We start from the raw sequence: 144179 nt of genomic DNA on the forward strand, positions 1-144179 counted from the left end.
CTTTGCTCTTCAAGTTCTTTCCCATTTCGCAGCATGATCGCACTAACATTCTCTTTTAGATTCAATGCTTGGGAGGGCAATTTTCCATTCATTTGTGCTTCAAATTTCCCTACACTTGAAGCTACTTGCCCATTTGCTTCTCTAAGTTGTGAATGCTTGACCTTGTTTCCCGTTGAAAAGACTTGCAAGGTCACCGTGTTAGAAGCCAAGGTTTTCATCATCTCATGAAGATCATCACTCGATGACCCCATAACATTGGAATTTGTGACTGTAGGGGGCTGTCTTGCTTGATAATTTTGTTGGGACTGAAATTCATGGAACTGTCGGCCTGGATTGCTTTGTTGAAGCGGGTTCCCATAACGTAAGTTGGGATGATCTCTCCATCCGGGATTGTATGTGTTGGAAAAGAGACATACTTACGCTGAGGGTGTCCAATGCTCCATCAATTGCATTAGTTTGTTCAATGTTATCTTCTTGCATTTTTGGGCATAAATCCGAAGCATGTCCTTATAAGGAGCATATGCTACAAACTTTCACCTGCTTTACATTTCCATAAGCCAAAGAACGCACAAGAGAAGTGAGATCATTAATTTTTATTTTCAAGGTTAGAAATACTTACCTCACTTACTTGTTTGCTTGAGAAGTCTCCACGGGTGCCAAATTGTTTCTAGTTGGCTGCCATATTTGAGATCAATTGGCGTGCAGCCTTGGGTGTCTTATCTACCAATGCCCCTCCACTTGCTGCATCAATGATATTGTGGTCAGTATGCATCAGTCCTTCATAGAAATATTGAATGAGCAACTGTATCTGATGATGAGGGCATTGAATGCACAGTTGCTCAAATCTTTCCCAATACTCGGAGAGTGTCTCCCCATGAGATTGTTGAATCCCACATATTTCTTTTCTTATGTTGGCAACTCGAGATGTTGGGAAATATTTTTCAAGGAAAATCTTCTTCATGTCATTCCATGTTCCAATGGAACCTGGGACAATAGAGAAAAACCATGCCTTTGCTGCCCCATTTAAAGAGAAAGGGAAAGTTTTCAACTTCACCTGTTCTTCGTCAACTCCGTTCGGTTTCATGCCACACAAACCATGTGGAATTGCTTGAGATGAGTATGAGGATTTTCTCCGGTAAGTCCATTGAATATTGGCAGTAAATGTATAAAACCAGATTTGAGCTCGAAGTTGACATTATTGTCAATGTTTACATTTAAGTACTTCAATAACTATTTTTCAAAAAAAAGAAGAAATAGCCTTGCATGAAATCTTCAAGATTTGACTTAGAGGAGCTAAATTGCTGAAATAAAAACTTGGATGTTGGTTTGAATGCTTCGGGATGTAATTTGGACTTGTTTCTTAACAAAACCTGTTTGCTGGCATAATTCATTTGTCATCTTAGAAAAATCATCTCTCACTCATATGAGATCGTTTTTGGCTGAACTTTGGTAAGTGGAAAAAATCATAAAAAAATCAAAACTAAAAAAACTAAAAAAACAAAACCATGTAAGAAAATATTGTAGAAATCCACAGTATTTTGTGAAGGAAGCTATAGTTGTAATTCTCAATCAGCTCAATATTAACAAAATAAAATTAACAAAAATAATTTTCAAAAAACTTATTAAAAAACAAAAATCATATGGGGAAACACTATAGGAATCAACATTGTTTTAAAGAAAAAAACATCAAAGCTAAATTCTCAACCAGCTCAATATTAAAAAAATAAAATCGATAAAGATAATTTTGGAAAAAATCATAAAAAAACTAAAACCATGTGGGAAAACACTGTAGCAATCCACAGAGTTTTAAAGAAAAAAACTACATAGTTAAATTCTCAACTAGCTCAATATTAAAAAAAATAAAATTGACAAAGATAAATTTAGAAAAAATCATTAAAAAAAACAAAAACCGTGTGTGGAAACACTGTAATAATCCACGGTGTTTTAAAGAAAAAAACAACAAAGCTAAATTCTCAATCAGTTTAATATCAAAAAAATAAAATCGAAAAAAGATAATTTTAGAAAAAATCATTAAAAAAACCATGTGGGGAAACACTTTTGCAATCCACAGTGTTATAAAGAAAAAAAACTACAAAGCTAAATTCTCAATCAGCTCATTATTAAAAAAATAAAATCGACAAAGATAATTTTGGAAAAAATCATTAAAAATAACAAAAAAATCATAAAAAAAAACAAATGAAAAAAAAACCGAGTGGGAAACACTATAACAATCTATAGTGTTTTGTGAGAAAAGCTACAGTGCTTTCTCCACATGTTAACAAAAAACAAAAACAAAACAAAAAAAATCCAAAAACAAATCAAGTAGGAAAACACTATAGCAATCCATAGTGTTTTGTGAGAAAAGCTACAGTTGTAATTCTCAACCAGCACATTATTAAAAAAAATATAATCGACAAAAATAATTTTGAAAAAAAAAATCATTTAAAAAAAACATGTGGGGAAACACTGTAGCAATCCAAAGTGTTTTAAAGAAAAAAAATCACAAAGCTAAATTCTCAATCAGCTCAATATTAAAAATATAAAATCGACAAAGAGAATTTTGGAAAAAAAACAAAAAAAAACCAAAAAACAAATATCATAAAAAAACAAAAAAAAACCATTTAGAGAAATACTGTAGCAATCCACTGTGTTTTGTGAGGAAAGTTATAGTTATAATTCTCAACCATCTCATTATTAAAAAAGTAAAATTGACAACGATAATTTTGGAAAAAATCATAAAAAAATAAAAACTATATGGGGGAAACACTGTAGCAATCCACAATGTTTTAAAGGAAAAAACTACAAAGCTAAATTCTTAACTAGCTCATTATTAAAAAAATAAAATCAACAAAGATAATTTTAGAATAAATCATTAAAAAAATTATAAAAAAAACAAGTGGAAAACACTGTAACAATCCATAATATTTTGTGAGGAAAGCTACAGTGCTTCCCCCACATGTTAAAATAATAAAAAAAAAACCATATAGGGAGACTGTAGCAATTCATAGTGCTTTATGAGGAAAGTTACAGTTGTAATTTTCAACCAGTACATTATTAGAAAAAATAAATTGATAGACAATTTTGAAAAAAAAATCATTAAAAAAAACACCATGTGGGGAAACACTGTAGCAATTCATAGTGCTTTATGAGGAAAGTTACAGTTGTAATTTTCAACCAGTACATTATTAGAAAAAATAAATTGATAGACAATTTTGAAAAAAAAATCATTAAAAAAAACACCATGTGGGGAAACACTGTAGCAATTCATAGTGTTTTAAAGAAAAAAACCACAAAGCTAAATTGTCAACCAACTCAATATTAAAAAATAAAATCGACAAAGACAATTTTGAAAAAAATCATTAAAAAAACAAAAAAAATCATAAAACAAAAAAAAAATGAATTAAACAAATATCATAAAAAAACAAAAAAAAAAGTCATGTAGGGAAACACTGTAGCAATTCACATTGTTTTGTGAGGAAAGTTACAGTTGTAATTCTCAACCAGCTCATTATTAAAAAAATAAAATCGACAAAGACAATTTTGAAAAAAATCATTAAAAAATTTCAAGTGGGGAAACACTGTAGCAATCCATATTATTTTAAAGAAACAAAACTACAAAGCTAAATTCTCAACCAACTCAATATTAAAAAAATAAAATCGACAAAGATAATTTTGAAAAAAATCATTAAAAAAAGTGAAAAAAATAACAAAAAAATCATAAAAGAAAAAAAAAAAGAAAAGAAAGGGAAGAAAGAAAAAAAAAACTATGCATGGAAACACCATAGCAATCCATAGTGTTTTTTTAGGAAAACTACTTTTGGAATTCTGAACCAGCTCATTATTAAAAAAATAAAATCGACAAAGATAATTTTAGAAAAAATCATTAAAAAAAACCATGAGAGAAAACACTTTAGTGATCCATAGTGTTTTGAAAAAAAACTACAAAGCTAAATTCTTAATAAGCTCAATATTAAAAAAAAAAATCGACAAAGACAATCTTGAAAAAAATCATTAAAAAAAAACCCATATGAAGAAACAATATAACAATCCAAAGTGTTTTAAAGAAAAAAACTACAAAGCTAAATTCTCAACCAGTTCAATATTAAAAAAATAAATTGACAAAGATAATTTTGGAAAAAATCATTAAAAAAAAAAAACAAAAAAATCATAAAACAAAAAAAATGAAATAAAAAAAATATCATTAAAAAAAAAAAAAAAAAAAAAAACCATATAGGAAAACAATGTAGCAATCCACAGTGTTTTGTGAGGAAAACTACAATTGTAATTCTGAACCAGCTCATTTAAAAAAAAACAAATCGACAAAGACAATGTTGGAAAAAATCATTAAAAAAAACCATGTGGGAAACACTCTAACAATCCACAATGTTTTAAAGAAAAACACTATAAAGTTAAATTCTCAACACGCTCAATATTAAAAAAAAAAAAATCGACAAAGACAATTTGAAAAAAAATCATTAAAAAAAACTCATGTGGGGAAACATTGTAACAATTCAAAGTGTTTTAAGGAAAAAAAACTACAAAGCTAAATTCTCAACCAGCTCAATATTAAAAAAATAAAATCGACAAAGACAATTTTGAAAAAAATCATTAAAAAAACAAAAAAATTATAAAACAATAAAAATCCTTGTAGGGAAACACTGTAGCAATCCATTGTGTTTTGTGAGGAAAGCTATAATTGTAGTTCTCAACCAACTCATTATTAAAAAAAAAAAATAAAGATAATTTTAGAAAAAATCATAAAAAAAACCAACGTGGGGAAACACTATTGCAATCCATAGTGTTTTTTTTAAAAAAACTATAAAGTTAAATTCTCAACTAGCTCAGTATTAAAAAAATAAAATCAAAAAAGATAATTTTGAAAAAAATTATTAAAAAGACAAAAAAAAATCATAAAACAAAAAAAAAATAATGTAAAAAAAATATCATAAAAAATTATTGACCCGCTCCTCGGTATAGCGCGAGAAAAAAATAATCTAGTATCCACTCTTTATAGGCATAAGAATTACCACCGTGTGATTAATGTAGGAAGGGCTATATATAGCTAAGAGTGTGAACGTTAAAACGTTAATATTCATGTAAAATTAAAACGAGAACTTTACAAAATCCAAAAACAGGAGAACTAATGCACGCAGTTAAGTGAATTTATACAGAACTTGAATTTAAATGAAATCTTAATGATTGTAACATTTAGCTTGCATTGTGTGTGGCGTCCATCTAATGGTAGATTTATTTATTGAATGAAGTCAAAACCCATATCTGTCTTCTACAACAACAACAAATAAAATAAAATAAAATAAACCAATCCATTCATTTTTCTCATCAAGGAAATATCTTTAGAAGATTTGTTTTTTTTTTTAAAGAATGATATATGTAAACATCAAGGACATAACTTTAGACCCTCTCGGCTTGGAAGAACTTGAATATGGAGAAGACTTGCGGGCATAGCCATAGTCCTTTGCCAATTTTTAATTAATGGTATCAAATATCAGTGAAGTAAAAGAGACGCCAGAGAATGTTGCATGCTCTGGTTAACATAGCTTGCATTTCTGAAAAAGCTGGATCGGGAGGGAAATAGATTTTTTATTGCCTTGCTTGAACACTTAGCTTATACAGGAAAGTTCATATATCATACAATATTTTACAAGAGAGAAGGATTCAACGGCGTGCTCTTCACGGTGTGACTTTTGAGACTCCTTCGTTGACTAGAGAGGATCATTATTTTTATTTAAATAAAAGTTGCACATAAGAGAAGGTAATTAAGAGCATGCACTTCCAGGTAAGGGAAAAGAATTCTTCAATTCCTGGCAGTGAACTTAATATGGATGCCATCGCCAAATGAAATGATAGGGGTCCGAGAGACGTCTCCTCCCTTGACTTTGGTAAAACTGGCATTAAGAAAGGAAAAAAACAAAAAAAAAAACCCCAGTGAGTTAACAAAAAAAGCTGTCATCAATTTAACTTCCATGTTGTCACTGTTCAAGTATGAGTAGGAGGACGAGAGTGAGAGAAAAATCAACTCTACCTGTAACTAGTGACCAGGACATGCAGAAAAGTGGACAAGACCAGTTTGCTGTATTCTGCCCCAGCACATTGTCTCGTGCCCCCACCAAATGGCATGAAATTCTTGGAAATAGTAACTTGATCAAGGTCCTATTTAGCATTGCAGAAACAATAAAAAGAAAAATTCAGCAGTTATAAAAGCATGATTCTATTAACGTTATGGTAAATTGAATCTATATTAAGGTTTGACTGGGGAAATGGAGCAGTACCTTCCAGCGCCATGGGTTGAATGTAACTGGGTCCTTGAATGTATCAGGATTTAACTGAATAGCGGGGGTAACAAGCATAACTGTCCAACCAGCTGGGACGGTGTATCCTGGAGATTTCTCAATGAATCAATTGAAATGAATATTTTGGAAAAAGAAAGCGAAGAGATTTCTGAGTTAAGAACTGGCAGCTGCATACCTTTGACCTGGAAATCTTTCAATGCCTTGCGGAATAAACCAGGTGGGATGTTGGAGATTCTAAGTGTTTCATTGACAACCTGTGTATCATAATTAACATCGTGTGATTAAGAATATAAGTCATCTACCACAAAATAATGAAAAACACGGTTTTTATTAAAGACAAGAGGACCATATTAATTTAAGAATATGGAGACTAACCATTTGTGTGAAAGTCATTGCTCGGTACTCATCCCATGTGAGGCCGGAGTTTGGATTTTCCCTTTTCTTCACAATTGCCTCATGCTCAGCCTGATCGATTAAATTACACAATTAGCGCGGGACATGGTGTGAATAGAGAGCGGTGGCATCTTCAAATTGAAAGCTTAAAATTAGATGCTATTAGGGTATGTATACGTACTCTCAATTCCTCAACTACTCGAGGGTTCTCTGTAAGAAACTTGAATGTAAGAGTTAGGGTGGTTGACATGGATTCAAAGCTGGCAAACAAGATCCCGAACATTTGTTGGGGGATGAAATCCACAGTCAAGAACTTCTCAGTCTTCATATCATCAATGGCTTGATCAAGAAAATCTCCCCGACGCTTTGATGGGTCGTTGAGCCTCTCCATCAGTGTATCCTTGAGCATTTTCAACATCTTCTCTCGGTCCTGAATCAATAGAAAGATATGTTATTGAATGGTCATTCCTGAGCAGTGATTACCAAATATGAGCAAATCTCAAGGTTCAGGGACTCCTCTGTTTACCTGCATGCACTTGTGGAACGAAGTTCCAGGAATATTCAAAGGCAAGGAGATGAAACTGTTCAAGATCTTCGTGTAATTCTCACTGAGCTTCTCTTTTGAGTTCTCGGCATCATAACCAAATATTTTGTTTGCAGTAAAATTGAAAACCATCTACAGCAAGAAAAGGCAGGTTAGGGTTAAGAAGACACGTGAGAAAATGTTCATCAATACAGCGTATCAAGCACTGAAAATAAATAGTGCACTCACGACAGAGATAACTTGTTTGACGTCAACAGGTCCCTGAGAAGGCCACTTTGCCAAGTTGGTGTGAAGCATGTCTTCGATTTTAGGAAGCAGTGATTTAAGGCTCTCAACACCAAAGTGGTTCAAAGTTATGCTTCTCAAGTATTTGTGAACTGTACCGATTGCGTTCACCCTCGTTTCACCCTCAAGAGCGAAGAATTTGGCAAAGGAATCCAAATACCATAGCTCAACCAAGGTTCCTTCGTGTTGCAAGATGTACTTGTTCATTTCATAGTCAGTGGACACAATGATTGGCCTTCCAACCAAGCTGGTTTTAAAGATCGGTCCATACCTGAAACAGGGAGATCAATATGAATATGTTAGTAGGGAATAAAGCAGGCAAGTATATATGATTTAATTATGAAATAAGATGCTCTGTTTTTTTTCTCTCTCGCAAACTATGGTAGCCAGCATATTACTTTTGCATCCTTTTCTTGACGAATGGATGAAGGTCTAGAGATTTTCCAGGAATGATGAACTGGAGAGTTTCTCCAATGAGGGGCCAGCCCATGGATCCTGGAGGGAGAACTCCTTCAATTTTTGGGCTTCTCCATTTGAAAAGCAGGTGAGTATAGTATATCACCACCAATGCTACAACAACCAATCCAATTGCCAACATCTTTTTGCTTGATCTTTCTCTCCCTCTTGAGCTAAAGGATGTAAGCAAGAGAATGAAAGATAAGAGAGAATGTTAATGAAGCGGTGGATGAAGAATGGGGCGACTACAAAGCATTATATACAACTCCAGCATCTCCAGGTCAAATACTATTTACAAAAGCCAATTTGGAATATAGTTTTTAATAGAATAGGTATAGTTTTTTTTTTTTTTTAATGCATATTCCAATGAGAAAAAGACATTTATAAAAACCAATTATATTTTAATATATTTAATACACAATTATTTTAATAATTGACTTGGTTGGCTTGACGGGTATAAAAATAATCTAGACGATTCTCAATTAATCCAATATTAAAATAAAAAATAAAAAATAAAAAAAATTAATTAAAAAAAGAATAGAAAGATAACTTAAGTTGATTCAGGTGAACTTGCTAAATCTATGAATAGTATTTAATAATACTTTTACAAGATAGACACACACACACATATAGTAGATGGCATACCCGCGTGCTGTGGCGGGCTTATGAAGCAAATATGCTTGATGATGTTAAAATTATGAACCAGCGCTAGATAAATAATAGAAATTGAAAGTGTGATGGATCCAATATTCCACGAGGAAAAAAATATTGTGTTGGTGATAAAAAACTTAAAGGCTAAATAGAATGAGTAGTAGCAATTCACGGTATTTTGTGAAGAAAATTACAGTGTTTTCCCCACATGATTTAGCTTTATGCTACATGATTTAACTTTTCTGTTAATAAAAACAAAAAAATTATAAAGCTAAATTCTCAACCAACTCAATATTAAAAAAATAAAATTGACAAATACAATTTTGAAAAAAATCAAAAGAAAAAAAAATAAAAGAAAAAAAACTCATGTAGGGAAACATTGTAGCAATCCATAGATATCAAAAAAATAAAATTGACAGACAATTTTGAGAAAATAATTAAAAAAAATCCGTGTGGGGAAACACTGTAGCAATCCAAAGTGTTTTAAAGAAAAAAACTACAAAGCTTTCTCAACCAGCTCAATATTAAAAAAATAAAATCGACAAAGATAATTGTTGAAAAAATAATTAAAAAAAACAAAAGAACAAAAAAAAATCATATAGAAAACACTGTAGCAATCCACAGTGTTTTGTGAGGAAAGCTACAGTTGTAATTCTCAACCAGCTCAATATTAAAAAAATAAAATCGACAAAAATAATTTTAAAAAAGGTCATTAAATAAAAACCATGTGGAAAAACACTGTAGCAATCTATAGTGTTTTAAAGAAAAAAAAAACTACAAAGCTAAATTCTCTACAAGCTTAGTATTAAAAAAATAAATTCGACAAAGATAATTTTGATAAAAATCATTAAAAAAACAAAAAAAATCATGGAAAAAAAGAAGCAAAATAAAAACACATATCATAAAAAAAAAAAACATGTAGAGAAACACTATAGCAATCCACAGTGTTTTGTGAGGAAATCTACCGTTGTAATTCTCAACCAGCTCATGATTAAAATCGATAAAGATAATTTTTGAAACAATCATTAAAAAAACATATAGGAAAACATTGTAGTAATCCACAGTGTTTTAAAGAAAAAAATTACAAATCTAAATTCTCAACCAACTCAATATTAAAAAAAAATCAACAAAAAGTTTTTTTGGAAAAAATCATTAAAAAAAACAAAAAAAAAAACAAAACAAATCATAAAAAACAAAACAAAAAAAAAATAAAATAAAAAACATATAGGGAAACACTGTAGCAATCCATAATGTTTTGTGGGGAAAGCTACAGTTGTAATTCTCAACCAACTCATTATTAAAAAAATAAAATCGACGAAGATAATTTTGAAAAAAATTATTAAAAAAAAAATGTAGGGAAACACTGTAGCAATCCACAGTGTTTTAAAGAAAAAAACTACAAACCTAAATTCTCAACTTGCTCAATATTAAAAAAATAAAATCAATAAAGTTAATTTTGTAAAAAAGCATTAAAAAAAAATCATAAAACAAAGAAAAAACAAAATAAAAAAATATCATAAAAAACAAAAAAAATAAAAACCATGTAGGGAAACACCGTAGCAATCTACAATGTTTTGTGAGGAAAGCTACATTTATAATTTTCAACCAGCTCATTATTAAAATATGAAAATCTACAAAGATAATTTTGGAAAAAATTATTAAAAAAAATTCATGTGGAAAAACACTGTAATAATCCACAGTGTTTCAAAGAAAAAAAACTACAAAGTTAAATTCTCAACAACCTCAATATTAAAAAATTAAAATCGACAAAGACAATTTTGGAAAAAATCATTAAAAAAACAAAAAAAATCATAAAAAAGAATCAACAAAATAAAAAACAAAAAAAACCATGTAGGGAAACACTGTAGCAATCCACAGTATTTTGTGAGGAAAGCTACAATTGTAATTCTCAACCAGCTCATTATTAAAATATTAAAATCGATAAAGATAATTTTAAAAAAATCATTAAAAATAAATAAATCATAAAACAAAATAAACAAAATAAAAAACAAACAAAAACCATGTAGGGAAATACTGTAGTAATTCACAGTGTTTTCTGAGAAAAGCTACAGTTGTAATTCTCAACCAGCTTATTATTAAAATATTAGAATAAAAAAAGATAATTTAAAAAAAAATCATTAAAAAAACCCCATGGGAAAAAACACCGTAGTAATCCACAATGTTTTAAAGAAAAAAACTACATAGTTAAATTCTCAACCAACTCAATATTAAAAAAGTAAAATTGACAGATAATTTTGAAAAAAATAATTAAAAAAAAATAAAAAAGAAATAAAAAATATCATAAAAAAACCATGTAGGGAAACACTATAGCAATTCACAATGTTTTGTGAAGAAAGCTACAACTGTAATTTTCAACCAGTTCATTATTAAAAAAAAATGGACAAAAATAATTTAAAAAAAAATCATAAAAAAACCTTGTGGAGAAACACTGTAGCAATCCACAGTGTTTTAAAGAAAAAAACTATAAAGCTAAATTCTGAACCAGCTCAATATTAATAAAATAAAATCGATAAAGATAATTTTGAAAAAAATCATAAAATAAAATAAAACTATAGTGTTTTGTGAGGAAACTCTATAGCAATCTATAGTGTTTTGTGAGGAAAGTTACCGTGCTTTCCTCACAAGTTTTTGAGTTTTGTTAATATATATATATATATATATATATATATATATATATAGCATTTTTGTAAATGAAATAATAAAATGGTTTTTTATATATCACCATCGTTGGAACATGTAAAATAGGCTTTAAATAATCAAAATAATATATTTTTTATTTTTAAATTTTTATTTAACACTAAGAGGCCGTTTGTTTGCGTGGTTGCTTCTGCGTTCGAAGCAACCACAGCAAATATAATGTTTGGTAATATCAAAAAGCTAAAAATAACCGGTGGGACCCATGCCAATTCACGTTTTGAACGCGACATTGACGAAGCAGCTCCAGGCTGCTTTTTAAAATTTTGTATTCGCGTGCACAATGCAATTCACTTGCACTGTGCACGCAAACAGTGCAATTCACTTGCACTGTCGCGAACAGTGCAATTCACTTGCACTGTCAACAGTGCAAGTGAATTGCACTGTTCGGGTGATTATTTTTTATTTATTTATTTATTGTGTGTATAGTTTTTGTATATATATATTTTTAAAAAACTAGTTTTACATTGTTATGTAAACAATATTTTTTTTCCTGAAAAACTAGTATAGAGCGAATTAAATTCACTCGTACTGTAATATCAAATTAATTTTATTCATGATAATATTTTATCTAATTTTATTGCACGCTCAAAAAATTATAGAAACTGTAGTTCTTGTCGAATGAATTTTGTACGTAATGGAATTGTAGATGGTTTAATGGCATAATAAAAAATATTTTATATAAAGTATTATTTATTTCATGAAGTAATAGTAATAGTTAAATATACAATATTTAAATTAAAAATCATCAATTTTAATATATATTTTTTAAAATTATTTTATAACTTTAATTTCAAAAGCATTTTTAACCAAACACATTAAACTACTTTTTATTCAACCTCAATTTCAACCACAGTTTTAACCAAACACCTATTTTTTCAAACCAACCTTAATTAAAAGTACTTTTTATAAAACAACTTTTTTCAAACCACAACCACAACAGCTACAACAATACCAAACACACTTTAACCCCTTTCAAAACAGCCAGTGTGGACTTGGTTTAGAATAGAACAAGAAAATGTCTGGCATCGATGGATGAAATCCTCAGCTGCTATATTTTAAAGCAATGGATTGCACCCGACGTCGTATAAAAAAAGCAATAATGAAAACAAGTGGTCGATTAAAATAGGCATCAATTGTTTTTCTTCCTCTTTTTTTATATACATGTAAAAAATCATATTATTTGCCTTAAATATATTCACGAGAGGCTAAATTTTTTTTAAAATTTTTAATTAGGTTATTATTTCAAAATAAAAATAAAAAATATTTTTAGAAAACAAAACTTATCTATATAAAATAAAATAAAAAATCTGCAAAAGTTAAATCCAAAACAATTATTTAAAAAAAAAACTTTTAACTAAAAAATTTGCAAAACTCGTATCCTAAATAATAAGACTAAGATCAGAAAAAAATTGAAAATAATCATAAAATCATTTTGTTTTTTAAACAATAATGATATAAAATTATAAAATAATAAAAAAATATAAGCAAGTGGATATATCTCCATAAACGCTAACCCAATCTCTTGGATTGTCTTGAAAATAAGCAAGACTAGAGAGTTATTCAAGCAAAGTAATGTGGGGCCCATAACTAGCTTGCTCGATAGACGATGGAGACGTCGATCATCTGATATTTTTTATTTTGTTTTCTGTTTCTTTGTTTTTTTTCCCTGGCGAATCTGAATGTCTGATACAGCAAACTTAAATAACAGTGTAAAAAAAAAAAACAAGTTTGTTTTGATAATTGACATGGAGAAACACATGGGAAGGTGTCCATTGATTATTAAAGGAATAAAATAAAACAAAGGACGATCTCTGTATTTTAAAAAAAAAATATTACAAATTGCTGTTGTAACCATTACACTTATTGTCTTGGAACCACCCTACAACTCAATCGCTCCACTGCTGAAGAGATCTGAAACTCCAAACTTTCATAAACCAAACCAGGTACGGTCTATATATCCTCTTTCCGGTGAGAAAGCACAAAGGAAAGCTTCTTCATTTATGCTCTGGCTGTAAACTTAATATGGATACCATCACCGAATGAAATGATAGGGGTCCGAGAGACGTCTCCTCCCCTGATCTTCGTAAAGCTGGTATTTAAAAATATTTATTCAAAGAGTTAATACAACTAATTATGGCATAAAATTAAATTTCCCGTATCCAATGTTCAAGTATGGCGACTATTAAGAGAAAAAAAACAAATCTCTACCTGTAATTGGTGACCAGGATATGAAGAAAAGTCGACAAGACCAGTTTGCTGTACTCTGCCCCGGCACATTGTCTCGTGCCGCCACCAAATGGCATGAAATTCTTGGAGATGGTAACTTGGTCAAGTTCCTGTAGAGAATTAAAAAACCAACATGTATCAATAAAAAGCAGCCGTGAAAGAATTAATGGCACGCATATATGATGATGATGACAGTGAATCGAATTTAATCCACCCTAAGGTTTTGTAACAGTAAAAAGTCCCACCTGCCAGCGCCATGGATTGAATGTGACTGGATCCTTGAAGGTATCAGGGTTCAACTGAGTAGCAGGGGTAACGAGCATTACTGTCCAACCAGCTGGAACAGTGTATCCTGGAAATTTCGCAGACGATCGATCAATTAAATTGAACAATTTCGAAGAAGTAAACCGTAGAGATTTTAAATCAAGAATTGGTAGTGTACCTTTGACTTGGAAATCTTTCAGTGCCTTTCGGAACAAACCAGGTGGGATGTTGGAAATTCTAAGCGTTTCGTTGACAACCTGTGAATGATTGGTCACATTTCATAAGAACATAAGATTATCTTATTACCGCAAAAAGAAAAAAAAAAGGAAAAGGGAAAGAGATGTTATCGGAAAGTTGTAATACAAAAGGACATTCTTTAGAATGTGGAGACTAACCATTTGTGTGAAAGTCATTGATCGGTACTCCTCCCATGTGAGGCGGGAGTTTGGATTTTCCCTTTTCTTCACAATTGCCTCATGCTCAGCCTGATCGATTAAATTACACAATTAGCGCGGGACATGGTGTGAATAGAGTGGTGGCATCTTCAAATTGAAAGCTTAAAATTCGATGCTATTAGGGTATGTATACGTACTCTCAATTCCTCAACTACTCGAGGGTTCTCTGTTAGAAACTTGAATGTAAGAGTTAGGGTGGTTGACATGGATTCAAAGCTGGCAAACAAGATCCCGAACATGAGTTGGGGGATGAAATCCTCCGTCAAGAACTTCTCAGTCTTCATATCATCAATGGCTTGATCAAGAAAATCTCCCCGACGCTTTGATGGGTCGTTGAGCCTCTCCATCAGTGTATCCTTGAGCATTTTCAACATCTTCTCTCGGTCCTGAATCAATAGAAAGATATGTTATTGAATGGTCATTCCTGAGCAGTGACTACCAAATATGAGCAAATCTCAAGGTTCAGGGACTCCTCTGTTTACCTGCATGCACTTGTGGAACGAAGTTCCAGGAATATTCAAAGGCAAGGAGATGAAACTGTTCAAGATCTTTGTGTAATTCTCACTGAGCTTCTCTTTTGAGTTCTCGGCATCATAACCAAATATTTTGTTTGCAGTAAAATTGAAAACCATCTACAACAAGAAAAGGCAGGGTAGGGTTAAGAAGACACCTGAGAAAATGTTCATCAATACCAGTCTACTGAAAATAAAAAGTGCACTCACGACAGAGATAACTTGTTTGACGTCAACAGGTCCCTGAGAAGCCCACTTTGCCAAGTTGGTGTGAAGCATGTCTTCGATTTTAGGAAGCAATGATTCTTTAAGGCTCTCCACACCAAAGTGGTTCAAAGTTATGCTTCTCAAGTATTTGTGAACTGTACCGATAGCGTTCACCCTCGTTTCACCCTCGAGAGCGAAGAATTTGGCAAAGGAATCCAAATACCATAGCTCAACCAAGGTTCCTTCGTGTTGCAAGATGTACTTGTTCATTTCATAGTCAGTGGACACAATGATTGGCCTTCCAACCAAGCTGGTTTTAAAGATCGGTCCATACCTGAAACAGGGAGATCAATATGAATTTGTTAGTAGGGAATAAAGTAGGCAAGTATATATGATTTAATTATGAAATAAGATGCTCTGTTTTTTTCTCTCGCAAACAATGGCAGCCAGCATATTACTTTTGCATCCTTTTCTTGACGAATGGATGAAGGTCTAGAGATTTTCCAGGACTGATGAACTGGAGAGTTTCTCCAATGAGGGGCCAGCCCATGGAACCTGGAGGGAGAACTCCTTCAATTTTTGGGCTTCTCCATTTGAAAATCATATGAGTATAGTATATCACCACCAATGCTACAACAACCAATCCAATTGCCCACATCTTTTTGCTTGATCTTTCTCTCTCTCTTGAGCTAATGGATGTAAGCAAGAGAATGAAAGATAAGAGAGAATGTTAATGAAGAGGTGGATGAAGAATGGGGCGACTACAAAGCATTATATACAACTCCAGCTACGTGGTAATAGCATCTCCAAGTCAAATACTATTTAGAAAAGCCTAGTTGAAATATAGTTTTTTAATAGAATAGATATATTTTTTAATAGAATAGATATGTATTTTTTTTTGTTTATGTATATTCCAATGAGAAAAAGATATTTATAAAAACTTATTATATTTTAATATATTTAATAAACAATTATTTTAATAATCTAATATAATTTGGTTGGCTTGGCGGGTCTAAAAATAATCTGGACGATTCTCAGTTAATTCAATATTAAAATATAAAATTTAAAAAAAATCAATTAAAAAAAAAAATAACTTGAGTCAATCCGGGAGAACTCATTAAATTTATGACATGAGTCATGAGATCAAGATAATCTTATAAAAAATAAATGGAAAAACGATAAATTTAAAAAAAAATTCAAGGGAATAAAACCAAAGATATATATATATATATATATATATATATATATATATATATATATAATAAAATGGTATTTTATATATATTCCTCGTTGAAATTATATATATTTTTATTTAACATGGACGTCTTCAAAACAGCCGGTGTGGACTTGGTTTAGAATAGAACAAGAAAATGTCTAGCATCGATGGATGAAATCCTCAGCTGCTATATTTTAATTAGGGCAACAGTGGATATTCATGGAAATTTAATTAATTTGACCGGCCTAAAAGAAATATAACATAAACGTTCAGGTCTTGAGTGGAGACTCAAGAATGCGGTTAAGTATGAGGTTGAATGCTTGACTTTTTAGCACCAATCGTAGCTGAGCCATTTCATAGTCTCCTGTCACCGGAGTTATTCCCAATGATTTTCAGCAATCAATTAGTTTCTTGACCCATTCCAGTCAACTTAAGCTTGCACCCGACGTCGTATAAAATGAAAACAAGTGGTCGATTAAAATAGGCATCAATTGTTTTTAGTCAAATATGGATTACACACTAATCCCATTTCTTCCTCTTTATATATATAATAATAATAATAATATTTGCCTTAAATATATTCACGAGAGGCTATATAAAAAAAAATGGAGTATTAAGTTGAATATTAAATCAAATAAATGAATGGAGAATCAAGTTCAACATTCAATGAAAGAATATTTGATATTATTATTTTTAAAAATTAAATGTTCAACTCCAACATGAGTTTTGTACAGGGTAAATTGATATTTTAGATTAGAGAACAGGTCCTTTGTCAACTTATAAACTAAAAGACATACTGGGAGTATAGGAGTGCCAATAGCGGCATCTCAATTCCATAAATTAAAAAATATATACAGATTAAAATATTTAATTATACAAAATAAAAATTTCTTCCTATTATATTCACTAAATTTATTTACCTGAATAAATAAAAGATAAATTCACACTCTAAAAAACTCATGATCTAAAAAAAAACACAAATAAAATTGACTAAATAAACTTACGCCTTAAAACAAATTACACAAGCTCAAGCCCAAACACATCACTAATATTATTTTAAAATAAATATTTTTTACTTTGAAAATAAACTTCATTTGTATAAAACCATATATATATATAAAAGAATTAGAATAATATCTTGAAAAATCAAACACAAACAAAAAAACAATTCTAAAAAATATTATATTAAAAAATGGCATGTAAAACTCGTGACCTGAATCATGAGATCAGGACAAACTCATAGAAAAGAAATTGAAGATAATCATAAAATCAATATTTAAAAAAAATAAAAATATAGAACGACAAGATCATACAAAGCTGAATCCTCAATAAATCAAATGTCAAAAGAAGAAATTATGAAAAATAAAATAAATTATAGAAAAACATCTAAAAAAATGAGGGTGAAAAAAAATTAATTAGAGGGAAAATAAAGATTTGATTTGACCCATGCTACGTAGTTGGTTGTAATTTTTTTTTAAGAAAAAAATTTAAGTACATAGACTATTTTAATATTTGTTTTACGAAATAAAAATTATAAATGTATATCAAAATTTTTATGTAAATATCTAATAATCATCCATGGAAATAAATAAATAAATTCATTTACAATAACTAAAAGAAAAGGTAAAAAAATCAAGAGATAGACGCAAATCAAGATATTTGATCTCGCAAAAGAAAATATTTATCTATTTGTATCCACTGAACTTATTTATTAAAATCAATAAAAGATATTATAAATAAAAGCACATATGAAATTGAGTGAATAAAATTAAAGGAAAAAGAACTATGCGTAACCGAACATATCATAAATATTATTTCTAGAAAACAAAACTTATCTATATAAAATAAAATAAAAAATCTTCAAAAGTTAAATACAAAACAATATTTTTTTTTTTAAAAAAACCTTTATCTAAAAAAACTTGCAAAACTCCTGGTCTAAGTAATAAGACCAAGACAAACCGATCAGAAAGAAATTGAAGGTAACCACAAAACCTTTTTTTTTTTTTTCAAAAAATGATAATGAAGAATGACAAAATCATAAAAGAAAATGAGAAAAAAAAAGAATTTTCAACCGTATTGACACTTAAAACTTGTGACCTGTATCATTAAATTAGGAAGCATGTCAAATGGAAAAACCGTGAAGTCTAATCCTGAACACGTCAAACACCAAAGGATGTAACCAGGAAAAAAATTGACCACATAAAAAATATAATAAAAAGAATGAGGGTGAAAATCGAAATAAAAAAATAAATTTGAAGGCATTTGAAAAAAATTAAATTTGAGGGTTAAACTGGAAAAAAAAAACTTCAACGAAAGGAAAAGAAATCAAAAGAATGAGAGCTAAATTGGAAAAAATAAGACAACATAAACTTTGATTGAAAGATGAAATTGAAAACTAACAAAACTTTAACAAAAGAGATAAAGGTGAAAATGAGAAACCAAAAGAATAAGGATCATATTGGAAAAAACAACATATGACAGCTTCTAATTCAAGGACTGGATTGAAAATATAAAACCTTTTTTGAAAGGGCTAGGGATGAAAATAAGCAATAAAAAACATAAGAACTGAAAATGAAATAAAAAGAAAAAAAGAAAAAATGATTGACATGTACTTTCTCTAGAATAGAGAGAAAAGAAGCAAGAAAAAAAAGGGACAACGACTAACGATAAAATATTTAACCGTTGTCACGGGTTACACCAAGAGAAAGAGAACGTAACGACGCTTCTAAAGACATGATGATAGTTCAAGTTTTAACAACCGGTGGCATCGTACCTGCCGTTCAAATGACGCAAACACCATCCACGCGCTAGCAACTTTTCAAATTAAAAAACAAAAAAATCAATGTAAAATTACTAAAACAACCTTCATTACCCTGGAAATAACAAATAAACCAATCAGAAATGACTAAAAGATCCCTAAATGCATAACTGATCTTTTATCTTTTCTAAGTGTAAATTCATATTTTTATTGTAGCTTAGGAAGTGAAAAAATCGAAAACCCTTGGTCAACAACTCAAGTATTTTCTGACCTTTAGGGTAAAGAAGTATTTTTACTATTTAAAAGTTTTTGAAAAGTAAAAAAAACCTTTGATCAACAAGTTTAAATTTTATTGACCTTTGGGGTACAATAATGTTTTTACTATACAAATAAACTTAAAAAGACTAAGATACTCCACTTCAATCTTTTAATGACCATTGAGCCTATGAAAAAGACCAAGACACCCCCACATCCAAGACTTCCATTTTTTCAATCAAATGGAAAAATAGTAATTTCATTGTATATAAAAAGACAAAAATACTCCATCCCAAGCCTTCAAAGTTGTAAAAATCTACTATGTTGTCTCTTGATCCATAGTACACACACAATAGATTTCCAACGTGAATTAATGTTTTTTGTTAATTGTTGACCTACTAAATTAATCATTTTTGTACTTTTTATGTACAACTAAGATTTTATAACAAGTTTAATAGATTCTATAATTGTTGACCTACTAAAAAAAATCTTTTGGTCAACACGTTTAAAAAACCTTCGGGGTACAATAGTATTTTTACTGTACAAATAAACTTAAAAAGACTAAGATACTCCCTTTCAATTTTTTAATGACCATTGAGCCTATGAAAAAGACCAAAACACCTCCACATCCAAGTCTTCTAATTTTTTCAATCAAATGACAAAATAGTAATTTCATTGTATATAAAAAGACAAAAAATACTCCATCCCAAGCCTTCAAAGTTCCAAGCCTTCAAAGTTGCAAAAATCTATTGTGTTGTCTCTTGATCCACAATATATATACACAATAGATTTCCAAGATGAATTAGAGTTTTTGTTAATTGTTGACCTATTAAATTAATCATTTTTATACTTTTCATGTACAACTAAGATTTTATAACAAGTTTAATAGATTCTATAATTATTGACCTACTTAAAAAAATCTCTTGGTCAACACGTTTAAAAAACCTTCAGGGTACAATAGTATTTTTACTGTACAAATAAACTTAAAAAGACTAAGATACTCCCTTTTAATCTTTTAATGACCATTGAGCCTATGAAAAAGACCGAAACACCTCCACATCCAAGGCTTCCATTTTTTCAATCAAATGACAAAATAGTAATTTCATTGTATATAAAAAGACAAAAATACTCCATCCCAAGCCTTTAAAGTTGCGAAAATCTACTGTGTTGTCTCTTGATCCATAGTACACACAATAGATTTCCAAGATGAATTAGAGTTTTTGTTAATTGTTGACCTATTAAATTAATCATTTTTGTTTTTTATGTACAACTAAGATTTTATAAGTTTAATAGATTCTATAATTGTTGACCTACTAAAAAATACTTTTGGTCAACAAGTTTAAATTTTATTGATCTTTAGGATATAATAATATTTTTACTATATAAATAAACTTAAAAAGAATAAGATACACCCCTTCAATCTTTTAATGACTATTGAGCCTATAAAAAAGACCAAAACACCCCCACATTAAAGGCTTCTATTTTTTCGATCAAATGGCAAAATAATAATTTCATTTCATTGTATATAAAAAAACAAAAATACTCTATCTCAAGCCTTTAAAAGTTGTAAAAATCTATTGTATTGTCTATTGATTAACAATACACGCTATAAATTTTCAATGTGAATTAGAGTTTTTGTTAATTATTTACCTACTAAATTAATTATTTTTGTATTTTTTTTTCATGTACAACTAAGATTCTATAACATCAAGTGTAAAAATCTCCAAAACATGAAATACAACAAATATAAATATTTTATAGCTATAACAATTTCCATCTCGCAGTATATCTTGTTAGCAGACTTAAATATCAGTGTTAAAAAAAAAAAGATTGTTTTGATAATTGAAATGGAGAAACACATGGGAAGTTTTAGACTAATCGATTATTAAAGGAATAAAACAAAACAAAAGACGATCTCTGTATATATAAAGAAATAATATTACAAATTGCTGTTGTAACCATTACACTTATTTTGTCTTGAAACCACCCTACAACTCAATCGCTCCACTGCTGAAGAGATCTGAAACTCCAAACTTTCATAAACCAAACCAGGTAAGGTCTATATATCCTCTTTCCGGTGAGAAAGCACAAAGGAAAGCTTCTTCATTTATGCTCTGGCTGTAAACTTAATATGGATACCATCACCGAATGAAATGATAGGGGTCCGAGAGACGTCTCCTCCCCTGATCTTCGTAAAGCTGGTATTTAAAAATATTTATTCAAAGAGTTAATACAACTAATTATGGCATAAAATTAAATTTCCCGTATCCAATGTTCAAGTATGGCGACTATTAAGAGAAAAAAAACAAATCTCTACCTGTAATTGGTGACCAGGATATGAAGAAAAGTCGACAAGACCAGTTTGCTGTACTCTGCCCCGGCACATTGTCTCGTGCCGCCACCAAATGGCATGAAATTCTTGGAGATGGTAACTTGGTCAAGTTCCTGTAGAGAATTAAAAAACCAACATGTATCAATAAAAAGCAGCCGTGAAAGAATTAATGGCACGCATATATGATGATGATGACAGTGAATCGAATTTAATCCACCCTAAGGTTTTGTAACAGTAAAAAGTCCCACCTGCCAGCGCCATGGATTGAATGTGACTGGATCCTTGAAGGTATCAGGGTTCAACTGAGTAGCAGGGGTAACGAGCATTACTGTCCAACCAGCTGGAACAGTGTATCCTGGAAATTTCGCAGACGATCGATCAATTAAATTGAACAATTTCGAAGAAGTAAACCGTAGAGATTTTAAATCAAGAATTGGTAGTGTACCTTTGACTTGGAAATCTTTCAGTGCCTTTCGGAACAAACCAGGTGGGATGTTGGAAATTCTAAGCGTTTCGTTGACAACCTGTGAATGATTGGTCACATTTCATAAGAACATAAGATTATCTTATTACCGCAAAAAGAAAAAAAAAAGGAAAAGGGAAAGAGATGTTATCGGAAAGTTGTAATACAAAAGGACATTCTTTAGAATGTGGAGACTAACCATTTGTGTGAAAGTCATTGATCGGTACTCCTCCCATGTGAGGCGGGAGTTTGGATTTTCCCTTTTCTTCACAATTGCCTCATGCTCAGCCTGATCGATTAAATTACACAATTAGCGCGGGACATGGTGTGAATAGAGTGGTGGCATCTTCAAATTGAAAGCTTAAAATTCGATGCTATTAGGGTATGTATACGTACTCTCAATTCCTCAACTACTCGAGGGTTCTCTGTTAGAAACTTGAATGTAAGAGTTAGGGTGGTTGACATGGATTCAAAGCTGGCAAACAAGATCCCGAACATGAGTTGGGGGATGAAATCCTCCGTCAAGAACTTCTCAGTCTTCATATCATCAATGGCTTGATCAAGAAAATCTCCCCGACGCTTTGATGGGTCGTTGAGCCTCTCCATCAGTGTATCCTTGAGCATTTTCAACATCTTCTCTCGGTCCTGAATCAATAGAAAGATATGTTATTGAATGGTCATTCCTGAGCAGTGACTACCAAAAATGAGCAAATCTCAAGGTTCAGGGACTCCTCTGTTTACCTGCATGCACTTGTGGAACGAAGTTCCAGGAATATTCAAAGGCAAGGAGATGAAACTGTTCAAGATCTTTGTGTAATTCTCACTGAGCTTCTCTTTTGAGTTCTCGGCATCATAACCAAATATTTTGTTTGCAGTAAAATTGAAAACCATCTACAACAAGAAAAGGCAGGGTAGGGTTAAGAAGACACCTGAGAAAATGTTCATCAATACCAGTCTACTGAAAATAAAAAGTGCACTCACGACAGAGATAACTTGTTTGACGTCAACAGGTCCCTGAGAAGCCCACTTTGCCAAGTTGGTGTGAAGCATGTCTTCGATTTTAGGAAGCAATGATTCTTTAAGGCTCTCCACACCAAAGTGGTTCAAAGTTATGCTTCTCAAGTATTTGTGAACTGTACCGATAGCGTTCACCCTCGTTTCACCCTCGAGAGCGAAGAATTTGGCAAAGGAATCCAAATACCATAGCTCAACCAAGGTTCCTTCGTGTTGCAAGATGTACTTGTTCATTTCATAGTCAGTGGACACAATGATTGGCCTTCCAACCAAGCTGGTTTTAAAGATCGGTCCATACCTGAAACAGGGAGATCAATATGAATTTGTTATTAGGGAATAAAGCAGGCAAGTATATATGATTTAATTATGAAATAAGATGCTCTGTTTTTTTCTCTCGCAAACAATGGTAGCCAGCATATTACTTTTCCATCCTTTTCTTGACGAATGGATGAAGGTCTAGAGATTTTCCAGGACTGATGAACTGGAGAGTTTCTCCAATGAGGGGCCAGCCCATGGAACCTGGAGGGAGAACTCCTTCAATTTTTGGGCTTCTCCATTTGAAAATCATATGAGTATAGTATATCACCACCAATGCTACAACAACCAATCCAATTGCCCACATCTTTTTGCTTGATCTTTCTCTCCCTCTTGAGCTGATGGATGTAAGCAAGAGAATGAAAGATAAGAGAGAATGTTAATGAAGAGGTGGATGAAGAATGGGGCGACTACAAAGCATTATATACAACTCCAGCTACGTGGTAATAGCATCTCCAAGTCAAATACTATTTAGAAAAGCCAAGTTGAAATATAGTTTTTAATAGAATAGATATAGTTTTTTTTTTATTAATGTATATTCCAATGAGAAAAAGACATTTATAAAAACTTATTATATTTTAATATATTTAATATATAATTATTTTAATAATCTAATATGACTTGGTTGAATTGACGGGTCTAAAAATAATTTGGATGATTCTCAGTCAATCCAATATTAAAATATAAAATTAAAAAAATTAATAAAAAAATAAAAAAATAACTTGAGTTAATCCGGGTGAACTCGTTAAATTTATGACACGAGTCATGAGATCAAGATAATTTTATCAAAAATAAACGAGAAGAATATAAATTTAAAAAAAAATCAAGGGAATAAAACCAAATATATATATATATATATATATATATAGTTTTTTTATAAAAAAAATAATAAAATGGTATTTTATATATATCCCTCGTTGAAATTATATATATTTTTATTTAACATGACGTTTTCAAAACAGCCGGTGTGGACTTGGTTTAGAATAGAACAAGAAAATGTCCGGCATCGATGGATGAAATCCTCAGCTACTATATTTTAATTAGGGCAACAGTGGATATTCATGGAAATTAAATTAATTTGACCAGCATAAAAGAAATATAACATAAATGTTCAGGTCTTGAGTGGAGACTCAAGAATGCGGTAAAGTATGAGGTTGAATGCTTGACTTTTTAGCACCAATCGTAGCAGAGCCCTTTCATATTCTCCTGTCACCGGAGTTATTCCCAATGATTTTCAGCAATCAATTAGTTTCTTGACCCATTCAAGTCAACTTAAGCTTGCACCCGACGTCGTATAAAAAAAGCAATAATGAAAACAAGTGGTCGATTACACGAATCCCATTTCTTCCTCTTTACTTTAGATTACACGAATCCCATTTCTTCCTCTTTACTATATATATATATATATATATATATATATATATATATATATATATATATACAAAGAGGAAGAAATGGGATTCGTGGAATCCATATTTGACTATATATATATATATATAATAATAATATTATTTGCCTTAAATATATTCACGAGAGGCTAATTTTTTTAAAAAAAATTTACAATTAGGATATTTTTTGAACTAACTTTCAAGTATTGAAACTAAATTTATCTCTCCAATCTTGAAATCTGACTACATCTTTTTCCTCTATCTCACTCAACCACTCGTCGATATACTACATGCTTTCATCGGTTTCTGTTTCCTTTTATTTTCCACAGTTCTTAAGTTTACCCTTTTTTTTATTATTATTATTGGAATCTCCTATAAAAAAAATAGAAAAATGGAGTATTATGTTGAATATTAAAGCAAATAAATGAATGGAGAATCAAGCATGAAAGCACTAAACATTCAATGAAAGAATATTTGATATTATTATTTTTAAAAATTAAATGTTCAACTCCAGCATGAGTTTTGTACAGGGTAATTTGATATTTTAGATCAGAGAAGAGGTCATTTGTCAACTTATGAACTAAATAACAATACTGGGAGTATAGGAGTGCCAATAGCGGCATCTCAATTCTATAAATTAAAAAATATATACATATTAAAATATTTAATTATACAAAATAAAAAATTCTTCCGATTGTATTCACTAAACTTGTTTAGCTGAATAAATAAAAGATAAATTCACATCCTAAAAAACTCATGATCTAAAAGATAAACACAAATAAAATTGACTAAATAAACTCACGCCCTAAAAAAATTTACACAAGGCCAAACACATCTAAAAGAATTGAAAGCACTCTGGTTCAACTTACCAGAGACGTATGCACTGTTATTCTTTATAGAAGTGAGGTTGTTACAAGAGATAAGGGAGATGTCTATGTGTTTGTCACAAGAGATAAGAATTACATGATATTCAAACGTAACCAACAATACTAGGATTGTGCCAAGCTGTAAGGCTCTGCATGCAAAGTGCAACAACAACGTCTTCACCATGCAGAGTGTAATAGTAGCATCTTTAACGTCAAGAACAAAGACTCTGCTGCAGTTTATTCGGAGTGGAGATTATATGTGATGATGTTGATCCGTTTCATTATCATTCCCCCGCAAACTAGCAGGGAGATCCAACATTGAGAGTTTGTCCCTAACAAAACATAATCGATCAGCTGCATGCCCCTTTGTAAATATATCTGCAGGTTGCAAAGAAGAGGGGACGTGTTGTAAGATGATGTCTTGGTTTGTCACCTTCTATCGAACAAAGTGGTAATCCACTTCAATATGCTTAGACCGTGCATGAAAAATAGGATTGGAAGTAAGGGCTAGAGCATTGACATTGTCACACCAGACAATGGGAGTAGATTCAAGTGAAATTTGCAGTTCACACAAGAGCATGCATAGCCAAAATACCTCAGCTGTGACCAAGGCCAAGCATCGATATTTTGCCTCTGTACTGGATTTGGACACTATAGGTTATTTTTTGGCTGACTAAGAGATGAGGTTAGGACCCACATACACACCATAACCACACGTTGATCGTCTATCATCAGGATCACCGGCCCAATCAGAATCATGGTAAGCATTCACAGAAAATGATCCTAGTTTGTAGAAGAGGCCATAATCAAGTGTATGCTTTAAATAGCGAAGCACTCATTTAGCTGTTGTACAATGAGTAGAAGTGGGAGCTTGCATGTGTTGACAGAGCTGGTTCACTAAGTATGCAATGCCAGGCCAGGTGAGAGTGACCTACTGCAGGGCACCAACTGTTTGCCTATATTCAGATGGATCTGGGAGAAGTTCTCCATCAAATTTAGACAATTTACAACCCGAAACACAAGGAGCGCGATATGGACGAATGCCAAGAAGTCTGACATGATTTAATAAATCAATTATATATCTTGTTTGGCGAAGATGTAGACCAGAAGAATTGCGTGTAGCTTCAATACCCAGAAAATATGTCAGCTGCCCAAGATCCTTCATAGCAAACTCAAGTTGCAAGTTAGAAATAAAAGATGTAATGAAGCGTTGATCATTAGAGGTGACAAGGATATCATCCACATATACTAATAAAAAGGCATGAACTGAATCTTGGTGATATGTGAACAGAGACGGATCAACTTGTGAGCTGAGAAAACTAAGAGATAAGAGAGCAGTAAATAGGCGATTATGTAATATCCCACATCGGCGGGTGAGGACTTGGGGGAGGGCCTTATATGAGCATGCTCACCTTGACTAGTAAGACATATTTTGGGGCCAAGTGTGGCTGCCAAGAACAAATCCGTGAGGCTCGTAGGTCAAAGCGGACAATATCTTGCTAATGGGGTGAGGTGTTACATTTGGTATCAGAGCCCAGCTCACTGGCTGTCCAATGGTGTCGACGGGGTCGTCGGGCTCCTTAAAGGGGGTGGATTGTAATATCCCACATCGGCGGGTGAGGACTTGGGGGAGAGCCTTATATGAGCATGCTCACCTTGACTAATAAGACGCGTTTTGGGGCCATGCGTGGCTGCCAAGAACAAATCTGTGAGGCCTGTGGGCCAAAGTGGACAATATCTTGCTAGTGGGGTGAGGTGTTACAGATTAAACCAAGCCCGAGGGGCTTGCTTCAAGCCATAGAGTGACTTATAAAGCTTACAAACAAACCGGGGGTGCACAGGGTCCTCAAAACCTTTCGGCTGGGCTATATAAACCTTTTCTTTTAAAATGTCATGAAGAAAGACGTTGGAAACATCTAGTTGCCGTATATCCCAGTTGAAAGAAACTACAATAGCAAGAACCATACGAATAATGGATGGTTTGATAACAGGGCTGAAAGTGTCATGAAAATCAATACCACTTCTCTGTAAATAACCAACAGCCACTAATCTTGCCTTGTGACGATCAATGCTGCCATCGGGTCTACGTTTGAGCTTAAATACCCATTTGCATGGGACCATATTTTTACCAGGAGGACGAGGGCACAATGACCATGTTTCATTCTTCAGCAACGCCTGAAATTCACTGGTCATTGTTGCATGCCATTCAGGTATAACAGCTGCTTGAACATAAGTACAAGGCTCAGAGATTACCACACTTGCATGCAAAGCTTGAAGAGGGTGACGAGTAGTGGAGTGGAGTTGAAAGTTGAAAGTACGGGGTTTAGAGTGTCCAGTTTGGGATCTAGTAAGCATACGAGAAGAATAATTAGGAAGAGGGAGTTCACTGTCAGAATGATCATAAGATGCAGTTTTGTGGGAAGCATTAGAAAGAGTAGCCAAAGATGTATTTGAAGAAGGGTGGTTGGGGGAGGACTCAGGGTGGCTAATAGGGAGGACTGGTGTGTGGAGTAAAGATGTAGAGGAGGAGTTATCAGGATGAATGAAAGGAAGGGGGGAAAGGAAGGGGGGAAATTGGGTTATCGGGTAAGGTGCTATCATGGGAGGTATGATAGGGTGAATCTATGTTAGGGGAAAACACAGGGAAAAAATTAAATGAAGGAGAAGATGGAGGTAAAAATAAAGTATTTGAAGTACGTGAAGAGTCCAAGCAATTGGCAGAGTCAGTGAAAATGGATTGTTCACGTGCAGGAAAAATACCTTCGTCAAAGATCACGTTTCGAGATATGTATACCTACATGGAGGATGGATCAAAACACCGAAAACCTTTGTGATTAGAGCAGTAACCAATGAAAATACAAGGACTGTTACGATAAGATAATTTATCAAGTGAGTAAGGACGAAGACAGGGAAAACATCGACAACCAAAAATACAAAAATAGGAAAAATCAAGTGAGCATTGAAAAAGGCGTTCATAGGGTGAAGAGTAATCAAGAACCTTGGTAGGTAAGCTATTAATGATGAAAATAGAAGTTTGAAAAGCATCGACCCAAAAACCTTAGGTAAGCCAGATTAGGCAAGGAGAGTGAGTCCCATTTCCATAATATGATGATATTTTCTTTCAGTGAGGCCATTTTGTTGGGATGTGTGTGGACTTGAAAAACGATGAAAAATTCCATTGGTAGTTAAAATTTGCTTAAAAATGGTAGAACAATAGTCACCCCCATTATCACTTTGAAATTGTTTAATGGTGTAATTAAATTGTTTTTCCACTAAAAGCTTAAAGTTAACAAACATAGAGTAAACATCGGATTTATGAGAAATAGGAAAAAGCCAACAAAAACGAGTGTAGTCATCAATAAAAATTACATAATACCGATAACCACTTAAAGATGGAGTGAAAGTAGACCAAACATCAGAATGAATTAATTCGAAAGGAGTTGTTTATTCTCTTGAAGAATTGAAAATGACAATTGTTTAGATTTGCCCAGTTGACAAGACACATAAATACCTTGTTTATTAATGGAATCAGTAATTGGAAGAGAAAATTTAGAAATAACACGATGTAAAATGTTTGCCAAAGGATGTCTCAAACGACAATGCCAAGTGGAAGTAGAAGCCTTGACACCAACAGTCATAGTAAGAGCATAGAATTTGGATGAAGGGAGTTGACGAAGGTTGATTGGGTACAATCCATTTTCACTTAGCCCCATTAGTAGCGTGTCCCTCGTCAAGATGTCCTTTATAGAAAAATTAGTCCCAGTAAGTTCAAAGAGAACATTATTATCTTTGCACAATTTATTAATGGAAAGGAGCTAAGCCGAAGCTTAAGGACAACAAGCAATGTCTTTTAAAGTGAGAATAGAAGAGTGAATTTGAATGGAATTAGTGCCAGTGTGTGATATATTCAAACTTGTCCCATTACCTACACCCACAAAATGATCACCGTCATAAGGTTGAAACGTTGCAAGATTGGCAAGATCTGAGGTTATATGAACATTGGCACCACTATCAGCATACCATTGATGTTGATTGAGGTAAGTGGTATTAGTCTCAGCAACCATAGCAGCTAACTCGGTTGGAGGATGACATCCCTGAAATGAACAGTTCATCCGATTAAAACAGTCCAGTGCTTGATGTCCATCTCGTTTGCAGATCTAACAAGGAGAACGAGAATAAGAGGTAGTGGATGTAGCAGTTGATGATGAGGATGGCAGGTGAGGTAATGGTTGCCGGAAATTGAGAAAGAGCAAGACTAGAGCCTTTTGATGTCCCAGAAAACCGAATCTTGTTGTTGTTACGAGAGCCTGGTTTTGAACCAGGTTTATGCGAATAGAAAGCATAAGACCCCGTCTCCTGTTAAATAGTTTGACTATGGAATTTTTGCATAAGATCAAAATTCAGCAACTCTGCATAGAAGTCTGAGAATGACATAGATTTCTCTTTAGCAAGAAGCATATATGTTGTCATAAAGGAATGAAAAGAAGAATTGAGACCATTGAGAACAGAGAGAATTATCCGAGTCATCAATTGGTTTCCCAACGGCAGATAGTTCATTAGTAAGGGACTTGACTGCATCCAAAAACTGTTGGCACTGCATGGAGCCTTGCTGTAAAGATTGTAACTTTCTCTTGATAAGAGAAATACGAGATGTAGAGGGTGCAGCAAAACGTGCACCAAGGGCTTGCCAAACAAGTCGAGAGGTCTCAAGATCATAAATGGTGGAAACCACCGCAGGAGATAGAGAAGATATAATCCAGCCAAGAATTGTTTGGTCTTTATACTGCCAAACTACATAACCAGAATTAAGAATGACTTGGTTTTTATGTTCAATGCTGGTAAATTGGGGAGGGCTGGGTTCAGAACCATCAACTATTCCTATGAGGCCATAGTTGTGAAATAAAGGAAGTAATTGAGCACTCCATACAAGAAAATTTGTACCATCAAGTTTAATGGAGATAACTTGAGCTGGAAGGTGAAATGCAGCGGAAGAGGAGGAAGACTCTGTAATGAGAGACATAGGATCAATAGAAGCGTGAGCTAGAGTAAGCTCTGATGCTATAAAAGAATTGAAAGCACTCTGGTTCAACTTACCAGAGTCGAATGCACTGTTATTCTTTATATAAGTGAGGTTGTTACAAGAGAAAAGGGAGATGTCTATGTGTTTGTTACAAGAGATAAGAATTACATGATATTCAAATGTAACCAACAATATTAGGACTGTGCCAAGCTATAAGGCTCTGCATGCAAAGTGCAACAACAGCGTCTTCACCATGCAGAGTGTAATAGTAGCATCTTCAACATCAAGAACAAAGACTCTGCTGCAGTTTATTCGGAGTGGAGATTATGTGTGATGATGTTGATCCTTATCCTTATCACACATCAACAATATTATTTTAAAATGAATATTTTTTATTTTGAAAAATAAACTTCATTTGTATAAAACCATATATATATATATATATATATATATATATATATATATATATGAATTAGAATAATATATTGAAAAATCAAACACAAACAAAAAAACAATTCTAAAAAAATTATATTAAAAAATGGCATGTAAAACTCGTAATCTGAATCATAAGACTAGGACAAACTCATAGAAAAGAAATTGAAGATAATCACAAAATCAATATTTAACAAAAAAAAAAAACAAATGCAAAACGATAAGATCATACAAAGCTGAATCCCCAATTAATCAAATGTAAAAAACAAATCATGAAAAATAAAATAAATTATAGAAAAGCATCTAAAAAAAGGAGGGTGAAAAAATATTAATTAAAGGGAAAATAAAGATTTGATTTGACCCATGCTCCGTAGTGGGTCATAATTTTTTCTTAAAGAAAAAACCTTGAGTACAAAGGCTGTTTTGATATTTGAGCACTCTATGCAAGAAAATTTGTACCATCAAGTTTAATGGAGATAACTTGAGCTGGAAGGTGAAATGCAGCGGAAGAGGAGGAAGACTCTGTAATGAGAGACATATGATCAATAGAAGCGTGAGCTAGAGTAAGCTCTGATGCTATAAAAGAATTGAAAGCACTCTGGTTCAACTTACCAGAGATGAATGCACTGTTATTCTTTATACAAGTGAGGTTGTTACAAGAGAAAAGGGAGATGTCTATGTGTTTGTTACAAGAGATAAGAATTACATGATATTCAAATGTAACCAACAATATTAGGACTGTGCCAAGCTATAAGGCTCTGCATGCAAAGTGCAACAGCAGCGTCTTCACCATGCAGAGTGTAATAGTAGCATCTTCAACGTCAAGAACAAAGACTCTGCTGCAGTTTATTCGGAGTGGAGATTATGTGTGATGATGTTGATCCTTATCCTTATCACACATCAACAATATTATTTTAAAATGAATATTTTTTATTTTGAAAAATAAACTTCATTTGTATAAAACCATATATATATATATATGAATTAGAATAATATATTGAAAAATCAAACACAAACAAAAAAACAATTCTAAAAAAATTATAATAAAAAATGGCATGTAAAACTCGTAATCTGAATCATAAGACTAGGACAAACTCATAGAAAAGAAATTGAAGATAATCACAAAATCAATATTTAACAAAAAAAAAACAAATGCAAAACGATAAGATCATACAAAGCTGAATCCCCAATTAATCAAATGTAAAAAACAAATCATGAAAAATAAAATAAATTATAGAAAAGCATCTAAAAAAATGAGGGTGAAAAAATATTAATTAAAGGGAAAATAAAGATTTGATTTGACCCATGCTCCGTAGTGGGTCATAATTTTTTCTTAAAGAAAAAACCTTGAGTACAAAGACTGTTTTGATATTTGTTTTACGTAATAAAAATTATAAGTATTGATTACAAAATTTATTCAAACATCTAATAATTATCTGTGTAACTAAATAAAAAAAGTCGTTAATAATAACTAAAAGAGAAAGTAAAAAAATCAAGAGATTAATGCAAATCAAGATATTTGATCTTACAAAAGAAAATATTTACATGTTTGTGTCCACTGAACTTATTATTAAAATCAATAAAAAAATAGAAATAAAAACACATATGAAATTGAGTGAATAAAATTAAAGGAAAAAAAATGATGCGTGACTGAACATATCATAAATATTATTTCAAAATAAATATAAATATTATTTTTAGAAAAAAAAAACTTATCTATATAAAATAAAATAAAAAAATCTGCAAAAGTTAAATACAAAACAATTTTTTTTTTAAAAAAACCTTTATCTAAAAAAAACTCGCAAAACTCATGGTCTAAGGTAATAAGACCAAGACAAACTGATTAAAAAGAAATTGAAGGTAACCACAAAACCATTTTGTTTTTCAAAAAATAATAATGTAGAATGATAAAATCATAAAAAAAATGAGAAAAAAAAAAGAATTCTCAACCATATATTAACACTTAAAACTAGTAACCCATATCATTAAATCGGGAAGCATGACAAATGGAAAAATCGTAAAGCCTAATCCCGAACAAATCAAACACCAAAGGATGTAACCTGGAAAAAAATTAGCCATATAAAAAATATAATTAAAAGAATGAGGGTGAAAATTGAAATAAAAAAAATAAATTTGAAGGCATCTAAAAAAAATTAAATTTGAGGGTTAAATTGAAAAAAAAAACTTCAACGAAAGGAAAAGAAAATCAAAAGAATGAGAGCTAAATTGGGAAAAATAAGACAACATAAAATTTGATTGAAAGATGAAATTAAAAACTAATAAAACTTTAACAAAAGAGCTAAAGGTGAAAATGAGAAACCACAAGAATAAAGACCGGATTGGAAAAAAAACAATATATGACAGCTTCTAATTCAAAGACTGAATTGAAAACATACAAAACTTTTTTAAAAGGGCTAGAGATGAAAATAAGCGATAAAAAATATAAGAACTGAAATTGAAACAAAAAAAGAAAAGAGGACAAACATGTACTTTCTCTAGAAGAGAGAGAAAAGAAGAAAGAAAAAAAAAAGAAATAACGATCGACGACAAAACATCTATTAACCGTCGTCACGCATCACACTAAGAAAAAAAGAATGTAGTGGCGCTTCAAAGGACATGACGGAAGTTCAGGTTTGAACAACCGGTGGCATCGCATGCGCCGTTCAAAGGACATATACACAACCTACGCGCTAGCAACTTTTCAAATAAAAAACAAAAAATCAATGTAAAATTACTAAAACACCCCCCATTACCCTGGAAATAACAAATAAACCAATGTAAAATGATCAAAATACTCTTAAATGCATAACTGATCTTTTATCTTTTCTAAATGTAAATTCATATTTTTATTGTAGCTTAAGAAGTGAAAAAACTGAAAAGCCTTTGATCAACAACTCAAGTATTTTCTAACCTTTAGGGTAAAGAAGTATTTTTACTATTTAAAAGTTTTTGGAAAGTAAAAAAAACCCTTGGTCAACAAGTTTAAATTTTGTTGACCTTTAGGATAAAATAATATTTTTACTGTACAAATAACTTAAAAAGATTAACATACTCCCCTTCAATCTTTTAATGACCAATAAGCCTATGATAAAGACCAAAACACCCCCACATCCAAGGTTTTTATTTTTTCAATCAAAAGGCAAAATAGTAATTTTATTGTATATAAAAAGACAAAAATACTCCATCCCAAGCCTTTAAAGTTGCAAAAATCTAATGTGTTGTCTCTTGATTCATAATACACATATAATAAATTTCCAATGTGAATTAAAGTTTTTATTAATTGTTTACCTACTAAATTAATCATTTTTTGTATTATTTATGTACAACTAAGATTTTATAACAAATTTAAATAGATTCTATAATTGTTAACCTAATAAAAAAATCCTTGGTCAACAAGTTTAAATTTTGTTGATTTTTGAGGTACATTAGTATTTTTACTGTACAAATGAACTTAAAAAGAATAACATGCTCCCCTTCAATCTTTTAATGGTCAATGAGCCTATGAAAAGACCAAAACACCCCCACATCTAAGGATTCTATTTTTTCAATCAAATGGCGAAATAATAATTTCATTGTATATAAAAAGACAAAAATACTTCATCCCAAGCCTTAAAGTTGTGAAAATCTATTATGTTGTCTCTTGATCCACAATACACATATAATAGATTTCCAACGTGAATTAAAGTTTTTGTTAATTGTTGACCTACTAAATTAATCATTTTTGTATTTTTTTTTATGTATAGCTAAGATTCTATAACATGTTTAAATAGATTCTATAATTATTGACCTACTAAAAAAACTCTTGGTCAACAAGTTTAAATTTTATTGACCTTTGGGGTACAATAGTATTTTTACTGTACAAATAAACTTTAAAAGACTAATATATTCCCCTTCAATCTTTGAATGACCAATGAACATGAGAAAAAAAATCACCGCACTTTAAAGGCTTCTATTTTTTCAATCAAAAAGCAAAATAGTAATTTTATTGTATATAAAAAGACAAAAATACTCCATCCCAAGCCTTTAAAGTTGCGAAAATTTACTGTGTTATCTCTTGATTCCCAATATACATTTCCAATTGTGTAATTTTGTGAGAATCTACTTTCCAATCTACTGTGTTATCTCTTGATTCCCAATATACATTCCAAGCTGATTTTTCTAACTATTTATTTATTCTACAGAAATAATAAGTTGGACAAAGCTAAAATTAATCATGGTCTTTATAATTTATGCAAAGTGGTCCCATATTTTCAATTGTCTTTTTTTTTAAGCAAGACTTGCCTATAATTCTTATCATTAATCTACTAATTTGTATCACCATCTAAAATATTTGCCATGATTTGTAAGAAAAACTAGAGAGTTATTCAAGCAAAGTAATGTGGGGCCCATAACCAGCTTGCTCATGTTCTCGTGTGTTTGACATTGCATTTCGAGAGTGTTTTTAAAAAAAATTAATTTTTTTTTGCTTCAAATAAATATTTTTTTGATGTTTTTATATTATTTTGATGTGCTGATATCAAACATTATTTTTAAAAAATAAAATAAAAATTATTTTGATATGTTTTGAAATAAAAGATATTTTAAAAAACAACCGTTACCACACTCTTAATTAACACATCAGGATTCTGATATTTTTTATTTTTTATTTTGTTTTCTGTTTCTTCGTTTTTTTCCCCTGGCGAATCTGAGTGTCTAATACAGCAGGCTTCAATATCAGTGTAAAAAAAAAAAAAAGACTCTTTTGATAATTGACATGGATAAACACATGGGAAGGTGTCCATTGATTATTAAAGGAATAAAATAAAACAAAGGACGATCTCTGTATTTTTAAAAAAAAAATATTACAAATTGCTGTTATAACCATTACACTTATTGTCTTGAAACCACCCTACAACTCAATCGCTCCACTGCTGAAGAGATCTGAAACTCCAAACTTTCATAAACCAAACCAGGTAAGGTCTATATATCCTCTTTCCGGTGAGAAAGCACAAAGGAAAGCTTCTTCATTTATGCTCTGGCTGTAAACTTAATATGGATACCATCACCGAATGAAATGATAGGGGTCCGAGAGACGTCTCCTCCCCTGATCTTCGTAAAGCTGGTATTTAAAAATATATATTCAAAGAGTTAATACAACTAATTATGGCATAAAATTAAATTTCCCGTATCCAATGTTCAAGTATGGCGACTATTAAGAGAAAAAAAACAAATCTCTACCTGTAATTGGTGACCAGGATATGAAGAAAAGTCGACAAGACCAGTTTGCTGTACTCTGCCCCGGCACATTGTCTCGTGCCGCCACCAAATGGCATGAAATTCTTGGAGATGGTAACTTGGTCAAGTTCCTGTAGAGAATTAAAAAACCAACATGTATCAATAAAAAGCAGCCGTGAAAGAATGAATGGCACGCATATATATGATGATGATGACAGTGAATCGAATTTAATCCACCCTAAGGTTTTGTAACAGTAAAGAGTCCCACCTGCCAGCGCCATGGATTGAATGTGACTGGATCCTTGAAGGTATCAGGGTTCAATTGAGTAGCAGGGGTAACGAGCATTACTGTCCAACCAGCTGGAACAGTGTATCCTGGAAATTTCGCAGACGATCAATTAAATTGAACAATTTCGAAGAAGTAAACCGTAGAGATTTTAAATCAAGAATTGGCAGTGTACCTTTGACTTGGAAATCTTTCAGTGCCTTTCGGAACAAACCAGGTGGGATGTTGGAAATTCTAAGTGTTTCGTTGACAACCTGTGTACCATAATTAACATCGTGTGATTAAGAATATAAGTCATCTACCAAAAAATAATGAAAAACACGGTTTTTATTCCAAGACAAGAGGACCATATTAATTTTTAGGAAGCAGTGAATGATTGGTCATATTTCATAAGAATATAACATTATCTTATTACCGCAAAAAGAAAAAAAAGGAAAAGAGATGTTAATGGAAAGTTGGAATACAAAAGGACAACTTTTTAGACTGTGGAGACTAACCATTTGTGTGAAAGTCATTGATCGGTACTCCTCCCATGTGAGGCGGGAGTTTGGGTTTTCCCTTTTCTTCACAATTGCCTCATGCTCAGCCTGATCGATTAAATTACACAATTAGCGCGGACATGGTGTGAATAGAGAGTGGTGGCATCTTCAAATTGAAAGCTTAAAATTCGATGCTATTAGGGTATGTATACGTACTCTCAATTCCTCAACTACTCGAGGGTTCTCTGTTAGAAACTTGAATGTAAGAGTTAGGGTGGTTGACATGGATTCAAAGCTGGCAAACAAGATCCCGAACATGAGTTGGGGGATGAAATCCTCCGTCAAGAACTTCTCAGTCTTCATATCATCAATGGCTTGATCAAGAAAATCTCCCCGACGCTTTGATGGGTCGTTGAGCCTCTCCATCAGTGTATCCTTGAGCAATTTCAACATCTTCTCTCGGTCCTGAATCAATAGAAAGGTATGTTATTGAATGGTCATTCCTGAGCAGTTGATTACCAAATATGAGCAAATCTCAAGGTTCAGGGACTCCTCTGTTTACCTGCATGCACTTGTGGAACGAAGTGCCAGGAATATTCAAAGGCAAGGAGATGAAACTGTTCAAGATCTTCGTGTAATTCTCACTGAGCTTCTCTTTTGAGTTCTCGGCATCATAACCAAATATTTTGTTTGCAGTAAAATTGAAAACCATCTACAGCAAGAAAAGGCAGGTTAGGGTTAAGAAGACACGTGAGATGATGTTCATCAATACCAGTGTATCAAGCACTGAAAATAAAAAGTGCACTCACGACAGAGATAACTTGTTTGACGTCAACAGGTCCCTGAGAAGCCCACTTTGCCAAGTTGGTGTGAAGCATGTCTTCGATTTTAGGAAGCAATGATTCTTTAAGGCTCTCGACACCAAAGTGGTTCAAAGTTATGCTTCTCAAGTATTTGTGAACTGTACCGATAGCGTTCACCCTCGTTTCACCCTCGAGAGCGAAGAATTTGGCAAAGGAATCCAAATACCATAGCTCAACCAAGGTTCCTTCGTGTTGCAAGATGTACTTGTTCATTTCATAGTCAGTGGACACAATGATTGGCCTTCCAACCAAGCTGGTTTTAAAGATCGGTCCATACCTGAAACAGGGAGATCAATATGAATTTGTTAGTAGGGAATAAAGCAGGCAAGTATGTATGATTTAATTATGAAATAAGATGCTCTGTTTTTTTTTTTTTTTCCCTCGCAAACTATGGTAGCCAGCATATTACTTTTGCATCCTTTTCTTGACGAATGGATGAAGGTCTAGAGATTTTCCAGGAATGATGAACTGGAGAGTTTCTCCAATGAGGGGCCAGCCCATGGAACCTGGAGGGAGAACTCCTTCAATTTTTGGGCTTCTCCATTTGAAAATCATATGAGTATAGTATATCACCACCAAGGCTACAACAACCAATCCAATTGCCAACATCTTGCTAAGTTTTTAGCTTGATTCTTCTCTTTCTGTAGTTAATTGATGTAGGAAACTGAAGTAAAGAGTTGAGTGGAGAGAATGAACAAGGAGGAGCCTTAAATACAACCCAAGTCATAAGCTACGACCAATTCAAAACTGTTGTTCTATGACTTCTTTTTCTTTTTTCTTTTTTTTTTAAAGGAGGAAATAAAATAGAAGTAGGAGTTGTGCTTTATTTGTTTTTATTAGACAATAATGTTATAAGCATATAACATTAGAAAAAGAAAGTGTGGTGAAATATAGCCGCCTCTCTCTCTTTCTCATCATTTGTCCTTTCAGAGACTACGTTCTTCCCCCGCCATTTGAGTTGACTCCAAACGTGTTTGATAAGTGGAGTGTTTCCCCCTTTTTCTTTTTGCTTATTCTCCGATCATCCTTTTTTGTTTTTTATTTTTCGTACAATCAGTTAAATTTAATATAATACTTATGTGACTTATTTAATGTTACTTTAATATGAAACTTATAAATTTAATCATTAATAAATTAGTGTATAGTTATGATAAGGATGTTGTGTTAAATGTGAGCATAGAATCAATATTTTGTGAATGGGATTGAAAGGTACCATAAAATAATAATCCTTGCCTTTTGTTTTTAGTTTTTCTCAATTGAAACTGGTTTCCTTTGTTTTGTGAAGCTTGGTACAAGCACAATGGTTTTTTTTTTTTTTTTTTAAGGGAATCTTAGAATAACATTATAGAAATTTGGTGAATACAAAAAGAATTATTGATGGAAATTTTTTATTAGTATAGTGCGGTGAATTTTACTAACAAAATTTTTCATCGCTATATCTTTCAGTAAGCACTGATAGAAACATTTTGTCGGTATATACCGAGAGAATTACAGTGAAAAAAATAAAAAAAGATAGAAAAGTATGATGACATGTAATATTTACCGCAGCTTAACCGATAGAATAAACCCAACAGTAAAATTCATCTCTAAATATACTGACAAAAATAATCCCTCGATATATACCAATGAAATTACAAGTAATATTACAATTGGATTCAAAAGGGCAAATCATACGGTGACGTGACACTTTTTACTAATAGAATGATCGAGGGAATGCCCGACATAATAATTTAGTCGGTAAATTCATCAGTAATATTTAATTTATGATCTGACGATCGACCCTCCTTTCCCTCTCCCTTATTTCTCTTTCTTCTTTATGCATTTGTTTATGCAAACAACTACCCCCTCAATCTCAACACAATTCAATCTCCCACAATAAATCTAACCACCACAACACTCGATTTGTCAACATTCGTGTTTTGATTCAAATTTTATTGAGGATTCTTCACATTAAGTAAACAAATCTACTCTCTTTTTTTATTTGAACACAATTTTTAAACGTAATGGATAATCGTTCATGGATGTATCGAGATTCACCTCAGAGGTTGTGGAGGATGGATTATTGTAATGAGGTTCAGGGTTTTATTAATTACGCACTATCTAATCTGAGAAATATTAGTGGAGACAACATTAGATGTTCATGTAAGAAGTATAAGAATAAAAAATTTATCGATCCAGATGTTGTAACAATGCATCTTTTACAAAAAGAGTTTATGTGTTGGTATGCATACATAAAACCATATGTTTCTCATGATACCATGGTGGAGAAGATGGTTGGGTCAACTTCTAGTGTTAGCAATGTGTATGGAGTTGTAGATGACAACAATAATTCTTATTAAGAATAAGGTTATGAATGTGATGAGAATGAATCAGGGTGTCAATCAATGTCCAATCATAGATGCAGAACCTAATGTAGACACGACCAGTTTTTTTTATCTTTTGAAAGATTATGATGAACCATTATAAGATGGTTGTAAAAATCACAGTAAATTATCGACCATTACATAGGTATTCACCATCAAGTCGGATCATGGGTTAGGTGAGGTTGATTATGATAATATTATAGAATAGACGAGAAACATTTTACCTAAAAGAAACAGGATGAAAGAGAACTTCTATTCTGCTAAGTTCATGATGAAACCTCTCGATCTAAGATACCAAAAAATTAATTGTGTCCAAACTTCTGTATATTGTACTACCTTGAAAATACAGAGTCGATCGGGTACAAAACATGTGAGCATTCTCGTTATCAACCCAGAACTGGCAGGGGAAGGACTCTTATATCACACAGGAAAAAACTTAGATACTTTCCAATCTCAAATTTTCACATCATCGTTAATATTTGTGTTGATGTTAACACTGAGGAATTGAATGATGTTTTGAGCTCCATCGGATATACACAAGTCAATGAAGATGATAATAACAATGAAATCAACGTAGAAGATTGCGATGGAGATGAAGATAAGTTAATTAACAAAGAAGAAGACAATTCTGATTAATTTGCACAACACGAATTTGTAATGCCATGAAATATAATTTAATATTTATGGACGAAATTCACTTCAATGTAATGACAATGATGTTAATATATTATTAAATGATAAGGAAATATTTATTTTATTATTTTGATGTGAATAGGCATTACAGTGTTATGCGTACAACTGTGAATTTAAATATTTGCATGATGGATAGATAGGGAATACAAATATAATCTAGCATCAGACACTGTTTTACACCATGGATATACTGATAGAATATAACCATCAGTATATTCCAGAGATGAAGGGGATTGTTTCCTTTTTCACTAGCACAAAAAAATGACAAAATATTTCTATCGGTATATTCTAGTGGCGAGGAGAATTGCTCTCCTTTTTCCTGAAATGACTCATGAATTTATTGTCTAGATCGGACGTTATGCTAACCGGAACTCCGTGGTTTCTCACTACTTCCTTTCAGAAAGAATAATATGAAAAACGGGAGTTATGTTAATTACACATGGACATACTGACAGAATATTTCTATCGGTATATTTTAGTGATGATGAGAACTGTTCACTTTTTAAGGCGTTGTTCACTTCTCAAGGTGGTGATAATTAATGCTTTTTTACCTCTGGAATCACCGATGCAATGAGAATTTCAACTCACTGACTATTAATGTTTTTTCTGATTGTGGTACACGTTCCCCGATGGAATATGAATTCTAAGGCGCTGGTAATTAATGCTCTTTCTGACTATTGATTGTTTACTCTTTAATGATGGAATGAAAATTCATCGGTAATATTTAGAGGGGTTTCTGAAATGTTTTGTGTGAATTGAAAATTTTACTTTTACTTCACAAACGGAATCACCGACAAAAATTTTAAAAATTTTAATATTTAATATTCTATTGGAAATTGTGTCAGTAATACCTAATATAAAAGACCACGAGCACATCAGACGAGGCTTCATCTTCTTCATTCTTCTTCTTTCATCCTCTTTCTATTTTTATCTCTTCTTCTTCATTCTTATTTTTTTTCATGACCCGAGCCAAAATCAAGCATCATCTTCTCTTTAAATCATAAGGTATGTTGTCTTCCTTTATTTTTCTCTTTATTTTTCTATTTTTCAGGTTTTATTTTAACAATCCCTTTTAATTTATTTTTTTCTTTTTTGTTTAATTCTCAGCCGACACTAAGCAGGCTATGAAGGTAAGAATTTTTCATTCCTTTTTCTTCTTTATTTGTGCTTTTTAAAAAAAAAAATTCATTATTTTTGTTCAATTTTAGTTGTTATTTAAATATTTTTTTCATTATTTTGAAGAATTTTAGTTTTTGTTATCAATTTTGTTGTTCAATTTCAATTTAATGTGTAGGATTAATTTTAATTATTATTTTGAATTTTTGTTAATTTAGATTATTTTTATGTAAATTTAAGATTAAATATACTACGACTTAGAAAATGAGAATTTTGTGCAAAATTGAATTATTCTAATTTGTTGGAAGAAATTGAATAAAATCAACTAGTTTGTGGCATATATATTATGTATTTGTAAGTTTAAAAATTCTGGGTAGCCTCCCATATAGAGGAGGTGCTATCGATTTTTTTAAAAATAGAAATCATTTAATTTTTTCCTATTAATTTGTGTATATACCACGAGGAAAGTCTATTACACGTCATGAGAACAAGATCACTGCTAGTTCTTCTAGCAATAATGCTGACAACCACAAATCATTAGGTGCCGACCAAGAATAGACACATGAGGCACAACCATCGACTCATAACGCAGAGTCGTCGAGTGCGATATCGCAACGTCGAGGGAGGGTCCCTTCACAACAAGATCTTTTTACCTGTAAGTACGAAGTCGAATGGAAGGACGACCCTTTTAATGTAAGAATGATTTTCCTGTTTTCATAATTACATGTTTAATAATTTTTTAAAAGATAATTTTGTTTAACGAATGCAATTTCAGGTTTATAAACATGGAGGCTGCAAGAACAATAAAATCAGCCTTTAAATCGTCGATGAAAATTTTATTATTTCAATGGAGTCAGATTTCCAGACATCCTGAATGAAAACCGTAGATCGATACACGGTTTTCAAGGTTTAAGGTTAGTATTAACTTAAATGTGTTTTTTATTATGTTAATTTGGTTAGTTTATTGAAATTACTGAAATTTTTCTTTTATAATTTTTTACTGCAAGGAAAAATTTGAATGGGAAAGAGCTGATGATAATGTTGCGATGAGGGTTTAGGTGAATCACATTGCAACTAGGTGAGATCAAAACTAAGATAATTTTTTTTATCTCAAATATTAAAATTTTATTTTTCATTTACTATCAGATAATTTATTGATAACATATAAGTTGGGTGATTTTTTGTACGAGACATAAAAAAAAGCGAAAAATAATATGTGAGAGAAAGCGAGCTTCCAGCCTATAGAATGACATGGCAATTTGAAAGGATTTAAGACTCGCCAACAAACTAGGAATTATTGGCGAGAGTTTCATCTATGAATTGTTTCCATGCTATTTATTTCATGGTAAAGACTCTTGATTAAATCACAATCTCTTCCATCAACAAAGATTTTAATATTAATTCCAGTTAATATTATAATTCGTGGTAATCACAATTCGTGATTTTATTGTAATCCGCTCGTTAAGTTTGGGCTAATTAGGCCGTTTAAAGAGGATCTGGGGTAGGCGACGGGGAGTTATACAAACTTATATTGACTGGAAAATGATGCATGACTTTGGATTAATGCTCAAAATTATAATTAATAGAGCGAGATTATTGACCAGTGGGTCTATCACGTAAACTAAATTAAAAGATATATATATATAACAAAGTGCAAATTAACGTATATTAAAAACATTTTATATCCATTCAAGTGATGGTCATTTTAGGTGGCATTCCACAGAGCACATGGTATGGATACAAAACCGTATGCACTGAGATAAGAATATATTTAATCAACCATCTAGGTGGTGGTCTAGTATTAAAATCTTGAGATCAAGAAGTTTGTTTTTTTCTGTGGTCTCAGGTTCGAGCCCTGTGATTGCTCATATAATGGTCACTGGAGGCTTACATGCTCGTTAACTTCAGGACCCGTGGGATTAATCGAGGTACGCGCAAACTGGCCCGGACACCCACGTTAAACTAAAATATATATATATATATATAATTAAAATAAAAGCAGCTTCCTAGCATGGCTGACCTTTGGAAAAATGGTCGATGGCTTCCTCGCAATTATTAAAGGCAGGCACGATACCTGTTCTGACTTCTGCTTCTGCGTATTTGCTCCACTGCTGAAGATATTTGACGGGACCTTCATTCCTAAAGTCAGATCTGTTCTTCGTGTTAATTCCCGGAGACGAGGGCCACCACAACCGGTCCTCATTGGACGATGACCAATGCCTTTAGTATTATCATATCCCACTACTGCTCTTGGTCAAACACGTTGGGATTATTGAAATCCCGATCAGGAGACGATTTTTTCTTGAAGCCAGCCAGTGATGACGAGTTCTAATTCAAAATATTATCATTTGAAAATTGCGGATAAAACAATATTGCTATAATTTCCAGTTAGACCTCTTCTTTTTGTTTGTTTATGTGCACTAAAAAAATAATATAAATTATGCTTTGAAATCTTGATTAATAGTTTAAACTCTTGATTAATATAATATTTTAATATAATATCAAAATCAAACAGTTATTTAGAGTTGAAAGAGGAGGGCGATAATTAATTATCATGGTAAGGAATTTGTCGATGCAACTGTCGCTCGACTGATGCAGCCATTGCCGTCATTTCCTGGTAATTAATTTGTCAGGAGCTGCAAGAGGGAGGGCGATAGTATTAATTAATTGGGATAAACATGAACTCAGTTTGCTGGGTGACTATTTTGGGTACAAGAGGAGTAATCAATTGTTTGTCAGAAGAATAAAATAAAAATTGACCTAAGATCAAGTCTGGCTGCTGAATAATAAATTAAATATTGATGTGATCGTTTTGTCAGCCGTCGAAAGTGGAAACTAGATGCAACGTAAGTAATACACGTGTACATATAACATAACATTGACAACAACGTAAGTAATACACGTGAATCCACATTGCACATTACTAGCTCTCCACTCGCTAGATTGCAACAGTAAAAGTTTGGTTTTATCCCATATACCATGAAAAATTTAATTGACTGGTAAGGATGGTAGGGTATTTTTTTTTATTGTTTCTTGCAGTAAAGTAAAAATATGAGAATACCCTTGGTACCCAAAAAAACAAAATTAGGCTCGGTATCTGGAGGTGTATTTTTGCCTTTTCATCATTAACTACTAAGGTACCGTTTGTTTACTGGAAAGCAGTTATTTTTTTTAAAGTGAATTCCGAGAAAATGAATTATTTTCTAATGTTTGGTAGTGTAATGGAAAATAAGTTGGTAAACACTTTCCAGTGTTTGGTTATGTAATAGAAAATGAGCTGAAAAATAACTTATTAATGTTTTATTTTCTCAAGTTTATTAAAATAATGAGAATAAAATTAAAAAATATATATAATTTCATAAATTATCTCAAATAAAATAAATAATAATCAAAATAATATAAATCAAATCTAAAAAATAAAAAAAAATGAAAGATGAAGAAATTAAAATAATAATAATTAACATTTCATAAATTATTTCAAATAAAATAATTTGATTTGTTTCCAAGAAAGTGTTTGTTTCCAAGAAATATTAATTATTATTATTTTAATTTCTTCATCTTTTAATTTTTTTTTAATTTTTTAGATTTGATCTCTATTATTTTGATTATTATTTATTTTATTTGAGATAGTTTATCAAATTATATTTTTTTTTTCAATTTCATTCTCATTCAACTTTTTAATTTGTAAGATTTGTTTCTCATTATTTTAATAAACTTGAAAAAAATAAAACATTAATAAGTTATTTTCCAGCTTATTTTCCATGACATAACCAAACACTGTAAAGTATTTACCAACTTATTTTCCATTACACTACCAAATATCAGAAAATAATTCATTTTCCAAAAAAAAACTACTTTTCAGCAAACAAATGGGGCCTAAAATGCTATTATTTCAAAGAAACCTTAGCTTTGATCAAGGGTTATTATTGTTATTTTCAACTTGTTTTTTTTTTAGGTATTGCTAGGTGGGATTAGAGGCATATTTGTCCTTTAGTGTTTAATAAATATTAAAAAAAATCAAATAACTAAAATGCTCTTGAGGTTAACAAAACCCTGGTTGTGGTCAAGAGTTGTTTTCATCATTTTAACTTTGTTATTGTTAGGTGAGATTAGGGGTAAAATTGTATTTTAATATTTAATCAAATTTTAAAAAATGACGACAAGAGTGTTACATCTGTGTGTCGCCATTTAAAGGCCAAACGATAGCTTTCGATGCGACATTTAAATCTTCTCAGCATCTTCTTCGTTGCTAATCGGCGCATGTCCTGACTGAACCTCTGGTTTGATGCTAGTAACCCTTTTTTTTTCTTTTTCTTTTTTTTTTTTTCTCTCTTCTCCTTATTTTTTGCGCTCGGCCATCTAGATTTTCAAGCCCCCCCCCCCCCCCCCCAAATTTGTTTTATCTTTAGACCTGGTTCATGTTCTTTTGGTTTCTAATTTTTGTCCTTGACCCTTTTATAGAGTTTTGATTTTTTCTTAATTTCATTCATCAATCTCAGTTTGTCATATGTTGTTTTTTCCACTTTGGTTCTTATTCTTTTGATTTCTATTTTTTTCTCTTAACCCTTTTGTATAATTTTTATTTCTTTTTAATTTCACCCCTCAATCCAGATTTATGGTATGTTATTTCCTTTCATTTTGGTCCTCATTCTTTTGAATTTTTTATTCCTTTTACTAAAGTTCTTTTTCTTTTCAATTTCACTTTTCAATCACAGATTTATAGTTGCCCTCTAATTTATTTTGTTTTTCAATTCCTTTATTCTTCTAATTACTATTTTTCTTAGATCCTTTTATATAATTGATTTTTTTTTCAATTTCATCCTGTAACGTTTAATTTGCTCAAGATTGGATTTTTATGGTTTTTTCCATAGTTATCAAACCCGGCACGGGGGTTGACTCGACTAAGGGGCTAGGTCCCGGGTTTCATGGGTCAACCCATGTCAACTCGGGTCAACCCGGAAAAATTTAAATAAAATATTTAAAGTTTTAATATTTCATATGAAAAAAATAAGAAAAAAATCATATGAATATAGGCTATACATGTTGTACATAATGAAGTTTAAAAGAATATTTTAAAAAGTTTTTTATCCCACATTGAAAAGATATTATGTTATGCTTTTAAGTTGAAGTATGTAAACAAAAAAAAATGCACCATTTGATAGCACTACAACCAGGGGTGAAGGCATGTTAAAGGTTTGGATGGGCTCTTTGGTTAAGATTTTATTAATATTTTTTTATTAGTTTTATGTACAAAAAAAATGTAATTCTCAATTGAGTTATTAAAAAATTCTAAAAATTTACGGGGAGCCTTCTAATATGATATTTTAGCTTAGATTAAAATTTCTGAATTTCTCCAAAAATTCAGAAATTTGATGAAAAATCACAATTTGACTAGTTTTACGTTATTAGACATAATTTTCAATCCGACCATCAGATTGAGCTTAAATTTTACGAGGGATCTTAAAATATATTGAATAAAATTTAGTTAAAATTTTAGGATGAACGGGGTTTGGTAGTGCTAACAAAAAAAGACCGTCAAATAAAAGCAAAACGACTTGTTAAGGGTAAAATAATTATTTTCCATTAAAAAATAAAACAAATCAGCTCTTCCTTCCTTTTATATGTTGCCAACTGGGCAGAAGCATAATAGGAAAAGAAAAAAAAAAGAAAAGGCGAGAGAGAAAGAGAGAAAAGTAATGGGAAAACAAAAAAAAATAAGAAAAGTGAGAGAATAACCTTGTAAATTTATAAAGTCCAACTTATAAAGCACTAATCTAAGGAAAAATCAAGTGAAGGAAGGAGGAATTGAGAGAGGAAAAAAATTTAATTAATTTGTTTTCCAGTTGACATGAGATTGTTATTTTATCCCGGTTGAGGGGTTATTATAATATCGATTCAGATTCGATTATAGATAAATTGTATTCCACAAAACATCGAAGGATGTAACTTTAATAGTGAGTTTATTTTTACTTTCACTTCAATTTTATATATTTTCAAATTTAATTTTTAATATTTTGGGTAATGTATTTGAATTAAAACTTTACTGTTAACTTTAAAAATTCATGTACATGAGATAGTAATAATTGATCTTAACAAAAATTTATATATTTATTTAATAGCTCAGGACAGGAAAAATTTCTGGTTCCGCCCTTGGGTATAATGATAAGCTTAACAAAGAAATTTTATAGAGTAACTAGTTATATCATATTAATTATTTTACAAACTTATTTAAAAAAATAGATATTGTGGTTTGGTAGGAATGATAAGATTTTTTTTATTGATATCAACGATCATCCTAAAAATATTAAGAGAAGATATTTTTATTATTTTTTGTGAATCATGAGTTTTATTTTCTCTCCTCTCTTTGTACCTATTTTTCTTTTCAAGATGAATCTAAATAGTAGTTAATAATATATGTTTTAAAAAGGAGGTTCAATTATTACTTTTTTAGCTTTTACTAACATGTAAAAGCAACTTGACCTTTTTTCTTTTCTCAAATTTAATCATCCAAGTATGAATGACATGAGGCAATTCCAAAGTTATTCTCTTTTTAATTATTTAGTAGGTGGTCCAGTGATAAGAGTTTGGAATCAAGGAGTTTGCTCCCCCTGTGATCTCAGGTTCGAGTCCTGTGGTTGCTAATATGATGACCACTGAAGACTTACATGGTCGTTAACTTCAGGGCCCATGGGATTAGTCGAGGTACGCGCAAGTTGCTCCGAATATTCACGTTAATTAAAAAAAAAAAACTATCCTCTTTCCTCGTAACATTGTGAGGGGAGCTTTACTTTTAGACTCTTGAATTAGCTTTTGAAGTTTTAATCTTCTACTCAGTTTTAATTTGTTCCTAATCAAAACTCTTTCTCAAAGCTCTCATACTCTCATTTTTATTGGTTTAGATTTTAACCATTCACCATCACATGTCTCTTCTTATTTGTCTCTGTTTTTCTTATTCGATGAATCATTATTTTTACGAGTCACAGTACTAGTTCTTGGTATCTTAATTTATTAGAACTTTTTTACAAATAGTGTAAGGAAAAAAACAAAATCAAAGCCATCCTTTAGCAAGAATAGTGAATAATCGTCTACTCATTGTGTTTGTTTTGTTTCATCCATTAATATCAAAATTAATAATAATAATAATAATAATAATAATAATAATAATAATAATATCCGGATATCGAGTTGTAAAAGTGTTTCGAACCCCGTCCAAGTAATGGACCGTGATATATGGATCAAATCATTATGGGCCGGGGCCACAAACCCTGTCTAGGCAAATATCATTTGTCCAAATTTATCAATTTCATTTTTTTTTTTGGTTATCTTGTTTTTTTTAAAAGAAATTAGGAACTTTAAAACAATATTAATGACCACACATTGCATTGGGATTTTAAGTGAAAAAAAGTAGAAGAAAGAACGTTTGCTTAATTGAATTTCCAGTTGAAGTGATGCCATGGAAAATATGATTCAATTAATTGTTTTTTTTTTTCATAAATAAATACTTGTTGTTTTTCAAATCATAGGAGTGAGATAAAAGACATGGAGAAACACATGGGAAGGTGTCCGTTGATTATACGAGATATTAATTATGTTCAAGATGTTAAATCCAAATTAATAAAAAATAAATATAAAAATAAAAGAGAAAGAGATTAGAGTTTTAATTAATTACAATACTCTGAAGTGTAATTTTAATCTAAATACAAAGAGATTATGTATAGACTAAACTGAAAATATTATTCTACCCTTAATAAATAAAATAAAATAAATATATATATTTCTTAACACAAAAATTAGCAAAAAAAAAAACTATCATCTATTTATTTATTCATTAAAGAAATAAAATAAAATAAAATAAAGATTTAAATTATTCTCCTTCATCCCCAGACAAGTGTGTTTATTATATACAAGATTTAAATTATTTCTTGATTCACTGAATTTTTTTATATCGTACGACTTTCATACATTTTTTTCTTACTGTGCCATATTTAATTACTTGAAAAATTTAAAATACTGATGCGGCGACGTATAGATAAGGGGACTAGTTACTATAAACTGGTAAACAGAGTAATAGTCCATAAACTTCCAGGGGTTACAAAAAAAAAATTCTTCATTCATCCTTGGCTGTGAACTTAATGTGGATGCCATCACCGAATGACATTACCGGATTGCGAGAGACGTCTCCTCCCTTCACTTTAGTAAACCTGGCAAAAACCAATCCAGAGAGTTAACAAAAGAGTTCCTGTCCAAGCCAAGCATGGAGATTATTAAAAGAGAAATCAAATATACGTGTATTTGGTGACCAGGACATGCAGAAAAGTAGACATGATCAGCTTGCTGAACTCCGCCCCGGCACAGTGTCTTGTGCCGCCACCGAATGGGATGAAATTCTTGGAAATAGTTACTTGATCAAGATCCTGTGTACCATTGGACAAATTAGCGATGAAAAGAGAAATAATCAGTTGTGAAGGAATGATGCTTGTTAGAGTGTATTGGTCCATGTTAGAGTACATCGATAAGCCCGGAATGGCCTGGCTCCAGGTAGCTCAGAAAGACTAGAAAGAAGAGCTAGAGAGAAGATGGGTTTAGTTAAACCCAGGAGGCCTAGCTCATCTCAAAAAACACCCTAAAGAGATGAGGATTGCCAAGGGCTTCCAAGAGTCCTGGCTTTGGTGTGTTTAGGCAACGTGGGATTCTAACAATGCTTTTTTATCTTATAGCAAAGTGAATTGATCAATTGTAATCCTCCCTTGTAAGGTTCAGCAATTGTAAAACCCCCAACCTTCCAGCGGCATGGGTCGAATGTTAGCGGATCCTTGAATGTTTCAGGATTCAGCTGGATAGCAGGGGTAGCAAGCAGTACTGTCCAGCCAGATGGAATAGTGTATCCTGGAAATTTCACAAACAATCAATTGAATTGAGCATAAGAAACCAAAGAGATCTTGAATTAAGAATTGATAACATTACCTTTGACTTGAAAATCTTTCAATGCTCTTCGGATTATACCAGGTGGAAGGTTCGAAATTCTAAGCGTTTCATTGACAACCTACGAATGATTTGACCACACTCCAGAAGAATGTAAGACTATCAATCTTACAACAAAAATGAGAAAAAAGGATTTGCATTTAAGAACATAGAAACTAACCATCTGTGTATAAGTCAATGATCGGTACTCCTCCCATGCAAGGCTCGAGTTTGGATTTTCTCTGTTCTTCAGAATAGTCTCATGCTCAGCCTGATTATAAAACAATTAGCGCCAGTATAAACCAGATATCATTCAATCTGGAAGCTTAAAACTTCGATAATCGGTGTTAATTATACTTACGGTTAATTTCTCAACTACTTGAGGGTTCTCCGAGAGAAACTTGATTGCAAGAGTTAGGGTTGATGATATAGATTCGTAGCTGGCAAATAATATCCCGAAAATGAGCTGGGGGATGAAATCTACGGTCAGGAATTTCTTTGTCTCCAGATCATCAATGGCTTGATCAAGAAAATCTCCCCGACGCTTTGAGGGGTCGTTCAGTCTCTCAATCAGTGTATCCTTCAAAATCTTCATCATCTTCTTATGGTCCTGAATCAATAGTAGTGTATATTGATTAATCACTCCCAAGTAGCGAGTATCAAATGAGAATATATTTCAAGTTTGAGGACTTCTTTCTTTACCTGCATGCACTTGTGGAAGATAGTACCGGGGATTTTCAAGGGCAAGGATAAGAAACTGTCCGCAAGCCTTGTGTAATTCTCACTTAGCTTCTCTTTTGAGTTTTCAGCATCGTAGCCAAATACTATTTCTTTTGCTGTAAAATTGAAAACCATCTACAGCCAGAAAGGAAATGTTAGAATTAACACAAGGAAATTGTTAATTAATACTACTGTGTCGATCAACTGAAAAGTACTCACAACAGCAATAGCTTGTTTCATATCAACAGGTCCCTGAGTAGCCCACTTTGCTAGGTTGGTGTTAATCATATTTTCAATTTTAGGAAGCAATGATTCCCTGAGGCTCTCAATACCAAAGTGGTTCAGCGTTATGCTTCTCGTGTATCTATGAACTTCACCGATAGCGCTCACTCTGTTTTCACCCTCAAGTGCGAAAAACTTGGCAAAGGAATCCAAATACCATAGCTCAACCAAAGTTCCTTCATGTTGCAAGATGTACTTGTTCACTTCATTGTCAGTGGATATTACGGTAGGTTTACCAAGCAAACTGGTTTTAAAGATCGGTCCATACCTGAAACAAGGAGATTAATATGAATTTGTTAGTAGTGAATAAAGCAGGCAAGCATTTATGATTTAATTATGAAATAAAATGCTCTCTTTTTTTTTCTCGCAAACTATGCTGGCCAGCATATTACTTGTGCATCCTTTTCTTGACGAATGGATGAAGATCAATAGATCTTCCAGGAATAATGAACTGAAGAGTTTCTCCAATGAGGGGCCAGCCCATGGAGCCTGGAGGAAGAACTCCATCAATTTTAGGATTTCTCCATTTGCTAATCAAATGTGTGTAGTATACCACCGCCAATGCTACAACAAGAAACCCAATTGCCCACATCTTGTAATGCTTTTCGCTTGATGTTTCTCTTCTTCCTCAAGGAAATTGATGTGGGGAAGACGCTTTTTATCCGTAGATGAAGCGTGTTAGTTTTTTCGTCGCAAGTGTTAGATGCCTATAAGGTGATGCGCAATAATATGAAGGAAGGAAAGAAGAAACTGCAAGGTTGCTTGCTACACACGAACCATTTGTGTTCCTTTAAGCTGGGCTGGGGATATGGTCAGCAACCAACCACGTATTCTTTCATGTATAAATATTTGGGTTCTTTCTGCTATCCTTCAGAATTGTGACCGCTTATTGGCCATGGCTTCTTTCATGACCTTCATTTGTTTATTCTATGTATTTACTGTTAAAGAACCATCTCAATCTAAAAACTTAAGCTGTTAGGTGAGGTTTCAGGATATATAATTTATATATTATTCTCTAACACACCCTCTCAAGTGAAAGCTTTTTGGACTTGAAACTTGCACAGTCCTACACTATCTTGTGCTTAATTTTTTATCAAATAAATGAGGATGGTGAGATTCGAACTCGAGACCACTTGGTCATCAAGGCTCTAATACCATGTTAAAAAACCATCTCAACCTAAAAGCTTAAACTTTTAAGTGAGGTTTCAGGATATGATTTATATATTATTCTCTAACATTAACAGGGTCACATGACTGGACCCTTTTCATGAAATTGGCCAAATTGTCTTTTAAACTATAGAGTTTATTTCTTTTTTACATATAGAGTCGAGTTGATGAAAAACAGAGGGCATTCCAATCGATCTGAGGTGGAAATGGCAGGAAGGCCAATAAATTAACTTCTCTTACCAAATAAAAAAAAAACACGAACAAAGTAAAAAAAAAAGTTTCACAGAGGATACAATCATCAACACCACAACACCTGGTGTTAATTGAAATACAATTTAAATTAATTAAACTCGCCAACGCCGTATACTGTAAATTATTCGAAAAGTCTAGTCTTTCTAGGTTGGCCCCTTTCTCCCTGTCTTGCTTCTTCCTCGCTGCCTACATATGATGGTTATTCGTTATTACCCTTCAATCACGTTTTGATGTAATCTTAACATGGACACCATCTGGAAATAGTAAAATGGGACTTCGGGTGATGCGTCCTCCTTTGACCTTTGACCATCTGTTGCATCAAGCATAAGCATAAGCATTTTAAATTTTCTCCATGGCAGCCTATTAAATTATCCTTGGCAACTGTAAAAGTCAAATATACCTGTATTTGGTCACCAGTACATGGAGAAAGGCCGCCATGTACACCTTACTGAATTCTGCCCCGGCACACTGTCTTGTACCTCCACCGAATGGCATGAAAGACTTGGAAAGAGTAACCTGGTCGAGGTCCTACAGGTCCCGTCAAATAAATAAACAAGAGATATTAGCAATTCAGGGTTTATTTCTAAGAACTCTTGAGAATTCACAAGTTTAATTCTTAATATATTCATCTCCAAGGTTTCCATGATATATAAAAAGGCACACCTTCCAGCGCCATGGATTGAACTTTAATGGATCCTTGTATGTTTCAGGATTTAAGTGAACAATAGGAGTAACAAGCATTATAGTCCACCCAGCCGGAATTGTGTATCCTGGATCGAAAAGTAAACGTAAAACGATCAATCAATTCCATCAAAGAATAAATATAATTAATTACAAACAGAGGATTCATTGCAATGAGAGCATATGCATACATACCCTTGATATTAATGTCTTTCAGAGCCTTTCGCAATAAACCAGGTGGAATATTCATCAATCTAAGCGTTTCGTTAACGACCTGCGCATACATACAGAAACCACATCCATGCAAAAAAATATATGTGAGGAACGTTTCACTATCTCAGAGTTTAGGTAAATCAATTCAACAATAGAGATTATGGTACTGACGCTCTGCGTAAAAGCCATCGTTTTGTATTCTTCCCATGTGAGCTGGGAGTCAGGATTTTCTCTTTGCTTTAGAACTGCCTCATTTTCGGCCTGGAAAGGGAAGAAAAAAAAAGGTCTTAGAGTTTTTCAAAAATAATAAATGGAAAATGATTGACATGTATGAAAGAATAATTTATCAGCTATCATGAGAATCTTGGAGAATTTATTTGTTTCTGTAGTATTGCTACACACGCACCGTCAACTCTTCCAACACGAGAGGGTTTTCCGCAAGAAACTTGATAGCTAACGTCAGTGTTGTGGACACAGATTCAAAGGCAGCAAACAAAATCCCAAAAGAGAGTTCAGCAATAAAATCCTCTGTCAAGAACTTCTCTGATGCCATATCATTAAGAGCTTGATCAAGAAAATCTCCTGGACGTTTATCCGGAGAATTAAATCTCTCCTTTATTATGTGCCTCACCATGTTTGACATCTTCTCTTTGTCCTGAATAAAGAAAGAGATGCGCGACTGATCATTCCCAATTATAAAAAAAGAAGGAAAAAATCTTCAGTAGAACAGGTAAACTTTAGTAATTTCAAGAAAGAAATCTCAAATCTTAACAATAATTCTCGTTAATCACCTTCATGCACTTGTGGAATGTAGTGCCAGGAATGTTCAAGGGAAAGGACATGAGACTTTTAATGAAATTGGGCAAGTTTTCAATTTTCTCCCCCTTCGAGTTTTCGAGATCATACCCAAATGCAACCTTCGCGGTGAAGTTGAAAATCATCTGCAAAACACCAAAAATTAATACGGGTTGATTAATAGCAAAAACAACAATACAATCCCTCAGTTAGTGAGGTCTGTATTCGAACCATTCACAAAGTACTAATATGATAATTATTCTTGTTATAATTTATTTAGTGTTGTTACTTAAAAATAATATTTTTTTTATTAAAACATAAAAATAAACACGCTCTTAACATCCTGTTAAAAAAATAAAAATAAAAACAAAAATAGACTGATAATTTTATATGTAAATATCCATGGCAGCTCTAAGTGAGAATAGCAATAGTTACCCGTGAAATAGCTGATTTAACTTCAACGGCTCCCTGAGCGGACCATTGGCGCAGGTTATCGTTTATGGAGGCATCAATTTGAGGAAGCATCTTTTCCCTGAGGCTCTCGCCGCCAAAATGGTTCAAGGTAATGCCTCGCAAGTATCTGTGGACACGACCAATCGCAGTAACCTTGGACTCGCCCTCGAAAGCAAACAACTTGGCGAATGAATCCAAATACCACATCTCCACTAGATTCCCTTCCTGAGAAAAGATGTACTTGTTGACTTCAGCGTCTGCTGAGACTATGATCGGTCTTCCAACCAGATTTGTTCGAAAAATGGGCCCATACCTTAGACAAGAAATTAAGATCAGTTTAATGTTGTCAGTCTCCTGTATCATTTACTCAGGTGATGACTTCCGTTCGAAGAAAGGACACACCGATGAGTATTTATTTCAAAGCCCATTTAATATATTTCAGAAAATATTTAATGATAAATTAATATCCAAATCGAAACAGGTCTATTTTAAAAAATAATTAGAACGACATATAATGCTCCCACAATACCTTTGGATTCGTTTTCTGATGAATGGGTGAATATCTATAGAGTTATAGCTTGGAATAAGCAACTGGATGGTCTCTCCAATGACAGGGAAACCCATAGAACCAGGAGGGAGCTGAACTGGAACTCCATTAATTTTTGGGTATTTCCATTTGATAAGCAAATGAGTGTAATATATGACAAACAACGCTACAAGGACCAGCACAATCTCCAACATTGTGTGCGCTCTTGCTGTATCTCTACCTCGTAGGAGAATGAAAGCGAGGAAGAGAAGCAAAACTAACTCAAAGTATTAGAAGTGACGAGTGAGTTTGGAAAAATCAGAAAAAAGATGATGCTTAAATAGCTCAACGCCATGGCATGCTGAGGACTTAAGAGTCCAAAACCCAATTCCAACACAAAGTAACCCACGTTTGCTTTTCTTCCCCTTTTGTCCGCCAGTTACTATAAAAAAAATCATATGTTAATAGAAGATAGACCGGTGCTCGGTGGATGGGCTTGTCCGCTACTTTATTCTAAGACGGCTTTCCATTTCTGCATTACCCCATGTTTGACCACTGTTAAAATAAACTTTCGCGTCTTGAATCAGTTCTCTAAAGACAAAGGGAAGATCATTGCTTTCAGTGCGCTGACAATAATGCCTTCCCCTGTCTATATTTTCTCCATACAGCTTTTGCTGCCCCTTCTTTCTTTCTGTTTGGTTGGAGTATGCTGCTGCCACATTTGTTAACAGGTGTTGGGAGAATTTTCCATGATTTGTTTTCCACATCACCGTACTGTGATTTTTATTTTTTATTTTTCTAGCGTATGCATACTGAGGCATTGATTGAGGGAGGGGAGTGGAGAGAGAACTCTTTTTTCATGTGTCTGTGCCAACAAAGTTGATTGGGCGAGGAACTATCGCAAGCCAGTTTTCCAAAAGATCATTTTAATCCCAAGATTTTAAGCATTGATTCATGCTGGCCCCTTTGAGATTATTACTAAACCTCCCCTGAAAAATCAAGAACTTTCATAACATTACTAAATACTTGTGATATTTCAAAATTGCACCCCACCCCCGTCATCAGCAACCTCACCACAAGGAAGTATATCTACATTTATATAAAAAGCACATGAAAGTACCTATCAGCTTCGACTTCGATGTAAATGCAGAAGGTTTTCTCTAGATATCCATTGGTATGAAAATTAAACACAATCTTTCATGCTGAATATGTTATTAGCCTGTTTAAAAACTCTTTGTTTCCTATAAAAATATTAACATGAAGGTACAAGCCTTTTTTTTGTAAATATCACTTGAAGGTACAAGCCTTTTTTATTTTATTTTTTTGTCGCTAAAAGTAAATATTTTCATTGATAAAAAGAGATAAAAATTACATCTCAAATCTAAACTAATTTGAATTACATCAACATTGAGAAAAGGGCTTATTATATATGCGCATATATATATATGGGCCCTCAAGCACATGGAGTAGATTTTATTAAAAAAAAAAAATCTTGATCATAAATTAAAAAGTCTATATATGTATTTCATTAAATAAATTAAGAATTATATATATCAATAAATAAATAAATAAATGTTTGCCTGTTTATTTGCCTCACTGCAAGTCAAATAATTTTTTTCTAATGCAAAAGAATTAATGTTTAAAAGTTATTAATGTGTTTTTTGATATCGGGTAAAAATTATAATTTTGAATTAAAAAGTTAATGCTTAAATATAATAAAATACAGTGAATATTATATGTGTCAATAAAAATATGTAAGATTTCAGACTAATTTTTAACCTAGTATAAAAATAAAACAATATTGTAATTGCGATAATGAAACACCTTTTTCTTTGTATTTGTATAATAATTTAAAAAAAATACAAAGAAAAAAAATTACAGAAGAATGAAGATACGAACAAAAATAAATGTACAAATAGACTAGGTGTAGAGTAATAAATATTTCAAGTATAAAAAAATAATAATATTTTTTTTCAAAAACAAAGTGTAAAGAAAAAAAAGAGGAAAAAGTAAAAAATATTACAAAAAAATAAAGATAAGAAAAAAGATAGTAATACATAAATCAAGTGTAAAATGATATAAATATATAGTATAAAAAAATATACAAAAAATATTTTTTTCTAAATAAAACTCAAAAATTATAGTTTGACCTAAAAAATTTAAAAACAATTTATACATTAAAAAAAAATTTACTTACGACATTTGTACATTAAAAAAAACCTATTTTTTTAGTACATGTATAATAATAATAAAATTACCCAGGGAATTTTCAACTCGAGTAATTAAATTATTTTATTTAAATCGCACCCATAGTTTATTAACTTCTTTAGTCAAATTCGGACTACTCAACAAGGCAAGTTGCAGTCAAAACATTGTGTTTCAATTCCATTTTGTGGACGCCGTCAGTTCTGATTGTTGAGTGTTCTAGATGCAGTCCTGCTATCCGTTATCCTTTTGAACTTGAGGGCTAGAAAAAACATTGTTGGTTAATGATGAAGCTAGAAGAAACTTCACTGGATATGAGCTTTTTTTCATAGACAATAATAGGTTGGAGAGAAGGTGTTATCTGGGGAAAAAAAAAACATTTCTATGCTAAGTTACTTTAGAGTTTCCCATGTAGATATTATATCAAAAAAGAATACAAAGAAAGTTAGATATTTTTATTTTTTCATGTTGAGATGGAAAAAATCCTGCTCTTCTCAATTAAACTTGGAAATATATAGCTTATTTTATAATAAATATGTGACTAATTATATGGTAAAGTGATATTTATATTTATATCTTTTTTTATTATTAACGTGGGTGTCCGGGTTAACTTGCGCGTACCTCGACTAATCTCACGAACCCTGAAGTTAACAACCATGTAAGTCTCTAGTGACCATCATATTAGCAACTACAACACTCAAACATGAGACCACAGGGGGAACAAATCTCTTAGTCTCAAATTCTTATCACTGAACCACCTACTAGATGATTTTATATTGCAAATCTTACTTTATCACATGATAGCTTGCTAGATTATTTATGCATGTGACGATTCTAGTTGAAATATAAATGAAGTTATAGCATGTATACATATGTGATAATTCTAGTTGAAGTATAAATAAAGTTATAGCATGTATTGCGGTAGCCCAAAACAAAATAAGACATAAACTATAAAAACAAAAAAAAAACAAAGAGAGAGATGATTGTTTGGGTAAAAACTAAGCCATGTGAGGCTTGCTTAGGCCTCGGGTGGCCTTGGCACTAACCGGGCCACAAGTTTTTTATATATATATTATCAGTTAATATATAGGTTGCAGAGATAAAATAATAGAATAAATTAATTGGTTTAGAGAAGAGAGACTCACATCTTTCAAGGTGTTCGTGTGTCTGGTTCGTGTGTGTGTCGCACACACATATTTGAAACAACACTTCATAGTGATATGATTGTGAAGAAAAAACTTGATGCTTTTGAATTAAATTGAATGACTATCAATGCAATTTAATTTTAATAATTGCACCCGTTAACTAAGTTATGTCAATAAAATAGATTTTATATGTAAACCCTGAGGAAAAACATTTATACATTGGGTATAAAAAGGTGATAGAATAATAATAATAGAGTGATAATCTAAGAAAAAAATAATGTATGATTTTACATGTGAAAACATTGATTGTCGATATAAGCCTCGCGTACAATTATGTTATTTTGATCGAAAATAGCGAAAACTCTGAGCAAATTTTTATGATGGTTATGAATGGGAGTCATTAATGAATTAGATTAAAAATCACGATGATGTGAGTAAATGAAATGGTACGCAAAATTTGAATTTTTGACGAAAAATTATGCAATAACCAATTTTACAATATCAATTATATCTCTTAATCCGACCATTCAATTAAGCTAAGCTTTTACAAGTGGTTTTTTGACATATTATTCTATCTTGGGTTGAATTTTTAAGTCAATCAGAGTGTGAGAAGACCTCACGAAAATACCAACATACTAGAATTTGATAAAAAGAAACATATAGATATTTATGAAGGACATTGTAGTCTTTTCATATATTGTGATAAAAATATATATGAAGAAAAAAAATGATTTGAAAATACAATAGTGCCCTTGTGTGCATTATTATAAGTATCAATGATTAGGGACATTATAGTCTTTTATATATATATATATATAAGGTCAAACAAAAAATAAGAAGAAGATACCATATTATGGAGAGAAAACCATAAATGAGAGGAAGAGAAAGAGATGAAGGAAGAAATGAAGAAAAAGTTGAGAGATAGATGATAAAGGAATTAAGTGTTAAAGTAAAATTGAGTTTTGATATGCATGATAAATGTGATGTTGATTTTATTGGGGTTTCTAAATATTTGAATTTTTTGTTGTTAAAATTGATTGATGATTGTTATGGGTAATGGTTAAATTGATTGATTTGAGTGGATTATTAAGAATAATTATTTGAGATTGAATTTGATTAATTAATATATTTTCAGTAAGTAATCTTATGAGTTGTGAAGAAACCTTTGCTGGAAAATTCTAGAAAAAAAAAATGGGTTTGAGGTTGAAGATGATCAAATTTCATTTTGGTAATTGATTTGTAAAAATTACAATTTAGTCCTTAAAACTTTGAAAAATTATGATTTGACCCCTAAAACTTATTCTGGAATTCTGGGCAAAACTGATTGTGGGATTAAATATGATGAAATTCAGTTTAGTCATTGATTTGTAATATTTTCAGTTTAGTCCTTCAATTTTGTAAAAAAAACTTGACCTTTAATTTCAAGAAAATTGCAATTTGGTCCCTGGTTGTAAAAGACAGTTTTTAAGATGTTTTCCAGGAAGGTATTATTCTAGTAAAACTTGACCATTTTTAGTGTATTTTGGAAGATTTGAGATGTATAATTGGTGCTGGAAATTATGTAAATTATACATGATAATGATGAATTAAGTATGTAATTGTGATTAGAATCATTGTAAATTAATTTATGACACGTGGAACCATTATGGATGTGTTTAGGAAGGTTATATATGTGAAATTAATTATAGAATTTGTGTGCTAGAATTTATGTAAATCGAATGAAATGATGATAAATTTAATATATAATTTTCATTGTAAATTGATTTAATAATGTGTGAGACTATTGTGGTTATGTTTTCAAAGTTTGGTATATACATTTCTTATGTAAGCACTGGTTTAAATTAATTACACATCATGTGTTTGATCAATTATGAGATTGATTATAAGTTGATTTTAATGAGAAGAAAATAATTATGATGTTTTGGGGAGATTGTATATATATCATATTTATATAAAAGATGATTTGATTTGATTGTATTTAAAAATTTTGATGATGAGTACGTAAAATGAGATGTTTAATGAAGAAATTTTTTTAAAAAGATAAAAGCGCTTATTTGGCTAAAATTATAAATATAATAAAGGGAATGATTAGCATGTACTATGTCAAGCTTGGCTTGAATTGTTGTGTGGAATTTATCAATGAAAAATTAAATTATTTAAACATTCAAAAGCATCAATAAAAAATTAAGTTAGTGGGACATTAAAAATCATCAATAGGAAATGAAGGCATTCATACATTTAATGTCAGTGTAAAAAGATGCTAATGTATATAAATTGAAATGATAAACAAAAAAAATAATATATTTATGGATTTGTTTATGAAGGTATTCAATCACTTGCATTATTGAATATGATGAATGGACTAAAAAGATTTAAATATTGATTTGAGATGTTCTATTGAAATTCAGAAGAAACGTTTAAAGTGAATTCAACTTTTCAGGAGAATGTATTACAAGATTTTCAAGGTAAGGATCACATGATTATAGGTTAATAGAGTTTTTTTACCCTTTTACTTTTGCTTTTTTATGGATTGTATTATTCTAGTAAAATTTTGTGGAATCTGTCCTTGAAGGAAGGATCACATATGTTAAAGTTTAAACCCTTTCTTCTATTTTTATTAGTTAAAAAATAACTAGTCCATCATTTATGCATTTAACTAATTAAAATAAATTAATGACATTTTTTGCTCCTATACTCTTATTCCTTTATGTATTTTGCCCTTATATAATTTTATTGTTCTTATGAATTCTACCATTCTATTATGTATTTCATTAAGATTTCTTTCCTTCTGTTAAGTTCCATTAAATCAAATAATACATGTAAGAAAACATATGCACTAACGGATAAGATCATGACTTGAAAAATAAAACTATATATAAAGAAAAATAAAGAATAAAGAATATTTTAATTAAAAAAAATCTAAACCAACAAAAATTTATCATCAAATTAACAAATGTGAGAATTTAGTTACAAATACTAAAAATTATATGCATAAAAATTATTTCAAATAGAAATTAAAAGGATATAATGTACAACAAAAAATAAAAAAGAATAAATAATTAAATTAACAAACACAATTTTTTTAATAAAAAGTACTCACTCATATTTGTTCTTGATTTTTTATCAAATGAAATTATCTTAATGATGGATCACCATATTTTATTTACCTGAATCCTTATTTTAAAGGAATTAGAAGGAGGGTGATAATTCAACATCTTTGATCTCAGCCAAGTGCTGAGCCCAAATATATATGGATCTGAAGAGCTGCATTCTTGGGCTCAACTAACTGCTAAGCCAAAGCATGTATAAGTCTGGCGAGTTACCAGACCTAGTATTCTTAGACTCAGTCAAGCGCTTAGCCCAAATATGTACAAGTATTGCGAGCTATCAGACCCAACATCCTTGAGTCCATCTAAGCGTTGCGTCCAAGCATGTACAGGTCTGGCGAGCTGTCAAACCCAATATCATTGGATTCAATCAAGCGCTAAGCCCAAAACTAAACAGGTATGGCAAGTTGTCAGACCCAACCTCTTCGAGCTAAGCCAAACGATGAGTCTAAGTACATGTGGCCCTAGGAATCTTGTTAGACTACATGTTGGACCACGAGATTTTGATAAGTTAGATATATTTTTCCTATGATAAATCTGTGATATTTTTTCCTCTTTGACACATAAGAAAAATTAAATGCTATGAAGGAAATATGATTTTTAAACTCCCATATCTACCAAATGATAAGAATCATGGGCTATAAAAAACCGATTGAATCTTTAAAAGAAAAGATTCTTAATATCCATTCTTTAGCTAGAAAGAATGGACAAGATTGTTAGAATTAAAAGGTTAACTAATTATCTAAGATAAATCTTGCCCCCAAGCTACTTGAATTTTGTAGTACTTCATCTCTCAAACACTTAATTAACCATCAAAAACTAAAATTTCTCATTATGATAACAAATTTCTCCTTAGATGCTAATATTTTTTATTGGTATTTATTAAAATAATATTAAATATTTGAAAAGGAGTACATCTGTAACTAAGTTCTTTCTGTTTTAATTTTATAATAAATTTTCATAGGTTTAGGTTTTTTATTCATTTTTGTCCTTATATATATATATATATATATATATATATATATATATATATTTGTTTTAAAGTAATGATCTTATCAACCAATGCATATATTTGACACATATTACATGATTTAACATAATTGAATGAAAAGAAAAGAAAAAACTCAATAGTATATATAGTAGAAGAGTAGAATCTAGATATAAAAAAAAGTGTACATGGGTAAAGATTATAAAAACTACGAGTATAGGAGTAAAACATGTCATTAATCCATTTTTATTCACTAAACAAGTAAATAATCATCAAATGTCTCTTAACCAACAAAATAGATGAAATGTTAGAGAAGTGATTCTTGAAAGACAGAATCCAAGAAAGAATTTATAGAAATACACAACTCGTAAAAAAAAGTAGAAAATAAAAGCTCAACACACGCCATTAACACAATTAATTACACTACTAAAAACCCTTTATTATAAACACTTTGAGCGTGTGTGTGTGTGTGTATTAAGTCGTACAAGCTTCCTTTCTTAAATTCAACACAAACAATTGAATAATATCTCCATTTAAGTGGATCGGACATATTTATGACATATACAATCCAAAGGGTCCTCAAGAGGAGACCTTCTTTATTATAAAAATAAAAAACAAGGGAAAAAAAAAGAATTAAAAATATATTTTATTTATATATTTTTAATTATTTTAATATGTTGATGTTGAAAATAAATTTTTTAAAATATATATATTTTAAAAAAAAATTAAATCCTAACACCACAAAAATTTCGACAAAAAAGCAGCGCTTCCTCTTTCCACACTTGGAATAACAAATCAAAATTAAAGTAAAGAAACAACAACGGAAGTTATTGTATCCAAGCGGGGCATAGGATGTCTGTTTTATTTATTTATTTATTTATTTGCATAGGAGGTCTGCTAATTGTTCTTCGCTTAAACACCGTGGCATTACTCAGTATATAAACTTTATTCTATTTATTTCTTCTTGAAAGCAACATATCTTGTTAAAATGAAAATGAAGAAACTGTTTATATATATATATACTCACACAAATTGTGATGCCGAATAAAGAAATGTGTAGACCCAGTGGCGGAAGTAAAAAATAAAATTAAAAGGGATCAAGATTTTAATTGCTTTACTACTTAAACTAAAATTATAAATATTATTAAGAAAAAGGTTGGAAAAAAAATTCTTTACAGGGACCGGGGCCTGCCAGCCCTCCCTGGCTCCGCCCCTGTGTAGACCGAATGGTGGACTATTAAAATTCAAAGCAGGGAATAGATAACGGTGACCTCCTAAAATAAATAGAAGAAAACTTGAAGTTGGTTCTCCATCTATTGTGACCCCCATCATCTATGATGTCTTTCTATTATTAATTTTTCTTCATTTTGTTTTGTTAGGTAGTTTGCTTTTCTATAACATTGCTTTAGCAATTCATGGGATTTTTCTAATGTCATCGTCCATACTTTTATAATTAGATTTGTATTTTTTGTGATGGATGATATCTACAATGATAATGAATTTTCAATGATTTTTTTATTATTATTCTTAGTATGATATTAATAACTCATTTATTTTAATTGATTGTTTTCAAAAAAAAATTAACGGTTTGTTTGTTGTTATATTTTAAATAAGATTATTAAACTATCAGGTTTTATTGGATCTAATTGAGTTAATAACTCAAATATATTTTTCTTGCTTCTTAAAAAATATTATCTTAATCTAAGCATCCTTTTGTGTACTCAAATTTTTTTTGACCAATCTAGTAGTAACTATAAATGAATGAATGGGAGAGTGAGACGGTCTAACATTGGCAAAATTAATAAAATTAAAATATTTGAAAATTAATTAATAAAAATTAAGGATAATATGTTGGAGACTAAACTTTTGACTTTTAAAAAAATAATAAATAAAGAAAATAAGCGACCTGATGGGATATCTCTTATTAATAAATTATGAAAATAATTTTGGCAAATGAATATTTTTTTTTCAATGTTTGATCATCTATGGAAATGAGTTGTAAAAAGTTTTCAGTATTCTATGGACATCAAAAATTAAATTTCTATATTATTATATGATTTATTTAATCATTTACACCAAATAATGATACTTTTTTTGATAACTCACGAAATTAAAGCCTTAACGAGTAGCAAACTAGATTTAAATAATGTACTTTCCTTATTTTATCATGGAAAATAAATCTCACGGAGCTTGATTGAAATAATAAGACACCACTTTTTGAAGAGGTTTTTCTCCCCCCCCCCCCCCCCCCCCCTTCTTCTTGTTTTTTATTTGAATAAATTAAATTGTAGAGCATCTAAGTATATCAGATAAACTGGAGAAACACAATAAAAGTCATTAAATCTAGTAATGTAAATGATAGGAGGTAGGATAATTGAAGAAAAAGAGGTACAGAACAAAGAAATATAAAAATTGGAAACTACGACCTCTAAATGTATTTTCTGAGCTAAAAAAATCGTCCTCTAGTGTTTGCGTAACCTGTGGACTCAAAGACAGACGCCTCCACGCCTGGCGAGGCACCAGCCCACCTTTAAAACATGCCTAGATTATAAAATTACAAATGCCCTCCACTTGTTATTTGTTTCTGGTACTCCAAGCCAATCCCTTTCTTTTTTTAATTTGTTTGATGTGTAAATTACAGATGCCCTCCTCCACCTGTTATTTGCATGAACATTCTTGCCATCTTCGGCGGTGATTGAACCTGTTGAAGGAATCATAATATCTAACATATGCGAGGGAAATATTTTGTAAATGTGCGTGTGATGCTGGTTAATAAATGAGTATTCGAGGGGGTAAAGCTTTTTGCTCAGAGTCTGAAGAAACATTCTCATACAATGGACATGTGTTTGGTCCGTTTGGCAGAACCATAACGTTACATGGAAGAATATACACAAAAATTAACCTCTAATGGGTGGTATAGTAGTAAATATCTTGGGCTTAAGAGCTATGCTTCTTTTTAGGTTAGAGTTCGAATCTCACTTATTATATTTTCTTGGGTCATGCCTCCTGGTATAAAAAACCAATGACTAACATGTTCTTGTGTGAGAAATTTTTATAAACATTGGCACAGGAGCCTGGAAATTTAGTTGAGATATGCATAAATTGATCTGAACATCCTGGTTATCAAAAAAAACTTATACACAAAAATAGTAGAGGATGAGGTATCTGCTTCAAACTTGCAGCGCAACTCAAATAATCTCAAATATATTATAGAGTTTGCTGAACATAATTTTTTTATTGACGTGAACTCCTTTTATAAGGTAACGTACAAGTTGCATGTAATATAAATACAATGACTAGAAGTTTGTTTCAGCTGAAGTTGTATGTTGACAAGGAGTCTTTAGAGGATAGGTATACAACATATGTGAGCTTATTTATCTGCAGCGGATGATTATCGTTTGTGTTGTAGATAATCCTTAACACGCTCCCTCAAGATAGGCGGACTGATAATTAAGCCTATCTTGTTAACCATCGTCTGAAACTTGGTACGAGATAGAGGTTTAGTGAGGAAGTAAGCAAGTTGGTCATGTGTATTGACATGGAAGACGTCTAAAACACCTTTCTTTACCAGATCGCGAACAAAGTGCAGATCAATGGCAATGTGTTTCATGCGAGAGTGCATGACTGGATTTTGACTTAGTTGAGTGGCACCAATGTTATCACAGTAGATGCTAGGACGTTTGGACATCTTGATTCCCAGTTCATGGAATAGAGTGCGAATCCATATGAGTTCTGAAGTTGCTGAGGCTAGGGCCCTATATTCAACCTCTGTGGAAGATCTGGCAACTTAATGTTGTTTCCTTGTGCTCCATGAGATTGGGCAGTTCCCAAAAAATATAAGATAGGCAGAGGTAGAGTGTCTGTTGTCCGGGTCAGTACCCCAATCTGCATCTAAGTATCCGGAGAGATGAGGATTAACAGAGGGCGTTAATGATATCCCATAAATGATTGTGCCTTTGAGATACCGAAGCACCCGTTTTGAGATACCGAAGCACCCGTTTTGCTGAAATCCAGTGAAGTTGACTGGGTTTGTGCATGAATTGAGCAAACTTATTTACAACAAAAATGATATTAGGTCTGGTGATGGCTAGGTACTGTAAGGCTCCTATGACACTTCTGTATTGTTTTTGGTCTGCAGGAGGGTGACCATCATTGAGTTGAAGAGTTGGTTTGGTGGAAAGCGGGGTGTGAATTGGTCTGGCCCCTTCTATGTTAGTTCTCTTGAGGAGGTCTCTGATGTATTTTTGTTGGGATAAGAAGATCCCCTCGCGAGTTTGCTGCACTTCGACCCCAATAAAATAGTGCAGGTCACTAAGATCTTTTAAGGAGACTTGGACACCAAGTTGACGTATTATATCTGACATAACTTGGGAATCATTACCTGTGAGTAGCACATCATCAACATATACCAGCAGAAATAAGATGATATCCTTCTTTGAGTAGATGAACAAGGAAGAGTCGGACTTTGATTGTTGGAATCCCAGTGTCAAAAGGAAGGAGTTGAGTTTGTCATACCAGGCACGTGGTGCCTGTTTTAAGCCATAGATGGATTTGTGTAGTTTGCAGATGTGTGTGGGCATTGTGGAGTCTACAAATCCTGGGGGCTGAATCATGTAAACATCTTCTTGTAATGATCCATGGAGGAATGCATTATTTACGTCCAGTTGTTTCATGCACCAGCGATGTTGAACAGCAATGGATAACACAGTTCTGATTGTTACTGGTTTGACGACTGGACTGAAGGTCTCATTGTAATCAAGGCCGGGACATTGATGATATCCTTTAGCTACCAGACATGCTTTGTATCTTGATATTGTGCCATCAGCATTGTGTTTGATGCGAAAAAGCCACCTGCAACCAACAGGGATGATGGATGGGTTGGACGAAACCAGTTCCCAGGTGTCATGTTTAACCAAGGCGTTGAACTCTTCAGACATAGTATGTTGCCATTTGTGATCTTTCAGGGCTTGAGAGACACATGTGGGCTCTATAGGCTGTGGGAGGGGGTGTTTTGTGGTGAGGTGGATTTGTTTTGGTTTGTAAATGTTGTTCATGGATCTTGTTATCATGTTGTGTTGTCTGGTGAAGGGTTGTAAGGATGGTGGCTGTATCACTGACCTGTTTTCTGATGGTGCAGAGGGTGGAACCAGAATTTATAGTGGTGGTGCAGATGGAGGAACAACGGGAGCAGCAGTTGTCACTGTTGATTGCCTGGATGGTGTATGTCCTGAAGGTGGAACTATCGGGATGGTGGAGACAATTGTGGGATTCCCTGCATGTGGTTGTGATGACATACTAGTGGATACAGTGTAGGGAAAAATAGTTTCATAAAAAACAACATGTTTTGAGATGTAAATCCGAGATGAGTGAATGTCCATGCATTTATATGCATTTTGAGTGCTTGAATAACCAAGGAAAATGCATGGTTTGGACTTTGGTTGCAGCTTGTTGTGATTGTAAGGTTTAAGCCATGAAAAACACTAGCACCCAAAGGTGCGTAGTTTGTGATAGTTTGGTTGACGACCAAAAATGCTTTCAAAAGGACTTTTGTTGTTTAGAACGTTAATTAGATAAATCGCAGTTTGAAAAGCATGTGTCCAGTATGACATTGGAAGATGTGCTTGATGAAGCAACATGAGACCTGTCTCGATAATGTGACGATGTCTTCGTTCACTTGTCCCATTTTGTTGTGGTGTGTGTGGAGCAATGGTAAGCATGTTTATGGACTGAGCGGATAGAAACTGACGCAGACTCTGATACTCACCGCCATTATCAGAGTATAGATTCTTAATTTGAAAACCAAATTGTTTTTCAACAAATCCTTTTAATTGAATGAATATGGATCGAACATCATTGTTGTGATGAATCGAAAATAACCAGCAATACTTTGTGAAATGATCCACAAATAAAGCATAATATCGATAACCATCAATGGAAGTTGATGTTGTTGGCCCTCATATATCTATGTAGATGTATTCTAGAGGATGTGTGCTTATAAGTAATGTTTTGGAAAAAGATAATTGATGACTTTTATTGCATTGACAAGCTGAACACAGAGATGATAAAGTTTGGCTAGAGCCTGAAACTAGAAGGGAAAAACGACTAATTAGAAAATGACATATTTTGGTGGAGGGATGACCAAGTCGTGTGTGCCAAAGATCAAGGGAAGTTCTTTCACCAACAAGTGCAAGTGCTGGAGGTTTCTTGATTGATGATAGTGTGGCAGTGGATAGACACCATCCTGGCAGTCACCACGAAGTATTGTTGTCCCCGTGTTCCGATCCTTCACAAGAAAGTAGAATGGATGAAATTCTATATAGACATTATTTGAGCGGGTAAAGTTATGAACAGAGGCTAAATTCTTGTGTATGTTTGGAACATAGAGAGTATTATGCAGAAAAAAAAGATTTTGACAATGAGCTCAATGACATAGAGCAAACATGTGTTACTTTCAAACCTGAGCCGTCACCAATGACTACTTCATCTGTTCCATCGTATTCAGAGTGAATTGAGAGATTTGTAAGATCAGAAGTAATGTGATGTGATGCTGCCGAGTCCATAAGCCATTTTTTCTCCTGTATGCCATTTGTAGCTGCACAATTTGCAGATTTCGATCGTGATACCTTGCGACATGTCTTAGCTGAGTGCCCTTTGGTGTCACATAGTTGACAAAACAATGGAGGCTGACTAGATTTGTCTCTGGGAATGTATCTGCGTTGGTTGGATCTGTAGTAACTAACAGGTGGGTTTGAAGATCGTGCTAGTTTGAAGTATCTGCTGTGTTGAGCTGCATTGACAGTGGCTATCAATCTGGACTTGGAGGCATCAATACGTTTGAGATAATTTTCATGACTGATTAATACATCATGGAGTTCTTCAAATGTGAGGGATGTTTCTCTAGTTCGTATTGTGGTTGCTATATCACGAAATTCTGCCCCTATTCCATTGAGAATATATAACATAATGTCATCTATACAGATGGGAGTATCAATGACAGTAAGTTCATCAACTAGTCTTTTGACAGTGTTAAGATAATCTGAAACTGGCTGGCTTCCTCTTTGTATAAGGGTCAATTCTTCCTTGAGTTGCATGACACGCGTGCGTGATCGGTTTGCATACAATCATTGTATTTTTACCCATGCATCATGAGCAGTGGTGGAAGTGGCGATTAGTGGCAAAACTGGTTTTGAAACAGATGCAAGGATTGCATGAAGGAGCAAGTTATCTTGCCGAAACCAGCGCCAGAAAGCAGGATTTGAATTCTCTGCAGAAGATGATCCAGTAATTGGATCATGTACTGTTTGTGATGGACAAACAATGGTTCCATCAATATATCCTTATAGGTTGTAGCCTATGAGCAAGGACATTAATTGAGCACGCCAGGAAGGAAAATTCGAGGGTGTTAGTTTCAGGGGAAGTTGAGAACTAGCATTGAAGGCAATGAGATGAGTATCACCATTGCCATGTGTTTCAGAGTTTATGATGACAGCGTCTGCAGTTGAGGCCATGTTGGGGAGTCTCGTGAGAGAAAGGGTAGGCTCTGATACCATATAAAGTTTGCTGAACATAATTTTTTTATTGACGTGAACTCCTTTTATAAGGTAACGTACAAGTTGCATGTAATATAAATACAATGACTAGAAGTTTGTTTCAACTGAAGTTGTATGTTGACAAGGAGTCTTAGAGGATAGGTATACAACATACGTGAGTTTATTTATCTGCAGCTGATGATTATCGTTTGTGTTATAGATAATCCTTAACATATATCACCCAACAACATGTAAATTTATTTTGCATGGACAGAGCAATCAGCCAGTATAAAACCCCCCCTGAAAATAAAAATGAAGAAACTGGGCATGACAGCACTTGACAAACCTACCTCTTAGAAAACAAACGGCATATAAGCAAGCATGGCAAAGAATCATCCTTCTCCAATTGGAATGCAAATGAAATTAACAAAAAATGTTAAAATACAACATAGAAAATGCCAAGGAAACTCTTAATTACATCTATGTTCATGTGATAAAAGCTGAAGGAGGCAGCACAACCCCTGAAAGAGGGATCACAACCCAAAAAATCTAAAACAAAAGGCAAGAACCAAAGCATGGTAGCACTGAAACCAATTCACAAGCCAGCAAACAAACAAAATATAAGCAACCATGATGGAGAATCATCCATGGCCAACTACAATGCCAGAGAAAATTACTAAAACTAGTTAAAATACAGCATAGAAAGATTCAGACAAAATGCAAAGGGAACTTAGCAACACATTCTTCTACATGCCTTGTGAATTGAAGAAGGCAACACAACGCATAAAACCCAATAAAAAAAAAACCAAGAACTTAACCATGGCAGCACTGAACTAACAAACCAGCTAGCAAACAAACAAAATATAAAGACCGTGACTAAGAATCATCCATCTCCAATCATAATGCAAACAAAATTATTGAATATAGCAAGAACACAACAAAAAAAATCCAGAAAAATATGCAAAGAAAAATGATGAGGTCTTGTTTTATCCCGTGGGCTTGAAGGTCGGGCTTGGGCTTGATCTAAAGTCATTAATCTCCTGGTTGTGGCAATCTAATTCACCAAACTATAATGAAAGTATAGATAGATCATCATTGTTACCTGTAAAAGATCCTCTTTTATCTATTTGGAGACTCTTCGATAATTAAATTAGTGTTGATTCAGAGAGAGATCGATTATATTTTGAGAAAAAAGGCTTTTAAGATAGATCAATTTTTATAACCAACGAGAAAAAAAACTAAAATTGGTGCAATCATCTTTGCTTTCTCCTTTTATAGTCCTTCGGGTGCTTCTCTTCCTTGTAAGGGAAAGGTTGACATGTCCTATCAAGATCAAATACATCTGATTTATGGTCCAATTATGATACAATATTTATGATTTATGGTTATATCAGGATAAGATATCTCTGATTTATCAAGGGGTGTCTAGGCTCAGCACTTGGCTACGCTCAACAACTATAGGTCTGGAAACTCGCCAAACCCACAAGCGCATGGGCTCAGCGCTTAGCTGAGTTCAAGAATGATTGGTCTAGCAACTCGTCAAACCCACAGGCGTCTAGGTTCAGCACTTGGCTGAGCGTAAAAATGATGGATCTAGCAACTCGTCATACCCACATGTATCTGGGCTCAGCACTTGGCTTAGCCTAAGGATGATGGGTCTTAACCTTCTCATGGTTAGTCATTTGGAGAGCAATTTTAAACAAACAAACAAAAAACAATAAATTTCAATCCATTAGTACGTAGCCCGCCAAATCTTTGGGTATTATATGTGAACATTTTGAAAAAACCTATACCCATAGCAGGTAAGACCCTTTTTATCTTTCTCATAAAGTCTTTATACATCCCTCCTAACACCATTGGGATCCTCAAGTTATGTGGCTTCTTTCCACGGGTAGAAGGTTTTTCTTGGGGAACAAAATGATGGCCAACACTCAATATAGCACTTGAGTATCCTTCTCAATATATGTGATGACATAAAAAGTTTTTAAAGGATCTTTCTTTTTCAATAAGAATCAATAGAGCCTAAAAACATCAAGCCTAGTTCAAGAAAGAGAAGTGCTTCAATTCTTGATGAGGAGTTCAAGTTTCAACTAGAACATGAAAAAAGCAACAAGGGATATGGGTCCCTTAGATTAGGCCCTAGGGTTTGGGAGGATGCCATATTGGCATTGTTCTCTAGTGGAGAGGAGAGAAGATCCTCGTGTAGGGGCCCATCCACTTCTCCTTTTAGGGGTGCTCAAGAGACGAGATCCCATAGGAGTCCATCCCATGTCCCCACCAAAGACCCTCAGGAGAGAGGGAGGTTGCCTTAGATCCACAAAGATGACGTCCCCAACAATATATGCACTACAAACGTGGAAATCATAGCTTGCCAACAACTTGGCAAGCACATTGCCCAGATGCCCCTCCCTAATAAGCATATCAGTAAACTAACCATGGGAACCTCTCAGGGTCTTTTTGAAATCATTGTTCCTCTATGCATGTTCGAGATGGGGTATTATTTCCCTCTCTAGGTGATCCACCTTGACAGTGATCCACCTTGACAGAATCACCGACAAAACATGCCATTGATGTTCTATTAATGAAACCATCAGTGAGATAGATATATTGTCGACAGAACTATCCGTCAAAATTCTATTGGTAATATTCACCAACGAATTTGACAACAGATATTGGTCAGCCCTTTTTTAAGGACCAACGACAATAATTTATCGTTATATCCATCAATATAAAAGTCATTGATGAGATTACCGATAGATATAATATCAACAACGAGATATTTTCTAACAACATGTTTTTATCAATAAATCCATCGGTGATTTTTACACCGATAGAATTAGTGTGTTTGTATTGATGGAATATCCCGTTAGTATTTTAAAAATCTTCTGGTAGTGCAATGTGAATCATAATATATATATATATATATATACAAATGGTATTTGTATGCTTCATAATGAAATTAATTTTTGTAATATATATTTTAAGATGAATGGTATTTCATAATCTAATAATAATAAAAAAAAGATGAGAGAAAACCTCCCACAAATTTAAAGGAAATGTAATTGTAAACAAGAGCAACAAATAAATGGAAATGAAGAAATGATAATTAAAAGTGATCGTTAAATATTTGGATTCTATAAGGTGAAATTACATATGAATAATTTTGGAATTCTAAATATTACATCAAAATCCCTCTAGTGGGGTAGGGTTCTCCAAATTTTTCATATGAATTTTACATCGATATAGTTTTATAATCTCAGATGAACTTGTTCACCATCTAAAATAAATTATTAAATTCACCCAAACCATCAATTTAATTGGTTATGTTTAAATATGATTTTTTTTCATATTTAGTATAAAAAATGAGATGGAATAATTAATAACATAATCACAAAAATAATGTAGATAATTTAATAAGGTACGGCAATTTTATTGACTTGATCCGTCATCTTAGATGGTGAAATTACAAGATAAAACAATTATAGAAAAAAAAAATGATAGAAATCATCCATCAACGTGCCAAATAGTCATCATCTGGAGCAACGTGCCAATACTATTATTTTCTCTTTATAATTGAAGTGTACACTGTACACGTGTGTGGAGCACATTATTTAACAAATGTATGGACACGTTAAATGTACTAAAAACGACCACATCTCATAATGCAAGGGATAGAGAACAGGTTTTGGTTCCTGTCCTAACTACTTATGAAAACAAGGGGGGAAAAAACACATCAGAAGCATGCATTGCCTGCCACCGAGAAGTGTGATTTGTTTTGAGAGTAGATCGCTAGAATTAGATAAGCCAACGTATATAGATAGGAAGAACAAATGCATAAATGGAGAGATTCTTCTTTAGGGATTCAGGCAGAAAATAAATTGCGGTGGAGAACAGGAGTGGACATGAATGGTTTATCCAGGCTCATAGTCACACCTGCTTTAGTGTCCATGTTAACTTTTGATCCATCTGGGCCATCTCCTCCGACCACCTTCCAATCAAAACATTGAACCATAGCTGAAACACTGCAATTGATCAAACTTGAGGACATGTTAGTCCCAGGGCACATTCTCCTTCCCCCGCCAAAAGGGACGTAAATCTGTAGGTTTTGCGGCCCCTTGGTGCTGTCATGTTCTGTCAAGAACCTCTCTGGAATGAAGTCGTTGGGGTTATCCCATATCTTTGGATCCCTCATGATAGAGTATGCATTCATTATCATTGTAATTCCTTTGGGGATGTCATGTCCTGCAAGTTTGCAATCTTCACGGCATACTCTATCAAATAAAGGCACTGGTGGATGTAGTCTCATTGCCTCCTTCACACATGCTTGAAAATAAGGCATATTTGGGATATCTGCTTCATCTGCAAGTCTCTCTGTCCCGACAACTGAATCTATCTCCTCTCTCAGCTTCTTGAATGATGCAGGATGGTTGACAAGCTCCCCTAAGATCCATAGTACGGCATCTGCTGTAGTACTCGTACCTCCAGTGAAAAGATCCTGAGAAAAGGATTGAAAGGGATATTCATTAAGACAGTTTATTATTGACAACTCATCCCAACATGTATAATTACAAGAAAGATTTGTAAATTAATGAAGAAGGGAAATGGATGAAAGAAAAATTACCAGAAAGAAAGTCTTCATTTGCTTCCTGGTTATCCTCATTTCAGCATTTTTATCATGATAAACTTCCAAGAGAATATCCATCAAGTCTTTATTCTCCATGTGTGGACCTCCTCTCTTTGCTTTTTCCTCATGCTCTACCAAGATGTTCTCAAACAATTCATCATACCTTTTGGGCACAGCAGCAATTTTCTTTCTTAAGTACCAAGTACCTATCCTTTTCAAGGGACCAAACAAGTTACATACAGCAAGCTTTGCAGCCAGATCAAAGGATTCACTCACCAGCCCTCTACACTGATCAGCCTGATTATCTTCCCCCGAACACCTAGCACTCATGATCATCCTGCAAGTAGCATTGTTTGCTAGTGTTAATACCTCAGCACTCAAATCTGCAACATCATTTTTTTGACCTATCTCCAACATTTTAGACAAAAATCTCACAACTTCTTCATGCCTAACATTCTTTAACTTCTTCATCTGGCTGCTCCCCAACAATTCTGTCATGCAAATCTTCTTCATGAATTTCCAGTAATCCCCATATGGGGCATTGAAAAAGCTTGTTGAGCTTCCAAATAGTAAATTATCCTCAAAGGGGGATTTTATTCTAGAGGCAAAATGGACATCTTGTGCCTTGAAGATCTCAGTGGCCACTGGAGCTGATGAGACAAGAACAGCAGGATACGTGGCCAAACGGAGATAGAGGAGAGGGCCATATTTGTTGTTGAGAGCATGGAAGCCTTTGTATGCTACTGGGGTTAGTAAATGGAGGTGACCGATCAAAGGAAGTGTTGGTGGGCTTGGAGGGGGGCAATAACCGGCAGGTTTCTTGCCGGGTCTCTTGAAAATGTATTGAAGAAAGACGGTGATAAACCAGAGGACAAAGAGGGCAATGACATATTGAATGGCAGTCATGGCAGCCATTTGACTAGAAAAAGCTGGCTAGCAAATGGTGAGTATATCGACGTTCTGAACTAGAGTTGTTATGCATTTATAACTAACCTCTCACTAGGTTTCATTTCAGGGAATCATTTTCTGAGGATTTTTTTTTTTAAAAAAAAAAAAGAAGTCATCAATATGAATTTGTTGAAATCGAGTTTGAATGAGTAGGGGATTTGTATTAGTCAATGCATACGTTCGATGAAAAACTTGGCATGCATTCTATCTAAAATAAAAAAACATAAAAAAAATAAGAAAAATAAAGTAAAGTAAAGAAAAAAAATAAAAATAAATAGTAACCAGATGTAAAACAAAGATCATGCTACATATTTTTATTATATTTTTATAAAAATAATGTTATCATCTCATAGGAAAATTCGTTGATGGGATAACGGATGACTGTCTCATGGAAAAATTAAATCAAAAGGGTATTGTAAGGCACCCCTTATTAACTCACAGGTTCAAATTCACATCTTTTTTTTTAGAAAACTTATTTATTTATTTATTATTGAAGATATGATGAGAAAACACATAATCATGAACTAATGCGACATTAATCCTGTAATGTTCTAAAACTCGATCTGAAACTAATTCGAACTGCTCATTTGAGTGATTTTCCGATTGAAAAAGAAAATGTCCTTCTGGGGCCATAAAAGGTCTCTTCTTTTTTGCTTTAGCAACAAGAAGCAATATAGTACTTTTCAAACTTCATTCGATATTTGAATTTCGACAAGTTATTCACGTTGATATATATATGGCCAGAATTTCGAGTGTGGCTTTCAACTTCAAGGAAAGGAACTGAATGCTGAGTGGATAAATTAGCTGATGGGCCACTTCAAATTCTCTTTCAAATTTCGTTCTTGATGTATATGAGTGTGTTGCTGTAGCCATGTGGCCCATGCTATGAGAGCTTGGGATCTTTATGAGTCAGGGCACATATGACTCGATCGGTGCATTTTGCCGCGCACTAATTAATGGGAACATGCAGTTTGATCAATATCGACAATAATTGGGTTTAATGGAGTTTTTCTAAATCATCCATGGTTTCAACCAAGTATGAATGGGTTTAATGAAATCTTTGGATTAAGATAGTCTTGATTTAAATATATAATTAATAGATTTGGCTTAATGATAACATGATATAAATTCAAACCATTTATTTAAAACAAAGGTTTAAGTTTCTCGTTTATGATTGTTTCCATGAAGAAAGAGTAGTGCTTACTTTCTCCATGGTTACATGTTTTAATTTCGAGGGGACGATAAACATGCTGCAGCAACAAAATAATAATCATTTACACCAAAAGAAACCAGCAAAAATAGAAAACATGGATGTTTATGAGTCTCATACCGATTACTTTTTAAAATATTTTTTATTTAAAAATATATTAAAGTTGAAAAAATATAAATTTCCTTTGAATTGCAAACAAAAGAAGTTTTGTTTTGTTCTTCCAGTCGATTATATTTTCTTCCGTCAGTATTTTGATATTGATCATCAAGACTACTGTATATTTTTAAAAAAAAAAATGGAAATAGTCAGATCCTTTTTCTTTGGATTGGGAAATTAAAGTCAATTTTGAACGCGGAATTTGACTTTCAGCGGTTTAAGAGGTGGTATTATTCTACCGTAAAACTATAAATATATATACCGCATCATAGACCAGCCCTGGCTTAATTTATTATAGTAAAGCCAGAGCTGGTCTATGATTGAACACTAATCAAACACAATCTTAAGGATTTGTTTGATGAAAGTTTATCCAATAGAATAGAAGGTTTCAAGATTTTCATTGGTTAGCTTTAAAAATAATCATGCACGCGATGACCTAAATATTCATGCACTACTGCTCTCCAAAACCATCCGCCGAAGCTAGCTCCGTACGAAGGCCCGTCCACACACATATTCAGATGGTCTCCTTTCCTTTCCTTTCTTTTTTTGGGTTACCGTCTATATAAGTTTGCTAACTCCCTTTTGTTTTACTACGGGATTATCCAAGTTGTTAATCTGCCCCTCTCAAAATAAAATTTGAATTTACCCCATCAAGAAGTTGTTAATTTTATCGAGATTTAAAGAGTCCAGTTGTTTGCTGAGAAATCCAAGCCATCGAACTAATACAATACTAATTAAGTTGAGAAATGCAGGTCAGGCCATCCAACTGATACAATACTGATTAAGCTGAGAAATTCAGGTCATCCAGCTAATACAATAATAATCTAGGACATCCAACTTGGTGTTCGGATCAGTTTGCGCGCACCTCGATTAATCTTACGGGCCCTGAAGTTAACGACCATGTAAATTTTCAATGGCCCTGAAGTTTGTGGAACTCGAACTGGTGACCTTTAGGAAGCAAATCTAGAACCTGACCAGTTGAACTATACTCCTTAGAATTATAAGATTCATTCAAATGTCTTTTTTTCCAAATAAAAAAATTATTTGGCATGTGGGGTGCTGTGTAATCACAAATCTAATTAACATCTAAGATGAATGAATAGAAAATGTATACCTGGTAAACTGTATCAAGGTTGTAGCACTGTTTAACTGAAGAACCTCCTCTTATGGGTAGGGTAGAAAAGATTCCAATAAATAATTATCGCAATGTAAGTTTCACGATACAATTATTGTCCTGCATCATCCACGCACATTCTAGGTAACTGCTGCACTGCTGAAAGTTGAAAGTCCTTAATTAATGCCGCCAGGCCTTTTTTTTTTCTTTTTTTCGTTTTGACTGTATCATCTAAAGAAAACCTACGTCAGTATCCTTTGCTATACGTTTTTCGTGGAATTTTTGGAATGCCGTGGATGGAAATTTGTTCCAGGTCCACCGCTTGAATTTTATTTTATTTTTTATCGCAGATCTTTTTGCATCATGTGAAAACTGTACCGTAATTCTAAAAAATTTAAATTTTTTTTTATTAAAATTTAATATAATTTATATGTTTTGAATCATTTTAATATATTGATATTAAAAATAATTTTTAAAAAATAAAAAAATATCATTGGCATGCATTTCGACACGAAAAATTATTTGAAAAGCAACCACAACCACATTCCAAACATATTTGTATACCAATGATCTGAGTTGAGTTAAATGATGATTTTGGAAGAAGTTATAAATAAAATATTTAAAAAGTATTTTTTTTATTATTTGTTATGCATGTTTGATAAATAAGGTATCGGGAAATCTTGGTTTTGTATTTTAAGTTTTTCATTAAATGAAGATAATTTTTATTTTGTAAAATATAATTGATAAATATATCTTATTTATTTTTAAAAAAATTTAACTAATATAATCATAGTAATTTTTAGATTAAACCTGGCCGTCTCCAAATCAAAAGACTCGCCACCATTTTTTGTTCACCAACTTGCATTTTTTTTCTTTTCTTTTTAGGGCTCGTGGAAAGAAATCGAGCTGTTGGGTGATAAAATTTATTATTAATATTCCTCTTTGAATACATGCAAGCACATGTTTAATCTGAGAAATGGACACAGAAGCACGCTATGGTTATCTTATATTTCTATGAATTATAGTTAGGAAAACAGGCTAGTTTTTTTATTACAGAAGTGGTTATTTTTAAAAGTATTTTTTTTGTTTAGAAATATATTAAAATAATATTTTTTTATTTTTTTTAAATTTATTTTTAATATTAGTACATTAAAACAATTTAAATATTATAAAATAAATTAATTTAAATAAAAAAATCAAATCTTTTTCTAAAAATAAAAAAACAATTAAAACTCAACTCCAAACATGAAGTCAATGTAAACGTTCAACATTATTTAGTAAAAGGTAATCATAGTTAAAGGCAAAATCAGCAATTTGACGGGAATAAAAAATATTTATATTCAGAATTAATTTAAGACCGTGTAAGCTGGTGGCGCAGGGTAAACTCTGTCATAATTCTTTATGTTTTTCTCACGTCAGACTTTCATTGATTCACATTAAATAATAATAATAATAATTAAAAAAAATCCGCTAAGAAAGTTACTATGCTATAATTATGATTTTATCATGGAGAAAAAGGAAATTCACTAAGCTTCGGAGTAAAATTGTCTTTTATTATAATATAATTTTTTTTTAATTATATGGGTTAGTTTGATAATTTTGTTTTATTTTATGCAATAAAATTATTAATTTAACTCTAGAATAAAATAATCTAATATCTACTTCTCATAGATATTTTTGTATTTTTAATTTTTAGAACAATATAATTACGTTGATATTTTTAAAGACAAAACAAATTGAACTTTCATCCAAGAGTTTTTTTCATCATCTAACATTGTTTTTATTGTAATTTTTAAGGGTGCTCAGGAATATTATTGTAAATTACATTTATTAAATATAATTTAAAAAAATTATTAGCATGTGGAAGGCCCTCGTATTGTTCGGGCGGCGCATGGGAGGTTGTCCCATCATAAAACGCTGCCTTCTGAGGCGGCATTTGAAAAGTATTGGCGCCCCAAACCAGATGAGGTGGCGCATGTGCCAAGATTTGAGGTGGTTTGGCACCTACAACCATTTCTTTCCCCTCTTCTTCTCTCTCCCCTGCACCTAGATTTTCACATAAACCCCTTAAAAATTCAAGAACAACCCTTTAATTTGTTGGTTTTTTAGATTTGATCATTTTTCTTTTTATTATGACTTTTTTTATCTTAGATAATTTATTGAATTTGATCATCGTTCTTTTTATTGCTATGTTTTTGTTTGGAGTCATTTTTTTCAATTGATTTTGTTTTACGATTTCACCCTCCTTTGCTTTTTTTTTCCTATCAAATTTAATCCCTCTTCTTTTGATTGTCATTTTTTTAACCTTGACAAGTTTTTATTCTAAATCATAAATGATTTTATTTTATCCTTATTTATATTTTTTCCTATCAAATTTAATCCTCATTCTTTTGCTTTGACAACTTTTAAACTTTTATATTTTTAAATTGGTTCATAATAAACATCTTGATTGGAACCGGATCCAAGATTTCACGGGTTGCGAGTTTTTAAAATTTGACCAGGTTTATGATATTTGTCCGGGTTTGCTTGGTTTTTACAAATATTTTTTAATTTCACCATTATGATTTTTTTAATCTTTAAGATTTGATCTTTATTCATTTAATTGTTATTTTTTTATCTTTAAAATTTAGCCCCTATTCTTTTAATTGTTTTTTTTTTAACTGGCATCATTTTATAATCTTTTTAAATTATAACATTTTTTTGTTTTTTCTATTAAATTTGATCCTCACTATTTTTTATTGAATTGGTTGAGAATTAGGTTTCTTAATTAGATCTGGGTCAAAGATTTCACGCGTTGTGACTTTTAGATATTAGACAAAATTTAAGAGGTCCTCCAAGTTTGCTTTGTTTTTTTTTTCCTATTTGTAAACTGATATTTTCTTATTTTTTTTATCCTTCTTTTGTTATTTTTTTGTGTTTTGATTTTGTTGGGTTAGCACTCAACAATTTCTTTCTATTTCAACCCTTACTATTTTTTAATTTATAAATAATCTATCATATTATAAATATTTTTAATTTCAGCCCCTGTGATTTTTTAATCTTTTAAATTTGGTCCCCGTTATTTTAATTGCCATTTATTTTTTTTGGATCATTTTTATTTGTTTTTCAATTTTATCCTCTTCAGGTTTTTTTTCTATCGAACTTTATCTCCATTTTTTTATACTATTTTTTTTTCATTGCATGTTTTTTTCATTAATATTTTTTATGCGATTTCATTCTTTAAAATTAAATTTATTGAGAGTTAAGTTTCTTGATTAAATCCATGTCCAAGATTTCACAAGTTGCAGGTTTTAGAGATTAGACTAAGTTTAGGAGGTTCACCCGGGTTTTCTTGGTTTTGTTTCTCTTTTTTGGAGTTTTTTTTATTAATTTTAATATATAAATAATCTATCAAATTCCAAAAAAAATTCAATTTAATCTCCTATGATTTTTTAATCTTTTAAATCTGTACTCATTCTTTTAATTGCTATTTATTTTATTTGAGATTTGTTTTTTTCAAATATCATCCTCCTTAGCTGTTTTTCTCTCAAATTTGATCCTCATTCTTTTTATTATTTTTTCAAGTTTTTTTATTAATATTCTTTTACGATTTCATCCTTTAAAATTAAATTGGTTGACAATTCAGCTTCTTGATTGAACTTGAGTCTATGATTCAACGAGTTGTAAGTTTTTAAAATTAGACCAGGTTTAGGAGCTTCGTCTGAGTTTTCTTGTTTTTTTCCACCTTTTTTAGGCAGAGTTTTTTTCTTTTTTTGTTGTTTTTTTATCAATTTTATTTATTGTTGTTCTTTTTAATATTATGTAAATTTTCATTTGAACCTATAACTCGAGGCTTGAATTTTTTTAACTTGGCACTTTTTTTAGATAAAAAAAAAACATTTGACCCACAACGGAACATGAAAAACATATCTAGTAAATATCTATTCTAGAAACCTTCCTAATTCAGTAGCTTAAAATTATTAAGTGAAGCCTCAAAATATAATTTATAGGCAAATTACTAGGCAAAAGGCCTAAAAAGCTAGTGCTAATTGTATTGATAGGTGCAAAATATACATATGTTTTTATTTCTTTTACACTGTGCTTTTTAATGTATTTTAAGATTATTTGAGTTTATTGAAAGTTATTTTTATGAGTTTGGCATGCCTAAAAAACTTTGTGAATTAATTACTAAAAGATAAGAATTTCTATATTTTATGTTTCAGACCTTACTTCATGTGATAGGTTTTTCACCGAGTTATAATTTCATAATGTGAATGTGGACTGAATCAAAGTTAAAGTGCACAAATCAAGCTTGACAGGAAGGTATTATAGGCAGAAATCCAAGTTCGTTTGAACCTTTAATCAAACCTGTAAAATCAGGCTGAAATATTACTTGTAGTAGGATTCTCTACTTACACACTACATATTCAAATTGGCATATCTTGATCCTTGGAAATCAAAATCATGTTATTCAAAATCTTAAACTCATCTACACATCCAGGACTACAACTTTTATGAAGGATTCCAGGTCAGATAAAATCATTTTGAAGGCGAAAATTCAAACGCAGTCTGAAGGACAAGATTGATCTTCTGATCTGAAGAGGAAACTAACGGTGTCGAGCATCCCACTATGGCTGAGAGTCTGACATAGAAATGATAAGACTTATGACCTAATAAATGTGTAGATCAAGCCTCTAACATGTTATAAATGAAAAAAATATAGCTAGGATGGTCAAATATTGCAAAAATCTAAGTCAGAAACAGGGTCTAAGTTGCAGCAGAGTTAGAATTAATATAGAGTTGTGACAGCAGCAGAGTCCGTTTTCAACATAAATTCTGAGGGATTTAACCAACCTTAAGGACTAGATAAAAAAAAGAAGGAATTAAGTAGTTTAAAGACTTTTAATTAGCTTAAGAATTCTAAAGAAATTTGGCATTCAAGAGAGAATAAATAGAGCAGAACACAACTAAAACAAGAGCTCTGCAACATTCTTTTTTTCTCTATTTTTATCAATTTTTCAGCAGCTATGAACTAATTTCTAATTTCGGTTCAAGAGGAATAAACATCATTTTCATTAGCAAGTTATGAGAAGTAACCTTACTTTTGTAATTCTTTCAGATTCAAGTATTCATTTTTTCTTATTCAGGATTATGTTATTGATTGTTATTCAAGCCTATTAAATTGTTTTGAGATAGCATGTATGCTTTCTAGTTTTTTTCAATCCATAATTGTTGTTAGGAACTAGAGTTAGAAGTAAAAGAATTAATTTAATTGGTACAACTCTCATCTTGACTTATTAGGGAAGAATAAAGTAAGTTAAATTGTCAAGTTTTTAAACGTTTGCTTAAAATAATTTCATAGACTTTACTCCTAAAACTACTGCTGAGTGAATAAGAATTGTTTTCAATATTAAATTCGTTTAATGGTAAGAAATTTATTAGAGAGCTTTATCTAATTAATTTACTTGTAATCTCATCTATTTCCCTCAACTTTAAGGGATATCGAATTTATTTGCTTGACTTGAAAAAATATTATTTTACTTTGATGATCAATAAATTAATAGGAATGAATGTGTGGACCCTTGAATTGAGTTAACGACATATCAATTTATTATTTTTATTTTCAAAAGTTTGTTTCTTTAATTTTTTATTCAAATCCCTCGTTCTTTTTTATTTCAATATATTGTGGGAAGATTAAACAAAAATTTTCTTGGATTTAAGCTGGTTTTCACGATTATACTATAAATTTATTTTATTTATGATAATAAAATTAAAATTATATTTTAAAGATTCCGATAAACAATATGCATCTTATAAGAGTTTTATAGCATAGAGGTAGTTGGAATATAAAAGCTAATGAAAGGGATTTATCAAGAGAGAAATAAATAATAAAAGATCACCGTGACTAGGTAAATAGTTTTTTTTTTTTTTTTGCAACGAGCTTCACGTCAAATTGTGTTTTAAATCTTATTTTTTTTTAGGACTAAAATATCTTTTTTTTTTCATTGTAAAAACCTGTTGTTTTATTTATTTTACATATAAAAATTTATCTCATAATAATTTTAACCAAATACTATTACAAATATTTTTCTTAAACCTTTTTTTTATCCAATAACGCAAAAAAATATATCAAAAGTGCCAAATAAGCACACCCTGCAATAGCAGCGGATTTCAGTCATTCATTCAAATGCCACCATTGGGCTAAGAGGGAATTCTCCTTCCAGCCCAAATTGGAATAAAACTGAAGGTATGCTATTTTTCATATTCTTTAGTGGACCTGAAACCCGTTTACTTATCGAAAGCTGTGTTCTCCGACCTCCAGATGGGATGCTCCTTTTTCCGTAAGATTAAAAGTTAATTATTAAATAATATTGCAAGATCTTTTTTAAGCAACCACTCATGAAAACTTGTACTCATGAAAACTTGTTCTACTAAAAAGGGTGTTTGGTAGTGTGGTAGTGGTTGCTTTTTAAATAGTTTTTCGTGCCGAAATACATGTTAATGATGTTTTTTTATTTTTTTAAAATCATTTTTGACATCAGCACATCAAAACGATTCAAAAGGTACAAACCGCACTAAATTTTAGCAAAAAAAAATTAAAAAAAAATTAAAATTTGGTCAAACGCAGGTTCAACCGCAGAGCCAAACAGGCTCTAAATATGATGTATACTATAATTTTTAATGTCATTTAAAAAATTAATTTTAACTAATATATAAATTGATATATGGATATCTTCCATTATTAAACCAGCACACACATTTTGCAAGTGTAATTCATTCATGATTATACTAAGAAAGTGTTTAATAGCGTAGTTGAAGTTGTTTTTCAAAATATTTTTTATTTTGAAATGTATTAAAATAATATTTTTTATTTTTTTAATATTAATTTTTGACATCAACACATCAAAACAATAAAAAAATACTAAAAAACTAATTTGAAAAAAAAAATATTAAATTAAAAAAAAAAAAAAAAACAGCTTCAATCTTAATTCTAAACAAGCAGTAATAAGATTTAAGCATGGTCTAAATATAAATTTCTCAGCACTTAACAATATGAGAGAATCCACTCAAGCCACACAGCTTGAGAATAAATATGGTGTGATCCGTCCAACACAATGGCTGACTCTCCTGAAGCAGAAAGAACATTCTTTAAACTGAAATAAATGTATGCATGAAATAGAATGCGATTTGAGAGATGGATTTTATTTAACTTTATCTATATTTTTATTTGCTAAAGATGTAAAGAGCCCAATGAATAGAAATGCATTTATGGGCCGACAACCCATGGAGATTCATTATCCAAATTCCTATCATACTCTTATTTTAAAAGTCCTCATATATTAGATTAATTAAATGTTAGTCCAATAATAATTGCGTAGGATCAAATCGAATGCTGAACATGCATGGAGTGCGTACCCAGTGTTCTTTCTACCCCACTCTGAACATGCAGGGAGGGAGTGTGCAACTAGTTTATGTTTAAAATTAAATTAAATAAAAGTGATTCAATTGGTTTAGAAAATTCAGAGATAACCTGAATAATTAGAATCTAAATATGATTTGACTTTTTAGAAAATTCAAGATAATTTTTTTTTTAATATTAAGATAATGACATATTAGATCAACCTGAGTCTCATGACTTAACTTGCTAAATTTGCAATCTTGGTAATGAACTTTGGTGGTCTAGGAACTCTGTTTTTTTTAAAACTGTTTTTTACTTAATTATACGATAACAAAAATTAACGCTAGTAAAGTTAATCACAAATCAAATATCAAGATATTTATTTAATACTGCAATAACCTCATAGAAAGTAAACCGAAATAATTTATGTAGATAAATTCAAAATCAAATATCAAGATGGTATGAACGCGCGCTGCCACGAGCTTATAAAACAAATATACTTGATAGTGTTATAATTATGAACCAGCGCTAGATAAGTAATAAAAATTAAAGGTATGATGGAACCAATATTTCATGATGGAAAAAAAAGTTGTGTTGATGATCAAAAACTTAGAGACTGAACAAAATGATTGTTTTCGCCATATTTTTAAAAAATTACAAAGCTAAATTCTTTACCAACTTAACATTTAAAAAAAAACCAACAAAGATAATCTTGGAAGGAAAAAAGCTCATGAGAAAAAACATTGTAGCAATTGACAATGTTTTGTGAGGAAAACTACAGTGCTTTCTCCAATAAAATCGACAAAGATAATTTTAGAAAAAATCATAAAAAAAAACCTTTTAGAGAAATACTGTAGCAATTCACAGTGTTTTGTGAGAAACGTTACAACGCTTTCCCCATATAATTTAGTTTTATTGTAATTATAATTCTTAACCAACTTAATATTCAAAAAGAAAATCGACAAAGATAATTTTGGAAAAAATCATATGGGAAAACACTACAACAATTCACAGTGTTTTAAAGAAAAAAAATTACAAAGCTAAATTCTCAATAAGCTCAATATTAAAAAAATAAAATCGACATATACAATTTTAGAAAAAAAAATAACAAAAAAAAACAGGAAAAAAAAAACCATGTTGGAAACATTGTAGCAATTCACAAAGTTTTGTGATGAAAGCTACAGTGCTTCCCCACATGATTTAGTCTTATTTGTAATGACTTGTAATTGTAATTCTCAACCAGCTCAATATTAAAAAAATAAAATTAACAAAGATAATTTTGAAAAAATCATAAGAAAAAAAAATCATGTTGATAGACACTCTAGCAATCCATAATGTTTTGTGAGGAAAGCTACTATGCTTTCTCCACATGATTAAGCTTTATTACAAAGTTAAATTCTAACCAGCTCAATATTAAAAAAATAAAATTGACAAAAATAATTTTGGGAAAAAATATTACAAAAAAAGAAAACACAAAAGAAACTGGAAAAAAACCATGTGGAAAAAAACACTATGACAATTCACAGTAATTTACGAGGAAAGTTACAGTGTTTTTCTCACATGTTGTAACTGTAATTTTTCACCAGCTCAATTTTAAAAAATAAAATCAAAAAAGTTAATTTCGGAGAAAATCATCAAAAAACAAAACAACAAAAACCATGCAGAGAAACACTATAAGCAATCAACAATGTTTTAAAGAAAAAAAATTACAAAACTAAATTCTCAATCAGCTCAATATTAAAAAAATAAAATCAACAAATATAATTTTGAAAAATCAAAAAATAAAAATGAAAAACCATGTGGGAAAACGCCGTAGAAATTCACAGTATTTCAAAGGAAAAAAATTATAAAGCGAAATTTTTAACCAGCTCAATATTAAAAAAGTAAAATCGACAAAGATAATTTTAAAAATAATAATAAAAAAAAAGGGGAAAGTTGGAAAAAAAGGAAAGTAATTTTGAAAAAAAAAGAAAAAAAGGGAAATTTGGAAAAAAAAAAGATGAAATAAAAAACGAAAAAGTAAAAAAAAAATAAGAAAAGGAATGCACTGGAGATTACCATTGTAATCCACAATGCATTGGGTGTGGGTGAACAGTGAATTCCTCACACCCTTTAGCTTATTACTTTATTGTAATTCCTAACCAGTTTAATATCAAAAAAATAAAATTGACAAAGACAATTTAAAAAAAAACTATGTGGGAAAAAAACATTATAGCAATCCACAGTAATTTGCGAGGAAAGCTACAATGCTTCCCTCACATATTGTAACTGTAATTTTTAACCAGCTCAATATTAAAAAATAAAATTAAAAAAGATAATTTTGGAGAAAATCATAAAAAAAACAAACAAAAAAAATCATGTGGAGAAAAACTGTAGCAATCAACAATGTTTTAAATAAAAAAATTACAAAACTAAATTATCAATCAGCTTAATATTAAAAAACTAAAATTGAAAAAGATTATTTTGGGAAAAAAAACAAAACAAAAAAAAGGGAAAAAAATAAAAAGTGCAAAAAAAATAAAGAAAAAAAAATGAAAAAGTGACAAAAAAATGAAAAAAGGGAAAATAAATGAAAAGTGCTAAAAAAAATACATTGTGGATTACTGTTGTAATCCACAGTGATTTTGGTGTGGGGGAACAGTGATTCCCCCACACCATTTAGAGTATTGTATAATATATCAACAATGAAGGAGGTGTTTTTTCATCCAAGATTTTTAGTATAAAAAGTATAATCTTTGATTTAATAAAAATAAATGCTCATAAAATTAATCACAAATCAAATGTCAAGATGTTTATTTGAGAGTGCAATAAGTTCATAGAAAGCAAACCAAAATAATTTTTAAAAATAAATTAAAATTCAAGCAAATGTGAAAGGATGAAATTGAGAAAAGAATGACAAAAAAGAAGAAAAAGAAGAAGAAGAAGCCACCTCCTTCACTATTCATAAAAAAAAAGGATCGTTTTCATTTTTCATATATGAACAATGAAGGAGGTGTTTTTCATTCCAAGATTTTTAGTATAGAAAGTATAATCTTGTGATTTAAAAAAAAACAATAAAAGGATTTGGATGAAATTAAGATTCCACAAGTAGCTAGCTAGTTACTTCGATAAATGAAAACTTTTATTTATTTTACTTGTTAACTTTAGTATAACGATAAATAAAACTCCATATATAAATCTATGCATACATTCATTAGAAACAATTAATAAACAGATGGACGCATGAATAAACTTGTTAAAGAACCATCTCAACCCAATAGCTTAAGTTGTTAGGTGAGGTTCCAAGATATGATTTATATTATTCTTCTCTAACAAAACCCTTCTAAGTGTTTGATTATTGAGTTTTTGTTCTTACCATATATTTTATATATAGGAATGGAGCTAGGGGTTCGTAGATTAGAATGATAGAAAACATTGTTATGTACTAATGCACAAATTAATATTCCTCTAATAATCAATATCATATTTAATAAAAGTATTAAATAAAAAATTCAATTTAAAAAATCGTAAAATAGTCCATGTAAACAATAACTTAATACATAATTAGAGATGTCAATTTCATCCAAACCCAATGGATACTAACATGAATTTACCCGAATGGATAGGAATTTGTTTTGCCCGTTTAGTTCGGTTCGGGTTTGGGTAATACACGAAGTAAAAAGGTCAAGTTCGGATAGGATATGGATATTGCTCTACTCGACCCAAAACTTTGCCTAAACTCGACCCGAACTATATATATAATCTTAAATTTTTTAAAAAAAATTACATTTATACCTATCTCTATATTTAAAGAAAAACTACAGTCTCTTTGTCACATTTCCCTTCTCTTGATGTCTTCTCCAATCTCTAACTAACAGTAGACATGTCGTAACACCAGCAACATGTTTGTTTATTCTCTATTCCACACAATCGTGCACTTGAAACAACCTTGTCTCTGTCCCCCTCACTCTCTCAGCTGACACTCTTTTTCCCTCTCTTTCTTTTTAAAGAGATAAGCCAAATATGGCTTTTATACCAAAGTCACATAATTAATGACTTCAAGGTTTAAAACTAGTTTTCCAGCTCTTTTTGGTTTTTATTTTTATTTTTTTTATTTTGGTATACTTTATCAAGTGGACAAAACAACCCAATAAAAAATAACTTTTTTTCAAATTTAAACCGTAGGGACATATTTGCTTTTGGGTTTTTTCTTGTATCATGAAGTTTGCAGTTTCCTTGATGTTTTATTTTGGTGGTGTCAGTTTAGGGAATGTAGGGTGCTAAAATTATTGGGGCTTGGTTATTATGAATGAAAGGAATGGATCTAAAAGTTTGGTGTATTTGCTGCTTTTTTTTATCCTAGGATTTGAAATGCACCGTCTTTATTACCATATTAATGTTTGGATTTATATTGTCTATTTTTGTATATGTTGTACACATTTGATCAATGCAAATTTGATTGATTCAAATTGCTCTGTTTGGATCATTTGATTAAATGATGGATCCAGCTATTTTAATTTAAGAACTATCGTATGCACAACACACTATAGTTTTGGTTCTGGTTCTAGTTCTGGTTCGGGTCTAGTATGAATACCTCTAGATATCTGATGGATGGCTAATGGATACCTAAAACCCAATTGGGTTGGATTTGGTTTATGCCTAATTAGGTTCAAGTAAGAAATCTGGGATCGGGTTTGGGTATGGATATTGAAAAACCCGACCCATGAGTATTCATTATCATCCCTATACATAATTATTCCAAAAATACGATAACATGATAAATATGTCAAGAAAAGAAATATAAGGGAAAATATCTAAAAAGTCAAGGGAAATTTTGAATCACTAAGACTAATGATTTTACTTTTTTTCAAAAATAATATCCCCTCTTCTAATGGATGTATGTTTGCCCCTGCTTCCATATCTTTATATGTTAGTAGTAAGAGGGATGAAGTATACCATAGGAAAACTATTAAAGGAAAGCCTAAGTTGTTGCCTTTATTATTGTCGTTGGTTATGTAAATTAGTTGTTGTGGATTAGCATAGTTGACGTTACCTTATTTATAGATATGATAAGGACTAGTTGTTACCAATTGTTATGCCTAGATTGTAGGAGAAAGATGTGGTTGTTGTTACTATCTTTTCTATTTAGTTTGTATTTTGTATGTGTAAAACTTGACTATGATTGCTCAAATAAAACAAGCTTTATTCCTTTAAATTTCTTTATGGTATCAAAGTCGGTTCTTCTTGTTCTGTATTTTATTTAAAGTTTTTATGGAAGACACTCCTAATCTGGTGGTGCTAATACCAAAAATAAATCTTTCAACATTTTAAAAGGAGAACCATATCCAAATCAGCATTTGGGTTCTGTATTGTTGAACGAGCTCAAGATCTTCCTTAGTCAAAAGTCATGATAATTGCTCTTGGTGGAAAGTCCAAACTCAACTATGTTAATGGCCATATTAAACCTCTTGACCCTTCTTCACCAACCTATAAAGTTTGGTAATGCAAAGATCAACTTGTTATTTCTAGTTGCTTAATTCTATGAAGAACAATATTGCTAATTTTTTTAGTTATTCGGAGTCTTCATTCGACCTATGGGAGGCAATGAAAGAAATATATGGTAGTCAAAACAATGTTGCTTGAGTGTTTCAAATAAAAAAAGGATTTTACTAATCTTCAGCGAGTTGGCAGGACCTATGTGTAATTGCTTGGAATGTTGAAAGGTATGTGGAGTGAACTCGCACTATACCACCCTCATATTATTGATGCTGCAGTATTGCAGAAATGAGAGGAAGATAAGATATTCTAGCTTTTATCTAGTTTTGGTTTAGATTATGAGGATCTTTGTAGTCGAATTCTTATGAATCTTGATCTTCTATCACTTATAAGTGTATATGCTACAATTCAACGAGAAGAAGTCTGCAGGAAAGTCATGAATATAGAGCCTAAAATCACAGACATGTGCTTATATTTTAAATAGAAAATAAAGAATGGCAAGGCTTATGAAGGAAAACAACTAAATTTAAAGTGTCAGCATTGTCATAATTTAGGCCATTCAATTGCGTGATGCTGAATTCTTCATCCAAAGCTAAAACATAAGTTTGAAAAGGAGAAGGGATTTCAAAAATGCTATGAACATGAAGCTCATATTACTGCTTACTCTGTTGATTCGTCACCTAGTGATGTGGTAACTTTTTCTACCAATCCAGCTGCCCTTCTTAATGATTGTGTTACATATCTACAGGAGAAGGGTGATCATGGTTTGTCAATTTTTTAGAATTGTCGTACCCTCCCGAGAGCTCGACGTCGCGGAGACCCATCCTTCTAGCGGGGATTGATGTTGGGGTCTTTCTATTGTGAAAAAGGGAGTCGCCACCTAGTATTATGGTCACTAGGAAACCTAATTGGTCTTTCAGAGATTCTAAGGCAATGGACTGGTTGCGTAAAGTGAAGGTTTTAGCACCCCTAGTACGCCCTACCTAAGGTAAGCTGCTTGGTGTTTGATTTTCCTTATAACTGTTATGGTGTTGATGTTCTCTAATCCCATCAGTTTCCTAGAATAAGTCTTCTCTGATGAACGAAATCTATGGTGCTTTAAAAACCTATTTTTTGTCTTAGTGTTTTATACTCTCACGGCTCGTAAACCGTGGAGTAAAAAAAATTAAAATGTCCTCGATTATAATCAAGGCTTCTTTCAAGGATGTGTGCATATTCATTATTCCTAGAAAATTATTTTGGATATTTACCACTCTGGGTTTCTTTATCCAAATATTAACAGTGAATAATAACAAATTATTCCCAATAATATTTTGGATATTCGTCCTTTAAGGATTTCTTTATCCAAACATTAGCGGTGAATAATAGATGAATTCCCCCCAAAATAAGATTTTTATATTTTTTGGAATATTGGCCAATACCCTTTAGAGTTTTACAAACATGTTGTAAAATCCAGAAATGCAAGAAAAATGGTTTTTGTTGTGTTTAAGAAATCCATGCGAAAACACATTTTTGAAACTTCAAATATTTGTTTTTTAGATAAAAAAACGTTAACAAAAAAATGTTAGGGTATTGGCCGTATGCATGAAAACAAAATATTTTTCTATTTTTTTATGTCTTGACGAAAACCAGGTATTTTCATACCGGATTTGTATCTTTACAGTATAAAAATACAAGCAAATATTGATAAACAATGCATCAACAAACTTTCAGAAAATCACATATTTAAATAATTCTTTTGAAGAAAATTTTCCGAACGGGCCAGACCCGGCCCACAAAGAGACTGGGCCAAAATCAGCCCAACATAAAATGGGCCTACTTTCTACAGGGCTGGACTCAGCCCACCCCAAAACCACATGACGGGTTACTGTTCACTGTACAGTAACCGGGGTTACGGTTCACCTGCACAGTAACCCGTTAATTAATTAGCCGGTTACTGTGCACACAGTAACCGGGTAATTATTTTCTTGCTTGCAGAACGTGCACAGTGCATGTTCTGCATTCAAGACGATGAACAGTAAATAGAAATAAGGGTCAGAGGGCTAACCTGTGGTGGCTCTGAAGGCGGTGCTGCTGGCGGTTGCTGGCCGGAGGATGGTTGGACGGGTGGTCGGCCTTTCTTCCTTTTTTCTCTCTGTTTTTTCCTACTCTGTTCTCCTCTACTTCTCTTTTCTTCTTCTGTTTCTCACGGTGCTCTTCCTTCTCACGGTGGTTCTGCTGTTTTTTAGCAGTGCTGATGGTGTTGGTGGCAGTGGAGAGGACGCCCGATGACAGCAGTTGTTTTCTTCTTCTTCTCCCCCATGCAGAGGCGCAGGTTGCTGCTTTTTCTTCAATGGTGCTGCAACGGGTGGGAGGAAGATGATGAGCTGAGGAAGGCTGACTATGGCGTGGGCAGTGCTGCTGTGTTTGTGCTCCTGGTGGCGTTGGTGTCGCGGCAGCCGGCTGTGGTCGCTCTTCCTCTTCTCTGCCGCTTCTGCGTTACTTCTTTCCAGTGATGGTGCTGCTGTTATTGGCAGTGTTGATGAAAGGGAATGGCAGCGGTTCCAGGAGTGAGGCACCGTTCTTCTTCTCCTTGCAGAGGAGCTGGTTGCTGCCTTTTCTTCAATGGTGCTGCAGCGGGATGGGTGAAGCTGGTGGAAAAAACGACAATCCCTGGCAGTGTTCGATCGTATGTTTGTATTTCCCTCCCTCTGTTTCAAAGCTTCCCCGTTTTCTCCCCTTCTCTTTTTCTATTTCGTTTCTTCTCTTTCTAACCTCTCACAGTGGCTATCTTCATTTCAAACTTCCCTCCCCTTTCAGTTTCAAAAGAGCCCTCTCTCTCGTTCAAACTCGATCCTCCTCTCCTTCAAAACTTCCTTTCTCTTCCTTCCATTCCCTCCCTTTTTCTCTCTCTTTCGTCCAAAAAAACCTCCCCCTACTGGTTGTTGGGCGCAGTATTTATAGGGCAAAGAGGAGCAGGGGGGCGCGTCCCTGTTGTAGCGCATGGGGAGCAGAGGTGTCCCTCCCATGACACCGGGCGAGGTCTCCAACGGGCACGCCTTTGCTGGCTTGTCGTTATAAGGGGGCGTGGGGCTTTAGGTTTTGGGAGCAACATGCGGGGAGAGAGAGAGAGGAACGGTGTCTACACTATTTTGGGTTTTTTTCTTTTTAATTAATTAATTTATTTATTTTATTTTTGGGGACCAAAAAATGGATTACAACAAGAATTATGATTCCACAACTCTTCTTGGTAAGTTTAATGGTTTCTTGGTAAGCTTTATGCATCTGTCATAAGACAATATTGAAGTTTTTTTTACTGCATTCAAAACTGTTTTAGTCGCTAGTACTGTGCATGATTTTTGGGTTATTGATTTGGGTGCCACTGATCACATGACAAATAAAATGATCGATTTATATCACTTTAAGAAGTTTTCTACTCTAACTCATGTATTTTTTGCAAATGGGAAAAAAGTGTTTCTATTGAGGGTAAAGGAAAGGTTAGATTACTATTTAAAGATATAGAATCTATGGTTATATATGTTCCTTTTTTTTCCATTTTAGCTGCTCTATATTGTCAAACTCACTTAAACTCTTAATCATCATGCTATATTCGATTCTCACTATGTTATTTTTCAAGACCCTGTCACCAAGAAGATTATTGGTGAAGGTTTCTTTTTCTAAAGACTTTATTATCTTTCAAGAAATCCTTAGAACATCAAGAATTTTCAAGTTTTTTGCTCTTTCCTTTCTTTCCATGTCAAATTTTATGGCATCAATGTTTAACGCATCCCTCTGAAATTGTTCGCACCAATTTGATGTCTAATTTAGGTACCAATTCCATCGCTTGTGATACATGTCATTTATTAAAATTCAATAGACTATTATTTATGCCTTCTTTGTCTAGAGCTAATAAGATTTTTGAACTTGAATATTATGATGTTTGGGGACCTATTATTGAATCTTTTGATGGTTATAAGTATTTAGTTACTTTCATTGATGATTTTTCTCATAGAAAAGTCATATGCCTCCCACACTCTAATGTAACCATTATCTAATGGATGAAATTGGTCTCTCTAGTGCAATAACACTACCTTTCATGAGTTTTTCCCCTCTGCCCCTTCAAAAAATTTCTAAGTATAGGTGTCGACATGGATCTAACCTCTTTGGCTTTTAGAAATCTTTTCAAGTATGGGCATTGACATGGGTTCGTCTCCCTAGCCACTTATTACCTGAGGTTTTCAACCCTCTTTTTAAATGAAGAAAACTCGACAAAATTCATTATACCAGACATTTTTACAAATCTTTGCGTATTAATATCACAAAGACTAGGTTTAATGGGCCCAAAACCCTCCCTAAAAGGCCTCATTCAACATATCTAGGCACACTAAGGAGACCCACTCCATGGGTTCCCCATAGGGGAGGAGCCTCCACTCCATTGCTTTAAGGAGGAGTCCGACTCCATGGGCTCTTTCTAAGGGAGGAGCCTGACTTAATGGTCACTCCCTAGAAGAGGTGCCTAACTCAATGGGCTCGCCCTATGAAGTGTGTTTGGACCTATTTTTTTTACCTCTAATAAGTTAAGGCAACTTTCCCGAGCCCAACTCTCCATTGAGAATTTTTCCAAAACCCCACGCGGATACCTCGATATTTTATATTGATCCAATACATATTATTTTTTAGTCGATTACTCTTCAATCCCTCATCTCCATAAAAGGACAAGACTCATGTGCTATAAATACATCATAAATCCTTCAAACTCAAGATTCACAATCTCTTTATTCTTAACACTTTCAATATATATATATATATATATTCAGAGCCTATTTCTCTAAGATATTATTGCACTTTCTCTCCTTACAAAGTTACTAACTTAAGCATCTAAGAGTCCTCACATCCATAAAAAAAAAAAAAAACATTTTGCAAGTATCATTTACCAGTCACCTTAACTTACCAGGCACCACCAGCTACTATCTACCTGAACTTTTTATATCAAGCCACAAAATATCTTGGCTGAAAAAAAATAAATCAAATTGCTTGAATTAAAAATAATTAACTAATTATTGAATATATAAACTTTATTTCTAAATATTTTAGATTTTAATATTCATCATGATTCTTTGAAATGATGCATAATATTTGTTGTTCAAATTAAGTCCCTAGCCCGTTTTCCATATAGCCGAAACCCCAGAACTTTCAAAGGACCCAAGACTTTGCCAAAACAGAACTTTATAGCCAATTCAAACGACTCCTTCACAAGCTCCTTATGCTTCTCAACTTCTCCATCTTCCTCTGAACACGAAGTGCTCATCACCAACCTGCATAAACACTAACGATTTCATTAATAGAGGACATCAAAAAAAATATTTCACTAACAACCAATTAAAACAAGAAGTGGCTAACAAATATAAAATCAATTAGAAAAATTAAAGGGTTGGCCTAATGATTAAGGGCTTGAATGAGTTCTGTAGAATGTATCCATTCTATTCTATTAGAAGAAAAAAATAATTATTCTGCATGTGACATTGTTTGTAAGCTTGGTTAACTCGGCACTCAAATCAACAGCCTCATTTTTGCTGGCTTTCTTCAAATATTTATGCATGAACTGCGTGATCTCTTCACGTCTATCTCCACAGGACCTTTCAAGCTGCCATGGTCCAAGCAGTTCAGTCACAAAAAGTTTCTTCATGAATTTCCAGTAATCACCATAAAGTGCAGTGATAAATCCTGAGATTCCATAAGGTAACTTATCAGCAAATTTATAGCAAATGTTGGGCGAGATGAAAAGGCAAGATCATTGATCTTGGAAGATCTATTTTGCCATGGATGCTGATGATACGAGAAGACAACGAGAAGGGCCCAGTCGGAGATAGAGGAGAGGACCATATTAATTTGGAGGAGAGATTGTAGAAACATTTGTACAAGGCAGAAGTGAAGAGATGGAGGTGACCATCACTGGAAGAGCTGGTGGGCGTGGAGGAAGGTGGAGTTTGGTGTTGGTTGTTGCTTTGGTGAGTTTGTTGAAGATGAACTGAGGGAGAATGGTTAAGATTATGCAGAAGAGCATGAAGATGTAATTATTGATGGACTGTTAAAGGAATTAACAGTGTAGTTTGTTTGTTTCTTTCATTGCTTACTTTCCCGCTCCTTTTTCTGTTTTCTGGTAATTCTGTTGCCATATCCTAATGTTACGGATGGTAGTTATTTCTGTTGCAATTCGGTTATTCCCTGGCTGTCAACATGCATAATGAATGCACAGCGTAAAACTTCTGTAAATGGCTATATAAGCCATATGTTGATAACAAATAAAAACAGAGGAGTGTAATACAAATCTTGATTCTCTTGATTCAAGTACTGTGAGTGGATTAACAATTGGTATCAGAGCTGCATCATAGGAGACCTGAGGGTGAGTGTGTGTGAGGAACAAAAGAAAAATTCAACTTCTCTTCTTTCTCTCAAGAGAATCAACAGAATTATGGAAAGCAACAATAGCAGCTTTGTGCAGGCGGCCATTCCTAAATTTGATGGACATTATGATCATTGGGCGATGTTGATGGAGAACTTTCTCCGCTCCAAAGAATATTGGGATCTTATAGAGAATGGGATGTTATTGGAGGTGACACAGAGGACTGAGCCAGGATCTGTTTCTATGGCAGGAGCAACAGAAGGACAACACAAATTGAGTAAGGATCAGGCAGAAGCACAACGCAAACTGATTGAGGGGCAGAAGCTGAAGGACCTGAAGGTGAAGAATTACCTTTTTCAAGCCATAGATCGAAATGTCATGGAGACCATACTCAATAGAGACACTTCAAAAGGAATTTGGGACTCCATGAAACAGAAGTACCAAGGCTCTACTAAGGTGAAAAGGGCACAGCTACAAGCACTTAGGAGGGATTTTGAGACTCTGCACATGAAGGAGGGAGAAACAGTTAACAATTACTTTGGTCGTACTCTCACTATAGCCAATAAAATGAAGACTCATGGTGATTCGATGAGCCAAACCATAATCAACGAAAAAGTTCTAAGGTCCATGACTGTAAAATTTGATTATGTGGTTTGTTCCATCGAAGAGTCAAATGACTTAAATACATTGACCATTGATGAGCTGCAGAGCAGTCTACTGGTCCATGAACAAAGAATGAATGGTCATCGAGGAGAAGAGCAGGCTCTTAAGATTATTTATGAAGAAAACACTGGTAGAGGAAGAGGTCGAGGAGTGTTTAGAGGAAGAGGAAGAGGTCGTGACAGACTACAATTTAACAAGGCCACTATAGAATGCTTCAAGTGTCACAGATTAGGACACTTTCAATATGAGTGTCCTGCTTGGGAGAAAGGAGTTAATTATACAGAAACAGATGAAGGAGAAGAATTACTATTAATGGCTTATGAAGAGCTTAACCATGAGGAAAGAAAAGAGATCTGGTTTCTTGATTCAGGATGTAGCAACCACATGAGTGGGAATAAAGAATGGTTCTCAGAACTAGATGATCAATTCAGACACACAGTAAATCTAGGCAACAACTCAAAGATGGTAGTTATGGGGAAGGGAAATGCACGAATGAAAGTAAATGGAATTACTCAAGTAATTTCAGAAGTCTATTACATTCCTGAGCTGAAAAATAACCTGTTAAGCATGGGGCAACTTCAAGATAAAGGAGTAACAATTTTGATTCAGCATGGGAAGTGTAAAGTTTTCCATCCTACTAAGGGCTTAATCATTCAATCCAAAATGAGTACAAACAGGATGTTTGATGCGCTCGCAACAATGATACCTAAAGCTACTACTTGTCTTCAAGCTGTGATAGAGGATGAAAGTTACCTATGGCATTGCAGATTCGGCCATGTGAGCTTTAAAGGGTTGAGAACCCTTCAATCTAAAAGGATGGTTAACGGTTTGCCTTCTGGTCTGCCTTCACCAACAGCATGTGCACAAGTTTGCACAACATGTCTAATTGGCGAACAACACAGGGAATCTATTCCCAAAAAGAGCCTATGGAGGGCATCACAGAAGCTGGAATTGGTGCATGTAGATATATGTGGCCCCATAAATCCGGCATCAAATAGCAACAAGAGGTATTTTTTGAGCTTTATTGATGATTTCAGTCGAAAGACGTGGATCTACTTCTTGCATGAAAAATCAGAAGCCTTTACCATGTTTAAAAGATACAAGGCATGTGTTGAAAAGAAAACAGGAGCCTACCTCAAATGTTTAAGGACTGATAGAGGTGGTGAGTTTAACTCAAATGAGTTTGAGGAATTTTGCAAAGAAAATGGCATAACCAGACAATTAACTACGGCCTATACTCCTCAGCAGAATGGAGTCGCTGAGAGAAAGAACAGGACTGCGATGAATTTAGTGCGGTGCATTCTTACAGATAAACAAGTTCCAAAGGTTTTCTGGCCAGAAGCTGTAAAGTGGTGTGTACATGTGCTCAACAGGAGTCCTACTCTAGCCGTCCAACACTCAACTCCAGAGGAAGCATGGAGTGGTATGAAGCCTACTGTAGAATATTTCAGGGTCTTTGGGTGCTTGGCCCATGTACATGTACCAGACCAGAGAAGAATTAAGTTGGATGATAAAAGCATACTGTGTGTTTTGTTGGGAGTGAGTGATGAATCAAAAGCTTATAGACTATTTGATCCAATTTCTAAGAAAATAATTGTTAGCAGGGATGTTGTTTTTGAAGAAACTAAAGGCTGGAATTGGGACATGAGCAAGGAAGAAATAATCTCAGATGTACTAGAATGGGGTGATCCTGAAGAAGAAACTGATGGAGCTCAGAATGCACAAAAGCTGGGAACAGAGGATAATGAGAATAAAGAAGCAAGTTCAACTGGGGAACTTGGAACGGATGCCAACGAGAATGGAGAGGCCTTCTTCAAGGGCATGAATGAGGCAGGTCCAAGTGGCACTTATGCACATTCTAGTGTGACACATGAAGTGAATCCTTTAGTTTCAGGGAGGGTAAGATGAATTCCACCCTAGATGTAAGACTACGAAACAGGAGAGAATCTATTTGAAGAAGAGGACTTAAATGCTATGATTATTCTTACAGAAGATGATCCATCCACATTTGAGGAAGCTGTGAAGAGCAAGAAATGGAGAGATGCCATGAACAAAGAGATTGAGGCTATTGAACGAAATGAAACATAGGTTCTGACCACCCTACCCGAAGGAGTAAACAACATTGGAGTTAAATGGATATTTAAAACAAAACTCAATGAAAGTGGTGAGATAGACAAATGCAAGGCTAGACTTATGGCAAAGGGATATGCACAACAGTATGGGATTGACTACACAGAGTTATATGCTCCCGTTGCAAGATTAGATACCATACGTTTGATAATTGCTCTAGCAGCTCAAGAAGGATGGAGTATCTTTCAACTGGATGTAAAAAGCGCATTTCTGCATGGTGAACTCAGTGAGGAAGTCTTTGTCCAACAGCCCCAAGGATATGAGAAAAAAGGTGAGGAACACAAGGTTTACAAACTAAGCAAGGCACTGTATGTCCTCAAACAAGCTCTACGAGCTTGGTATAGCAAAATTGAGGCCTACTTCATCCACGAAGGCTTCAAAAAGTGTTACTGTGAGCACACCTTGTTCACTAAACTAAAAGAAGAAGGAAAGTTGTTAATTGTCAGTCTATATGTTGACGATTTGATCTTCACTGGGAATGACAGGAACATGTGTGAAGAGTTTAAGAAGCTCATGATGCTGGAATTTGACATGTCAGACTTGGGAAAAATGAAGTACTTTTTGGGAATTGAGGTGCTGCAAAATCCTGAAGGGATTTATATATGTCAAAGGAGGTATGCTCAAGAAATCTTAAAACGATTTGGCATGGATAGATGCAACCCAGTGAAGAATCCTAAAGTTCCAGGCTGCAAACTGTCAAAGGATGAGGAGGGAACCAAGGTTGATGCAAGTATGTTCAAACAGGTGGTTGGCAGCCTCATGTACTTAACTGCAACCAGACCTGATTTAATGTATGGTGTGAGTCTTATTAGCAGGTTCATGTCATGCCCAACGGAGCAACACTGGTTAGTAGCAAAAAGGCTACTTCGATACCTGATGGGAACAATAAACTTGGGCATCTTCTATAAGAAAGGAGGTTGCAAGCAGCTCATAGCCTACTCAAACAGCGACTTTGCTGGAGATATAGATGATCGCAAAAGTACTACAGGATATGTGTTTATAATCAGCTCTGGAGCAGTATCATGGTCTTCTAAGAAACAGCCTGTTGTTAGTTTATCAACAACCGAAGCTGAGTACATCGCTGCTGCCTCATGTGCCTGTCAATGTGTTTGGCTAAGAAGAGTCTTGGAGCAGCTTGGTTGTGAACAGAAGGAATGCACTACAATCTTGTGCGATAATAGTTCCAGCATAAAACTTTCCAAGAATCATGTTCTCCACGGCAGAAGCAAGCATATTGATATCAAGTTTCATTTCCTTCGTGAAATGGTGAAAGAGAATGTGGTTAACTTGAGTTATTGTAAAACTCAAGATCAGATAGCCGACATTATGACAAAACCTCTCGGGTTAGAGTTGTTCTTAAAGTTTCGAAGATTGCTGGGATTGTGTGAAATTCCAAACATAAATTGAATACAGTTTAAGGGAGGGAATGATGGACTGTTAAAGGAATTAACAGTGTAGTTTGTTTGTTTCTTTCATTGCTTACTTTCCCGCTCCTTTTTCTGTTTTCTGGTAATTCTGTTGCCATATCCTAATGTTACGGATGGTAGTTATTTCTGTTGCAATTCGGTTATTCCCTGGCTGTCAACATGCATAATGCATGCACATCGTAAAACTTCTGTAAATGGCTATATAAGCCATATGTTGATAACAAATAAAAACATAGAAGTGTAATACAAATCTTGATTCTCTTGATTCAAGAACTGTGAGTGGATTAACAATTATTCATGTCGATTCATGTCAATAATCGAGGCCATCGCTAGAGAAAGTAACTTTGCCAGTGCATATTTTATGTCTTATGCTTGCGTGTATGGTACCAACTACCAAATGTTAATTCATATTATCCGTTCTTCACACAAGGAAAAACCTAACCTCACGCATGATGATTATCAGGATTTTTGCGGTATATTTTTAAAAATATTTTTTATTTAAAAATATATTAAAATAATATTTTTTTTATTTTTAAAAAAATTATTTTTACATTAGTATATTAAAATGTTCTGAAAAACAAAAAAAAATATTAATTTAAAATAAATAAAATTTATTTAAAAAAAAACATTTTTAAATACAAAAACAAACAAACATTTTATATTAAACCTGACTATTCAATATTATTAGATGTAGTTGGATCAGATCTGGTTATTACACCTTGCTATATTATAAATAAAAATATATTTTATTACATATGAAGTATAAATAATTAACGGTAAAGTGGTAGGAGCATAATTTTAAAAGTTTCAAGTATCAAATACAAGCACCACAATCAATATTTTTTTTTATCGGATCAGTGCTTAACTCATTTGTCTAATTGGTGAGGTGACATCAAGTTCAAATCTTAATATTCCATATTTTAGTTATTTGATTGGCTAGTAAATTTTTTTATTTATTAAACTGATCAATTTGGTTTAAGATATAAATGGTGAATATTAAAAGAGACCAACTTGAGAAATATTCGAAACGTTGGGGATCCAACTAATGAAATATTCTGTTTTTGAAATGAAATTAGGGTTTAATTTCAGATTTCCTTGGAGAAGGGGAAAATAGTACGTGAGGACCTCCTGTCTAACAAAAGGGAAAATGGCAAAAAAGCTCTTGGTTTCTTCTCCTCGACCAAAGTTATCTTTCTTAGCGACCAAAATTTCCTCGTCAATCTCTTAACGTGAAGGACATGCAGTAATTTGTTGCCGAGACATGATAGGATGTTGGAAGAAGTTAAAGGAAAAGAATGCTTTTGGATAGAAACGAAGCAAGAAAATTGACCTGACAGCAAGAAGTAAGCATCGATATTCGAAGGCCATGATAAATTAACTAAACAACTTGTTGACGTTGAAGAAGAAAGAAAATTAAACATCAAATGCTAAAATCCACTTGTTTCAGTACATAAACTTCACATTTATTCTCTTATTGCCAAAAGCATTGCTGTTGTCCTAACTAATGCCCCCCCCCCGGAGCTCTCCACGCACTTATTCCTAATCATCTCCCATGCTCTATGCCCTACTTCTTCATAATTTCACCTGCACATAAAATGACAAAATAAGTAGCAGGATTGAAAGAATAGGTAAGCGGGAAGAATAGAGCAGATATCAATTAATAAAATGAAAGGAAAGAACCTTAAAATGATGCAGCATGCTAAAAAATAAAATTTATCATTAAAAAAAAATATCAGAGACCATTTTGATGCCCAGTTTGCTGATAATTTTATGACCTTGAATTGGAAGAGTTGAAAATAAAGAACCTTCAGGGTGGCCTAAAGTGACAAAAAAAAAAAAACCCTCAGGGAGGGTGTGTGCGCGCGTGCGCGAGTTTTTTGAGAAAGAGAGTTACATGGTTCAAAGTTGGCTGAACACTTGTCAGGAAGCTGCAAGGCCATGTTCCTGTCAACACCAGAAATTGGAGGGCCATTGACAAGAGTACACAAGCAAGGCTGGCCGAGAGCTTTCACAGCACTGCAGCAGAGCTCACTTGGTTGGATAGGACTAAAAGGAGCAACTGCTGCCCTGCAAGGTATCATTTGAATGAGTGCAGAGAAGAAAGTGCTACCACAAGGATGTGCTTGGCCTTGCTCCGCCAATACTGTCAACATCAGCACAAGTACCAGGAATGGCAGAACCTTGACACCACAAAGCTTCACCATCTTTGAACTGGGATATCTCCTTGATTAATGAATGTTTTCTTACTGGAAGAAATTGATCTCGAAGATGTTCTATATATACACATATAGCAAACGAACTCATGCTAGCTTGCACACCATTCCTAACCCAAAAGCTACAGTGTTCATGCGATTCTTGTGTCAGCTCCAGAAGTGCTGTTGGTGTGCTGATGGAAACAGTTGGGGAATTCAAATTTCATGACTCCTAGCAGTTGTTCAATTTTAATGTCTTAAAACCCATGTCTCTTGCAAGGACAACAAAGTCCTTTAGAAATTTGGATTGCTCATATAGGGAAAGCTAGCTAAGATTGATTTTCTTAGGTTAACAACTCGCCTCGCCGCAGGAACTGATCCATTCTTCCTCTTGAGTGAGTGATCTTCAATCTGTTTAATTGTATTTTCACAACAATTATGCTTCAATCATTAATTTGCTTTCCCAGTCAGTTTATTAACGAGCTCATTGAGTTTCTTAACCCATAATCAGAGGCTTATCTAAATCCAAATTTGGTTCTAAAACAGAAACCAATAGAGTCCCACCAAGATAAAACAGAGGCTGTGAAGCAAATTAAAATTCCCTTTGTGTCCTGGTCAGAAAACCATGTCCTGGCAAATGAAATGACTCCAGAGCCACATCCCAAACAGCCATTCAGAAATGTAAACATCTATTTCCAATTGAAATTTATCATTTAAAAAGATCTTTCAGGTCTGATATCAGTACATTTGCACCGTGTAAAATTAACTTTTCAGAACATGGGGATGTATCAGAATTATATGCTAAGAAATGGATAATTAAATGCTCCTATCCCAATAAATATCCGTTCTTTATTGCAAACATATCATCCCAACAACCATTTGGTGATGTTTGCATCTCTAGAACAACAAAAAATAAGACAAGTTATCATGATTCCCCTTTGTTTCCTTTAAGGTTGATCACCGCAAGCTCCTGTTCGACAAACTCCCCGGCGCACATTAGTGGATATTTGCTGGCCAATGGAGATTCAACAAAATGGCCTAAAGGCTTCAACATGGCATCTGATGCTATGTGTGCAAAAAGCTGCATATGATCGAGGATAAAACAAGTAAGCACAAGATTCTCTAAGAAATGCAGTTTGCTCTTTAGAAGGTTGCAAGCACCAAGATCCAAGAGGATGATGATGGAGGAAATGGTATGCTTAGCTCCACTTACTGTTGATGAAACTCTCCAAAGGCTGCGATTTTGCTGTGATGCTAATTTGATTGCATCTATTGTCCTGTTTGTGACAACAACTTCATGCATGCCAGCCATGCATTCTCCTGCAGTCAACCACTCTATCTGCAAATAATGCAAGATACTGTTAAGATTAAAAGCCAGATACAACTGAAGCCTAAGTCGTACTCAAGAAGTTGATTAAACTGTCATTCAGAGCTACAAACCACAAATGCAGCATGGAACTGGAACTGGAAAAAAAAATAAGTTAACTGAGCTGAACACTAAATGGACCAACAACAATATATTATCTAAATTATCTTCCAAATGTAAATAATTCCATGTGAATAGCAACATTGGATTACTGGCTGTGTGTTCTATAAACCAGATATATGTTTCTTCTGCTTTCTTAATGGAAGCTAGTAGCATATGTGACCTGATAATTTGAAGGAAAATGATACGTGGGAGTAAATACTAAATCACAAAGAGGGGAAAACAATGACCACAAAGTCAATGTTAATCATAACACTGCCATCAGTATCTTGTTCATAATTTTTCGTGTCTGAAAAATTGTGTCATCACTTTATATGCTTTTACCTGCTTTCCTGTCTGAATGAGAAGACATCCTGAAGGAACCTTCACTTCAATTTTTTGCCCATTCCTTAGCCAAATGTTTAGACCGGGAAATCTACTTCTGCCATGAATTGTTAGAAAGTTAAGGTCATAATGATACCCTGCAAAGACAGTGCCTTCCTGACCATAACAGCTGAGATCACTCCCTGTTGGAGCAAGCAGATGAGGTCCCTAGTGTTTACAGGGAGAATGGGAATTGTTATTCAGTGCATGAAGTTGTTACTACTGGAAACAAAAAGAAAATCATAGATCCTAAGACATAAGTACGATAACAGCATTGAGTTAAAGGGAGAAAGAGGATAAAGAATTAGTAATGAAGAAGTTCCTACAAGAAATTCGCACTCCTTGTCTGTTAATAAAATGCTAAAACAAAACAATTAAGGTGAGACACTTGTCAAGCCTTTGGGGTTCAGCTCAAGTAGTGGAGGAATGGGACATGATCTCCATGTGTTCTAGGTTCAATTGTCATCAAGCCCAACAAAAGGAATAAATAAATTGAATAAAAATACAGAAAGAAAACCAAGAAGACAGAGGAACATGGCATGAAAGTACAGGTAAAGAAGTTAAAGATTGGAACACTTTACTAAAACATATAAGATATTAACAAAGAGCAGCTACTAATAGGGATCCTTACGACACCCAACCAGCATTGAAAAAGCAGAGTCGAACACTTGCACCAAAAGTGAAAAAAAAATGTTAATCGTAAAATGAAAGGGCATAGAAAAACAACAAATCCATCATTCTTTTGTTCAATTTACATTTCCTGCTTTAGTGCTAAAAATTGATCAAGGAGAATAGAAAACAAGAACATACACAAAATTAAAAAGTTATATTATCAAAATTTTAACCTGTTTCATAAGAGAAGTAAATGCATCCTTGGACAAACCAAAACCAATTGCTGCCATTTCAGCAACAGCCTGACAAAAAACATGGCATAGAGAACACTATAAGAGATATAATAGAAGACAAATACAATCAAGCCTACAAACCACATAAAAAGATTACCTCTATTGCAGAGATCATTTTGCAACCCCATGAGTCCATAGTGTCTTTCCATTCAGGAAAACCTTCAGGTATTACAGGTTCTGAATTAAGTTCCTATCAGAATGGGATTGAAGTTAGCAAACAGTAACTAGAGGACCAAAATGTTAAAAGGGAAAAGAATGATCCCATACCTTAAAGCGAGTGTTTGATGGCCGAGGACCTACTCTCCACATGTATCGCCATTTAGGATCCGGTCCACTAGGAGTGGATGGTTGGAACTCTTTGGGCATTGCTTTTAACTTCTTTTGCATCTCTTCATCAACCAAGCTTCTTGGAACTTCCACTCCCTCAGGTGTCACTCCAACCTGATATCCCCATTTCACAAAACGATTCTTTTATTTCTTTTTTTACAAAAAAAATAATAACTAAAATACAATTTAACCACTGAATTTGGGGCAATAGCAAATCCTTCCACATTCCCTTCCTTTTCCTTTATGACTCGGAAGTCAGAAAATTAAAACCTAAACTTAGTCTTTAAAACTTAAAACTAGGAAGAGAAGGCAACTTCTTGAACAAAACAGTTGTGAGTATCTACCTTTTCATTTTTTGATCTTCTCAAAAACCAAAAAACAACTAAACTACTGAATACCAATCAGAGTCCCTTTCTGGAACTACAATAGCTCACAGCTTCATCAATCATGATGTGCTATTCTAGAGTGGTGTTTCCATAACAAATCCATATGAACAATTCTAGTCGCCATCAACATCCTAAATCCCAACTATTTTCAGCTAGCAAACAAAAACAGGAATAATAAATCAATAATTCCTCTGCTTCAAGCAACTAGTACTAAAATTCACATAAGCAATATTTTTTTTGTTGTGGCATTCAGTGATTAAAAAAAAATATCCACCCTGTCAAACAATTAGATCAACTTGAACAAGGGGTTATCATCGTCGACAATATTCCCGAGGCGGTAACCAAACTTTTCCACTTTGATAAAATAGAAAGAAAGCGATCTAAGCTTCCAATTCTCTCTCACATTTCACAGAAACCATAGAAATCACAATTCTCCGACTCCAATTATGCAAAGTAGGTAGGGACCCAAAACCAAACATAGCAAAAGATTTAGAAGTGATAAATGTTCAATACTCTTTCCCTTTCCATTTGTCACGTTTCCTCCGCAACCAGACAAACTTAATCGCCAACGTGGCAATGCAAATCCAGTCTAATCACTATAACCAATGCAGCCTATCAGGTACTAATCAATGTTCCAAAATTTTCCCCTCTATTATCAAAACCCGATTCGATAAATTCCCTTCACTTTTCCCAACACTCTGAGAAACCAAAAGAATCTATCTCCCTACATTCTCCTAAACATCATCTAAATCAAACTCAAGAAACACTTTGGTTCCTAAAACCCCAAATTCAAAATCAAAACTTTCCCTCATTTCCCCACACTTCCTCAACTAAAACATCCAAAACCCAGAACCAGCCCAATTCCCAAAATTTATCATCCAAGATAATCATTCACATTAACACCTTCACATCCTCAAAATTCTCACCTCCCATCCCAAAAAACAAAACTTTCTCTCTTTCCTCTCACTTCATCAAAAACCCATAAACCAAAACCCCAAAAAACAACACAATTAACCAAAAAAACCCTTCAATGTAGTACCTGATAATGCAAGTGAGATCTTTCTTGTAGTAACTTGAACTCTCTAGGTCTTTCAAAGTACTTCTCCATCATGTCAATAAACTTGTCATTATCTTCCGCTGTACATCTCGGATCCTTAACTACCAAAGCTCCAGTTTCTCTCAGGATCTGACTCACTTCTTTACACAATTCACTGAGCCATGACCCGACTTCTTCGACTTGACCCGATAAAATAACTGGATCAGTGCTCAGTTTATCAGCGATCTCTAAATATCTCGAGAGATCAATCACCGGTATCTCCATTTTTTATTGATTCTGGTTTTTGGTTTGTTTTCTCTTTTGGATTTTAATAGAAAGTGAGAGAGAGAGAATGATGAGACTGTTGGCTGTGGCGGGATAGTGGGTTGCTTTTTTATTTATCAAGGGATAACTACATCTAAGTCATCCAACTACTAAGTATTTTGTTATTACGTCCTTACAAGTTTCAATACGCCCACTGTGACAGATTTTTTACGGCAATATCATCCTCCTTTCGACCAGCGTTTCTCGGATCTTCCTTAGAAATGCATACGTATGGTTGTAACCATTGCATTTTCTATCCAAAAATAAGAAATCTCTTTATTTGATTGACACAAATTTTGTCATAAATAGGTGAAAGAAATAATAAATACTAATATTGTCATAATTGATGAAATATTTACCTTTTAAAATTAAATTCGATTTAGTTAAATTTTTTTTATAAAAACTGAATCGAACTGAAAATGATTATTCTTGTGTAAGATTGTCATTAATTATGTAGAATTATGGGTATGATGTAGGAATCGAAATGGTGATTGTTTAGAAAATAATTTATGCATTGGATATTGGTGGATGGAAATCTAGTTTTTTATCAAAAGAAAATGGTGCCTCGAAATTGACGTATCAAGGGTGTAGCCGAGACGTTTGTAGATGAAGGATCAAACAATATCTTGTTTAATGGTCGGAGGACTGGTGTGCAGTTTACTTTATTATTAAAATGGGCCGCGGTGCATGTTAGCAAAAGCTTAGGATTGTTGTGGTGGCGCTTAAGATTCGTGTGGGAGTTTTCTTGCGTGTGATTGTATCATACGCAAAGCACTTATTCCGGTTGCATGCTATCTGGACACGTGGCTGAGTGATTCCCCCCCGTAATTCAGAGTCCAGATCACATAAACTGATAAAAGAAAAGGATCGCGTCCGGATGTGTTTGGAATAGAGTTTGGTGGTAGCTTTTTAGGTTGTACATTAAAAAAAAACAATCACACCTCACTGTAATTTTATCCCAACATTCTCTAAAACCCTGAGAGTAGTTTCACTTTTCATTTTAAACATGTTAATATATATTATATTACACTTTTATAATAAATAGCTTAGGTGGTCAGAGGATGAGGAGTCACTCTTACGTCGCCTGTACGAGGCCCGTATTTTCTTTTAAAAACAAAAGAGATGTTTGAATTTACAGTGGTTATAGTGGTTGAAAATATTTTTTATTTAAAAATATATTAAAATAAAATTTATTTATTTTTTAAAATTTATTTATTAATATCAACACATCAAAACGATATGAATATATAAAAAAATTTTATTTTAAACAAAAACAAATTTAAAATTTTTAGGAACGCGGTGCAAACACACCCTAGGTCGGGTCAAGATTGTTTTTTTATCTTCTTTTTTTCAAATCAATCATTTAAAGCGGGACTTTTATTTGGTTTTATTACTTTATATTGGGTTTATGGTAAATTATTATTTTTTATCCTTTAATAAAAAAATTAAATTGATCTAAATATTAATCAAATAGTCGATTGAGATTTTTTTGGCCCTTTTTTTATATTTTTTAGCCTTTTCTTTTGTCAATGTCATTATTCAGTATGTGTATTTTATTGAATTTTATTTTTTAATATTTAATTGATAGAAAATTAATTTTGATGTTTTATATCATATAATATAATAAAAAATAATAATTTAATTTGGTAGAGTTCATAACTCGTGTTACGAGGTTGTCAAGTTGACTAAAAACCTGTTTGGCTCTGCGGTTGAACCTGCGTTTGACCAAATTTCAATTATTATTTTTTTTGCTAAAATTAAGTGCGGTTTGTACTTTTTGGATCGTTTTGATGTGCTGATGTCAAAAATGATTTTTAAAAAATGAAAAAACATCATTGACATGTATTTCGGCACGAAAAGCTATTTGAAAAGCAACCACTACCACACTGTCAAGCACGCTTTAAATATCAAACAAAAAGTTAAATAAAAACTTTTCAAGTTTAAATTGTTATATCAAACTCTATAATAATACCAAAAAGTTTTTAACAATCCAACATGTTTTGTTTTCAAATACTTGTATCCAACATGGAGTGAAAGTGCTTGCTAAAGTAAGATAAAGTGGAGAGGTGATGGTGAATATTCCTTTTTACCATGATGGTGAAGATTTTTTAAATTGACGATTTGATGTAAAATTACATGTAGTTCGAAAAATATGTAAAATTATTTGAAAAGCTATTAAGCTGTATATGATATCAATTTGGTAAATTGATTAAAAAATTGCTTAAATTAAATAATATTTTAATGTAAATTATATTTTTTTTCTTAACCTTTTTATAAAAGTTTTATTGGTTTTTAATTTTACCATTCAATCTAAGTATATTGTGTGTTATTGTTTTTAATTTAGTCATCATTCTTTGAATTTTATTTTTTTATTTTTGTTGAAGTTAGTATTTTTTTCAATTTAACCCTCTAATCAAAAACTTATATACCTTTTCTTTTAGTTTCTTATTTTTATCATTGCCTTTTTTTGTAAAAGTTTAATTTCTTTTAAATCTAGTTCTTTAATTTCAATTCGTCATATTTTTTTTTTAGTTTGATCATTATTATTTTTTTCTTTCCTTTACTCTTTTGTAAAAGTTTTATATCTTTTCAACCTAGTCATTTAATTCCAATCTATATATATTGTTTTTTTAAATTTGATTCTTATTATTTTAATTTCTTAATTTTTTCAAAGTTTTTTTATAAAAATTTTATTGGTTTTAAATTTCACATTTCAATGGTGTTATTGTTTTCAATTTAGTTATCGTTCTTTTAAATTTAAATTTAATTTTTGTTAGAGTTATTTCATTTTCAATTTAACCCTCTAATCAAAAAATCGTGTATCTTTTCTTTTTTTTATTCTATTCAATTAATTTAATGCATGTGTTTATTTTTTTATCGTCTGATTAAATAAAAAAATTATTTTAATTAAGAAAATTAAATATCTTGATCTATACATGTCTCTTGATGTTTTCAATTTTTATTTTTAGTCATTGTTTATGATACTTTTCACTTATTAACACAGAATTCTCAATTTATTTAATTATATGTATTTATATATATATATATATATATATATATATATATTTTATTTTCACTTATAATTTTTTTAAATATAAAACGTGCTGAAAAAGTCTATATATAAATTTTTTTGTTGAGAAAAAAAATATAACCGGTAGTGAAATGCGGGTCAAATATCTAATAAAATTAAAGGAGTGTGTTTTATATTGTAGTGTAGGTGTCTTTCAAAAGTGATTTTTGCTTAAAAATATATTAAAATATATATTTTTTTAATTTTTTATTATATTTTTAATATAAACACATAAAAATTATTGAAAACATTAAAAGAAAACATCAATTTGATATTTTTTCATGACAAACACACTTTTAAAATGTATCTAGAGCCTATTTGATATTGTGATAATAATTTTATTTTAAATGTGTTTTACTGGGAAATGTATTAAAATTATAATTTTTTATTTTTTAAAATTTATTTTTAACATAGATATATTAAAAAATATATTTTTTAAAATTTAATCTTTTAACGAACCACAGTTAACCAATTTCCGAACATGTTCTTAAACGCAGTAACACGGAGAAATTTCGCCGCCTCTCAGCCACTTCCTGTTTTGTTAGCCCTCCTGCTAAAACCTCAGCCCCTATCTTTCTCTCTCTAAAACCCCTCTCCCCCCTTTTTATACATCTACTAGCATACACCTACACACAACTAATAACAACAACAACATATAGAGCTGCGATTGGATTGAAGCTTTTTTCGTCACTTAATTGGTAATACTAATCAATAAAGAATGAATGTTTAGTTTATTTCCTTGATAATTTCCTTGCTTTTTAGGAGCCCATTTTTCATTTCTTTCTTTCTTTTATGTTGGTTTTGATTTCTTTGATTTTTTTTTGGGTGTAGAATAGTGTTTATAGTGCAAAGTTTTGATTTTTGGTTATGGAATTTGATTGATTTTAATTTTTATTAACCCTATAGTTTAAAATTGCATGTGTTTTTGGGCTTTGAAATAGTTGATTTTTATGTTTATCAATGTGGGGTGGGATTTTGGTGTTTGTTGACTGGTCTCATCAGTTTTAAGGTGAAAGTGAAAATAGATTCATCAACGCTAGTTGGTGCTACAGGATTCAAGTTTGTTTATGAGTGTCCCCTGTGCGCGCGATAACTCAAATGGTTACTTTAGTTCATTTTGCAATGATTGAAACTTGAAAGCTCCTTTTGGCTTTAAAGCTACCAGGTTGGAACTTTCCTAGACAAGCAAGTGCAGGAGGATTTAAAGTCTTAGAACACTGTTTTCTAAATGAAATATGTATTCATTTATGCAAGAGTACTTACAGATGCACTCATGCACACACACATCAATGAATGATTGCATTCTCTTTTGTGCATTCGGATTCTTTGGTATATCGATGATGTTTTCAGTTTTCACTGAACTGGGTATTCTTTTCATTTTGAAAGCTAGTAAACCTTATTAAGTTGTCGAATTAGGAGGTGAAAATGGCTGGGAAATCTAATAAAGGGAGGAATCGGAGAGGGTCCAATAACACAACAAATTCTTTGGAGCCAGTGGCATCATCGAATGCTCCTGTGAAGGATGACATAACTGCTTCAGAAGCTGTTGTAGCTACTCTTAATGAAGTATCAGCTGGGAGTGAATCAACTAATGGCTCCTCAGAGATAAAGGAATCTGAAACAGCAAATTCTGCTAGTGAAGCAAAGCAAGGTTGTTTTTATGATATTTTTTTTTGCTTTCCTAAACCTCATAGTGTTTCGCTAACGGCATGGTTTGGTAACATTACTATTTCTCTGCCAACCCAACCTAGTGAAACGGTTGCACCAATCATTTGTTGAAATTGAGCTTAATTAAATGCTGCATTACTGGTTTGTAATCTTTATCTTTTGTTTTGTCACACATCTCATGTGGTGTTTTCCCTATGAGTGCAGGTGATCTTCATCTTTACCCTGTCTCTGTCAAATCTCAAAGTGGCGAGAAGCTTGAGCTACAAGTGAGCTAACTTGTTCCATTTAGATATTTTATTGTTTTATAGCACTCTGTGCATTGGGTAGTACAGGTTTTTTCTGTCACCATTCTGCAATGCAGAAGTTTTTTTTCCCTCCTGCTCAAACAACTAACTAATGGCCTCAAGTTTTAAATATGCTCTTGCTCTTGGCACGTTATTTGCTTATTTATGTCAATCAATTGATAAATAATACAAAATCGCAGTTGAACCCTGGAGATTCTGTCATGGATGTAAGACAATTCCTTCTTGATGCTCCTGAGACCTGTTTCTATACATGCTATGACTTGTTGCTGCACACGAAGGATGGTTCCACTCATCAACTAGAAGATTATAATGAAATATCTGAAGTAGCTGACATTACTTCTGGTGGTTGCTCCTTGGAGATGGTCACCGGTCTGTTAGCATTGCTCTCTCTTTTGGTAGTAGAGATCCATTTATGGACGCTTCTAACATGGAAAGTTTTTTGGCAGCACCATATGATGATAGATCGATCAGGGCACATGTTCACCACACAAGGGAATTACTTTCACTTTCTACACTTCATGCTTCATTATCAACATCCCTTGCTTTAGAGTATGAAACAGCACAAAACAAAGCTCCGGGTTCAGGTGGCTTGTGATATTCATCCTAAAATCATTATCATTCTCCTTTAATTACTTATAAAGTATTTCTTAACCCTTCATTCAGTGCCAAAGATGTTCATACAATGCCTTTAATGTAGATACTGGAAAAACAGAGGTCCCTGAGCTTGATGGGATGGGATTCATGGAGGATGTTGCCGGCTCGGTTGGTAAATTGTTATCATTCCCAACAAAAGAAATCAAGTGTGTGGACAGTATTGTGTTTTCATCCTTCAATCCCCCTCCAAGCCATAGAAGGTCCAGCCCTCTCACTCTCTCCTCTGACTATTTGCACAAAAAATCCAACATTTCCCTTGGAGTGTGATTTAGCAAAATAATTTGTTTTTTTGGTTGCCTCTCCAGGCTTGTTGGGGATTTGATTTATCTGGATGCAGTAACATTGGAGGGTAACAGATATTGTGTTACTGGAACCATAAAGATGTTCTATGTCAATTCAAGCACAGGGAATGTCCTTGACCCAAGGCCCAGCAAAGCTACTTCTGAAGCAACAACCCTTGTTGGACTCCTGCAGAAAATCAGTCCTACGTTCAAAAGAGGTAAAGGAAGGCAATTGAGAATTTATATTTTATTTAGGCTTGAAGTTCATTTCTTAGTTCTGACTTTTGAATAATATGTTTCCTTGTGTGTTCCTATTTTGAAGCTTTTCGTGAAATTTTGGAGCGTAAGGGCTCTGCACACCCTTTTGAAAATGTACAATCTCTCCTGCCACCGAATTCATGGCTAGGATTATATCCAGTTCCTGGTTAGTTGAACTTTTGTATTCTATTTTGTATATTTATGGTATTTAGTTCCTAAAGCTGCAGAACACTGCTTTAACTTGAATGGACATTCTTCCTTGCAATTTTTAGTGTAAATCAACTAGCCAGGTATTTTGGCTTCTTTTAGATGGGGTACCAGCTGTACTTCTAATCTTGATTAGTTTTGTTTTTTTGTTGCTCACTCTCAAACTTGTCTAATTCCATCCAAACTTCAAACTCTTCTTTCATTTATGTCATTGCTTTGTTCATTTAGAAACATGGTCCACCTGTCATAGATTTTGAGGAAGTTTCTGTTGGTATTTTTCAAGTAAAGTAAGCTTTACCTGAAAGTTTATTTCTCTAAGTTGTGAATTATAATCTATGCCTCACATCATTCCTGGTGACAAATCTTGAATTCAAGCTTTGATAAGTTTTAATGAGGCATCCTTTATGGGAGTTGGGGAGGGGGGTGTTATGGTGTTGTAGCTACATACTGGTACAAAGCATTGTGGCACAGGAAGTCAGAGGAATAATTAAAGAACAGAGAGATGAAAAGAGGCAATTGGAGGAGAAAAGACTGGATGGAGGAGAAGGGATCTCCTCTTCCGAGTCTGATCAGTTTTTACCCTCATGGAAGCTATTCAGTTTCACATCAATAAGGCTTTTCAAGCTTAACAGCAATAACAACCAAAAGAAATAAGATAAAATCAACCTGGCTATGTATCTTCCCTGAATTCCTGTATCTGTCCTTTTTTTTATTCATACCTTGATTTTTTAGATAGTGGTTTTTTCTTCAGGATTAAATTTGGCTGAAATTACTTATTTAGGTACCATGTGATCATGTATATTTTCAGGCATGCAATGTAAGAACCGGCTGCATCAACTAATTAATTGTTCTGAAAAAGTTTTTGTCCTGAAAAGATAATTAGAATTTTATTTGGTGGTGAAATTTTATAATAAAATACATTGGATATATATGCTACTAAAATGAAGATCAATACAGAAGAAAAATAGGGTTTTGAAGTAGAATTCAAGGCACTGTAGCCCCAGTAGCATGTGATAACATGGCACCAAATATGCACTTTTGGATGAATTGGCTGCTATCCATAAAAATGACAGATCTGTGGAACTCAGTGGTTCATTTGACATCTCACCTGCATAAGCTTCATGGAATTTTTTGGGTCAGATCACAGACCTGATGCAGCCAGAGCGGAGGATGCACTAACTCTTTCGTATGGTAGTGAGCTGATTGGCATGCAAAGAGATTGGAATGAGGAGTTGCAATCCTGTCGAGAGTTTCCCCACTCAACTCCTCAGGAAAGGTATACTTGTCATATGTGCTACTACCTTTATAAAGTTATGCATGTTCTGTGCTGTTTTGTTTCTACAATGTACAATTTCTTTATATAGTTTCATCCTCTATCCCTTATCAGGGTGGTTTTGTTGCAGGATCTTGCGTGATAGAGCTCTCTACAAAGTGACTTCTGACTTTGTTGATGCAGCAATTAAAGGAGCTATTGGAGTCATCGGCAGATGTATTCCTCCCATAAATCCAACAGATCCAGAGTGCTTTCATATGTTAGTGGGACCCTTATAACTTCTGAATTTCTATTCCATCCTTGAAGTCAATGCTATTTGCCGGTTTGAGCATTGTGTGATGTATTCTGCATCTTTATGTTCTTATGAATGATTACGGGCTATGCTAGCTAAAATGCTATTTCTTTGAGAGGTTTGTGATCATTAGTAAACTTTTCCATAATATCTCGTTCTTGTTTATTCTTATTCTAGGTATGTTCACAACAATATATTCTTCAGTTTTGCTGTGGATTCAGACCTTGAACAGCTCTCCAAGAAATGTAATTCAGATGCTAGTTCAAAGACTGAGAACACTAGTTCTTCAATTAAATCATCTGAAAAGGCCACTACTAATGGGGTGAAATGTGATGGATCAACCGCAGAAGTGATGGAATTGCCTCTCGAATCTTCTGAGCCACAGTTGGCTGAGAGTGAACAAGCTACATATGCTTCGGCAAATAATGATCTGAAAGGCACCAAATCCTACCAGGAAGCTGATGTCCCTGGTTTATATAATCTTGCCATGGCCATAATTGATTACAGGGGTCATAGAGTGGTAGCTCAGGTGTGCATCGTAGATGCAATTCTTCTTTGTTTCTCGCATTCGCCCTCGCACTCAAATTCACATACGGAAACACACTCACATGCACGCACCACTTTTAGTCAAACATGCATGCATGCAGTTATCATTGAAGTTATATAAAAAAGGAATGCAATTTTAGGCAAATTGCTCTCTTTTGCTGCTTGACAAAATTGGTGTCTGCTTTTTCTGTCATCATAGGTTGTATGATTACTTATTTGCTAAAGATTGCTCTTTCTCTCATCTTAGGGAAAAAAGAATAATATCGCAAATCCTAATCCATGTTGCATTTCCCATTGCATTGAACTTCCTGTCTTACTTGACAGCCAGTGGTCATTTTTGTTGTTCCTGTCTTTTCTTTTTTAGACTTATTTTTGATGTTGTTGGCCCTATTATCATCCCACTCTTCTTTTGAATTTTGTTTTAGAGTGTCTTACCTGGCATTCTTCAAGGGGATAAATCAGACTCTCTGCTGTATGGTTCTGTTGATAATGGCAAGAAAATATGCTGGAATGAAGATTTTCATTCCAAGGTGAGCAGAAATTTAAGTTGTCATTATGGGTTGATGGTAATGCATCATTAATTGAGAGCATCTTGTATTCAGGGTAGATAATTTTGTTATTAGTCCTGGGAAGTATGTTTGTATCTGGCACCAGCTAAATATCCTGGGCAGCATGCTACATCCAAACATTAGTATGTTCTCAGATTTGTATATCACACACTTTCTCGTTAAGTACTGATCTCTGTGCGACTCAGGTGGTTGAAGCTGCCAAACGCCTTCATCTAAAGGAACATACTGTCCTAGATGGATCTGGGAATGCTTTCAAATTAGCTGCACCAGTGGAATGCAAGGGCATTGTGGGTAGTGATGACAGGTGAGGCGATTGATCTGCTGGGTTTTTATCTTTATAGTTTCTCTTCACTTCTATCACTTGGTGACCTTTTCTCTGTCTTCTTTATTGCCTTTTTTGTGTTATGGTAATGATTAATGGTGACACCATCAGTATGGGAACAGACTTACATGGCAGCTGATCCTTTCGTAGTTGTATTTTTTTTTCACTAAAATATGAAATGAAAATCAAAGAATAAATCAGCATTTGCATTACTGTGCTTCTATCTGTTTAATAAACTTTAAGCATCGAAGTACTGTTGAGTGGAGTTCGGTGGTACCACATGTTAACATCCATAGAATATTCATTCTTTTATAAGCGCTTGTTATGATTGGTAATTTTATTTCTTTTATCAGGCATTATCTACTGGACTTGATGAGAGTAACTCCTCGTGATGCAAACTATACTAGACCTGGCTCGCGGTTTTGCATATTGAGACCAGAATTAATCACTGCCTTCTGTCAGGTATGTTCGTGTGGACAAAATAATTTGGTAATCACCGGCTTATTTCTGCATGTTCATTCTTTTCTTTTTTTTAACGGCGAAGGCCGAAGCTGTGGCAAGGTCGAAGAGTAGACCTAAATCTGAGGGAGGGGTTCAAGTGGCTGCTGATTCTACAGAAGTTGCTGGTGCTGATAAGCAAGTTAAATCTGAGGAAGCTGCAGTGCCCATCAACAATCAAGTAAGATTGTTTGGCAACCTTTTCTTCACTTCTGGAACCATGCTCAAGCTAGAATAAATTGCACTTTATGAGGTTCATGTGATTGAAATGCATGCATGCAGGGGGTCATCTGGAGGGTTCCTATGCAATTGAAATGTTTGTTTGTTTTATTTGGTCCTAAATGCTGCAACATGACACAGTTGTGACTGAGGGTGGAACATTCTCTTATTATATCTGAAGCTATACATAGTTACAGTGTCATGTTCAAACAGTGACATATGGCTTCAGATTTCTTTGGAGGGCAAGTGTAAACTGAATTTTGTTATAAATGTCAAGTGCATTTTATTGTAATATGTATATGAACACTATTACCCACAAGTGTGTGAGCACTTATTTGAATCATGTGGCTTTTTGCGTTCGTCTTCAGGAGATAGCTAAAGAAGGGAAAGCTGACACTGTAGAAGAAAGTGCTCCTCCTCCTGCTGGAAGCTCTGAATCCCTTGAAGAAATACTTTTTAACCCTAATGTTTTTACTGAGTTCAAGTTGTCTGGGAATCCAGAGGTGAACATCTAACCTTTCAGTTTTCTTATTGTAAATCCCACTATCTATTTGAATTTGCTGGTGTTCTTAGTGACCAAATACCTTTGTTACCAATCGTGGCCCAAAAGCTGTTTCGGTAGCCACACAGTAACACTAAACAACTAGGAGTTCATATTCTTTTTTCAATTGCCATTTATCAGGAGATAGCAGTGGATGAGGAAAATGTGAAGAAAGTTAGTTCATATCTTGCAAATACTGTACTTCCAAAGTTCGTCCAAGATCTTTGCACACTTGAAGTCTCACCCATGGATGGACAGACTCTTACTGAAGCACTACACGCTCATGGAATTAATGTTCGCTACATGGGAAAGGTAAGCTTATACATTTATTTAATGCTCTCTAACATTTGTGCCAAGATTCTGACAAATTTGTCAAATAACAAGTTTTGTAGCTCAACTTAAATTTGATTTATTAATATAGTGATAGCAGAAGTCACTATTATTTAATCTGTTTTCTGTTATTACATTTGACACAAATCAATGATTTCTTTAGGTTGCTGAAGGGACAAAACACTTACCTCATCTATGGGATCTTTGTTCCAATGAGATCATTGTCAGGTCTGCAAAGCACCTCCTCAAGGTGATCAGCTTTATCTGACCCCCTCAAATGCCACGTATTGCTGTTCTTTCTATTTTTCAAAAAAAAGGTGCTGACTAACTTTTGAAGGTCTTCAAATTAATGCAAGGCCTATTACCTGCATGTTGACAGCATTGTGTCTGTAGTGTTTTGGCAACTGGGCCACCCAGTTTTCTAAGAGAGGCATTTTGTAGTTCTCTAAAGTGTTTTCTTAGGATAATTTTGCTCCAGTTAATCACCAGTTAGTTGGTATTTGGTCAGTCCAGGCCAGGCATCTGTCTTCAAGTGATTTTGTTGCATGTGCAAACCTGTTTGGGACAGAAGCTGCTTTTGTTCTATCCTTTCTAATGCATTATATGTGCATCTTGTCATTAATTGGCAATAGATCTTTGAAGCATACTGTGGAAAAATGCTAATGTGCTGCAGAATACATCAATTAGATCAGTGACTCCATGTGGGGCCCACTGATCTAATGGATAGATTTTTTTGATGGATTTTTTTGGGGACGAGTCTCTGGTAGGCTGGACTTGTTATTAATTGTGCTTCATTTGCTGTTAAAATTTAAATTCTCCTATCTAGTTACGGGGATTGGTGGCTGTTTTGATTCATCAATTTCATTTTACATGGGCAAGAACAGCAAGCTGTAATTGCGTAATCAGAATAAGAAATTCTGAGTTTTCTTATTGGCATTTGCAGAGGACACTAAATATGAAAAAGTGCACACGCAGGCACATATATGTCCTTTAAACCCGTGCCTCTGGTACTAAGCGATTGCCTTTCTCCTGCCTTCTTTTTGTTCTGTTGATACAGGATCTCCTCAGGGACACAGATGATAATCATTTAGGGCCAGCAATCTCTCATTTTTACAATTGTTTCTTCGGAAGTTGTCAAGCTGTTGGTTTGAAAGTTTCAACTAATAATTCACCTTCAAGAGCAACAAAGAAAGTATGTCTGCAAAAGATTAATAGTCATAATTGTTTTTCAGTTACTTCCATCACACATTGTATTTGCTCCTAAGCTGTTATGAGCTATACTTCTTAAGGCCCCCATATGCTTTGTTTTCCCTTCTGACCATTCCATTTCCCAGATTCGATAGGTCGAATCTCACAGGAAGAGGAAGACTTGTGTTTAAACTTGAAATATTTTTCCTATCATATCTAATCTCTTTCATCAATGTTTAATCAACTGGTTTCTTATGTTGGAACACTTGCAGGAACAAGCTAGCAATCATTCTTCAAGAAAATCCTCTAGGGGCCAAACAAGGTGGAAAGGAGCATCTGCAAGAAAGAACCAATCCTCATACATGAATGTTAGCTCAGAAACTCTATGGTCTGACCTTCAGGAACTTGCAAAGCTCAAATACGAGGTATCTTTTACCATCATGTGGGTTATATAATTTGAGATTAACTTGAAATTGAATTAGTCCATTTTCTTACATGGCTTTTTATTTGACTTATGAGAAACATTGTGATTATCATTTGTAAGGGGGCATTATTCTATTACCTTAGCGCTAAAATATAAAATGCGAGTATAATATGCTGGATCTAATGTTCTCCTATGTATAGTTTGAGTTGCCAGAGGATGCGAGGTTACAAGTGAAGAAAGTCTCAGTTATACGTAACCTTTGCCAAAAGGTCCGTTTCAGTTCCTATGTCATCCATTCATATTGACATACTTATATTTTTCGATGGAGTTTTCACAATGATTGATTTTTGGTAAATGTCATTTCCATCCTGTGCTGCCTGGAACAGTTTTTTTTTTTTTTTTCTTATAAGTATATGTTCATTAGTGGCCATAAATGCCCATGCTTCTTTTTTCTTCTACCACTGTGATCATGGTTTCCTATTATTATTATTTTCTTGCCAAAGAAAAACATTTTATGTTTGCCTTTGGGGTGCTAATTGTAATTATATTCTGGTACTTCAGAATAGACTGATGAATTTCATGTTGGCTTGTGGTTGACATTCTAAATGGAAAATGGTTTGTGTTTTCTGTGGTTCCCATAACAGGTGGGCATCACCATTGCAGCTCGCAAATATGATCTCCATACTGCAATGCCTTTCCAAATGTCAGATATCTTGAATCTCCAACCTGTGGTGAAGCATTCAGTTCCTCTATGTTCAGAAGCCAAGGATCTTGTGGAAACAGGAAAAGTTCAACTGGCTGAGGTATGTCCTGGACAAGGTTGCCTTCATTAGTGGCCTTGGATGATTGTACTGTGTTGATCCTTCAAGAATTAAATTCTTTGATTGGGATAATGTTTCTTCCAGAACAGTTATAGGTTTTTAGCTTCAAATTTAGTTGTGTTAAAATCCTATTTGAGCATGGGTTAAAATGGATTTCATCACACCATAATTTTGGTAAAGACAGTATCTGAAAAAAAAACGGAATATTATTCTTTGGTAACCTATTTTCAAGTAGTATAGCCTTGCATGGTGGCAAGTTGCAAGCCTAGCATATGATCTTTGACTTTGTGGAATGTAAAAACATTTCAGAGAATATGCTACGTGTGTCTTGAAAGATGTTTGTGGTTATTTAATACTGTCGCTTTCTTTTGCTTCAGGGGATGCTTAGTGAAGCCTACACATTATTTTCTGAGGCATTTTCCATTCTTCAACAGGTATGTTGTTCTTTTTTCTTCATCCAGTTAGGAAGTCTCTGAGATAAATATCTTGACCATTTTTTTTTGTTTTCCATTTTTCAACAGGTATTTTGTTCTTTTTTCTTCATCCAGTTAGGAAGTCTCTGAGATAAATATATTGACCATTTTATTTTGTGTTTTAGGTGACTGGTCCAATGCATCGTGAGGTTGCTAACTGTTGTCGGTAGGTATTGTTACTCAATAACCAAACAATTCTTAATTTCTGATTCTGTTTCCTTGACTTTTTGTCAATGACATGTGAAATCATGCTTATTTTAACTATCTGAGTATACTTTGAAAATGCAAGGTCATCTACAATAATCAGACCCAACTTCAACTTGCCTTTTCTATTCAGCAGTGATTCTCTGTTTATTCTTTTGCACTTGAACTTGAATATTCAGGTACCTGGCCATGGTTCTGTACCATGCTGGTGATATGGCTGGAGCAATCATCCAACAGCACAAGGAGTTGATCATAAATGAACGTTGCCTGGGATTAGACCACCCTGATACTGCCCACAGGTGTCATTTCCTTGCCATTTTGCCCTTCGTACTAAGTTAATTTGCAGTGGTGTTGTTATTTTGCTGTGCACTGACAATTGTCTGACAAATTTGCAGTCTGAAATTCTTTGAAAATTGAGATATCTTCATTTCAGTTTCTGCATTCAACAGTTGGCAACCTGTTTAAAATTTGTTTGGTTGAATTGGCTCACTGTGTTTTTGCAATTATGCAGTTACGGAAACATGGCTCTCTTTTACCATGGACTGAACCAAACAGAACTTGCACTGCGGCACATGTCTCGTGCGCTGCTCTTATTGAGTTTGTCATCTGGCCCAGATCACCCTGATGTGGCTGCGACCTTCATAAATGTTGCAATGATGTATCAGGACATTGGAAAGATGAACACGGCTCTTCGCTATCTGCAAGAGGCCTTGAAAAAGAATGAGAGGCTTTTAGGAGAGGAGCATATTCAAACTGCTGTATGCTACCATGCTCTTGCAATCGCATTTAACTGTATGGGCGCATTCAAGCTATCACACCAGGCATGTTTTTGCTTGACGTTTCTTTAGTATTGATTTTCTCTGATATAGAGAAAGCACAGATGACTGAATTAGCTTTTGCTTGTGCACAGCATGAGAAGAAAACCTACGACATACTTGTCAAACAACTTGGTGAGGAGGACTCAAGGACACGAGATTCCCAAAACTGGATGAGCACATTTAAGGCACGAGAACTGCAGGTTGATGCAGTCTTTCAAGAATGTTATTTTACTCTTCTGTTTCTCAGTTTCTGAACTTTTAATATATTTTTCTTTACAGATGAATGCGCAGAAGCAGAAAGGTCAGACATTGAATGCAACTTCTTCTCAAAAGGCGATAGATATATTGAAGGCAAGTGTTATTTAATTTTTCTTTGATTTAATCTGATGAGATGGTTTATTGGTATTTAGATGATGGATGTGGCCATTTTATCATTTTTGTGCTTGTGGAAATGGTTCCCTGTAAAACATAAAGCATGCCCAAGCAGTTGTGCTAAAAAACGTTGTGCATTCATCAGAAATTCTTTGTTTTGCCTGATACAATTTTCTTCCAGTTTTGTGTAGTCCTTACATCTCTAATTAGTAATTACATGAATTAAGTTAAGTGACAAGATGTATAGTCTCTTTGTAAGTGTCTGCTGATGTCTATTGGAGACCAGAATTTCTGATGTTGATTTGAGTGTCAGGCTAATCCTGACCTGCTGCATGCATTCCAAGCTGCTGCTGCTGCTGGAGGATCTGGATCTGGGAGCTCTAGCAGTTCCATTAACAAATCCCTTAATGCAGCAATAGTTGGTGAAGCCCTTCCACGAGGGAGGGGAGTAGATGAACGAGCTGCTCGTGCAGCAGCAGAAGCTAGGAAGAAAGCAGCTGCTAGGGGGCTCTTGATTCGCCCGCATGGTGTTCCTGTACAAGCTTTGCCACCATTCACTCAGCTCCTCAACATCATTAACTCAGGGGCGACTCCAGATTCCATCAACAACGATGAAGCAGGTGGAGTGAACAATGAAGCTAATGGACAGTCTTCTAATGACCCAGTAGATAAACAAAAAGATCAAACATCAGGGAAAGATCAGGCTCCTATTGGGTTGGGCAAAGGCTTAAAATCATTAGATGCCAAGAAAGAGAAAGCAAAGGCCAAAGTTGCAGCTTGAAGTTACGAGGCAGAGATTGGATTGATTAGTGGCAAGGCTTAAACAATTGGAAGTGTTCGTATGTCTTGCCATTTGGTGGGGGGGGCATCCTTTCATAATCAATTACTGTGGTGACCAGCCGTCAACTACTCATAGAAACTGAAGAGTACCGAGGTGTGCCAAAGAAACCATCTGTATTCGATCTGTCCAAAAATCACCCTCGTGGATATAATTGATTGAGCATGCATGAGGATCATGAGATGCAAGATAGATGATAAATGACATGTTGTTATGTAGGTACACTATATAAATTGATGATTAATTTTCCAGCAAGTTAGTTTTGTAACTTCAACTCAAAAATTAGTTTTGTAATTTGTTTGCAAGGGCTGCTTGCTCTTGGCACCCTTGCTCTGTAAGGGATAAAGCATTGCCACTTTTTTTTTTAATTTTTTATTAATGAAAATAATATATTTTTTGTTTTATAGTAGCCTTGTGATGGAAAATAACACTGCTAGTTGCCGTTGCAGCGTGGCATACTGAAAGATTGGCGCCTGTTTGATGTTGTATTCGTTGTAATCGTCTTTTCCACGACGAGGGGTGGGTGTAACTATTTATTAGCCTCGTGTTTATTTGATACAGGTTTTTTTAACATGTTTTTAAATATAAAGAATTTTCAATCATAAATTAAAATATTTATACATGTATCAAATTAAATAAATTGATATTCAATAAAAAATAATAATTAAGATCAAGATATTTGAATAATGTATTCAATTATGTTTTGTTTATGAAAATAAATTTTTTATCTAATCAAATAATTATTTATAGTGAATTGAAGAAAACTGTAAATCTTAATTATCTAATAATCTAATGTTGAATAGTAAAATAGAAAAAAATATTTTTTAAAAAAAACAGCAATGAAAAAAAAATCTAGATCAACTAGAGTTAATCTGCTAATCCTGCAACCATAGATATAGGATTGAGATAGCCCCATAAAAAAATAAAGATCAATCTCTAAAAAATAAATGTTGAATCATAAAATAAATTAAAAAAAAAAAGATAAAAAAAGGACCAAAATTAACTTTTATTAACCTTCGAAAACTGTAATCATGGTCATGAGGCTAGGATTAATCGCATAAAAGGCATATAACAAAAAATAAAGCAAGATACTGAATAAAAAAATTATTGAGTGATGAAATTGAAAAAATAATTAAAAAAATAGCAATGAAATTTTTTTTTTTGAGTCAATCCATGTTAAATCACTAACCCCATAACCATAGAAATAAGATTGAAATAGCTTCACATAAAGAAAAGTAAAGAAAAAAATCACGAAGATCAATTAAAAAAAATAAATATTAAAGAATAAAATTAAAAAAAATTAATTTATAAAAGGATCTAAAAAAAGATCAAATTCAACTTGTGTTAAAAATCTCAATAAAAAAAAATATTGAAAGATGAAATTGGAAAAAAAAAAACACAATAAAAAAGGATAAAAAAATAACAGTATAAAGAGGGGACTAAATTCAATATAAAAATAAATTAAAATTAAATGTTAAGGGATAAAATTAAAAACAAAATTCAATTAGTAAAAGGTTAAAAGAAATCAAAAGAATAAGAACAAAATCTAATTAAACCAAATGAAGAGGGATGAAATTAAAGAAAAATATAATGTCGAGGCTTGAAATTGAAAACAAAATTTAATTAGTAAAAGGTTTAAAAAAATCAAAAAAATAAGAATTAAATTTGATATAAAAATGAAATTAAACCAAATGATAAGGGATAAAATTAAAGAAAAAATTAATTAAAAGAAGATAAAAATAAAATAAATAGTAATCAAAATAATAAGAATCAAATTAAATATAAAAAATAAATAAGATGATACTTTAATACTTTTACAAAAAAAAAAACAAAAAAAAAAAGAGAAAAAAAAAAAACTCATCAGAGGCAAGCCACCATTTCATCGCGTACATGTATCGTACCATTAGAAAGAGAATGTTGGCGTGCTTCCAAACACCGCTATAAGACGTGCATGTGCCGCCTGAAAAGTGTGGACGACGCCTAGTCTCTGATGCATGCGTGGTATAACAAAAATAACAATAGTAAAAATGGAAAAGTCTATAAAGCCCTTATCTGCCAATATAAAAAGACCCACCATGATTTAAGAGTTTCTGTTAATATACAAATAGATGATCATTTTAGCATTTTACCTGAGTCATAACCAGTCTCTCGTTTCCCTTTTTCTGCCAACCTCCTCTCCCTCTCAAGTAACAATTCCCTGTAGCTGCTGTGGCTAAATTTCCACAGGCCGTAGGAGCCCCTCCTCTGCTCCTGAGTCCTGTTTTCCGAGATGGAATCGTCGTCTAGAAAATTGTCCTGGGCTCATTCCTCCATTAAATTGTGGCTGGCTGCAGGTATTCGAGTTCATGAAGTTATGGAGAGGATTATTTGTTATGATTTTCCTAATCTGATGTGAACGACTTGCATTAAACTTGATTGTACATGAAGTTTAGTTTTAACATGCTAAAAATGGGAGCAAAAAATAATTTGTTTAGGCAAGAAATAAAGTAAAATAGGATGTGGGATGATACTCCACGCGCGAGGTTAATTTGTTGAGTAATTTAAATCTCATATTTAAACACCTAATTGTTAACTCATTCGTGTAATTAGAAATGGCAACGCTCTGCGAGTTCGCTAGCGTTTGGCTCTGCTGTTCAACCTGCTTTTCAGCGAATTTTAAATTTTTTTTTTTTTTTTGCTAAAATTGAGTGTGGTTTGTATCTTTTGGATCGTTTTGATGTGCTGATATCAAAAATGATTTTTAAAAAATAAAAAACATCATTGGCATGTATTTCGGCACGAAAAGCTATTTGAAAAGCAACCACTACCACACTCTCAAACACCCGTGATCCCATCAGTCATCTCTGAATACATTTTTAAGAGCTTGAGTTCTCTATCCATCCTACACCTACACCTACACCTACACCTACACTACTTGGGATCATTTTCTTGAAGTCTATTAGCCATGCCTTTACAACATAAAATTGTGTCCACCATAAATAAATTAATTAGATTTTCATTACAAAATTGAAAAATAAAACTCATCTATACAAAAAATAAAAAAAATATATATGAATCAGAAAAAATCTTTAAAATTTAAACACATAACAAAAAAAAATAACTATTATTTAAAAAAGATTTTTTTTTAAAAAAAGAAAGAGTATTAATATAAATATAAATATAAAAAAAAATTAGAGAAAAAATTCATAGAAAAAAGCAATAATTTTTTTTTAAAATAATTTAGAAAAAAAAAAAGCAAAGGCTAGGCAACCTGCCCAACCCATGTCGTCAAGGCCCGTGAAATTAGGCTCTTAATTGTTTTTGGTTGCAACTAGGGCTGATGATCGTCCACCCCAAATTTGTTTGAAAAAAAAAATAGACGATATGTCGTTTGATGTGGTGGCCGAAAAATTAGGACTTAAGTTTTTTTACCAAAAAATATGTTTTTCAATCCATTTTGACCCAAAACACCTTAGAAATCATGATAAACCTATTCAATGCCTCAAAAAACCCAAAAACCTTCCCAAAAAACAAAATAAATCCGTAATAAAAAATCAAATCAAGCTCATATATGTTTTTTAATGATATTTTAAGGTAAAAAAAACACCTAATATGAATTCCCCTCATCAAATGGAAGCATTTAGCACAAACATCAACTATTTTGATGGTCTAAATCAGGGTCAACGGTATTTTTCTTTCTCTATCGCTAGAATCTAGTGATTGTTCTCTCTTCTCTTAATCAGGGACTAAAAAATAAAAAAAAATAACTTTTGTACCAAAATTGAATTTGAAAAAAACAAAGGCACCAAAATCATATAATTTACATTATTTTTAAAGTTAGAGGATCAAAGTGTATCTTTCTCAAAACTTCTAGCACGCCACCCATGTTTGGGTCATTTTTAATTTCGATTCTTTTTCTTCCAATTCCACCGTTACCTAAGAAATCCAAATTAATTTGCTTTCAATCAGGATCAAATCAACCAAAATAAAACTTTGAGGATCAAGATGAATTTTTTTAAAAAAATAAATAGGATCATCCACAATGTTTTGTTATGTTAGGGGATGAATATTGCATTGTGAAATAATATTAAGAACATTCTAACATTTTAATGGGGCACCAACAGGCATCCAGGTTGATATACAAAATCCATCTGAAATTCTAACTGCACTAAATCAAACTGCATACCCATTCAAAACTCTATTAAGGTTTAATGGAGTCCAATTATGATTTGGATGGTAAAATCCCCATTTTAAAACAGTGCTGGTAAGTGATTTCGAGTTCCAATGAAAGAAGGGAAAACTGACCTCTTACCATGCAACTGAGGATCCATTGAATATCCTAATGAAGTCGTGTAAGAAAAAAACATAACATCGGGATTATTTACCGAGGCAGAGGGGCAAGCTAGATGCATCTCTACACCAGACAAGTAGCCGAATAGGTTCCCCAATAGTAAAGATAATAGCCAAACCACACTTGAACAAGCTGAGAACTTCAAAGCTTAGACTGATATTGTTGGGATGACAGAATATTTACCATGTCCTATTCATTATTTATCGATTAAGAATAATGAGAAAGAAATTTAAATATTTATAAACTTGACACCTCTTCAATTGTATGCCGAATGCATAGATGCACGCACCAGCTTCACAATCATTCTTGTAATTCATCCAAAAAACAAGAGGGGGCAACAATCATTGTGGTACAAACTACAAAATATAATATATGTACAAAGTCAAGCTATCCAATGGAAGGCTACCATTTTGTATCAAATGGGGATGGTGATTTGTTGGGGGGAAACACACCATGCAAAATAAATAGAAAGTCAGATACATCTCAACTTTTCTCCTACAAAACTTCTGAAACAGGATGGTTATTACCATTGACTTTTTTCCTGTCCTTTATCATTCTCTTGTGTTGCATAATCTTCTAAGCAATAAAATGGGATGATGAGCAGAAGAAAATATTACCCTGGTCTCACCCAGATGCTCCAACAACACGTTTTTCGTATTCACCATGTTCTTCTTTGGCAAACTCCTCAATCAATTCACGCTGTCTTGGGGTCAAATTTCTGTAGCAAAATATGTTTTCTGTAAAGGTATTGTCTACCACTTGAAAAACTAAGGAGCCAAAAGGATGGCTATAGTTATCATATATTACGCATTGCCCATACTCGCCATCCAAAAATTATGGGCAAAACAGAACTTAAAATCCCTATATAATTCTTCATTCATCCATTTCTAGTAGTAGGCAGAGCAGCAAATACATCCAAAAGTTGAGCAGAGTTAAATAAATTGACAAAGAAAAGACCAACTCACGATGGAATGCTGACATTGAAATGCACAAACTCATCACCAAATGAATACGAGCCCCGTCCTTTTATCCCTGTCAGGAAATACAACGAAATTCTTACTTCATCACAGACAAAAGCAGAGTAACAGACCACACACATGAAGGAATAAGGAACATCCCTGAGAACCATAACAAACTACTGAGGCTTTTCCAAATTTATCATCATTAATTCAGTATTTAACAAAAAATTATAGCAGATTCTTGGATAAGATCTAGGATAAGGAAACAAAAGCCACTTAAGAAATTGAAAACCATAAGCTTGGAGGTATGCTAACAAGATAACCTCCAGCAGGAATATAGCACCGAAAGCTATCTAAGACAGGTGTGAGGAGAGCAAGAACTGGCATTCATCTCACCTTTATTCTTCAGAACCACCTTCTGACCAGGTTGGGTGCCAGGGCGGACCTGAAAATATATAACAGGTTAAGGAAAAGATGAGTTAGTTTATTTTTTAGAATAATCAAATCATGCAAAATGATTTCCAACAAACCTTAAGTACAACATCTCCTGTGAGAGTTGGAACCTGGATGGTTCCCCCCAAAATTGCCTGCAAATAGCAATTGAATGAATTTTTGCATTAGGCATAAATACTAAATAGTTATGATTTATAATAGGTATATATCAAAACAAGCTGCAAATTCTATATGTTTCTGCAAGAAGACCATCTGAACCGAGTGCCACACTTTATTTAAAAAAGGAATTTGTAAATGAGAACCTTGAAATGTACTGAACCACATAGCAAACAGGAAAGGATTCCCGTTCATTAGAATCTTAGTATTTTTCTAGGACCATGAAACACAAAAGGTTTTACCTGAGTAATGCCCAAAACAGCATCAACATGAATGTTAGAGCCTTCTCTGCGGAAAACAGGGTCTTCCCGGACCTGTGGGGGGGAGGAAAATAACGACTTCAATAACATGGAAAATGAAATAGCTGCAATAAGATCAGAGGAAGTTGACAAGCATCACAGGAGACTAGACAGTCTAAGCACAATAGAAGCACACAAGCAAAGAGAGCAAAACAAATGAAAGAAAGAGACAGCAAACCACCAAAAAACTAAAATTTCAGAGAGCCAGGAGATCATTCAGAGTGGAAAAGGACAACTAAAAAAATATATTTTTTCCTTAAAACGCTAACTTTCTATTCATCTTTCAGATGTTGTCATAACCCTGCATAAAATTCAGCAGACAAGGTGAATCTACCATCCATGTCACACTATTCTCTTTCCTGATTCCCCCATCCAGCTTGCCAAGCAATCAATGACCATTGAATAACCATTTAAAACAAAAAAAAGAAACAAAACTCATCCAAGAGTTTGCCAGCAAGAAGGCAATGTGAAAACTAAAGCAACATAGTCTGCTCCTTATGCCATGAAAATGCAGTAAGAGGAACAACCATCCATACAAATAAAAAAGGCACAAAAGAAACAAAATCATATAAAACAACATCATGCTAAATAATGCTGTCAGGAAATGTTATTGTCCTTCATCTCCACACTACATCCTAAAACATCACACTAGTAAGCAAAGAAATAGGGAACACACAAAAATAGCAGCACAAAAATATTAAACAAGTTGAATTACCTTGATTGTCACATAGAGATCACCAGGTTGATTTTTCTCTGGGTCTGCTCCACCACTTTTATGGATCTTCATAGTCTCATTGTCATCCACTCCTGCAGATGTCAAGAAACTCAAATTTAATCACCAAATCCAGCAAAAAGTTCCACATGGGAAAATGGGCAACCGAATATATAGACCATTTTCATAGTGTTTCCAGAAACCAGAAGTTGAGCTCACTGGATAATGTCCCTATCTATATATTATCCCTAATAAGTGTCTGGGTGTAAAAATAATGACTGGAAAGAAATTCTGTTTTAAGACAGAAAGCAGTCAACTTTATCCCCCATTTATCCACTCAAGGACTTTTTACTCTATTTTCACACCAGTAGCATGTTCAACACCAGGAAACTACGCTTGGTACATGAGAAACCATGTCCGCATCCCTCTTTCTTTACATATTTTAAATCAATTAAAGAGACTTTCTTTAGTCCAAATTCCAAATTCAATTCTAAGGAATAAGAATCATTTTGAAAGCCAGAGAAAACAAATAAGCAGATCTAAAATGGTTCCGTTCAATTCACATGGAAAGTCTGTGCAAGTCTTTTTTATTTTTTTAAAGCAAGATTGATTTGTTCTAAAAACAATTCCCTCCAAAACAACTCAACCAGAGCTACACCTGTCTTCCAGAATACCAATAAGAAAGACAATGTGCAAGATCAAAGAAAGCTTGTCATGAGCAATTGCATTATCACACAGGTCTGCAGGAAAGCTAGTGTACTGTAGTAAATCTTGAAGGGTATTGAAGCTCCTAATTTAACCTTGCCTAATCTAGTTTTTTTTAAAAGGAAAATCTGTCAATTTTATATTTTATTTCATAAATGGTGTTAGGATGATAGAGGAGTTTATTTGTCAGATTAAACAAAAGCCCTGACTCATTGCTATCATTGTTTAGGGTTCTTCTGTTCCACAAATAGTAGATAGCTAAATATAATTGTTGAAACTAATCTAGCCTTCATTTTTTATTTCTTTAACTTCATGGTTCATTCGAGCACCCAAGAACTCGAGCTTGAATGGAAACTTGAAGTTCACATCTCTGGTTTATTTAGCTTCTAACTGCTTTTGGTACCATAACTAACAAATCTAGAAAAGCACTCAAGGAAACAACCACACTATCCTTTGTTTCATATGAGATGCCTAATGTGAGAAACAACAAAAATAACTATGATGTACCATTACAAGACCACATTGTGTGGAGCATGTAAGAGCGCTATCCTTGGGCAGAAAATAAGACCACAATATTGTACAAGACCGGAAATTTAACAAGATGATTCAAGATCAACAAACAAACCCGTTGGAATGTTCAACGAAATTGTCTTTGATCCTCTCACTACTGTGTGTCCATGGCAAGACCTGCAAAAGCTCTGACACCAACAGTAGTAAAGCATATGCATTAATATTAAAAAACAAAACCAAGGGACTAAGACCCATCATTTCATCAAATTTTGGAAGAATTGTTTAAAAATGCGTTGCCAAAGTTAATCAAAGCTGCCAGATTGCAGGAATTCAGAAGCCAAAATTAATGCAATCATGCAAAACAGTTTAAAATAAAAATTCTTCACTAGTGCCCATGTATAAAGTAATACCTTATCAGGTTGTTTCATGAACAAAGAAAAGGTTTTAATGCTTCCCAGAATTTTGCTCATAAAAAAATCAACATTTCCTAAAATTATTTAAAGAAGACTTGCAGACCCCAGATAAAAACAGATATTGATTCCCGTACCGAAAAAGTTTGCCCAGTTCCACCACATTGATCACATGTCTGCTGAAAACTGAAAAACCCTTTTTGCATAGATATCTGCAAATGTAGGAAATGTTACATGTTAGTTGGGGAAAACACCCAGTATTTCCTGAATAAGTAACATCATCACACATGGTCTTCAGCAAGTAAGACTAACCATCCCTCTGCCTTTACAGCGTTTACACATTTGAGGTTTCACTCCAGGAGGAACACCTTCTCCACCTTGGAAAATGCAAAAAAAAAAAAAAAAAAAAAAAAACATGGCCACGCATTCTTAAGAAATTACAAGAGAGCTGCAGTTATGAAAACATAAATCTCACAAAAAAAGGAAAAACTGAAGTCATGATGTTTGTAAATGCTATAAGTGAAGATAAACAAACCACAAGTTTCACAAGGCACATCGGTCTGAAATGTGATAGTTTTGGTGCATCCCTGAACAGCTTCCATGAAGGAAAGTTCAACAGAAACCTATCCATGATGGTTTTAAAAAGAAGCTGAAAATCAACATTAATTCTAAGCCAAAAAAGAGAGCACCAATCAACGTGATGGAAATTCTAAGAACCTTGACATCTTGGCCAGCGACATTCTGTCTAAATACATTGCTGAATATCTGATCTCCATCAAAGCAAGTGTGGTGTCATGCACAAAAAAAACATGTAAAGTTCATCAACTGTGAAAATCCGTTGTTTAGAGAGGGGAAAAAAGACAGAGAAGACCCAAACCACCCCCACTAAAAAATAGGAAGAAAAAAGGCAGTGGCAAATATATTTCTCCTCATATTGCATTAAAACATCCATTGTGTGGCAATTTTATAAGAAAGCACCATACATAAGGTCATATACTGCAATGCAGTGAAACGATTTTAATTGCACTGCTAGCTTAATAGTTCTGGAGGCATAACAAGGACCCAACAAACTCCAAGAGTCTGTAACTGCACAGAATGTAAATTCTCACCCTAAGAAAAGGCTGCTCTTATTTAATTTAAGATTTGGATATGAGCAGAATAAAACCACAAGATAATTGACAATCAAAGAGACAATTAAATATGACAGAATCAAAACAAAGGAAAAGAAGCTGGAGAGTAATTACATCTTCCATTCTGAAGTCCCCAAATGGACTCTCAAATCCTGGTCCACCAGGCTGATAGTTATCTTGGTTTTCAAATGCGTCATGGCCTAGCTATAAGTTTGCAAATATAACAAACATCAATATAGATATTAACAGAAGAGGGTCATTACATTACATATGATTAAAGAAAAAAGAAAGAAAGAAAGAAGTTGCAAGGAAGAGAATTTCAGCATATTCTATGGATAGAGTACCTTCAAAGAGGAAAAAAAGGGGGGGAGATAACAAGAGAATATGGCAGATGCATGCATGCAAAGGTTGATATTCTTTTTTTCTTAAACTTTGCAAAGTATGTGAACTTCATCCAGGCCAAAATGAATGATAAAATTTAAAGACGTTCATGTTGTATAGAATAAAAGGCAAGCAGAAGTTTAACATACACCACCAGGGGAGGGTATAGTTTCAGGCTAACAGGGCGAAATGAATGACCTTTTCACATATTTGCGATCGAGTGCATGGAAGCTTCAATTCTTTTTCTTCTTTTTGAAAAAGTAATTACCTGTTATCTTGGCCTACCTGTTGGGGACTAGCTAATCTAAGTGACCCTAAAATTCCCTAATCTTCCAGATAATGCCCAATTGTTAAGCTAGAACAGATGCAATTTATACCTGCAAGAATGAGATCCTTGATTGTTTTTTTGGTAAGAAGTTAGCAACTCCTATTTGAAAATACAACTTTTTTGTTGGCTGGGTCAGGCACACAAGGCTTGACAAGTTCTTGAGATTACAAACAGAAATTGCTTTTGCAGGTTGACAGTTGACTACTCAAGTAAAATTATCACGGCGAGGGGCACTAAGAAACAAAATCCAAGATCATTCTAACAACAATGACCTATCCATTATAAACTATAACCTTTCCATTTTTCACTGTGGTAGAGCTTCTGGATGGTGCTAATTAGTTGTCGCCCTGCCAAGTTTTTTGGATTTATTTCACCAGTTGACCTTATCCTATATACTATCCCTAGACTAGGCAAGTAAACAACTGCATAAGACATCTTACTCTATTGGCTAGTTATAATTCTGAATAGGGGGGTTTCAATATTTATGCATGTAACAATTCCCAATTAAGAGCAACCATGTGATGAGCTATAAACCTCTCACTTATATTGTATGTAAATCCTCTCCTCTTATAAACACTCATACTGCCCATGTTTTCGATCATTCATTAATACTGTATGTTACTTGGTTATGAGTTATACAGACATTCATTTTCAACTTATTTAATAATATAAACACAGTTAAAATTAAATATGAAACCTGATCATATTGTTCCCGCTTTTGGTCATCTTTCAAAACCTGCAACCAAAACAAACAAAAGTTTCTCCATTCAGTAGTCTATGTAACTCGGTTAGAGGAAGGGACAAAAATTCTGGTCTGCAAAATTTACCTCATAGGCCTTTGAAACTTCTTGAAACTTCTTTTCGGCTTCAGGATCGTCTTTGTTTGTATCAGGATGGAGCTTCTTTGCCAGCTGCAGAATGGTGCTAAAGTGAAATCAGAAGACAAATTACACAAAGCTTAAAAAAAAGAAAAAGTTGCAAAGTAAAAGCTGTAATCCTATCACAGTATAAAGAAAAAACATTAACATGCAGACCTAACACCCAAATTAAAAGAAATAAAACATGAGAGTTGCATTATTTGGACTGAAATATGCACGATTAGGAAAAATAATGAAAAGAATCTACCCCATAAGCAGTCCTAACACCCAAATTAAAAGAAATAAAGCTTGAGAGTTGCATTATTTGGACTGAAATATGCAAGATTAGGACAAATAATGAAAAGAAAACCTACCCCATAATAAGCTTTCTTTATATCAGATGCACTAGCATTCTTGCCAACACCAAGTACATCATAATATTCTCTCGACATATGAACTGACCAGAAAAAAAAGATATAAAACATACATTGTTAGCCACACAAAATGCCGCGGAAATATTTTAGAATAAAACGATAGTAAGCAGCAACAGCATAAATGTTACAGCAATTGCACTTCAACAAAAGAAAACTTGTACTAAATATAGTACAGGGTAAATTTAAAAGGTAAAATATTAAAAGCAGGACATGTGAAATACCAGAGCCATGAATCGACCTCGTAGCACCAAATTTCGCATTTAAAGCTCCCAATTGCAACCAATTTGTTTGGTTAACTGCGAAATAAAAAAAAATCAGTACCAAAACCCCCCCCCCCCAAGAATAGCAAAGAAAATGAAAAAAATAGAAAGATTAATTCCCTTTTCAAGCCCAATACACAGAAACAACCAAAAAGTTTAAAAAATAAGCTGTCTAAGAAACCAGACAAAGAATCTGAAAATAACCCATAAATCAAAACGCTGGAAGAGCAAGAGAAAGAAACAAAACAAGTGCAAGTTACCATTTTTAGGAGAGTAATTGCCAATAAACCTAACAGGATTACAAACCCCAGTGGTAGTACTTAATCTTCTATAACTCCCATTCAATACACTCTTGTGTACCTGCAATATATACAAAAAACACATTACTTAAAAATGTAAATTAAAGCAATTCATTCAAAAACTGCAAATAAATAAGCAAAATCATACGGAATTAGCAGATTCTTGGAGGAGGTTAAGGGAGAGAGAAGGGCGAGCGAGCCAACCAACAAGCCTGGCGCTATGAGACCGAACCATTTGGTGGGTTCTTCTGTAGGGTTTGAAAAGTCTTGATCTTTCTGGCAATTTGGTTCTTTTTCGGTTTAGGGATTTTAGGGATGGGGGCTTAAACCCTACAAAAGCCCTAATTTTTTAGATTGGAAGGTTCCAGGAGTTAAGAGAGGGAGGGAGTTTTTTCGTTGGGGTTTTAAAAACAGAATCTAGAAAGTAGAAAGTAGAAAGAGAGAACCGTACGGGCCTATGGCTACGAGGGCAAGGGCCAATTTTGTTGGATGGCAGACCCTTTCTTGGGCTCTGTTTTCTGCTACAGTGGCTGTTTAGATTGTGTTTGTTTTTCAATGGCTACTTCTGCTCTTGGAACAACAACGTTTAAAGATTAAAACTGTTTTTTATTAAAATTTATTTTTTAATATTTGTAAATTATTTTAATTGATATCAAAAATAAATTTAAAAAATATTATTATTTTATTATATCTTCAAGCAAAAAATACTTTGAAAACTAACATCTATTATTCTTTCAAACATCCCCTTAACTTATTTGGGAAAAAGAACTTATTTGACACCATAATCCATTAATGTTTTTGAAAAATTTTAAAAATTTATTTTAAAGTTAATTTTTTTTATGTTTTTATATTATTTTAATATATTTTCAAATAAAAAATATTTTAAAAAATAATATCTATCACATTTCTAAATAGATACATATATTTCATCCCTTCAGTATTTATTTTACAGTATTTTAGTCCTTCTGCCATTGACTGTGACTCGTAAAAGAGAAGGCGTTTCATCCTGCCATCTGTGGCAACATGAAATAAGTTTTCCAGGGAAAAGGGCACTGAAGGATGGGATTTAACGTTGTTACTGATTAAAGGATGATATTTGAACAAATAAAAGTAAAGAAACTAAATTATAAAAAAATTAAGAATATAGAGACCAAATGCGAATTAAACCTTGTAGTGAAATGCATTCCTTGGTTCAGAATTGCCCTTCCAATTTTCTCCCCTTCTTTTTTCTAAATTATAATTTCTTTTTGACAGTTTCTTTTCCTTGTATTATATTTGGAAAATTAGTCTCAGAGCCATTATTTTTAACTTATTAGTACTTCTCCTTTTTCTGAAAAAAAAAAAAAGAAAATAAGAAATTGGCTAAGCTATAGTGATTCTGTGTGTTTAGTATTGTAGTTCAAAATACTTTTTTAAAATACTTTTTTAATTATACATTAAAATAATTTTTTTTTAATTTTCAACATCAACACATAAAAATTATCAAAAAAACATTGATTTGATGTTTTTTTAAAACATATGTACTTTTAAAAAGCATCTAAAAATAGAAGTTATTGTAATTTCAAATGAAATAGTGATGATTTTTTACCCAAAAGTCAATAATAAATGATACATTATTACAAACCAAATTATTTAAATTAAGAAAAAATTAATTGAAATTAAGTCCTGATGAGCAAGAGAGCAGTGATTAGAGATTCAAATTACAATAACATAGACTGCTAGAGAACTAAGCCCTTGTACTTGAAATTTGGACATGTCAACCCTCATATTTACAATTTATGCTCACAAGTTGGTTCTTTTTGTTGGGTTTCACGAGATATATATACATAACAGAAATAATAAATTTAAATTTTCAGGAGTCTCAAGGATCCCGTTAAATAGATATAGAGATTTTTAAGATTTATGTGAAGATTACCTAAAGATCAAATATATTTTTTTTACTTTGAATATTTGTTTCGAGGTTGGGTTGTCGCAAATCACAAGTCATCCAAGTGTCTAGCCTTAAACGATAATCCACACGAATCACTAGTGAAAAATCTTATATACCCTTTTATGAGAGAGAGAGAGAGAGAGAGAGAGAGATTGTTATACCTTATAGCGTTAACTCTTTTTTTTTGTGTTTTAAGTGCTTATATATTGTACTTTTCTCACCTTTTTTTTTCTCATAAGAAATAAGAGGCATAATATTCTATTTACAAGGAAACCTAAAAAACCCTATAAATAATAAAATATCAATTTTCCCCTTAAATAATATCATATATATTATTTTAGGATATTCTTAGAAATTTATTCAATTAAGTCCCTACTTGATTTTTCCGGATCTAAAATTGTAATCCCCTATATTAATTATATTTCAGTCTTCAATTTCTAAAATTTATTTACAATTAAGTCACACTTGATTTATTATGCCATTTTAATTTTTGACAAATGGTTCTTATATGTGTGACGTACTGGGTTCTCTAATAAGTAACCCAAATATAAATCATAATCCTAAATAAAATAAGATTAAATAAATTAATAATTTAATTTATTATCAATTCAATAATTGATTGATTTATATTTAAAGATCAAGTACAATGTCTAGTAACTTGTCATGATCCCCTAAATATTAGAAAAGTTATAAGTGGTTTGACTTAACATTTCAGTGTCTAGTTTCTCAATGTAATTATTATCCCTTCATCATGAATGTTCTGATGTAAATATTATATCATAGAGTATGTATACTTTGTTAAATTGTTTTAGTTCTCAACATTATAATCATTAATTTTTTGAATAAGATTTTGAAACTCATTCCACTTTAACCAAGGATTTCACAATTAATACTATTTAAGAACAAATATAATATTTTTTTAATTCACCTAGGATGATAAATCTTATCTTGATTATTTAAATATCTTCATATAGTTTATGTTATACCCAATATATGCCCGTTTGTTACCTTTGATTAGGACAATGTGTGATCAAGATCAAAGCATAACACTTTCTATATAAAATAACTTAGTGATTTCAAGTCTAAGGATCACTTACTCAACTATCACAAGAGTTTTTTCATAGAAATAAGTGATCTTTCCATATATGCAATTTTTTTACGGGTTAGTTCAGTGTGCATATCATATAACAAGTACCTGCATATTAGTTTCAGGTATATCTTATATCCTAGTTTATAAGAGGAGCTACTTTCTTTCATAAAAGAATGAACATGATATGCATCGATTTTAATAACTCTAATTAATATTCAATCTTAATAGAACATTAACCAAAAACATTTAGGAACAATACTTTAATGCAATAGAAATCTCATAATTATAACAACTTTATAATTTTTTTTACAAAATATTTTTGTCCCATGAATTTTATTTTTACTTGAAATTTATTAATTAAACATTAGATTCATTAATCAAATATAAATAAATATTAAAAATAAATTTTTTTTATTAATAATAAATATATTTTATATGAATAAAATCAGTATTACATATAACTGACTCTAATATATATTCACTACCACTTTCTTCCATCCCTTCATATGTATATGCAGATCAATACGTGATAAACATCTAATGAATATGAGTCTTATAGATGGACCCCGTGGCCACTAATTGAAAGTCTGAGGGTTGCCATGCTCTAAATCAAAGTAGAGGTCTTGGCCTAGCGGTGGTAGGGACTTGTTTCCTTCCTCTGCAATCGAGTTCGAATCTCTTTGTGCACGTCTGTCACCCCCGCAGTGCCTCACATGCTCACTGGGTTTGCAGGATGTTCAGTGGACCGTAAGATTAGTCATGGTACGCGCAAGCTGGTTCGGACATCCACGTAAATAAAAAAAATAAAAAAAGTAGAGGGGTTGGTTTGACTAATTTTTAAAACTTGAACGACCACAAAATGAATTTACCCCAACATATTACCCCTAGATTGTTGTACTCTATCAAGATCATATCAATGTGTCCATTAGTTAGGAATAATTTAGAAGTCAATATAGCAAGCAAGTAAACAGTTCAGTGAAGAACTGAAATTACTTCTAACCTGTTTGGAAATGCGAGCCAGCCTGTGTTTCTAAAAAAAATATTTTTTTATTAAAAATTAATTTTTTTTTATGTTTTAGATCGTTTTAATATGCTGATCTCAGAATGATTTTTAAAAAATAAAAAAAACATCATTTTGATACATTTCAACATGAAAAATATTTTAAAAAGCAACTACAACTACACTTCCAAACATGAATCCTTCTCTCCCCTTCCTCAACGAAGAGGTGTGAACTTTCAAAAGCACTACGATTACACTAACAAAGGTATAATTTAGAAGAAGAGCTTGTTTTTATGGTCCAGGAAAATGGAGCACAAAATCACCTCATTTCAGGCCGAGGACACCCCCCCCCAAACCATATGCATGATGACAAGCAATTCTTAAAAGAGATATGTCCACGCTTTTCTTCATCTGCTCTTAACATAAAGCGCAATTATCCAGTAATTCAGGGTAGCAATCATGGTGATCTTTGATCGAAGAGAACTTACGTGCAATTGTTCGTTTCAAGTCAAGATTGCAGAGCTAGGCCCTCCAATCTCTATTATATCTTAATGTCGAAAGCCAGAAATTTGAAAAGTGTCAGTAGTTAAAACAATTAATGTCCTGTAACTTGACAATCCATCAGAGAAAGCATGGATTCTCCCTAACACAACCATTCTTTTTGAGGTTCCCTTTTCTTTTCTCCAGGCAAACAGATAGGATGTTGTCATGTACTTGGGACGCAAAACAGTAGGAAACTCGAATCAAATCCAGCAAAAGGGTATTGCAGACTTCCTCCTCCTAGACACATGCCCTCTTCTTTTTTATCTTTTTATACCTCCATTTTTTTTTTCTGTTTCTTAGAGGGGATAGTATGTTTTGCAGGAGATACCATGCCTTTCTTTTTGACCACTGACGCGGGACAACAAACAACAGAATTAAAGCCGGGAAAAGAAAGAAGCTTTAGAAGAAGAAGAGGAGAAGAAGAAAGCCAAAGAAGAGGAGAAAGGAGAGTAGGGAGATGTAAAATCTGCAATTTTCATTAATCATCAATAGTTCCTTACATTTAGAAAAGTAGGGTATTTATACTAAAACCCTAACTCGAATAAGCAATTGGGCTTATGACCCATTAAATAAAATATCCAACAATAATTAAATCCAACCCAACAAATAAAACCAAATTCATAAACCTTAACTAAAAGTCCATATGAATTAAGCCCAAAAACATAAGCTAAAGCCCAATTTCTCAATGGTTTGGGCTATCCTCCATCGTCTATAATTATACGCGCGCGTAACCAATGTTTCCGGTTCGGTGTCCCCATCAATTCTCCTGGGGTTGGAAGAACTCGACCCCGTCGAGTATAGGTCAAGGCAGCTCCGATAATGCTCTCAAAGGTAAGGATCAAGCTGTTATGATGTCTCTCTGATAATCCAAGTATAGTCTGAATCTGGTCGTCGAGCCCATATACTAGGATTTGCGGAAGTTCATCATCCCTGGTAAAAACAACTTGTGCATTCAAAGTAGCATTAATATGTTCCTTTTGTGCCAAAGATATGGGTAATGAGGTAGGGGTATCAAAAGGAGCATCAAGCATAGGTTGTATTTTATAAAGAATAAGGTCCTTCATGTTAAAAGTAGAGCTAATATCAAAGTTTAATGGCAATTTAATGACATAATTATTTGATTTAATCATTTGCAACACTTTGAATGGTCTAGCACTACTTACTTGCAATTTATGATCAGTTTCCAAAGGACACCGTTCATGTCTAATCTGTATCATGAAATAATCTCCAACATTAAGTGCATCATGATACTTAAGTAAATCAGCTTGAAATTTGTATTGTTCATTACTTGCTTGAATTTGTTTCATGATCTCAATATGTAAATTATGAACCCTACATGGTAACGACTCAGCTGACTTAGACATCCTATCGTGAGGAGATATGGGAGGGTGTTCTATAGGCTTCTCAGGTTTGTAACTATGAACATTAAATGATTGAGGGTGTGGAATGTGACAAACATTGTTTGAAACCTGTGTAGATATGGTATGAACACGATCAAGTAAACTAGGATTATCTTCATCTTCCTCATCACGTGCATGTGGTAAGGGGTCAAAAAGCTCAATATGTTGCTCTAAACT

At 33.0% G+C, this 144179-nt stretch overlaps 10 protein-coding genes, 1 long non-coding RNA gene and 1 other non-coding gene across 16 annotated transcripts; 3 read left to right on the top strand and 9 right to left on the bottom strand.

The window, feature by feature from the left end:
- The first annotated feature begins 806 nt into the window (after positions 1–806).
- Positions 807–913, top strand: LOC112326323 (small nucleolar RNA R71). The gene has a single exon (XR_002979966.1). It is a non-coding gene; the product is annotated as a small nucleolar RNA R71 (small nucleolar RNA).
- A 4670-nt stretch (positions 914–5583) lies between these two features.
- LOC7480097 (cucurbitadienol 11-hydroxylase) lies at positions 5584–15762 on the bottom strand. 3 transcript variants are annotated; one of them, XM_052452794.1, is made up of 9 exons: positions 15481–15762; positions 7477–7804; positions 7231–7380; positions 6886–7134; positions 6687–6776; positions 6487–6565; positions 6291–6397; positions 6044–6171; positions 5584–5906 (listed from the first exon to the last, which is right to left on the bottom strand). In XM_052452794.1, exons 1-9 carry the CDS (start codon positions 15678–15680, stop codon positions 5816–5818), a joined length of 1422 nt encoding a protein of 473 aa, XP_052308754.1. In that variant the 5' UTR covers positions 15681–15762; the 3' UTR covers positions 5584–5815. The 3 variants fall into 3 exon arrangements, with proteins under 3 accessions (XP_052308754.1, XP_002299954.1, XP_052308753.1); XM_002299918.3 differs by lacking the exon at positions 15481–15762 and adding an exon at positions 7932–8234; XM_052452793.1 differs by lacking the exons at positions 5584–5906; positions 6044–6171; positions 6291–6397; ... (3 more) ...; positions 7231–7380; positions 7477–7804 and adding exons at positions 13105–13447; positions 13567–13694; positions 13830–13936; ... (3 more) ...; positions 14786–14935; positions 15026–15356 and having other exon boundaries at positions 15481–15722.
- On the top strand, positions 7061–37768 carry LOC127905308 (uncharacterized). The gene is made up of 2 exons (XR_008059206.1): positions 7061–7208; positions 37601–37768. It is a non-coding gene; the product is annotated as an uncharacterized LOC127905308 (long non-coding RNA).
- Positions 21146–23737, bottom strand: LOC18095117 (cucurbitadienol 11-hydroxylase). Its single transcript, XM_006369582.3, has 9 exons — positions 23483–23737; positions 23028–23358; positions 22788–22937; positions 22443–22691; positions 22246–22335; positions 22029–22107; positions 21832–21938; positions 21569–21696; positions 21146–21449 (listed from the first exon to the last, which is right to left on the bottom strand). The coding sequence occupies exons 1-9, from the start codon at positions 23680–23682 to the stop codon at positions 21359–21361; spliced, it is 1425 nt and encodes a 474-aa protein (XP_006369644.1). The 5' UTR covers positions 23683–23737; the 3' UTR covers positions 21146–21358.
- On the bottom strand, positions 35836–38532 carry LOC7463862 (cucurbitadienol 11-hydroxylase). The gene is made up of 9 exons (XM_002299919.4): positions 38333–38532; positions 37870–38200; positions 37623–37772; positions 37277–37525; positions 37079–37168; positions 36757–36835; positions 36564–36670; positions 36299–36426; positions 35836–36179 (listed from the first exon to the last, which is right to left on the bottom strand). Exons 1-9 carry the CDS (start codon positions 38530–38532, stop codon positions 36089–36091), a joined length of 1425 nt encoding a protein of 474 aa, XP_002299955.2. The 3' UTR covers positions 35836–36088.
- Positions 38533–49932: 11400 nt separating this feature from the next.
- On the bottom strand, positions 49933–52863 carry LOC7463863 (beta-amyrin 16-alpha-hydroxylase CYP87D16). Of its 2 annotated transcripts, none has more exons than XM_052452789.1 (9): positions 52451–52863; positions 51996–52326; positions 51759–51911; positions 51418–51666; positions 51238–51327; positions 51060–51138; positions 50875–50981; positions 50402–50509; positions 49933–50296 (listed from the first exon to the last, which is right to left on the bottom strand). In XM_052452789.1, exons 1-9 carry the CDS (start codon positions 52648–52650, stop codon positions 50288–50290), a joined length of 1326 nt encoding a protein of 441 aa, XP_052308749.1. In that variant the 5' UTR covers positions 52651–52863; the 3' UTR covers positions 49933–50287. The 2 variants fall into 2 exon arrangements, with proteins under 2 accessions (XP_052308749.1, XP_002299956.1); XM_002299920.4 differs by having other exon boundaries at positions 50382–50509.
- A 558-nt stretch (positions 52864–53421) lies between these two features.
- Positions 53422–56460, bottom strand: LOC7463864 (cucurbitadienol 11-hydroxylase). The gene is made up of 9 exons (XM_002299921.3): positions 56149–56460; positions 55602–55932; positions 55163–55312; positions 54778–55026; positions 54543–54632; positions 54354–54432; positions 54141–54247; positions 53878–54005; positions 53422–53787 (listed from the first exon to the last, which is right to left on the bottom strand). Exons 1-9 carry the CDS (start codon positions 56358–56360, stop codon positions 53694–53696), a joined length of 1440 nt encoding a protein of 479 aa, XP_002299957.1. The 5' UTR covers positions 56361–56460; the 3' UTR covers positions 53422–53693.
- An 18194-nt stretch (positions 56461–74654) lies between these two features.
- Positions 74655–76699, bottom strand: LOC7463865 (cytochrome P450 705A5). Its single transcript, XM_002299922.4, has 2 exons — positions 75741–76699; positions 74655–75614 (listed from the first exon to the last, which is right to left on the bottom strand). Exons 1-2 carry the CDS (start codon positions 76656–76658, stop codon positions 74982–74984), a joined length of 1551 nt encoding a protein of 516 aa, XP_002299958.1. The 5' UTR covers positions 76659–76699; the 3' UTR covers positions 74655–74981.
- A 27258-nt stretch (positions 76700–103957) lies between these two features.
- LOC7463866 (protein LIM1) lies at positions 103958–104884 on the bottom strand. Its single transcript, XM_002299923.4, has 2 exons — positions 104521–104884; positions 103958–104210 (listed from the first exon to the last, which is right to left on the bottom strand). The coding sequence occupies exons 1-2, from the start codon at positions 104828–104830 to the stop codon at positions 104191–104193; spliced, it is 330 nt and encodes a 109-aa protein (XP_002299959.3). The 5' UTR covers positions 104831–104884; the 3' UTR covers positions 103958–104190.
- Positions 104885–105508: 624 nt separating this feature from the next.
- Positions 105509–109705, bottom strand: LOC7463867 (uncharacterized). Its single transcript, XM_002299924.4, has 7 exons — positions 109325–109705; positions 107840–108013; positions 107670–107762; positions 107513–107581; positions 106629–106835; positions 106032–106157; positions 105509–105899 (listed from the first exon to the last, which is right to left on the bottom strand). The coding sequence occupies exons 1-7, from the start codon at positions 109604–109606 to the stop codon at positions 105744–105746; spliced, it is 1107 nt and encodes a 368-aa protein (XP_002299960.1). The 5' UTR covers positions 109607–109705; the 3' UTR covers positions 105509–105743.
- Positions 109706–113205: 3500 nt separating this feature from the next.
- On the top strand, positions 113206–126220 carry LOC7463868 (clustered mitochondria protein). Of its 2 annotated transcripts, none has more exons than XM_024582977.2 (29): positions 113206–113413; positions 114102–114366; positions 114588–114649; positions 114868–115057; positions 115135–115272; positions 115386–115542; positions 115648–115841; positions 115946–116047; positions 117229–117364; positions 117492–117620; positions 117831–118182; positions 118625–118729; positions 118954–119072; positions 119444–119552; positions 119635–119769; positions 120176–120310; positions 120490–120660; positions 120842–120928; positions 121736–121870; positions 122139–122291; positions 122491–122559; positions 122935–123093; positions 123489–123545; positions 123710–123750; positions 123968–124087; positions 124300–124609; positions 124699–124806; positions 124886–124957; positions 125292–126220. In XM_024582977.2, the coding sequence occupies exons 2-29, from the start codon at positions 114141–114143 to the stop codon at positions 125757–125759; spliced, it is 4239 nt and encodes a 1412-aa protein (XP_024438745.1). In that variant the 5' UTR covers positions 113206–113413; positions 114102–114140; the 3' UTR covers positions 125760–126220. The 2 variants fall into 2 exon arrangements, with proteins under 2 accessions (XP_024438745.1, XP_024438748.1); XM_024582980.2 differs by having other exon boundaries at positions 114132–114366.
- A 4145-nt stretch (positions 126221–130365) lies between these two features.
- Positions 130366–138557, bottom strand: LOC7480098 (chaperone protein dnaJ GFA2, mitochondrial). The gene is made up of 18 exons (XM_002299925.4): positions 138188–138557; positions 138001–138100; positions 137702–137776; positions 137421–137503; positions 137017–137100; positions 136887–136925; positions 135595–135684; positions 135068–135115; positions 134886–134973; positions 134663–134727; positions 134488–134562; positions 134056–134128; positions 132729–132820; positions 131957–132028; positions 131636–131692; positions 131502–131550; positions 131112–131178; positions 130366–130864 (listed from the first exon to the last, which is right to left on the bottom strand). Exons 1-18 carry the CDS (start codon positions 138272–138274, stop codon positions 130771–130773), a joined length of 1338 nt encoding a protein of 445 aa, XP_002299961.1. The 5' UTR covers positions 138275–138557; the 3' UTR covers positions 130366–130770.
- Between the last annotated feature and the right edge of the window lie 5622 nt (positions 138558–144179).

Source organism: Populus trichocarpa, chromosome 1 (genome assembly GCF_000002775.5).
Source record: "Populus trichocarpa isolate Nisqually-1 chromosome 1, P.trichocarpa_v4.1, whole genome shotgun sequence".
Classification (NCBI taxonomy): Eukaryota; Viridiplantae; Streptophyta; class Magnoliopsida; order Malpighiales; family Salicaceae; genus Populus; species Populus trichocarpa.

Bases quoted from the DNA above. Each gene is read 5' to 3' on its own strand.
- LOC7463866 (XM_002299923.4), bottom strand. From the start codon at position 104,830: ATGGTGAAGCTTTGTGGTGTCAAGGTTCTGCCATTCCTGGTACTTGTG. The intron at 104,211-104,520 runs GTAACTCTCTTT...TTTTATGTGCAG, and splicing joins TTCAGCCAACTTTGAACCAT to GTGAAATTATGAAGAAGTAG.
- LOC7463864 (XM_002299921.3), bottom strand. From the start codon at position 56,360: ATGTTGGAGATTGTGCTGGTCCTTGTAGCGTTGTTTGTCATATATTAC. The intron at 54,633-54,777 runs GTGCGTGTGTAG...TTCCCTTTCCAG, and splicing joins TCGTGTTGGAAGAGTTGACG to GCCGAAAATGAGGCAGTTCT. The intron at 54,433-54,542 runs GTCAGTACCATA...ATGTATGCGCAG, and splicing joins CGATGGCTTTTACGCAGAGC to GTCGTTAACGAAACGCTTAG.
- LOC7463867 (XM_002299924.4), bottom strand. From the start codon at position 109,606: ATGGAGATACCGGTGATTGATCTCTCGAGATATTTAGAGATCGCTGAT. The intron at 107,582-107,669 runs GTAATCTTTTTA...GTTTTTTGTCAG, and splicing joins AAATGATCTCTGCAATAGAG to GCTGTTGCTGAAATGGCAGC. The intron at 106,836-107,512 runs GTTAAAATTTTG...TGTAAACACTAG, and splicing joins TTACTTCTCTTATGAAACAG to GGACCTCATCTGCTTGCTCC.
- LOC18095117 (XM_006369582.3), bottom strand. From the start codon at position 23,682: ATGTGGGCAATTGGATTGGTTGTTGTAGCATTGGTGGTGATATACTAT. The intron at 22,108-22,245 runs GTTAGTCTCCAC...AATCATTCACAG, and splicing joins CAATGACTTTCACACAAATG to GTTGTCAACGAAACGCTTAG. The intron at 21,939-22,028 runs GTACACTACCAA...CGAAATTTCCAG, and splicing joins GAAAGATTTCCAAGTCAAAG to GATACACTGTTCCAGCTGGT.
- LOC7463865 (XM_002299922.4), bottom strand. From the start codon at position 76,658: ATGGCTGCCATGACTGCCATTCAATATGTCATTGCCCTCTTTGTCCTC. The intron at 75,615-75,740 runs GTAATTTTTCTT...TCCTTTTCTCAG, and splicing joins AAATGAAGACTTTCTTTCTG to GATCTTTTCACTGGAGGTAC.
- LOC7463868 (XM_024582977.2), top strand. From the start codon at position 114,141: ATGGCTGGGAAATCTAATAAAGGGAGGAATCGGAGAGGGTCCAATAAC. The intron at 117,621-117,830 runs GTTAGTGGGACC...TTCTTATTCTAG, and splicing joins GATCCAGAGTGCTTTCATAT to GTATGTTCACAACAATATAT. The intron at 124,610-124,698 runs GCATGTTTTTGC...GCTTGTGCACAG, and splicing joins CATTCAAGCTATCACACCAG to CATGAGAAGAAAACCTACGA.
- LOC7480098 (XM_002299925.4), bottom strand. From the start codon at position 138,274: ATGGTTCGGTCTCATAGCGCCAGGCTTGTTGGTTGGCTCGCTCGCCCT. The intron at 137,504-137,701 runs GTATTTCACATG...TTTTCTGGTCAG, and splicing joins GAGGTCGATTCATGGCTCTG to TTCATATGTCGAGAGAATAT. The intron at 135,116-135,594 runs GTAATTACTCTC...GATGGAGATCAG, and splicing joins GGGACTTCAGAATGGAAGAT to ATATTCAGCAATGTATTTAG.
- LOC7463862 (XM_002299919.4), bottom strand. From the start codon at position 38,532: ATGTTGGCAATTGGATTGGTTGTTGTAGCCTTGGTGGTGATATACTAT. The intron at 37,526-37,622 runs GTAAACAGAGGA...CTATTGATTCAG, and splicing joins CGTTCCACAAGTGCATGCAG to GACCGAGAGAAGATGTTGAA. The intron at 37,169-37,276 runs GTACGTATACAT...TTAATCGATCAG, and splicing joins GAGTAGTTGAGGAATTGAGA to GCTGAGCATGAGGCAATTGT.
- LOC7463863 (XM_002299920.4), bottom strand. From the start codon at position 52,650: ATGTGGGCAATTGGGTTTCTTGTTGTAGCATTGGCGGTGGTATACTAC. The intron at 51,328-51,417 runs GTAAGTATAATT...TTTTATAATCAG, and splicing joins AAGTAGTTGAGAAATTAACC to GCTGAGCATGAGACTATTCT. The intron at 51,139-51,237 runs GTTAGTTTCTAT...AATCATTCGTAG, and splicing joins CATTGACTTATACACAGATG to GTTGTCAATGAAACGCTTAG.
- LOC7480097 (XM_052452793.1), bottom strand. From the start codon at position 15,680: ATGTGGGCAATTGGATTGGTTGTTGTAGCATTGGTGGTGATATACTAT. The intron at 14,334-14,440 runs GTACGTATACAT...TTAATCGATCAG, and splicing joins GAGTAGTTGAGGAATTGAGA to GCTGAGCATGAGGCAATTGT. The intron at 13,937-14,026 runs GTACACTACCAA...CGAAATTTCCAG, and splicing joins GAAAGATTTCCAAGTCAAAG to GATACACTGTTCCAGCTGGT.